General features: G+C 42.9%; 3 protein-coding genes across 5 annotated transcripts; 1 reads left to right on the top strand and 2 right to left on the bottom strand.

The window, feature by feature from the left end:
- Positions 1-28927: 28927 nt before the first annotated feature.
- Positions 28928-77641, bottom strand: LOC139412582 (probable E3 ubiquitin-protein ligase HECTD2). Of its 2 annotated transcripts, none has more exons than XM_071159297.1 (21): positions 77113-77641; positions 72629-72758; positions 71331-71469; positions 70854-70956; positions 68739-68828; positions 68508-68572; positions 68179-68224; positions 65253-65362; positions 64795-64943; positions 64344-64467; positions 63575-63671; positions 63321-63428; positions 58869-59001; positions 58119-58207; positions 54076-54234; positions 52517-52591; positions 45322-45409; positions 42817-42923; positions 32063-32178; positions 31542-31685; positions 28928-31264 (listed from the first exon to the last, which is right to left on the bottom strand). In XM_071159297.1, the coding sequence occupies exons 1-21, from the start codon at positions 77188-77190 to the stop codon at positions 31144-31146; spliced, it is 2271 nt and encodes a 756-aa protein (XP_071015398.1). In that variant the 5' UTR covers positions 77191-77641; the 3' UTR covers positions 28928-31143. The 2 variants fall into 2 exon arrangements, 1 of the variants encoding a protein (XP_071015398.1); XR_011634715.1 differs by having other exon boundaries at positions 28932-31264; positions 32063-32212.
- A 16848-nt stretch (positions 77642-94489) lies between these two features.
- On the top strand, positions 94490-105585 carry LOC139412597 (tetraspanin 14). Of its 2 annotated transcripts, XR_011634716.1 has the most exons (10): positions 94523-94608; positions 95269-95357; positions 96855-96905; positions 98613-98759; positions 100343-100513; positions 100929-101054; positions 101544-101594; positions 102831-102944; positions 103023-104412; positions 104453-105585. XR_011634716.1 is itself a non-coding variant. In XM_071159303.1 (9 exons), the coding sequence occupies exons 2-9, from the start codon at positions 95277-95279 to the stop codon at positions 103089-103091; spliced, it is 810 nt and encodes a 269-aa protein (XP_071015404.1). In that variant the 5' UTR covers positions 94490-94608; positions 95269-95276; the 3' UTR covers positions 103092-105585. The 2 variants fall into 2 exon arrangements, 1 of the variants encoding a protein (XP_071015404.1); XM_071159303.1 differs by having other exon boundaries at positions 94490-94608; positions 103023-105585.
- A 2259-nt stretch (positions 105586-107844) lies between these two features.
- On the bottom strand, positions 107845-124756 carry LOC139408697 (SH2 domain containing 4Ba). Its single transcript, XM_071152959.1, has 8 exons — positions 124578-124756; positions 124183-124335; positions 123788-123935; positions 117254-117392; positions 116669-116975; positions 116046-116173; positions 114183-114403; positions 107845-107937 (listed from the first exon to the last, which is right to left on the bottom strand). Exons 1-8 carry the CDS (start codon positions 124754-124756, stop codon positions 107845-107847), a joined length of 1368 nt encoding a protein of 455 aa, XP_071009060.1.
- Positions 124757-144179: the final 19423 nt, after the last annotated feature.

A 144179-nucleotide genomic window follows, 5' to 3' on the forward strand; every position in this document is an offset into this window, starting at 1 on the left:
ACACATTGTTCCATCCAGTCTGTTCCAAGGAAAACAACATAACGACACCGATAAATGACCAAGGTCAAATAAAATAAAATTGTATTTGTCACATGCTCCGTAAACAACAGGAGTAGATGAAAGCCTCGTTCACAATACCCATAAGCACTCCGTTAGTTGCACCGAATGTCTTGCATTTCAATGGGGACGTCCATAATGGAATGGAAACGCAACGCCACCTTGCGGTTGAAAGCTCTGTTGTGAAGACGGACGCCGCATAATTAGACATTTTTCAAACTTTGCGTCATCTCCAGTCCAGCCAGAGTCCGTCAAAGAACAGAAGGTTACCAAACCACAGAAGAACATGAAAATATGTGGTTTTTGGTGATTGCTTTATGGGATAGCTAGCAACTTGTAAACAATTACCCATTCCAATAAGTGAGTACTATTTTAATAGTAATGTTAAATAATACACATTCTCTGTTAAGCATATTATATTATATAACTGTTGCCTCCCGTTTAAGTTTATTGTGATGTCAATGATGTTTGTTTTTGATGATAATTATTAGGTGAAGGTCGCTAGCTACAATGGCATCTCCAACCTAGCCTAGCCTTTAGCTAGCTAGCTAACTGCTCCGCAGTGCTAGCTAGCTTGACTTGCTTTAAAGATAGACAAACAAGTTGAGGAAAAAGTAACTAAACAAAACACGTTTTATTATCACCTGAAACAATATATGTATCCTGTCTTGAATAAAAAAAGGTAATATTTTGCAATCTCCCAAAATAAATGTGATCTCTGACAAGAGACAGGCTCTCCTTACAAACACTACACTTGTCGATTCAGTAGCGGGGCAAGACTCCGTGAAGATGACGGTGTAATGAAACACGTCAAGATGTAAATGGGGCAAAACAGGGAAATGATTTTCAACAATGGGCACAGAGAAAATAGAAATATAGACAGAAAATAATAGAATAATAAATACACAATGATGATAACTTGTCTATATACAGTTGAAGTCAGAAGTTTACATACACCTTAGCCAAATACATTTAAATTCAGTTTTTCACAATTCCTGACAGTTAATCCCCGTAAAAATTCCCTGTCTTAGGTCAGTTATGATCACCACTTTATTTTAAGAATGTGAAATGTCAGAATAATAGTAGAGAGAATGATTTATTTCAGATTTGATTTCTTTCATCACATTCCCAGTGGGTCATACATTTACATACACTCAATTAGTATTTAGTAGCATTGCCTTTAAACTGTTTATAAAGTAAGTTGGGTGAATTTTGGCCTATGCCTCCTGACAGAGCTGGTGTAACTGAGTCATTTTGCCCACTTGCTCACACACACTTTTTCAGTTCTGCACACACGTTTTCTATAGAATTGAGGTCAGGGCTTTGTGATGGCCACTCCAATACCTTGACTTTGTTGTCCTTAAGCCATTTTGCCACAACTTTGGAAGTATGCTTGGGGTCATTGTCAAATCAAATCAATTTATACAGCCCTTCTTACATCAGTTGATATACAGTGCCTTGCGAAAGTATTCGTCCCTCTTGAACTTTGTGACCTTTTGCCACATTTCAGGCTTCAAACAGAAAGATATAAAACTGTATTTTTTTGTGAAGAATCAACAACAAGTGGGACACAATCATGAGGTGGAACGGCATTTATTGGATATTTCAAACTTTTTTAACAAATCAAAAACTGAAAAATTGGGCGTGCAAAATTATTCAGCCCCTTTACTTTCAGTGCAGCAAACTCTCTCCAGAAGTTCAGTGAGGATCTCTGAATGATCCAATGTTGACCTAAATGACTAATGATGATAAATACAATCCACCTGTCTCCGTATAAATGCACCTGCACTGTGATAGTCTCAGAGGTTTGAAATATCCAATAAATGTCGTTCCACTTCATGATTGTGTCCCACTTGTTGTTGATTCTTCACAAAAAAATACAGTTTTATATCTTTATGTTTGAAGCCTGAAATGTGACAAAAGGTCGCAAAGTTCAAGGGGGCCGAATACTTTCGCAAGGCACTGTATCAAAGTGCTGTACAGAAACCCAGCCTAAAACCCCAAACAGCAAGCAATGCAGGTGTAGAGGTGTAACAGTATAGCTTCCCCCCCTCTCCTCTCCTCGCCCCGAACCAGGGACACTCCGCGCACATCAACAACTGACACCCTCGAAGCATCGTTATCCATCGCGCCACAAAAGCCACGGCCCTTGCAGAGCAAGGGGAACAACTACTTCAAGGTCTCAGAGTGAGTGACTTCACCGATTGAAACACCATTAGCGCGCACCACCGCTAACTAGCTAGCCATTTCACATCGGTTACACTCACCCCCCTTTTGACCTCCTCCTTTTCCGCAGCAACCAGTGATCCGGGTCAACAGCATCAACGTAACAGTTTAGCTTCCTTCCCTCTCCTTGCAAAAGCCGCAGCTTTTGTGGAGTGATTGGTGACTGCTGTCTGGGTGCAGAGGGTCCCTGGTTCGGGGCGAGGAGAGGGACGGAAGCTATACTGTTACAAAAGCACGGTGGCTAGGAAAGACTCCCTAGAAAGGCTGAAACCTAGAGAGGAACCAGGCTATGAGGGGTGGCCAGTCCTCTTCTGGCTGTGCCATTTGGCTTTGTCAATTTGGAAGACCCATTTGCGACAAAGCTTCAAGACTGATGTCTTGAGATGATGCTTCAATATGTCCACATAGTTATCCTCCCTTATGAAGCCATCTATTTTGTGAAGTGCATCAGTCCCTCCTGCAGCAAAGCACCCCCACAACATGATGCTGCCACCCCCGTTCTTCACAGTTGGGATGGTGTTCTTCGGCTTGCAAGCCTCCCCATTTTTCCTCCAAACATAACGATGGTCATTATGGCCAAACCGTTCTATTTTTGTTTCATCAGACCAGAGGACATTTCTTTAAAAAGTATGATCTTTGTCCCCATGTGCAGTTGCAAGCCATAGTCTGGCTTTTTATGGTGGTTTTGGAGCAGTGGCTTCTTCCTTGCTGGGTGGCCTTTTAGGTTATGTCGATATAGGAATCATTTTACTGTGGATATAGATACTATCGTACCTGTTTTCTCCAGCATCTTTACAAGGTCGTTTGCTGTTGTTCTGGGATTGATTTGCACTTTTCGCACCAAAGTACGTTCATCAGGTTAACTTGGCATTCTTGGGCACAGGGACTATGGTGGTCTGCTTGAAAAATAGAAATGGTCAGGGAGAGGTTGAAAATGTCGGTGAAGACACTTACCAGCTGATCAGCGCATGCTCTGAGTACGCATCCATTTAATAAAGGTCTTACTTTCATCGGCTAGGGTGAGCGAGATCACACAGTTGTCCCGAACAGCTGGTGCTCTTATGCATGGTTCAGTGTTAATTGCCTCGAAGCGAGCATAGAAGGCATTTACAGTGCCTTCAGAAAGTATTCATAGCTCTTGACCCCGCTCTACCTCAGTCTTGGCCCACTTAGGTGGCGCCTCTGGAGCGGGGACCCTCGCAGCGGACCCTGGACTGAACATCATCGTAGAGGGCGTCACTGGACTGAGGAGCGGCTCTGGCAGCTCCGGACAGGAGGGAGATTCCAGCATCGCCGGCGTGACAGGCGGCATCGGCAGCTCCTGGTTGGCTGACGGCTTTGGCAGCTCCTGGCTGGCTGAAGGCTCTGGCAGCTCCTGGCTGGCAGACGGCTCTGGCGGCTCCTCGCTGGCTGACGGCTCTGGTGGCTCCTGGCTGGTTGACGGCTCTGGCGGCTCCGGACAGGAGGGAGACTCTGGCGGATCTGGATTGGAGGGAGACTCTGGCGGATCCGGACTGTGATCCGTCGTGGTAGGTTCCGGACTGCGACCCGTCGTGGTAGACTCCGGACTGCAGCCCGTCGTGGTAGGTTCCGGACTATGACCCGACGTAGGAGGTTCCGGTCTGCGGCCCGTCGTAGGAGGTTCCGGTCTGCGGCCCGTCGTAGGAGGTTCCGGTCTGTAGACTGTTGCCGGACGCTCTGGACTGGGTACTGTTGCCGGACGCTCTGGACTGGGTACTGTTGCCGGACGCTCTGGACTGGGTACTGTAGCCGGACGCTCTGGACTGGGTACTATAGCCAGGCGCTCTGGACTGGGTACTGTTGCCGGACACTCTGGACTGGGTACTGTTGCCGGATGCTCTGGACTGGCGAGGCGCACTGTAGGCCTGGTACGTGGTGCCGGCACTGGTGGTACTGGGCCGAGGACACGCACCTCAGGGCGAGTCCGGGGAGGAGGAACAGGGCGTACTGGACTGCCGAGGCACAATACAGGCCTGGTGCGTGGTGCCGGCACTGGTGGTACCGGGCTGGGGACACGCACCTCCGGGCGATTGCGAGGAGCAGGAACAGGAAGTACTGGACCCTGGAGGCGCACTGGTGGCCTGGTGCGTGCTGCCGGCACTGGTGGTACCGGGCTGGAGACACGCACCTCAGGGTGAGTGCGGGGAGGAGGAACAGGGCATCCAGGGCTCTGGAGACGCACAGGAAGCCTGGTGCGTGGTGTTGGCACTGGTGGTACTGGGACGAGGACACGCACCTCAGGGCGAGTGCGGGGAAGAGGAACAGGGCGTATTGGACTGTCGAGGCGCACTATAGGCCTGGTGCGTGGTACCGGTACTGGTGGTACCGGGCTGAGAACAAGCACCTCAGGATGAGTGCGAGAAGCAGGAACAGGACACACCGGGTTGTAAAGGTGTACTGGAGACCTGGTGTGTATAGCCGGCATCAAAACTTCCGGAACTTTAACACAAGTTTCAGGCTGAGTACGAGGAACTGACACAGGTGGCATCGGATAGCTAACGCTCCTCAGGGTGAATGCCGTGCATAGCCAAACAAACAGCTCTCTCTCTTCACTCTCCTCCAATTTCGTCAACAACTCCTCGAATGTCTCATAATATCCCCTCCATTTACTCTCCTCCAATCTGTCCAATAACTCCTCGACAATCTCAGACTCACCCCTCAACTTCGCCGACTGCTCCAAGTGTCCCCCCCCAAGACATTTTTGGGGCTGCCTCTCGGGCTTCCAGCCGCGCTGCCGTGCTGCCTCCTCGTACCGGCGCCTCTCTGCTTTCGCTGCCTCCAGCTCTGCCTTGGGGCGGCGATATTCCCCTGGTTGTGCCCAGGGTCCATCGCAGTCCAGAACTTCCTCCCAAGTCCACTCTTAAATAGCACCTGGGCTAGCACGGGTGAAACACCTTCTGACTAATGAGATGGACAAACCAGCACAGGTGTAACATTTACTTACTAATGAGGTGACACCAATCGATGAGCCCTACACACTAACGTGCTACCTCAAAATACTAATGGAAACACCAATATTGGTAGCATGTTTTTTTATTTTTTACATTTATTTATTTTAATTTCTTAAGGGGTAGCATGTTGTTGATCCATCCTCAGTTTTTTTCCTATCACAGCCATTACATTTTTTTTTACAGCCATATTACATCCATTAAACTCTGTTTTAAATTCACCATTGGCCTCATGGTGAAATCCCAGAGTGGTTTCCTTCCTATCTGGCAACTGAGTTAGGAAGGATGCCTGTATCTTTGTAGTGACTGGGTGTATTGATAAGTTGTGACACTTTATCTTTTGTGTGTATTCTGTATTTTTCTGTAAGGTTTTATGGACACGCTGCTATTTCCCTGTTTTGTCTTCTTGCCAGGTCACCCTCGCAAAATAGGTTTTTAACCTCAATGGGTTTTAACTGGTTAAATAAAGGTTAAATAAACAAATACAAATAAAAAAAATATCCAAAGAGTAACTTCACCATGTTCAAACAGATATTCAGTGTTTCCTTTTTTCTTTTTTACACATCTACCAATAGGTGCCCTACTTTGCGAAGCATTGGAAACCTCCCTGGTCTTTGTGTTTTAAATTCACTGCTCGACTGAGGGACCTTACAGATAATTGTATGTGTGGTAGTCATTCAAAAATCATGTTAAACACAATTTTTGCACATAGAGTGAGTCCATGCAACTTATTGTGACTTGTTAAGCACATTTTTAGGCTTGCCATAACAAAGGGGTTGAATGCTTATTGATTCAAGACATTTCAGCTTTTCATTTTGAATTCATTTGTAAAATATGTGAAAAATAATAATTACACTTTGACATTATGGGGTATTGTGTGTAGGTCAGTAACACAAAATCTCAAATTAATCAATTTAATATTCAGGCTGTAAGTGAAGGGGTGTGAATACTTTCAGAAGGCACCATAGCTCGTCTGGTAGGCTTGCATCACTGGGCAGCTCGCAGCTGGGTTTCACTTTGAAATCTGTGATAGTTGGCAAGCCCTGCCACATCCGACGAGCATCAGAGCCAGCATAGTAGGATTCGATCTTAGTCCTGCATTGACGCTTTGCCTGTTTAATGTGTCGTTGGAGGTCGTAGCAGGATTTCTTATTAGCATCCAGATTAGTGTTCCGCTCCTTGAAACCAGCAGCCAATATCTCAGTGCGGATGTTTCATGTAATCCATGGCTTCTTGTTGGGATATGTACATACGGTCACTGTGGGGATGACATCTTCAATGCACTTATTAAGGAAGTCGGTGACTGATGTTGTAAACTTCTCAATGATATTTGAGGAATCCCAGAACATAGCTAGCAGAACAGTCCTGTAGTTTAGCATCCGCTTCATCGGACCACTTCCATATTGAGTGAGACCCTGGTACTTTCTGTTTTGAGTTTTTGCTTGTAAGCAGGAATCAGAAGGATAGAGTTATGGTCAGATTTGCCATAGTGAAGCTGAGACTTGTATGTGTGGAGAAAGGTGATCAAGAGTTTTGTCACATTGATAGGATAGTCTCAAATGGAGTTTATTCAGTTTGTTCTCCAGTAACTCTACATTCACCAACAGAACAGAGGGTAATGATGGTCTATTTGTTCGCCGACGTAATCTTGTTAGGCCACCTCGCCTGCCTCCTTTTCACCGCCACTTCCTCTTTCAAGTCCCGGGGATTAGGGGTTTGTCTGTAGTAAGCAGAATGTCTAAAGCTGCCGACTCGCTGAAGTAGAGATTTTCATCCAAATCGAGGTTAGTGATCGCTGTTCTGATGTCCAGAAGCCATTTTGGTTATTGGAGGCATTATGTATAAAAAAAAGTTAAGATCAGCATAAAAAAAACACAAAATAAACGGCAGCTATCCACTGCAGCGCCATATCATCTTAACCACAGTCATCTCCACAGTCTCTTAAGAGCTTACTTATGTGATGTTATGGGCTCTGCACCAAAGGGCTCTGCACCATGAGAACTGAATGCCACAATTAATCTACCTACATACAGTGTCGGTTGAAATTTACAGAAGGGGCCCATGCTGTTAAGTGGTGAATAGCAGTCAATCTAAAGCCAAATACATTACAATAATGAAGTGATACAGCTGTATGATGAAGCATTCCATACCACAAATCTTAAAGGCCTGCACCTAACCCATCACCTATTTTAGGTTAGATTCTAGGTTTACCTTGCATTTACATTTTATTATCCAAAAACGGAGACACTGCAAATACCAATAATGTAACATTGGTTAACCTTGCAAACACGCTGTAAATATCCTGGGACAAGCTTCAGTGTTGTCTATTGCAGCCTGTTTGGATTTATAACCCCACAGTAAAAAATAGGTCAACTTTGAGTAAGGCCCGGGGGGGGGGGGTTGTTTGCTCAACCATGTCACTCCCTCCCCTGTCTCCAGTCCCTGGGCTGAAACTATTTGGAGTCCATCTAGAAAAAAGAAGACAAAAGAGGTATTGTTTCAGTAGTTGGTTCTGGCTATTTTGGCCAAAATGTGTTCAGGGTTCTCTGTGTATCTGATAGGTACCAGTTTAACAAGCCCAATGGAAACAAGTTCCTCTTAAAACCAAATGAACAGAAAAGGAAAAAGCGATCGGTGGCAGCTAGTAGACTGGCGACGACGACCGCCGAGCACCGCCCGAACAGGCAGGGGAGCCACCTTCGGTGTCGTGACCCCCCCCCCCCCCCCGACGCGCGCCGCCACCGGCCTCAAGGGCGACCCGGGGGGAGGCGGTGGAAGTCCCTCAGTAGTGACGGGTCCAAAATGTCCCCCACTGGTACCCAGCACCTCTCCTCCGGGCCGTACCCCTCCCAGTCCACGAGGTACTGTAGGCCCCTCACCCGGCGTCTCGAGTCCAGAATAGCACGTACTGTGTATGCCAGGGACCCCTCAATGTCCAGAGGGGGCGAAGGGATCTCCAGCACCTCACCTTCCTGTAGTGGACCAGCTACCACCGGCCTGAGGAGAGACACATGAAACGAGGGGTTAATACAGTAGTAAGTAGGAAGCTGTAACCTATAACACACCTCGTTTATCCTCCTCAGGACTTCAAATGGCCCCATTTGGGGAGCCAGACCCGGTCCCCCGGTGCGAACACGGGGGCCTCACTGTGGTGCTGGTCAGCGCTCCTCTCTGCCGTCCACTAGCCTGTTTTAATGATTCCTGGACGGCTCTCCAGGTGTCCATTCCTCCACCGCAGGAGCCTCGGTCTGGCTCTGATGCCATGGAGCCAGGACCGGCTGGTAGCCCAACACGCACTGGAACGGAGACATGTTAGTAGAGGAGTGGGGGAGGGAGTTCTGGGCTATCTCCACCCATGGGACGTACCTCGCTCACTCACCAGGCCGGTCCCGGCAATACCACCAAAGAAACCTACCCACATCCTGGTTTACTCTCTCCACCTGCCCATTACTCTCGGGCTGGAAACCCGAGGTCAGGCTGACCGAGACCCCCAGCCGTTCCATGAACGCCCTCCAAACTCTGAACGTGAACCTGGGACCCCGATCAGTAACGATGTCCTCAGGCACCCTGTAGTGCCGGAAGACATGGGTAAACAGACCATCCTCAGTCTGTAGGGCCTTAGGGAGACCGGGCAAAGGGATGAGACGGAAGGACTTAAAAAAACGATCCACAACAACCAGAATCATCGTGTTTCCCTGAGACAAGGGAAGGTCGGTGAGAAAGTCCACCGACAAGTGCGACCACGGCCGTTGTGGAACGGGGAGGGACTGTAACTTCCCTCTAGGCAGGTGTCGAGGAGCCTTGCTCTGAGTGCACACCGAGCAGGAGGAGACATAAAACCTAACGTCTTTTACCAACGTGGGCCACCAGTACCTCCCCCTAAGACTCCGCACTGTCCTCTCGATCCCAGGATGACCCGAAAAGGGTAGTGTATGGGCCCATCGAATCAACTTATCACGGACACCAAGCGGCACATACTGAACACCTGCTGGACACTGAGGGGGTGCAGGTTCCAACCGTAACGCCCGCTCGATCTCCGCGTCCACCTCCCATACCACCGGTGCCATCAGACATGAAGCTGAGAGGACGGGAGTTGGCTCGATGGACCGCTCCTTGGTGTCATAGAGGCGGGACAGCGTGTCGACCTTCGTATTTTGGGAGCCTGGCCGATACGAAATCGTAAAACGAAAACGGGTAAAGAACATGGCCCACCTGGCCTGACGTGGGCGATGTCCAAGTGAGTCCAGGTGAGGAAAGGGTGCTTAGCCCCCTCAAGCCAATGTCTCCACACCTTCAGAACCTTGACTACAGCTAACAACTCCCGGTCCCCCACGTCATAGTTCCGCTCCGCCGGACTGAGCTTCTTCGGAAAAAAAGCGCAGGGGCGGAGCTTTGAAGGCGTGCCCGAGCGCTGTGATAGCACGGCTCCCACCCCAGCCTCGGACGTGTCCACCTCCACTATGAACGCCAAAGAAGCCGGATGAGACCGGATGAGCCAGCATAGGAGAGTTGGTGAACAGCTCCTTCAGGCGACTGAAAGCTCTGCCCGCCGGCCTCCCCTTCAGCAGTGACGTAATGGGAGCAGCCACCTGACCAAAACCCCGGATAAACCTCCGGTAGTAATTGGCAAACCCTAAAAACCACTGCACCTCCTTTACCTTGGTCGGAGTCGGCCAATTACGCACGGCTGTAACGCGGTCACACTCTATCACCACCCCAGAGGTGGAAATGCGATAACCCAGGAAAGAAACGGCTTGTTTGGAGAACACACATTTCTCAGCCTTGACGTACAGGTCATGCTCCAGCAGTCGCCCAAGTACCTTGCGCACCAGAGACAGATTAGATCAGTATGTCATCGATATACACTACCACCCCCTGCCCGTGCAGGTCTCTGAGAATCTCGTCTACGAAAGATTGGAAAAACGGCTGGAGCATTCTTCAACCCATACGGCATGACGAGGTACTCATAATGGCCAGATGTGGTACTAAACGTGGTTGTTACGGATACAGGTATCCTGTGTGTGTGTATGTATCCTGTGTTTTCTTTCCTTCTCCCCTCACAGGTGAAAATCATCACTCCCCAATCAGTCACCAATCCAATCATCAATCAGAAGACACACCTCCTCCTGTTTCCTACCCTATCACAGTTCCTTTCCCTTGTTTTAAAAACCCTGTCAGTTGTTTGCTCTAGTGCTCAATCTCTCTGTAAATGCCATGTCTGTAGGTCTCTGTGTTTCACTCTCTCTTTGTGTCTTAACCTCTCTTTTGTTTGAGCACCTCCATAGCACTTTGTCATCACCTGTGAGTATTGTTTTGGTTATGGTGTTTCTTTGTTTGCTGGTGGGAAAAGGGGGAAACAAGACAAGTCGCCCATGGGCATACACTACCCGTAGGTAGACTTTGTTAAATACACTAGTTAGAACTGGGCGGACCACCCACTGTATTTTTGGTTAGTTAGTTAGCTGTTGTTAAAGTAGGCTAGTCTAGCTTAGGGGTGTTATGAATACTTATTGTTTCTTTCCTTGGGTCCAGCTCAGCCCCTTTTCGTGCTCCCCCCATTACGTGTGTTTACAAATAAACCTTGAGTTTGACGGTAGATTTCAGTTGTCGTAGTTATTTCGTTCTCACTTTTACTTTGTCCCTATTAGAATTTGCATGAGTTATGTTACGGGTCTCATTACCATCCACCCTAGACTGTTGGGCCAAAAGGGATTCGTAACAGTGGTCTTCCACTCATCTCCCTCCCTGATACGCACCAGATTATACACACTCCTAAGGTCCAGTTTTGTGAAGTATCGTGCCCTGTGAAATTTTTCCACCGCCGTGGCGATGAGAGGTAGCGGGTAACTAAACCCCACTGTGATGGAATTTAGACCTCTTTAATCAATGCATGGACGCAGACCTCCGTCCTTCTTCACAAAAAAGAAGATCGAGGAGACGGGTGACATGGAGGGCCGAATATACCCCTGTCCCAGAGATTCAGTGACTTATTTCTCCATAGCCACTGTCTCCTACTGGGACAACGGGTACACGTGACTCCTGGGAAGTGCAGCGTTTACCAGGAGGTTTATCGCGCAATCCCCTCGTCGATGAGGTGGTAATTGGGTTTCCCTCTTCTTACAGAAGGCGATAGCCAAATCGGCATATTCAGAGGGAATGTGCACAGTGGAAACTTGGTCTGGACTCTCCACCGTCGTCGCACTGATGGAAACTCCTATGCACCTGCCTGAACACTCCTCTGACCACCCTCGGAGAGCCCCCTGTCTCCAAGAAATCTCCGGATTGTGATGAGCCGGCCAGGGAATTCCCAGCACCACTGGAAACGCGGGTGAATCAATAAGGAAGAGACTAATCCGCTATCCGCTACCCTAATCGGCTATCTAAGGAGTGCACGGGGAAAGGTTGGTCTAACAACACCAGGGGAATCCCTAGCCTTAACGCTAGTCCACAATCCATAAAGTTCCCAGCTGCGCCTGAATCGACTAGCGCCTTAAGCTGTAGAGAGTGAGAAAAAACAGAAAAAGAAATTAGTAAGAACATATGGCCAACAGGGAACTCTGGGTGAGTCTGGTGCTGACTCACCTGGGGGTGAACGAGGAGTGCTCTGCCTGCCTTCCCGACGAGCTCCACCAGCACCGATCGGGAGTGTGTCCTCTCCGACCACACCTGGTGCAGGAGGAGCCGCCTCCTCTGGTCCTCCTTGATGCGGCCCCCCCTAACTCCATGGGGGTTGGAGCGGGAGGGCCTGGAGGTGGAATCAACAGGGCCCGTTCTGGACGCCTGCGGGCAGCCAGCAGGTTGTCCAGTCGGATGGACATGTCAATCAGTTCGTCGAGGGAGAAGGAGAGGACTCCCTGCGGACGTCCTCCCTGAGGCTACAGCGATAGTGGTCCATCAAGGCCCTGTCGTTCCACCCCGCCCCGGCGGCCAAGGTCCGGAACTCTACCGCAAAGTCCTGCTCGTTCCTCGTCTCCTGTCGCAGGTGAAACAGCCTTTCACCCACTCTGGTGGGTGGTCGAACACGGCCCGGAACCGGCGGGTGAACTCGGGGTAGTGATCCCTCGCTGAGTCTGGGCCATTCCACACTGCGTTGGCCCACTCCAGGGCTCGGCCCGTCAGACAGGAGACGAGGACGCTCACACTCTCCTCCCCCGAGGGAGTCGGACGAATGGTAGCCAGGTACAGCTCCAGCTGTAGTAGGAACCCCTGGCACCCAGCCGCCGTTCCATCGTACTCCCTGGGGAACGCCAGACGCAGGGCACCGGATCCGGACGCTGGAGGAGGGGTAGGTGGTGCTGGCGGAAGCGGAGCTGGGGGTGAGGTAGGGAGGCCACTCCTCTCCCATCGGTCCATCCTCTCCATCATCTAGTCCATTGCCGACCCAATCCGGTGGAGAATGGACGTATGATGGAGTACTCGCTCCTCCATCGATGGGAGAGGAGGTGCAGCTGCTCCTGCTGACTCCATTTCAAAGGATTCTGTCAGAGACCTTTAAAACAGTGGGTTTGGAGTCAGGTGCAGAGAGCAGAGGGTTCGAATAAATGTATATTTTATTACCGGAAAAAACGGTCACGCCAAAAACACAAGGCGCATCAACTGACCGGCCCATACACAGGACCCAAAATGTCCGGAAAAATAAAATACAATCAAACATCCACAACTAATAGTAAAACAATCCCGCACAAACCTAGGCAGGCCTAACCGGTTTAAATAGACAAAAATCAAGAAACACAATAAGGAACAGGTGCAACTAATAAGACCAAACAAACAGAAAAGGAAAAATGGATCGGTGGCGGCTAGTAGACCGGCCACGACGACCGCCGAGCACCGCTCGAACAGGAAGGGGAGCCACCTTTGGTGGGAGTCGTGACACCCAAAAATGGCCAAAAAGAGTAGAACCAGCTCACCTACTTTTACACTATGATTAGAAGTTCAATGTTTCTTTTGAAAAATAATATATTTAAAAATAAATAGCTTCACCATATTACAACTAGAGTTCAGTCCATGTAACAGGGAATGAGGGACAGGTTTTGTTTTATCTTAAAATGAATCAGTAATCACATAAAATAAATTATCTTCAGAAATGACTTTGTCATAGCAACAAAATAACCAGGGCTTTGCAATGATGGTGAAAACTTGGAAAACTTGAAAACTTCCTAGAAGTCACACGTCGAAATGCTACATTTTGTCAAATGAGCAAGTCTTTATTATATTTAAAATGTTCAATGTGGTCTATACTAAAGGACTCTTCATTTAATACAACAGGCTTTTAAAATTAAATATTGGTGCACAATATCTACTTAAAATATCAAAGGGACGCAAAAGGCACTCATTTGGTGGAATGACCCATTACAATGGCCAAAGTCGACTGACATGAATCAAGTGTAAATAAACGAAGGTCCCAAAGGTCACAACAAATATCACATGCATGTGCACATGGCTTCTCAAAAGGCTAATCTATAGACAGAAGCAAAAATCCATCAAGCTGCTGATAGCTTATACTGTATTACTGGTATAAGTCTTCAAATCAAATAACATTGTATTGGTCGCATACACATATTTAGCTGATGTTACAGCGAGTATAGCGAAATGCTTGTGTTCCTAGCTCCAACAATGTAGTAAAATCTAACAATTCACAATAAACACAAATCTAAAAGTACAAGAATGAAAATATTAAGAAATATATAATATTAGGATGAGCAATGTCTGAGTCCAGAGTATAAATGCAGTGTATTTACAGTTGAAGTTGGAAGTTTACATACACTTAGATTGGTGTCATTCAAACTAGTTTTTCAACTACTCCACAAATATCTTGTTAACAAACTAGTTTGTCGGTTAGGACACATACTTTGTGCATGACACAAGTAATTCTTCCAACAATTGTATATCGACAGATTATTTTTTACATCCGGCGCCGACAGAGATGGCCGCCTCGCTTCGCGTTCTCAGGAAACTATGCAGTATCTTGTTTTTTTATGTATTATTTATTACACTGTTACCCCAGGAAATCTTAAGTTTTATTACATAGAGCCGGGAGGAACTATTGGATATAAGAGCAACGTCAACTTACCAACATTACAATCAGGAATACGACTTTCCCGAAGCGGATCCTCTGTTTGGTTCACCACGCAGGACAAGGGATCGGATCACAGCCTGTGACCCAAAACAATGGCGCCGCAGGAGGGGCAGAAGAAGCGGTCTTCTGGTCAGGCTCTGTAGACGGGCAAATCGCGCACCGATCCCGAGTTTACTACTCGCCAACGTCCATCTCTTGACAACAAAGTAGATGAAATCCGAGCAAGGGTTGCCTTCCAGAGAGACATCAGAGATTGTAACGTTCTTTGTTTCACGGAAACGTGGCTCACTCGAGACACGCTATCGGAGTCGGTACAGCCACCTGGTTTCTTCACGCATCGCGCCGACACAAACAAACATCTCTCTGGTAAGAAGAAGGGCGGGGGGGTATGCCTTATGATTAATGAGACGTGGTGTGATCATAACAACATACAAGAACTCAAGTCCTTTTTGCTCACCTGACCTAGAATTCCTTACAATCAAATGTTGACCGCATTATCTACCAAGAGAAATCTCTTCGATTATAATCACAGCTGTATATACCCCCCCCCCCCCCCCCCCCCCAAGCAGACTCATCGATGGCCCTGAATTAACTTCATTGGGCTATATATAAACTGGAAACCACATATCCTGAGACTGCATTCATTGGACTGGGATATGTTCTGCATACCGTCGGACAAAAACGCTGATTCGTTGAGCGAGTTTATTAGCAAGTGCATCGGTGATGTTGTACCCACAGCAACTATTAAAACCTTCCCCAACCAGAAACCGTGGGTTTCGGATCGAGAGCCAGACCTTGTCCCCCGGAACGAACACGGGGGCCTCACTGCGGTGGTGGTCAGCGCTCCTCTTCTGCCGTCCACCTGCTTGCTTGAGGGATTCCTGGACGGCCCTCCAGGTCTCCTTGGAGCGCTGCACCCACTCCTCCACCGCAGGAGTTTCGGTCTGACTCTGCTACCATGATCGGCTGGTAGCCCAACATGCATTGGAATGGTGACATGTCCGTGGAGGAGTGGTGGAGTGAGTTCTGGGCTAACTCTGCCCATGGTACGTACCTTGACCACTCCCCTGGCCGGTACTGGCAATACGACTGCAGAAACCTACCCACCTCCTGGTTCACTCTCTCCACCTGCCCATTACTATTGGGGTGATAACCAGAGGTCAAGCTGACCGAGACCCCCAGACGTTCCATAAACGCCATCCACACTCGGCACGTGAACTGGGGACCCCGATCAGAGACGATGTCCTCTGGCACCCCGTAGTGCCGGAAGACGTGGGTAAATAGAGCCTCCGCAGTCTGTAGGGCCGTAGGGAGACCGGGCAACGGGAGGTGACGGCAGGACTTAGAAAACAATGGTGTTCCCCTGAGACGGGGGAAGATCGGCAAGGAAGTCTACCGACAGGTGAGACCACGGCCGTTGTGGAACGGGGAGGGGCTGTAACTTCCCTCTAGGAAGTTGCCTAGGAGCCTTACTCTGGGTGCACACCGAACAGGAAGAGACATAGAACCTAACGTCCCTAGCCAAGGTGGGCCACCAGTACTTCCCCCTAAGACTCCGCAATGTCCTCGCCACACCAGGATGACCCGAAGAAGGTAGTGTGTGAGCCCACCGAATCAATTGATCACGAACACCAAGCGGCACGTACTTAGGAACTGTAGGACATTGTGGAGGTGCAGGTTCCACCCGTAACGCCCGTTCAATGTCCGTGTCCACCTCCCATACCACCGGTGCCACCAGCCTCGAGGCTGGAAGGATGGGAGTAGGATCGATGGGCCGATCCGCCGTGTCATAGAGACGGGACAGCGCGTCGGCCTTAGTATTCAAGGAGCCTGGTCTATATGAGATGGTAAACCTAAATAAGGTGAAGAACATGGCCCACCTTGCCTAACGTGGATTCAGTCTCCTAGCTGCCCGGATATACTCCAGATTCCGGTGGTCAGTCCAGATAAGAAAAGGGTGCTTAGCTCCCTCAAGCCAGTGTCTCCACACCTTCAGAGCCTTTACCACAGCTAACAACTCCCGGTCCCCCACATCAAAGTTACACTCCGCCGGACCGAGCTTCTTTGAAAAGAAAGCGCAGGGGCGGTGTTTCGGTGGCGTACCCAAACGCTGTGATAGCACGGCACCCACCCCAGCCTCGGATGCGTCCACCTCCACTATGAACGCTAAAGAAGGGTCCGGGTGCGCCAACACGGGCACATCTGTGAACAGCACCTTCAACCGATTGAAGGCTCTGTCAGCCTCTGCTGACCACCGCAAACTCACCGGCCCCCCCTTCAGCAGTGAGGTAATGCGGGCCGCTACCTGGCCAAAACCTCGGATAAACCTCCGGTAGTAATTGGCAAACCCTAAAAACCGCTGTACCTCTTTTACCGTGGTTGGAGTCGGCCAATTACGCACGGCCTTAACGCGGTCACACTCCATCACCACCCCCGAGGTGGAAATGCGATAACCCAGGAAGGAGACGGCTCGTTTGGAGAACACACACTTCTCAGCCTTGACGTATAGATCATGCTCCAGCAGTCTCCCAAGCACTTTGCGCACCAGAAACACATGCATGTGGCGGAATAGATCAGGATATCACCGATATATACAACCATGCCCTGCCCGTGCAGGTCCCTGAGAATCTTGTCTACAAAGGATTGAAAGACGGCTAGAGCATTCTTTAACCCATACGGCATGACGAGGTACTCATAATGGCCCGATGTGGTACTAAACGCGGTTTTCTTACTCGTCTCCCTCCCGAATACGCACCAGATTATATGTGCTCCTGAGGTCCAGTTTCGTGAAAAACTGTGCCCCGTGAAATGATTCCACCGCTGTAGCGATGAGAGGTAGCGGGTAACTAAACCTCACCGTGATGGAATTGAGACCTCTATAATCAATACACGAACGCAAACCTCCCTCCTTTTATCACAAAAAAGAAACTCAAGGAGACGGGTGAAATGGAGGGCTGAATGTACCCCTGTCTCAGAGGTTCCGTGAAATTTGTCTCCATAGCCAACGTCTCCTCCTGTGACAATGGGTACACGTGACTCTTTGGAAGCGCAGTGTTCACCTGGAGGTTTATCGCACAATCCCCCTGTCGATGAGGTGGTAATTTAGTCGCCTTCTTCTTACAGAAAGCGATAGCCAAATCGGCATATTCAGGGGGAATGCACACAGTGGAAACCTGGTCTGGACTCACCACCGACGTGGCACCAATGGAAACTCCCATACACCTACCTGAACACTCCTCTGACCAGCCCTGAAGAACCCCCTGTAACTGTAACTGAATATTTCCAGTATAATATAGGTTCAGCAAATCCCCTTATTGTTTGGGATACCTTTAAATGTACCTTCAGGGGTCATTCAATTCAATATTCATCAATAATAAAAAAGCAGTTTCTGGCTAAAGAAACAAGACTAACAAGTGAAATCCATGAACTAATAGTACAGGTAGATAGCAATAAAAACGTAACAAAATATGTTGGAGGAAAAACAAAAAAACTTGAGGAACTTATTCAAGAACGATCTAATGTAATCTATTACAAAAATAAAGCAAACTGGATGGAATATGGAGAAAAATGCACAACATTCTTCCTGAATCTCCAATACAGGAATGCTAACAAAAATAATTTGCAGAAACGCGTTACTGAAGATGGAGTCATCTATGATTCTCTGAATTATATTTTAAAAGAGGAAGCTAATTATTTTAGGCAGATGTTCTCTTTTCCGTCTCATCCTCTCCCACTGAATGAAGATTACGGTAAAGAATTATTTTCAAATAATATAAAAAATGGAGAATTAACAAATGTACAGAAAGATCAGTGCGAAGGCCAAATTACAGAGGAATAACTTTTTGACGCTGGTAAAACCCCAGGGCTTGATGGCATACCGGTAGAGGTATATCAAGTATTTTTTGATATACTTAAAGCTCTATTGTTAGATTGTTTTAACTACTCCTATGGAAATGGTAGTCTGTCAGGTACTCAGCAGGAAGGTATATTATTAAAACGACCCAGATGGCAAATATAAAGACCCAGTCTATCTAAAAAACTTACACTTCAATGTTGTGATGCAAAAATACTAGCAAAATGCATAGCACTCAGAATTGAAAGGGTTTTACCAGGTATTGTTCATCCTGATCAGACAGGTTTTTTACATGGACGATACATTGGAGATAATATACGACAACTACTAGAAATAATAGATCATCATGAAACATATAAGAAGCCAGGAATGGTATTTATAGCGGATTTTGAAAAGGCATTTGATAAAGTAAGACTGGATTTTATTTATAAATGCCTGGATTTTTTTAATTTCGGTAATTCTCTTATAAAATGGGTAAAAATAATGTATAGCAACCCCAGGTGTAAAATAGTAAATAACGGCTACTTCTCAGAGAGTTTTGAATTGTCAAGAGTTAAACAAGGGTGTCCGCTGTCACCATATCTATTCGTTATGGACATCAAAATGCTAGCTATTAAAATCAGATCAAATAACAACATTAGAGGATTAGAAATCCAAGGCTTAAAAACAAAGGTGTCCATGTATGCCGATGACTCAAGTTTTATGTTAAGTCCACAAGCTAGATCCCCGCAATGTCTCATTAAAGATCTAGATAACATTTCTGTACTCTCTGGACTAAAACCTAATTATGATAAGTGTACAATATTACGTATTGGATCCTTAAAAAATACAACTTTTACATTACCCTGTAGCTTACCGATAAAATGGGCTGATGGTGAAGTAGACATACTCAGTATTCATATCACAAAATATATAAATAAGCTCTCCATAATGAATTCCAATAGAAAACTTGTAAAAATAGACAAGATCCTGCAACCATGGAGAGGTAAATGCCTGTCTATTTATGGAAAATGATTAACTGATTTTACTCACTTACTTATGGAGCTGCCTACTCCTGATGATTCGTTTTTCAAATCATATACAAAATAAAACAAGCCTATCTATATAATGAATATGAATTGGGTGGGTTGAGATTATTAAATATAAAAGCACTAAACCTCTCTCTAAAAGCTTCACTCATTCAAAAGTTTTATTTGAACCCTAAATGGTTCTCAAGTAGATTAATAAGAAAAGCTCATCCATTGTTTAAAAATTGCTTTTCCTTTTGTGCAGATTGCCATGTCTCATTTTCAATTATTTGAAAATGATACTTTTTTCAAAGTATCTGTCTTTTTCAAACAAGCATTGCAGAGCTGGCTACAATTTCAACCCCCTGAAAAGATAGAACAAATATTACAACAAATATTATGGCTGAACTCAAATGTGCTGGTTGATAAAATACCTGTATTCATGGGAAAGATGTTGGAAAAGGGTATTTTGTTCTTAAATTATATTGTAAATTGTAATGGTAGAGTTATGTCCTTCATGGAGTTCAGAATTGTAGGGGAAAGTCTGCTCAATCCAAGATTACAGCATTGCCCCAAAAAATGGAGGAGGCGGGTGGCAGCAGGAGGAGGTAGGGAACTGGTCTGTCTGCCCAATATAAAGGATCAAACTGGCAGAGGAATAAAAATAGCATAAATAGGAAAGTATACCAGTTTCATTTGAGGACCAGGATGTTGACAACTGTGCCATACAGATTGCAAAATAGTTGGGAAGAGATTTTTGATGTACCGATTCCAGGGTGTATGAGTTGATATATTAAACAATGCAAGATTCAAGACTTCGTGCTTTTCAGCTAAAATTATTATATAGCATTTTTTCCCACCAACAAAATGTTGAATATTTGGGGCATAAAATCATCGAAGCTCTGCAGATTTTGTTTGAGGATACAGAATCAATAAACCATTTATTTTGGTATTGCCCTCAGGTAGCCTGTTTCTCGTCTCAGGTTCAGGAATGGCTGAAATTACATAGCATTGATCTAAAATTGACCATAGAAATAGTACTGTTAGGAGATCTGGAGAGACCGGGTCAGTCAACTACTAATATACTAACACTCTTAGTAAAAGTATTTATCTTCAACATGCAATCTGTAGATTCTATTCGATTAGATAGATTGAAATTGTACATTAAACATCATAGTATAGTTGAAAGATATGTGTTGCATAGAAATACAAAGTGGGTGGCCAGCAGAGATAGATGTGATGGGCTGAGGGAAGCTGAGGGTTGGGATGGGCTGAGGGAAGCTGAGGGTTGGTATGTGGAATTGGAGACAAGTGGGAATGGAGTTGCTGTGTGAGAGAGAGAATGATGGTCAAAAGATAAAGGAGAAAAAAAAGTCAAAATAAAACATAATAAAAGTACATTTGAATTACACTAACTGGCAGTGTTTTTACAACTAATGCCGGCTGATAAAGCCAGTGACTGTTGTGGTGTACTCCTCAATGCCATCGGAAGAATCCCGGAACATGGGAGGGAGGGAGGAAGGGAGGGAGGAAGCAAGAGTGAGAGGGAGAGAAGGAGGTAGAGCAAGACAAGGAGGGAGGTGTAGAGAGTCACATGGTTCTTGCTATTCAGAAGCCTGTATACAGGCTTTGAAATTACATGAAACATATCTACTGTACCTCCATTGTGTTGTCATTTGGAAACAGTAGAGCTTGTTTTCCTTTCCATCAAGTACTGAGGAAAGTGGAATTTGGGTTAACCAAAAAAACGGCCACGTGAGTCTCATAAACCAAGGGCCTTTCTGTGACAACAAAGACGAGAGGAGTGCACTCCTCACCCCAACCCGCCATGAGTGGACAGCTGTTACCCCTCACTGGCTACATTCATCTAAATATACAAAGCACAATCGGTGTTCATTCATTCATTCTGACCCTACAGCCATTATTTTGTTTACATTCTGTCATATACCCATGCTCACCCCTCCTAAGAAAGGTTCACAAGTCAAGATCCATCCATTCAGCATAAAATTTGGCCCAAAAAACAATCAACATCATCTTAATGTGTTTGAACAGACACACATCCTCTGCGGTCCTGTTCACTATAGCAACTAGGACAGGCCTGGTGGCCTGTTGTATGAGAGGAGGATGAATCAACATGAAGAGCATGGCATGCTGCCTAGAGGGGAAAGTCCTGCTCAGCCAGAACATGCTGTTGACTTGCCGGGTGCAACGTGACTACTCAGGGCTGTGTATAGTAATGGCACAAGTCCAACATGGTGGGCTAAGGTGACCGACCCCTAGCATTAATGATGTGGTGTACAATGTCACTTACACGGTGAGCAACCGTAGATCCATATTGGCTGTATTCACCTTATAACCAAGTTATTTACCATCTAGTGTATCAAAATGTATCCATATAGATTGAATTGTTGCATGCAGAATATTTCCAGCTCTATAGCATGTAACCAGGCACCGCATTCAGGCCCCATTGATACTGAGTTGGTCAGGCTTGGCAAGCTTACATCGGCGCTATAATATAGCAGCTGTGTGTTAAAGACACGAGGCTGGAAACGAGACCAATACAGTGCCAACTGACATGGTAAAATGTTTTCTCTCAATCCAACAGGCACCACATTTACCATTTTGGGACATATTGCAAGCTGTGATATAACAAGTTCCAGGTGATTTGATTCATATGGTTATATCAGGCATTTGATAAAATGCAGGTTTCTCTGGTTTCCAGAGATAGGCACCTGTTTTGGCAATATGAGTGTGTCCAGGGCAGGCTTATATAATAGTGTAGACCTACAGATACACAGTGTTAAAATATAAGGGGTTATGGGGATGTTTCACAGCCTATACTTTTAGGTGCTGCAGACAGGACCTCTGTATTGTGATGAACTGCTTCATTAGGTATGTTTGCTGCTGCAGCTCGATCAGTGTGTCCCTCACATGAAGGGTTCAGGTTCAAAAATAGCTTCCTGGGGTCATAATGATACGTTGATAACAACTTTATACTAAACAGTATGACATTCTCACCAATCCAAATATATCCAGGCATTTGTGTTCTCTCTCTCTCTCATATATATATGTCCTGGGGCTCTGTGGGGTCTGAACACAGCCCCAGGAACAGCTTGCTTAGGGGGCTCTTCTCCAGGTTTACTTATCTGTAGGTGATCTCTCTCTCTCTCCGTGTGCCTGTGTGTGTGTGTGCCTGTGTGTGTGTGTGATGAAACAGTATGCACCCGTGATGTTCCTCACAGATATGCTTACCTTTTAAATAACTTTATCACCTACCACACCCTCCCCAGATTTGTCCCTAGCCCAAGGCCCGGTTCTGTTATACAGGTTCTGTGTTATGTATTGTATTTGGACAGTGAAGCAATTTAACAACACATTTGGCTCTATTCTTCAGCATTTGTGATATTATTTTTAATAATTTTAATATTAGGCAGCAGAACAGAATGAGAGTACTTTCATACATATCTGTTTTACTGTTTAGAAATAAAAACACAATGTGTCAAGTCCCCCATTTGAAAAAGTAATGTATTTGAACAAATTCACTTATAGTGCATTAAAGTTGTCAAAGTTTAGTATTTAGTCCTATATTCCTGGCCCATTTCTACGAACTTATTGGATGCATTTGTGGTATGTTTTGGTTGTGTTTTGGATTACGTTCTGTCCAATAGAAACTGAATGGTGAATAATTTCTTGTGCCATTGAGTCACTTTTATTGTAAGTAAGAATATATGTTTCTGAACACTTCAACATTCATACGGATGCTACCATGATTATGGATAATCATTGATGAACCGTGAATAATGCCTGTTCTCAAACTAGACACTAATGTACTTGTCCTCTTGCTCAGTTGTGCACCGGGGCCTCCCACTCCTCTTTCTATTCTGGTTAAAGCCAGTTTGCACTGTTCTGTGAAGGGAGTATTACACAGCGTTGTACGAGATCTTCAGTTTCTTGGCAATTTCTCGCATGGAATAGCCTTCATTTTTCAGAACAAGAATAGACTGATGAGTTTCAGAAGAAAGTTCTTTGTTTCTGGCCATTTTGAGCTTGTAATCGAACCCACAAACGCTGATGCTCCAGATACTCAACTAGTCTAAAGAAGGCCAGTTTTATTGCTTCTTTAATCTGAACAACAGTTTTCAGCTGTGCTAACATAATTGCAAAAGGGTTTTCTAATGATAAATTAGCCTTTTAAAATGATAAACTTGGATTAGCTAACACAACGTGCCATTGGAACACAGGAGTTTGAGGTTGTGGACAGGTGTCTTTTAGACTGATAACAAGTTCAAACAGGTGCCATTAATACAGGTAACGAGTGGAGGACAGAGGAGCCTCTTAAAGAAGTTACAGGTCTGTGAGAGCCAGAAATCTTGCTTGTTTGTAGGTGACCAAATACTTATTTTCCACCATATTTTGCAAATAAATGTTCACTATAGGTACACTTCAACTATGACGGACAAAATGAGAAAAAAAAAATCCAGAAAATCACATTGTAGGATTTTTTATGAATTTATTTGCAAATTATGGTGGAAAATAAGTATTTGGTCACCTACAAACAAGCAAGATTTCTGGCTCTCACAGACCTGTAACTTCTTCTTTAAGAAGCTCCTGTCTTCCACTCGTTACCTGTATTAATGGCACCTGTTTGAACTTGTTATCAGTATAAAAGACACATGTCCACAACCTCAAACAGTCACACTCCAAACTCCACTATGGTCAAGACCAAAGAGCTGTCAAAGGACACCAGCAAAGAATATGGGACCAACTTTTGACTACAAATGAATTTGTCCAAATAGTTATGACTTCTTTACATGGGGCGACTAGACCCATAAAGTGCCCTCATAAAAAGTAAAAACCCTCAATTGAAAGATGACATTCTGTACCGTTGCATCATGAATAATTTGGGGCTTGATTTAATCCGTATCGTTAAAGATCTGCACTGTAGCGCGATTGTTACGAATCCCTTTTGGCCCGACAGTCTAGGGGGGGATGGTAATGAGACGCGTAACATAACTCATGCAAATTATAATTGTGACAAAGTAAAAGTGTGAACGTAATAACCAGGACAACTGAAATCTACCGTCAAACTCAAGGTTTATTTGATAAACACACGGTAATGGGGGAAGCAGGAAAAGGGGCTGAGCTGGACCCAAGGAAAGAAACAAATATGCAAAAACACCCCTAAGCTAGACTAGCCTACTTTAACAGCTAACTAACTAACCAAAAATGCAGTGGGTGGTCCGCCCAGTTCTAACTAGTGTATTTAACAAAGTTCACCTACGGGTAGTGTATGCCCATGGGCGACTTGTCTTGGTTTCCCCTTTTTCCCACCAGCAAACACCATAAGCAAAAACAATACTCACAGGAGATGACAAAGTGATTTGGAGGTGCTCAAACGAGGTTAATTAATACACAGAGAGCGAGTGAAACACAGGTCTACAAACATGGCATTTACAAAGAGATTGAGCTACTGAAATCTATGAAGAACAGAGATCTACCAACATGGCATTTACAAAGAGATTGAGCTACTGAAATCTATCAAGAGCAGAGATCTACCAACATGGCATTACAAAGAGATTGAGCTCTAGAGCAAACAAATGATGGGGTTTTTAAACCATGGGGAAGGAACTGTGATAGGGTAGGAAACAGGAGGAGGTGTGTCTTCTGATTGTTGATTGGATTGTTGACTGATTGGAGAGTGATGATTTTCACCTGTGAGGGGAGACGGAGAGAAAAGAAACACACACACACAGGATACACACACAGGATACTTGTATCCGTAACAGCGATTAAAGTGTAAAGGTAATTTCCTATTTAGCCGACATATGCAGCGTTTACCGTGAATGCAGGAATATTGTCTTTACATTTCTATTGCCTGCCGCGCAGGCCTTCAGCGATACCGATTGAATCGAGCTCTTGATCTCAAATACAAAAGGCTGAAGTACTGAAGTATTGAGACACATTTTTAATTGTAGCTTCACTGTCCAAATAAATATGAAGGGGAGTGTAGAATAATAAATGAATAGAAATACAGTATATGCCCCAGTGTGAAGGCCAATCCTAATCTCAGTACTGTGAGATTACAAAACAAGTGTGATCAACTGTGGTGCAATTACATTATTTAGAGAGCAGACTATTCATTTTTACTTCAATGGTATGCCTATATATGAGGAACATCATGGGTGCATATTGTGTTACACCGAGCTCCTCTAAACGTCAATTTGGTTTGGCAGGAGATAGACGATGGCAAGGCCATACAATGGCTGGATGATGTTTGTTTAGGGGAGGCAGGTAGCCTAGTGGTTAAGCATGTTGGGATAGTAACTGAAAGGTTGCTGGTTCAAATCCTTGAGCAGATTATGTGAAAAATAGGTCTGTACCCTTGAGCAAGGCCCTTAACCCCAATTGCTCCTGTAAGAGTATCTGTTAAATGATAAAAAATAAAAAAATCCCGGGTGGTTAAGGGCGCTGTACTGCAGCGCCAGCTGTGCCATCAGAGTCCCTGGGTTCGCGCCCAGGCTCTGTCGTAACCGGCCGCTACCGGGAGGTCCGTGGGGCGACGCACAATTGGCCTAGCGTCGCCCGGGGTTAGGGAGGGCTTGGTCGGTAGGGGTGTCCTTGTCTCATCGCGCACCAGCGACTCCTGTGGCGAGCTGTGTTAAGAAGCAGTGCGGCTTGGTTGGGTTGTGTATCGGAGGACGCATGACTTTCAACCTTCGTCTCTCCCGAGCCCGTACGGGAGTTGTAGCGATGAGACAAGATAGTAGCTACTACAACAATTGGATACCACGAAATTGAGGAGAAAAAGGGGTAAAATAAAAATAAAAAATAAAATAATGTATGATGATGTTGTGGTGTTCTCAAACTAGTTGGGGTTGTGCAACAGTCAAGTGGACCTTTGATAAAACAAGTAGGATGATAATGTGAGAGGGCAGGACATTCAATGATCTGATGGACATATGGTGCTTGAGATGCTCATACAGACCAGGGTGTGGTAGCTAATTATGTTTCTATTTCACTGGTGAGCATATATGTGAAATCACATTTCTGTCTGGCAGGAGATGACATGACCAATGGGGTTGCATATTTGTTTGTGATGTTGTGATGTCCTCATGAACCCGAACAAGGGTCAGTTGGCTATTCTGGAGCAATGAACAGCATAGTGAGTACAGCTTTGGGGATAGTCCCTTCTTGTTTTTATAGACACATACTTTTGTTTCAGAAGGGGATTTGAAATAATCTGAATCATACCATAGTCTGTATTATACCTAATAAAATGTAGTAATCAGGAGATGAATGAACAATGAACCTTTTAAAGGTCCTAGAATTATTTACAACCATGATCGACCAGTAATATAATTCCATAAAAATAACATTTTTTTTGCGTTCAAAGTGATTAATTAGTTTTTTTATGCCTCTGCACCCTGCAAAGCTCAAGTGGAATGTAATAATGCATCTTGTAGAGACTATTTACTTCCTCATCCATGTAAAACTCTCAGCAATGGTGGAGCATGTTAAATATTCCTTGTATAGGAGTTCTCCCTGCCTGTCAACTTCATATTTCTGAGGTAGAAAGTGGTGAGTGGGGACAGGAATTATGCTGCTTTTGGTGTATGTTTGTGTGTGTGAGTTTGAGAAAGGGGGGAGGAGTCAGGTTGGGTAGTGCATACAAGGCAGGAAGAACAGTGTTATGCTATTGCAAACGTATTGCTCTACAGACATGGATTGTGGGTAGTTGTAAAACTACTGGTAATTTACTGGAATCTTCAGTCATTTCAGTAATTCAGATAATCTATGCCATTTATTGTAATTTGGGGAATTTCTATTTGAATAATATACATATACTATTAATTTAAAAAAATCTGTGTCCATCTTGTCCATGCGTTTCTAGTAGATAAACTATATGGTTCAAGAGAAAACAGCCTAATCAATGAAAAAAAGCATCTAAATCAACAATGGCATTATTTTCAATGAACTCCGCAACTCTTTCAACTGTTGACTTTTTCCACAACTGGAAAAAGTCAGTTTGACACAAAAATATTGACAACAAATACATACTGACATAGTCAAATAAGTGTTTAAAAAATATAAAGGATATTTCATGCTGAAACCCTCATATTAAACACCAATGGTATTCACTTAGTTCATGGTTTATATTTAGGATAATGTTTCACAGCTTTGTCATTCATTTTTTTGCTTAAAATCATTTGATTGATTTCATTATTTTTGCGTTGCAAGTCCACACAGAGGGCCGGAGATAATTACAGACACCTGTGATAATCTGAAGTTCCCAAAAGGGTCTTGTGATAGATTACATACAATTCTTGAAAGATACCAAATTTCTGGTCGTTTACTGGTAAACTTAGAAAGTTTCCAGTAATATACCCTCCCTTTGCAAACCAAATTGTGGGTACTGATTTGATGTCAGATACTACAATCACCACCAAGGTGTTCTAAACCATGGCCATGGCACGGAGGAAATCATATTCCTGGGACTTAAGTCTATGCTTTATCACAACAACTTGTGGTTAGACTGCATCACGTGAGAACAACCCAGAGCAGTCACAACTGAAGTTGGATATAATGTTAATATTGTCATAATGTCATATTAATAAGTATTTTTTTTAGTTGTTGTTCTATGATTATTGTGCACAGTATGTGGTTATTTCAAAAGTTGTACTAAATGTTGCTTAAACAATGCACCCTAACGTGTAAATGATTCATCACACCTCTGTCTGGCTCATTTCCCTAGGTCACCCTGTAAGCACAGATGGTTCCTATTCTGGTACACTTGATTTAAGCTGCAGGGACAAAGTGTTCTGCAGCGGATTGTGAACTTTGTGTTGACAATGCTACTCCTCCTCATCACTCTCTCCCTTTCTATCACTCTCTCTTTCTATATATGACACTGGTTTACAAGCCACTCATCAACATGCTTTAAAGATCCAATGCAGCCATTTTTATCTGAATATCAAATCATTTCTGGGTAACAATTATGTACCTTACTGTGATTGTTTTCAATTAAAATGGTTGAAAAGAAACAAAAGCCAAGAGCAATTTCTCAAGCAAGAATTTTGCTAGGACTGTCTGTGAGTGGTCTGAGTGAGAGGTTTGAAACTCTTTCTTATTGTTCTATGTACTAATTTACTGCCTGGCCATGTCAAAACTCCAACCCACCAAAACAGTCTGACATTTAAGATAGTCTTTTGAAACCGCTCCTACACTAAAAGGGCCTCATTTTCACAATTTTGCAGTATTATTCCAACCTCATACTATGGAAATATATATAAAACACAGGAAAATCAAATTTGACTGCACTGGGCCTTTAACTATGTTTCTGTGGCCTATGACCCTGGCTGTGTATTAATTAGTCAGCTGTCAGAATGCGGTACCTGACTTATTAGCCATTTCTGAAAATTACAGCATGTTCCTCTACCCCTCTCTTAGGGTGTCAAGTCCTCTGTGCTCCTCCTCTTCAGGCAGGCCGTTTTGACCTGTTAAATTACGACTTGCGGTAGTTCAAACTCAGATATGGTTGTGTGAGGCTGAAATATAGATATGGGGTATTAAGTTGAATGGAGCCACATTAAACCAATTACAATATCTGTTTTGCAAAGCAACGCCTGATAACAGCTCAGAGATTCTGCCAAATGGAATCAACCTTCGACATTTAACCTGGCCCTGCACACATTGTCAGATCGTTCAGATTCACAACATAAAAGATTTACCATCAGACAACTTCATTTTTGAGTGTAAAAACCTCAAAGATAAGTTTATTACTTGGGACTAGACAGTAATTTTTACAAATAAATAGAAACACAACATAACATCATCAACAGTCAGTTACATTACACATCATGGACTTGCTCTAAAGATACACATTATAAACTGAGTGTACAAAACATTAAGAACACCTTCCAAATATTGAGTCACACCCACTTTTGCCCTCAGAACAGCCTCAATTTGTCGGGGCATGGACTCTACAAGGTGTCGAACGCGCTCCACAGGGATGCTGGCCCATGTTGACTCCAATGCTTCCTAGAGTTGTGCCAAGTTGGCTAGATGTCCTTTGGGTGATAGAAAGAGCAGGTGTTCTTAATGTTTTGTACATTCCGTGTAGCTCTACAGTCAGAATAGAACATGCACTATTATTAATTCATGTGACAGACTCTGACATTGACACATGATTAGTTACTTTGTAAGACAAGAAAGTGATAGATTAAATTCTATAGGCAGATTAGTGTAGTAAAACATAAACAGAAATATGTTGGTAAGTTTTCAGTCTAATGAGCAGATGTAATCATTTTGAGCCAACGGGTTGAAGATACAAGTCTATCAGTCTTAGAATGGGAGGCTTTCATAGTCACAGGCTACTCAAACATCTATTATTAGCTTCCTGAAAGTTGTTGAAGGCAGGATGGTGTGAAGATACTGAATTACCCAACCAATCTGGGTTTGACTTACATGTGATGCTCTGTTTGTTTAAATGATAACGCTAATGAGTGTGCCTTTTACTTTTCAGATTTATGTTGATAATGCTTTGTTTAACCAAAGATCCTGCACAACGTTTCTGACCAAAGGATTCTCTTTACATTGGCAGTCTACCAGGCAGGCAGAAATAAGGCCACAAAGCTACTTACCGTAATAGTTAGAGAGATAAACAAACACACAGCCAGACACAGTCATGGTTCCACTGCTACCATAGAAACAGGAGCTCACATTTCTTATTACTACCAAACAAGTGAAAGATTCTGCTGTGCCCATCAACAGGCAGCAAATACACATCCTGGACCTCACAAGACAATCTATATCTCATGACACAAGTAACATTCTTTAACCAGCAAAGCCTTAGTTTTGAATATTTATAACAGTGTAATACAAATCAAGCTAAGAAAATACACATTTTGACCTCACAAAAATACACTATTTATACACAAAAGTATGTGGACTCCCCTTCAAATGAATGGCCACACAAGCTCACAGAAAGGGACCGCCGAGTGCTGAAGTGCGTCTCTCCTCAGTTGCAACACTCACTACCGAGGTCCAAACTGCCTCTGGAAGCAACGTCAGCACAAGAACTGTTCGTCAGGAGTTTCATGAAATGGGTTGCCAAGGCTGAGAAGCCGAACACAAGCCTATGATCACCATCCGCAATGCCAAGCGTCAGCTGGAGTGGTGTAAAGCTCGCTGCCATTGGACTCTGAAGCAGTGGAAACACATTCTCTGGGGTGATGAATCACACTTCACCATCTGGCAGTCCGACAGACAAATCTGGGTTTGGCTGATGCCAGGACAACACTACCTGCTCGAATGCATAGTGGTAACTGTAAAGTTTGTTGGAGGATAAATAATGGTCTGGGGTTGTTTTTCATGGTTCGGGCTAGGCCCCTTAGTTTGAGTGAAGGGAAATCTTAATGCTACAGCATACAATGACATTCAATACGATTCTGTACTTCCAACTTTGTGGCAACAGTTTGGGGAAGGCCCTTTCCTGTTTCAGCATGACAATGCCCCAGTGCACAAAGCAAGGTCCATACAGAAATGATTTGTCGAGATCGGTGTGGAAGAACTTGACTGGCCTGCACAGAGCCCTGACCTGAACCCCATCAAACACCGTTGGGATGAATTGGAACGCCGACTGCGAACCAGGCCTAATCGCTCAACATCAGTGCCTGCTCTTGTAGCTGAATGGAAGCAAGTCTCCACAGCAATGTTCCAACATCTAGTGGAAAGCCTTCCCAGAGGAGTGGAGGCTGTTATAGCAGCAAAGGCAGGACCAACTCCATATTAATGCCCATGGTTTTGGAATGAGATGTTCAATGAGCAGGAGTCCACATACGTTTGGTCATGTAGTCTATATCAAATTCTATTTTTGAAGGAATGTAATTCTAAAGTACATTTGGAAAGGAATCACCTACTCTCATCTTACTGTGAATCTCATAGCTGCAGACTGAGTCACTCTAAGCCAAAGCCCTCTGCGTTTGAGATGGCGATGGTTAACTTCTGCTTCAGTTCCTTCCTGCTTTTATAAGGTGGGAGGCAGATCTGGTTGAAGCAGGTGTGAGATATGGGTAACCTGAAACAGACAATGATAACCTGTCTAAACAATTACTGTAAGGGCCCTTCTGTTGCCATTGCACTAAACCTGGCTGCATTATAACAGATTACAATGACACCACTAAATATCTGTCCACTTACACTCTACAATACTGTATGCTGCTCAACATATAGCATTTGCAGTCAACCAGTTAATTAAGTCAACATATAATAGCTGTTCTATTTAGATATTGTTCTATATGGTTGGATATATGTGAGAGTAAGAGGCAATGAGTGATGAGATGACTGTACAGTACCAGTCAGTGGACACGTCGATCTTGGCAATCTTGAAGTTGAGGTCGGCCAACCCTCCCACGGGGACACGGTCACTTCCTGTGGCGAAGTGGAGCAGCTTCTTCTGCAACTCCAAGGGGAAATCCAGCACCACGTCCCAAAAACAGCTAAACACACACACACAAGAAACAAACATAGCCAACGTGACTTTTCTGTAAGGAAAGGGGGGTGGGGGGTGCAGCTGGAGTAAACAGGCCTGGAAGGGAGCGGAGTAACTTACAGCTGTAAGGGGGCACAGGCTGGCTGCAGGCATCCAGAGAGTGGAGGAGGTATGAAGAGTTCAGCTCTAGGTTCCTCCAACAGAGTGAAAGGCCCTATAGCACTGCATGGGTGTGTCATAATGGCTTGTTGCTGTAGGCTTTGTGATATTGGATATTTTCTACTTCACAGCAGGATCAGGGTTTGCTGGCCAGGTGAAAGATGAAAAAGGTATGCATAGTTGTATAGATTGGATGCACTGGGTGTTTGTGTGCATGACCCTTACCGTACTGTGAGGTCAGCTTTGCTGTAGCCCTCGTACTGAGCTGCTCTCTGTAGGGCGCTCATGTCCAGCTCTGGACTCCCACACACCAGCATCTCCACCTCCTCTGGCCTCAGCAGCTGCACAACCACAACATCATCACTAAGGAGTGCCCTATAGTGTAAACCAAAGGAGGCTGGTGAGGGGAGGACAACTCATAATAATCTCTACAATGGAGTGAATGGAATCAAAGAAATGGAAACCATGTGTTTGATGTATTTGATACCATTCCACTAATTCTGCTCCAGCCATTACCACGAGCCCGTCCTCCCCAATTTAGGTGCCACCAACCTCCTGTGATATAAACATAACGTCTTATATTATGCCTACTGTAATTCAGTAACATCACATATTGTACTATGCATCCAGGGCTTAGTTTGAGACATAGCTTTAGATGAGGGATTTATATCACACAGCTGAGCACAGAGCTCTGACTTGAGTCCCTGACATGAGGGATTTGCTGACAATGCCAACAATACATACGATGAGATCTTTTTAAGTTCAGTGCTTTATCTTGTCTATCAGTATTGTGTTTGAGTCAATGCACATAAATTCATTGTGGCCTACAATGTGTGCTTCACAGTGATTAGCATATATTCTACATGACCATACATCTTGGTGGTAATATTTGATCTTAACTAGTTTAGGATTGGCTCAGACATACAGTAACTTGGCAGGGTGCAGACCATACCCACAGTGTGTGCGTGTGTGTGTGTACACTTGTGGACAGACCAACATTGAACATAGTCAACCAGCCACAGATCCTGGAGATGCACCAATATTAACAACGTTCTTACTTATTAACTCAGTGTGTTACAATACAGATGGATCTTAATTTAATTTGCAATGTAAAACTTGCACTGTATTTTGAGGTTTAAAAAAAGCTTCTGAAGTTTGTAATTTCCCTTATGAAACATGTGTGAACCCCTACAAAAATAAATGACAATCCACATAATTATTCACATTTCCTCTTGCTGAGCATTATTTTCCTGCTGCAGCAAACTGGCTCAAATTAAAGATCCTACATCTGTAACTCCAAACTATTCTGTAGGTCATTAAGTTCTTCAGTGTCAGCAGGTTTTCAACCAATACTGAATGCCTATTCTAGGACGCTTTAGTGTCTCTGACAAACAGATATGTCCCACTAACATTAGTATTTTGTTTATTTAATTACCAGGCAGGTAACAAACACTAAATTACCTCTCTGTCAGGAGATAAATAAATTGACAAATCTATTGAGAGATCACAATCTGAACAAAAATTGATTCCATTGTATTTTAGCTAAAGTATTTCAGGAATGTACAGTATGAGTAAGCATACACAGTAACAGTCGAAAGTTAAGACACACACTCATTCCAAGGGTTTTCTTTATTTTTTACTATTTTCTACATTGTAGAATAATAGTGAAGACATAAAAACTATGAAATAACACATTTGGAATAATGTAGTAATCCACAAAAATGGTTATACAAATATATATTCTATAATTGAGATTCTTCAAAGTAGCCACTCTTTGCCTTGATGACAGCTTTGCACACTCTTGGCATTCTCTTAACCATCTTCATGAGGAATTATTTTCCGACAGTCTTGAAGGAGTTCCCACATATGCTGAGCATCATTTTTGATTGCTTTTCCTTCACTCTGCGGTCCAACTCATCCCAAACCATCTCACTTGGGTTGAGGTCAGATGATGCAGAACTCCATCACTCTCCTTGGCCAAATAGCCCTTACACAGCCTGGAGGTGTGTTTTGGGTCCTTGTCCTGTTGAAAAACAAAATTATAGTCCCACTAAGCGCAAACCAGATGGGATGGTGTATCGCTGCAACCATGCTGGTTAAGTGTGCCTTGATTTCGAAATAAATCACAGACAGTGTCACCAGCAAAGCACCATCACACCTCCTCCATGCTTCACGGTGGGAACCACATGTGGAGATCATCTGTTCACCTACTCTGCGTCTCACAAAAACACGTTGGTTGGAACCAAAAATCTCAAATTTGTACTCATCCCACCAAAGGAAAGATTTCCACCGGTCTAATGTCCATTGGTCGTTTTTTTGGCCCAAGCAAGTCTCGTCTTATTATCGGTGTTGGTGGTTTCTTTGCAGCAATTCGACCATGAAGGCCTGATTCACGCCGTCTCCTCTGAACAGTTGATGTTGAGCTATCTGTTACTTGAACTCTGTGAAGCATTTATTTGGGCTGCAATCTGAGGTACAGTTAACTCTAATGAATGTATCCTCTGCAGCAGAGGGAACTCTGGGTCTTCCTTTCCTGTGGCGGTCCTCATGAGAGCCAGTTTCATCATAGCGCTTGATGGTTTTTGCCACTGCACTTGAAGAAACTTGAAATGTTCCGTATTGACTGACCTTCATGTCTTAAAGTCATCCCAAGATGGCATAGCAGTTCAGACGTATTTTTGTCCTCGTCCTGTCGTGTCCCGTATATATATATATATTTACAACTTTTTTTTCCACATACATTTTTTTAATTTTCCAAAAACTCATCTTCAGAACACTCTCCTGCAATCCGTTTCACCAATTTATATTTATATAAAAAAGTATTATTTACCTCAGATCTGTGATCCTCCGAGAGGCTAGCCAGAAATTAGCCAGAAGCTAGCCGGGAGCTAGCCAGAAGCTGGTCCAGAAGCTACTCTGAAGCTGGTTCAGGGGCTAGTTCAGAAGCTAGTTAGCTTATTTACTGGCTAATCGTTGGTACTCAGCTGACCACGGTTTGTGGTCATCGGCTGTCCTTTGGCTCGAGAATCTATCGCCAGTTTTGTACGGCGCGATGCAGCGCAGCGCGGCTCGGAGCGGAACATATCGGACCAATTTTTTCTCTCCATGTCCCTGGATTTCGGCCGCTGGCTCTGGACGTCCATGCCTGGATCTCGCAGCTAGCTAGCTGCTATCCGTGTGACTATCGGCTTTCGTCGATTCCGGAGCTAACATCAATTGTTCCGGAGCTAGCCAGCTGAAGAGTTCCATCAATCACTCCTGGGCTGCAGTCACCTATCCGGACCCGTTTTGCTGCCTACGCTGAGCCCCACCGGGCCTTCACGGCTAGACTGCCGACGTTGTCTACCCGAGGGAACTGTCCGGCTGGCTCCTCCGGCGCAACGTTGCCTGGGCGCTCATCTGCGGCCTGCTAGCCGTTGGCTATCTTATCGGCTGCTATCTGAATAGACAATCGGACAATTTTTATTTTATTTTTATTTATTGATTTATTTTTCTTCTTGGGCCTCTATAACTATATCTATTGTTTTTTATTTTATTTTTGTTGTTGTTGTGTGATTTGGATTCATCCCCTCTACCACACGGAAACCCACTAATCTACTGACTGAACGCAAGAGTTTGGCTAATAACAGACCTCCATCTTATGCTAGCTTGCTCCTATGCTAGCTGTCTAAATCGCTGTGACCCCCAACCAACCTCTCCACTCACTGGACCCTTTTGATCACTCGACTGAGCATGCCTCTCCTTCATGTCAATATGCCTTGTCCATTGCTGTTCTGGTTAGTGTTTATTGGCTTATTTCACTGTAGAGCCTCTAGTCCTGCTCATTATACCTTATCCAACCTATTAGTTCCACCACCCACACATGCAATGACATCTCCTGGTTTCAAAGATGTTTCTAGAGACAATATCTCTCTCTTCATCACTCAATACCTAGGTTTACCTCCACTGTATTCACATCCTACCTTACCTTTGTCTGTACATTATACCTTGATGCTATTTTATCGCCCCCAGAAACCTCCTTTTACTCTCTGTTCCAGACGTTCTAAACGACCAATTCTTATTGCTTTTAGCCGCACCCTTATTCTACTACTACTCTGTTCATCTGGCGATGTAGAGGTGAATCCAGGCCCTGCAGTGCCTAGCTCCACTCCTATTCCCCAGGCGCTCTCTTTTGACGACTTCTGTAACCGTAATAGCCTTGGTTTCATGCATGTTAACATTAGAAGCCTCCTCCCTAAGTTTGTTCTATTCACTGCTTTACCACACTCTGCCAACCCGGATGTTCTAGCTGTGTCTGAATCCTGGCTTAGGAAGACCACCAAAAATTCAGACATTTTAATTCCAAACTACAACATTTTCAGACAAGATAGAACTGCCAAAGGGGGCGGTGTTGCAATCTACTGCAAAGATAGCCGGCAGAGTTCTGTCCTACTATCCAGGTCTGTACCCAAACAATTTGAACTTCTACTTTTAAAAATCCACCTCTCTAAAAACAAGTCTCTCACCGTTGCCGCCTGCTATAGACCACCCTCTGCCCCCAGCTGTGCTCTGGACACCATATGTGAACTGATTGCCCCCCATCTATCTTCAGAGCTTGTGCTGCTAGGCGACCTAAATTGGAACATGCTTAACACCCCAGCCATCCTACAATCTAAACTTGATGCCCTCAACCTCACACAAATTATCAATGAATCTACCAGGTACCTCCCCAAAGCCTTAAACACGGGCACCCTCATAGATATCATCCTAACCAACTTGCCCTCTAAATACACCTCTGCTGTTTTCAACCAAGATCTCAGCGATCACTGCCTCATTGCCTGCATCCGTAATGGGTCAGCGGTCAAACGACCTCCACTCATCACTGTAAAAATGCTCCCTGAAACACTTCAGCGAGCAGGCCTTTCTAATCGACCTGGCCGGGGTATCCTGGAAGGATATTGATCTCATCCCGTCAGTAGAGGATGCCTGGATATTTTTTTTAAATGCCTTCCTAACCATCTTAAATAAACATGCCCCATTCAAGAAATTTAGAACCAGGAATAGATATAGCCCTTGGTTCTCCCCAGACCTGACTGCCCTTAACCAACAAAAAAACATCCTATGGCGTTCTGCATTAGCATCGAACAGCCCCCGTGATATGCAGCTGTTCAGGGAAGCTAGAAACCATTATACACAGGCAGTTAGAAAAGCCAAGGCTAGCTTTTTCAAGCAGAAATTTGCTTCCTGCAACACTAACTCAAAAAAGTTCTGGGACACTGTAAAGTCCATGGAGAATAAGAACCCCTCCTCCCAGCTGCCCACTGCACTGAAGATAGGAAACACTGTCACCACTGATAAATCCACCATAATTGAGAATTTCAATAAGCATTTTTCTACGGCTGGCCATGCTTTCCACCTGGCTACTCCTACCCCGGTCAACAGCACTGCACCCCCCACAACAACTCGCCCAAGCCTTCCCCATTTCTCCTTCTCCCAAATCTGCTCAGCTGATGTTCTGAATGAGCTGCAAAATCTGGACCCCTACAAATCAGCCGGGCTAGACAATCTGGACCCTTTCTTTCTAAAATGATCTGCCAAAATTGTTGCCACCCCTATTACTAGCCTGTTCAACCTCTCTTTCGTGTCGTCTGAGATTCCCAAAGATTGGAAAACAGCTGCGGTCATCCCCCTCTTCAAAGGGGGTGACACTCTTGACCCAAACTGCTACAGACCTATATCTATCCTACCATGCCTTTCTAAGGTCTTCGAAAGCCAAGTCAACAAACAGATTACCGACCATTTCGAATCTCACCATACCTTCTCTGCTATGCAATCTGATTTCAGAGCTGGTCATGGGTGCACCTCAGCCACGCTCAAGGTCCTAAATGATATCTTAACCGCCATCGATAAGAAACATTACTGTGCAGCCGTATTCATTGATCTGGCCAAGGCTTTCGACTCTGTCAATCACCACATCCTCATCGGCAGACTCGACAGCCTTGGTTTCTCAAATGATTGCCTCGCCTGGTTCACCAACTACTTCTCTGATAGAGTTCAGTGTGTCAAATCGGAGGGTCTGCTGTCCGGACCTCTGGCAGTCTCTATGGGGGTGCCAGAGGGTTCAATTCTTGGACCAACTCTCTTCTCTGTATACATCAATGAGGTCGCTCTTGCTGCTGGTGAGTCTCTGATCCACCTCTATGCAGACGACACCATTCTGTATACTTCTGGCCCTTCTTTGGATACTGTGTTAACAACCCTCCAGGCAAGCTTCAATGCCATACAACTCTCCTTCCGTGGCCTCCAATTGCTCTTAAATACAAGTAAAACTAAATGCATGCTTTTCAACCGATCGCTACCTGTACCTACCCGCCTGTCCAACATTACTACTCTGGACGGCTCCGACTTAGAATACGTGGACAACTACAAATACTTAGGTGTCTGGTTAGACTGTAAACTCTCCTTCCAGACCCATATCAAACATCTCCAATCCAAAGTTAAATCTAGAATTGGCTTCCTATTTCGCAACAAAGCATCCTTCACTCATGCTGCCAAACATACCCTTGTAAAACTGACCATCCTACCAATCCTCGACTTTGGCGATGTCATTTACAAAATAGCCTCCAATACCCTACTCAACAAATTGGATGCAGTCTATCACAGTGCAATCCGTTTTGTCACCAAAGCCCCATATACTACCCACCATTGCGACCTGTACGCTCTCGTTGGCTGGCCCTCGCTTCATACTCGTCGCCAAACCCACTGGCTCCATGTCATCTACAAGACCCTGCTAGGTAAAGTCCCCCCTTATCTCAGCTCACTGGTCACCATTGCATCTCCCACCTGTAGCACACGCTCCAGCAGGTATATATCTCTAGTCACCCCCAAAACCAATTCTTTCTTTGGCCGCCTCTCCTTCCAGTTCTCTGCTGCCAATGACTGGAACGAACTACAAAAATCTCTGAAACTGGAAACACTTATCTCCCTCACTAGCTTTAAGCACCAACTGTCAGAGCAGCTCACAGATTACTGCACCTGTACATAGCCCACCTATAATTTAGCCCAAACAACTACCTCTTTCCCTACTGTATTTTATTTATTTATTTATTTTGCTCCTTTGCACCCCCATTATTTTTATTTCTACTTTGCACTTTCTCCCATTGCAAATCTACCATTCCAGTGTTTTACTTGCTATATTGTATCTACTTTGCCACCATGGCCTTTTTGCCTTTACCTCCCTTATCTCACCTCATTTGCTCACATCGTATATAGACTTGTTTATACTGTATTATTGACTGTATGTTTGTTTTACTCCATGTGTAACTCTGTGTCGTTGTATGTGTCGAACTGCTTTGCTTTATCTTGGCCAGGTCGCAATTGTAAATGAGAACTTGTTCTCAACTTGCCTACCTGGTTAAATAAAGGTGAAATAAATAAAAATAAAATAAAAAGTAATGATGGACTGTCATTTCTCTTTGCTTATTTGAGCTGTTCTTGCCATAATATGGACCTGGTCTTTTACCAAATAGGGCTATCTTCTGTATATAACCCCTACCTTGTCACAACACAACTGATTGCCTCAAACGCATTAAGGAGGAAATAAATTCCACAAATTAACTTAACAAGGCACACCTGTTAATTGAAATGCATTCCAGGTGACTACCTCATGAAGCTGGTTGAGAGAATGCCAAGAGTGTGCAAAGCTGTCAAAGGCAAAGGGTGGCTACTTTGAAGAATCTAAAATATTTAGATTTGTTTAACACTTATGTTATTTCATAGTTTTGATGTCTTCACTATTATTCTACAATGTAGAAAAACATTTAAATATAGAAAAACCCTGGAATGAGTAGGTGTGTCAACTCTTGACTGGTACTGTTGTAGAATTACAGTAATTTCGGATGGAATTCCATCTATTGCAGAATGTATAGCAGGCGGACGCCATTTTCACCCAGATAAATTCCATCATTGACGAATTACCTCTGTTTTTTCCAAAAACAATCCAAATTGGCAACAAATGACGTGCCCATGTCTTTAGAAAGGCGCATTAGCCATAGATGAAAAGACCACATACAATAAACACGCTCCATACACTAAGGTTAGAGTAAAGAATAGATCAAACCCATGGTTTAAGTCAGACATTTCTGATGCTATTTGTAAAAGAGATGTAGCATGGGCTAAGGCTAGGTAAACTTATTATAGCTCTGACTGGCTGATTTTAAGGCAGCTAAGAAACCTGTGCATCAGACTTGTTAGAAGAACAAAATCGGATTACTATGTGACTAGTTTAAAATGACTGTTATGGGAATCCAGACAAATTCTGGAAAGTATTTAAAACATTAAAATAACAATATGCACTCTACACTCCCAAATCAGATAGGGTTGGATACTGGTCTCATTACTGATAAGAACGCCAATGCTAATGCCTTCAACAATCACTTCATTGCAGCAGGCAATCTTGTTGAGAAAATGCCAACCACAAATGAAGGAAGAAAAGATACATATGCATTATGCATGAGTGCGGATGCTGATGGTCAGAGTTTCTCACGAAGCCTCTTCACAGAGAAGAAAGTTATTGATGCCTTGCTAGCCATAGACACTAACAAAGCGATAGGGGCTGACAAATTTGACCCGGAGTTGCTGGCTAGAGCTGCACCACTTATCTCTGGTGCTCTTACTCATATTTCTAACCTCACATTGACCTCTAGGGTCATACCTAAGATTTGGAGAACTGCCTATGTGCTGCCTCTGCACAAAGGTGGGGATACTGGTGACCTTGATAATGATCGACCAATCTCCAAGCTGTCTTGTCTTGTAAAACTGTTAGTCATTGGTAAATGTACAGCTGCGCTCTTTCTTGTCTGACAACTGCATACTGAACAAATTTCAGTCCAGTTTAGACCGGGGCACAGTACCATCACAGCCACCACACTGGTTATAAATGATATTGTAAGAACTTTGGATAAGAAGTTGAACTGTGTTGCTTTGTTTGTTGACCTGTCAAAGGCTTTCGAGACAGTTGATCATTCTCTTCTGCTGAAGAGGCTGACCTCATTGGGGTTGGCCTCAGATACATGTTTATGGTTTCAGAATTATCTCAGTGATAGATCTCAGGCTATTATTGCAGTTGAGGTCAAATCTGAGTTTGTCACTGTTCACAAAGGAGTCCCGCAAGGTTTGATTTTAGGTCCTTTATTATTCACTATATACATAAATTATATCTGTATCTCAGTGAAAAAAATGCTGCTTTAATTTCTATGCTGATGACACAGTACTATATGCCACAGCCCCATCACTCACTAAAGCATTTGACTTTCAATTGCTTCAAGATGCACTTGTAGATCTTAGGCTGGTGCTTAAGTAAAACTAAGTATATGGTATTTTCACGAACCAAAAGTATACAATTTGAATTTCTGAACAATGCTAACCATGATGGCTGTCTTTTGGAACATGTTCCCACCTATAAATAACTTGGAATTTGGTTAGATGATAATCTCTCTTTTAAAACTCGTATAACTGAGCTGGTAAAGAAGCTGAAATTGAGAATAAGATGTTTTTGTAGAAATAAATCTTGTCTGTCATCACAGCACAGAAAGAAAATTGTACAGGCCACTTATGTCAGTGCTTGATTATGGTGATGTTTTATATATGCATGGATCAGCATCAGTAGTGAAGAAATTGGATGCATTGTATCATGCAGCGTTGCGCTTTGTTACTAATGAAAACTTTTGCACACATCATTGTCTTTTGTACACATCGGTTGGCTGGGACTCCCTGACTTTTAGAAGGGCCAGACACTAGTTGATACTTGTCTATAAAGCGGTCTTATAGAAATTTCCTAATTATCTTAACTCAAACATTCAGTGGTCAAACAGTATTTATCAGACTCGGTCACGGGACATGCTAGTGCTAGAGATACCCCGGAGTTAGGCAAAACGGCATTTGAATATCATGCTTCACACTCATGGAATGAATTTCAGAGAGAACTCCAGTTAGATGTTTTGGTGCCTGAAAGACAGCTTAAATGCACATTACATTAACTTCTTTTTATAAACTGTGATTGCTTTTTGTAATGTGTGTTTTTCTTATAGAAGTTAATTTATTTTTATCTTTTTAATCTCCATCTTGTACTTTTTATGTTTTAATTTTGTTTGGTTTTTAAATTCTTATTAATTGTTGTGTTGTTTTTATTGTTGTATCACAGGGCACAACTGTAAAAGAGACCTGATCTCAGCAAGTTTCCCCTGTTAAAATAAAGGTTAATAAATCAATCAATCAATCAATAAATCAATAAATAAATATGAGGCTACCCTGCTGGCAAAGTCTGGGCCAGGGAGAACATAAGCTATTCTGTGTCTCTGGCTGATCGGTATTCAATGGAGGTCACCTGTGTTAGATTTGTGCTGCTGTAACGAGATAAGTAAAAACATTCTTCCCAGGAGGCCCTAATCCCTATAGTCTGTCTAAATAACTAAATCAACTCATCACCTCTATTCTTGACCCACTTAAACGGTCCTGTTTCGCAATATAGGGTGGCTACAGTATCTGAGTAATGTCACTCAGTGCAAAATATACCCCAGCAGAGGGGGTCAGGAGGTGGCAGGTGGGTAGAAGTTGTGTATATTTACATTAACAATCAAGAGAGACTCCTTCATACAATTGTGTATGTGTGAGACGCAAGCATGCACACCACAGGTGGCTAGTGGCACCTTACTTGGGGAGGACAGGCTCATAGTAATGGCTGGAATGGAATATATGGAATATATTCCAGCCATTATTATGAGCCATTCTCCCCTCACCAGCCTCCAGTGAGGTACACATATTGATATTAGCTTATCTCCTCCTCTTACTATAAAACCTGTATTAGAACTTTCATCTGGAGGTTCTGACCACAGTGATGTGAATAACTTATTGTAATAACTTATTGTAACCTTCCAAGAACCTGGGAGCCGAGCCGACCTTAACCCCACCCCCACAGAAAGCCCAGAGAAGTCCCGACTCACCATCAGAGCGTCTGACGCACACACACTGTGGAAGCCACGATAGAAGGCTGCAAACTGCTTGTAAATTGACTTATTAAGCAGGAAACCAGCATACAACTGAACATACTCTGCAGAGAAAGAAAATAATTTAATAAATCATTCAAGCACCCATAAGTTGAGACACATACTCAAACAAGTCTTGTGCACGTGACATTGAAGCATAAGTACAGTGTGATGCATTTCTTCAAGCTCCAAAACCAACAATGCAGTAATCGATATCAGCGTAGCACTAAACACAAGGTAGAACTAAAACACACAAGAAATAAAATAAGAAATAAGAACATGAGAAAGTAAGAAGCTACAGTTGAAGTCAGAAGTTTACATACACCTTAGCCAAATACATTTAAACTCAGTTTTCACAATTTCTGACATTTAATCCCAGTAAAATTACCAGTCTTAGGTCAGTTAAGATCACCACTAAATTTTAAGAATGTGAAATGTCAGAATAATAGTAGAGAGAATGATTTATTTCAGCTTTTATTTCTTTCATCACATTCCCAGTGGGTCAGATGTTTACATACACTCAATTAGTATTTGGTAGCATTGCCTTTAAATTGTTTAACTTGGGTCAAACATTTCAGGTAGCCTTCCACAAGCTTCCCACAATAAGTCGGGTGAATTTTGGCACATTCCTCCTGACAGAGCTGGTGTAACTGAGTCAGGTTTGTAGGCATCCTTGCTCGCATACGCTTTTTCAGTTCTGCCCACACATTTTCTATGGGATTGAGGTCAGGGCTTTGTGATGGACACTCCAATACCTTGACTTTTGCCAGAACTTTGGAAGTGTGCTTGGTAGGCATTTGTATGCATTTGCGACCAAGCTTTAACTTCATGACTGATGTCTTGAGATTTTGCTACAATATATCCACATAATTTTACCTCTTCATGATGTCATCTATTTTGTGAAGTGCACCAGTCCCTCCTGCAGCAAAGCACCCCCACAACATGATGCTGCCACCCCCGTGCTTCACGGTTGGAATGGTGTTCAATGGCTTGCAAGCATCCCCCTTTTTCCTCCAAACATAACGATGGTCATTATGGCCAAACAGTTCTATTTTTGTTTCATCAGACCAGAGGACATTTCTCCAAAAAGTACGATCTTTGTCCCCATGTGCAGTTGCAAACAGTAATCTGGCTTTTTTATGGTGGTTTTGGAGCAGGGACTTCTTCCTTGCTGAGTGGCCTTTCAGGTTATGTCGATATAGGACTCGTTTTACTGTGGATCTAGATAATTTTGTACCTGTTTCCTCCACCATCTTCACAAGGTCCTTTGCTGTTGTTCTGGGATTGATTTGCACTTTTCGCACCAAAGTATGTTAATCTCTAGGAGACAGAACGCGTCTCCTTCCTGAGAGGTAGGACGGCTGCGTGGTCCCATGGTGTTTATACTTGCATACTATTGTTTGTACAGATGAACGTGGTACCTTCAGGCTTTTGGAAATTGCTCCCAAGGATGAACCAGACTTTTTTTCTGAGGTCTTGGCTGATTTCTGTTTAAAGGCACAGCCAACTTATTGTATGTAAACTTCTGACCCACTGGAATTGTGATACTGTGAATTATAAGTGAAATAATCTGTCTGTAAACAATTGTTGGAAAAATGACTTGTGTCATGCACAAAGGAGATGTCCTAACAGACTTGCCAAAGTTAGAGTTTGTTAACAAGAAATTTGTGGAGTGGTTGAAAAATGAGTTTTATAGACTCCAACCTAAGTGTATGTAAACTTCCGACTTCAACTGTATATACAGTGTCAGTTCCAATACCTTATTAACAATGTGCAGGGATACTGGAGTGATAGAGGTCGATATAGTGCATTCGGAAACTATTCAAAACCTTTGACTTATTCCACATTTTGTTACTTTACAGCATCATTCTAAAATTGATTAACTCGTTTTTCCCCCTCATCAATCAACTCACAATACCCCATGATGACAAAGCCACAAAAAAAGCAAATGTATAATATATATGTTTATATATTTTAATATCACACTCAAGTACTCTAAAAAAAATATATACATTTTATACATTTGCTTTTTTTGTTGCTTTGTCATCATGGGGTATTGTGAGTTGATTGATGAGGGGAAAAACGAGTTAATCAATTTTAGAATGATGCTGTAACGTAACGAAATGTGGGAAAAATTCAAGGGGTCTGAATACTTTCCGAATGCACTGTATGTATAAGGGTAAGTTGACTAGACATCAGGTAGAGGAGAATTGTGACATAACATGGGGAACAGACAAATACACAGAAAGGTGAATTAGTGAACAGCACATCGCCGATTTTCTAACAGAAATGTGGTCGCGGAGGCCCGACGTGTGATTTTATTGTGGTGTGGTCTAAATTGACGAACAGAACTAGTTGAATCAGCTGCGTTAGAGATGGGATGGAACAAAACAAAGCACATCTGTGGTCCTGTACATGAATGTCTACCCTTCATATATTAATCTACAGTATAGGCCTACTCACCCTTTCTGTTCTGTTTGTTGACTGGAATCTTGTCACCTCCAGGTTTTAGGTTATAGGACCTGACCACCCCGAGCTCCTCTTGGAAAACCTAGATACAATGATACAGTCACTAACTTAAAATGATGAGAGTGGATTTCTTGGGAAAGGCCAAAGCTTATTGGTTTATGGTCAACATTCACTTACGGTAAACATGTGGGCTTAAAAATAGCCTACTGTAATCAGAAACCAGAGGTATAGATAATGTATTTGCTCTGGTGTTGAACTCAGCTGGTGAATAAAGGATATAGAACATATGATACAGTGCCTTCAGAAAGTATTCATACCCCTTGACTTATTCCACATTTTGTTGTGTTACAACCTGAATTCAAAATGGATTATATCGATTTTTTCCCCTCACCCACCTATACAAAATACCCCATAATGCCAAAATATTTTTTTGTTGTTGCAATTTTTGCAAATATATTGAAAACGAAATACAGAAATCTCATTCACATACTGTAAGTCTTCCAAATTTAGCGTAGGTGCATCCAATTTCCTTTGATCATCCTTGAGAGGTCACTACAACTTTATTGGAGTCCACCTGTGGCCAACTCAATTGTTTGGACATGATTCAGAAAGAAACACCGGTCTATATAAGATCCCACAGTAGACAGTGCATGTCAGAGCATAAAACTATACCATGAAGTTCAAGGAACTGTCCGAGATATAACAATTCTAAGGCATACAGTACCAGTCAAAAGTTGATACACCTACTCATTCAAGGGTTTTTCTTTATTTTTACTATTTTCTACATTGTAGAATAATAGTGAAGACATCAAAACTATGAAATAACACATATGGAATCATGTAGTAACCAAAAAAAGTGTTAAACAAATATGAGATTCTTCAAAGTAATCATCCTTTTCTTCAAAGTAGCCACCCTTTGCCTTGATGAAAGCTTTGTACACTCTTGGCATTCTCTCAACCAACCTTCATGAGGTCGTCACCTGGTATGCATTTCAATTATAAGGTGTGCCTTGTTAAAAGTTAATTTGTAGACTCTCTTTCCTTCTTAATATGTTTGAGCCAATCAGTTGTGACAAGTTAGGGGTGGTATACAGAAGCTAGCCCTATGTGGTAAAAGACCAAGTCCATATTATGGCAAGAACGGCTTAAATAAGCAAAGAGAAATGACAGTCCATCATTACTTTAAAACTTCTTATGGCTTGGGGGCAGTATTGAGTAGTTGGATGAATAAGCTGCCCAGAGTAAACTGCCTGCTAATCAGGCCTAGAAGCTAAGATATGCATATTATTAGTAGATAGAAAACCCTCTGAAGTTTCTAAAACTGTTTGAATGATGGCTGTGAGTATAACAGAACTCATATGGCAGGCAAAAACCTGATTAAAAAATCCAACCAGGAAGTGGGAAATCTGAGGTTTTTAGTTTTTCAACTCTTTGCCTATCCAAGATAGTGTACATTTGGTTCGATTGCACTTCCTACGGCTTCCACTAGATGTCAACAGTCTTTAGAACCTTGTTTGAGGCTTCTACTGTGAAGGAGGAGAGAATGAGAGCTGATTAAGTAAGAGGTCTGCCAGAAGGCCATGAGCGCATTCAGGTGTGCTCCCGTGAGAGGTAGCTGCGTTCCATTGCATTTCTAAAGACAAAGGAATTCTCGGGTTGAAACATTATTGAAGATTTTTGTTAAAAACATCCTAAAGATTGATTCTATACATCGTTTGACATGTTTCTACGAACTGTAATGGAATATTTTGACTTTTCGTCTGGCCTGCGCGTCGTGAATTTGGATTTGTGAACAAAAGGTGTAAACAAAAAGGAGGTATTTGGACATAAATTATGGACTTTATCGAACAAAACAAACATTTATTGTGGAACTGGAATTCCTGGGAGTGCATTCTGATGAAGATCAAAGCTAAGTGAATATTTATAATGCTATTTCTGACTTCTGTTGACTCCACAACATGACGGATATCTGTATGGCTTTTTTGGTCTCTGAGCGCCGTACTCAGATTATATGGTGTGCTTTTTCGGTAAAGCTTTTTCGAAATTTGACACAGCATTAAGGAGAAGTTTATCTAAAGTTCCATGCATAATTCTTGTATCTTTTATCAATATTTATTTTGAGTATTTCTGTAAATTGATGTGGCTCTGCAAAATCACTGGATGTTTTGGAAGCAAAACATTATTGAACATAACGCGCCAATGTAAACTAAGATTTTTTGATATAAATATGAACTTTATCGAACAAAACATACATGTATTGTGTAACAAAGTCCTATGAGTGTCATCTGATGAAGATCATCAAAGGTTAGTGATTCATTTTATCTATATTTCTGCTTTTTGTGACTCCTCTCTTAGGCTGGAAAAAATGGCTGTGCTTTTCTGTGACTAGGGACTGACCTAACATAATCAGATGGTGTGCTTTCGTCGTTAACAACAAGTTTATCTTTAAAATGGTGTCAAATACTTCTATGTTTCAGGAATTTTAATTGAGATTTCTGTTGTTTGAATTTGGCGCCCTGCACTTTCACTGGCTGTTGTCATATCGATCCCGTTAACAGGATCTCAGTCGTAAGAACTTAAGACATGAAGGACAGTCAATACAACAAAATGTCAAGTACTTTGAAAGTTTCTTCAAGTGCAGACGCAAAAACGATCAAGCGCTATGATGAAACTGGCTCTCATGAGGACTGTCACAGGAAAGGAAGACCCAGAGTTAATTATGCTGCAGAGGACAAGTTCATTAGAGTTATCAACCTCAGAAATTGCAGCCCAAATAAATGCTTCACAGAATTCAAGTAACAGACACATCTCAACATCAACTGTTCAGGACTGTGTGAATCAGGCCTTCATGGTCAAATTGCTGCAAAGAAACGACACCAATAATAATAAGAGACTTGCTTGGGCCAAGAAACACGAGCAACGGACATTAGACTGGTGGAAATCTGTCCTTTGGTCTGATGAGTCAAAATGTTAGATTTTCGGCTCCAACTGCCATGTCTTTGTGAGACGCAGAGTAGGTGAACAGATGACCTCCGCATGTGTGGTTCCCACCGTGAAGCATGGAGGAGGTGGTGTGATGGTGCTTTGCTGGTGTCACGGTCTGTGATTTATTTAGAAATCAAGGCACACTTAACCAGCATGGCTACCACAGCATTCTGCAGAGATACGCCATCTCATCTGGTTTGCGCTTGGTGGGACAATCATTTGTTTTTCAACAGGACAATGACCCAACACACCTCCAGACAGTGGCAGGCTTGATTACCAACAACGACGAGACGGCCTACAGGGAGGAGGTGAGGGCCCTCGGAGTGTGGTGTCAGGAAAATAACCTCACACTCAACGTCAACAAAACTAAGGAGATGATTGTGAACTTCAGGAAACAGCAGAGGGAACACCCCCCTATCCACATCGATGGAACAGTAGTGGAGAGGGTAGTAAGTTTTAAGTTCCTCGGCGTACACATCACATACAAACTGAATTGGTCCACCCACACAGACAGCATCGTGAAGAAGGCGCAGCAGCGCCTCTTCAACCTCAGGAGGCTGAAGAAATTCGGCTTGTCACCAAAAGCACTCACAAACATCTACAGATGCACAATCGAGAGCATCCTGTCGGGCTGTATCACTGCCTGGTACGGCAACTGCTCCGCCCACAACCGTAAGGCTCTCCAGAGGGTAGTGAGGTCTGCACAACGCATCACCGGGGGCAAACTACCTGCCCTCCAGGACACCTACACCACCTGATGTCACAGGAAGGCCATAAAGATCATCAAGGACAACAACCACCCGAGCCACTGCCTGTTCACCCCGCTATCATCCAGAAGGCGAGGTCAGTACAGGTGCATCAAAGCTGGGACCAAGAGACTGAAAAACAGCTTATATCTCAAGGCCATCAGACTGTTAAACAGCCACCACTAACATTGAGTGGCTGCTGCCAACACACTGACTCAACTCCAGCCACTTTAATAATGGGAATTGATGGGAAATGATGTAAAATATATCACTAGCCACTTCAAACAATGCTACCTAATATAATGTTTACATACCCTACATTACTCATCTCATATGTATATGTATATACTGTACTCTATATCATCTACTGCATCTTTATGTAATACATGTATCACTAGCCACTTTAACTATGCCACCTTGTTTACATACTCATCTCATATGTATATACTGTACTCAATACCATCTACTGTATCTTGCCTATGCCGTTCTGTACCATCACTCATTCATATATCTTTATGTACATATTCTTTATCCCCTTACACTTGTGTCTATAAGGTAGTAGTTTTGGAATTGTTAGCTAGATTACTTGTTGGTTATTACTGCATTGTCGGAACTAGAAGCACAAGCATTTCGCTACACTCGCATTAACATCTGCTAAGCATGTGTATGTGACAAATACAATTTGATTTGATTTGACTGTGTGGGCTATTTGACCAAGGAGAGTGATGGATTGCTGCATCAGACCTGTCCTCCACAATCACCTGACCTCAACCCAATTGAGATGGTTTGGGATGAGTTAGACCGCAGAGTGAAGGAAAAGCAGCCAACAAGTGCTCAGCATATGTGGAAACTACTTCAAGACTGTTGGAAAAGACTTCCAGGTGAAGCTGTTTGAGAGAATGCCATAGTTTTCATGTCTTCACTATTATTCTACAATGTAGAAAATAGTACAAATAAATAACCCTTGAATGAGTAGGTGTTTCCAAACTTGGCTGGTACTGTATGTAAATAAGGTATTTCTGTTTTTTGATAAATGTGCCAAAAATTTGAAAAACCTGTTTTTGTTTTGTCATTATGGGGTATTGTGTGTACATTGATGAGGAAAAACATTTACTTAATCAATTTTAGAATAAGTCTAACATAGTGGAAAGTCAAGGGGTATGAATCATTTTCGAAACGCACTGTATGTCTGTCTATATGATATACTCAGTGGCCAGTTTATTAGGTACACCCATCTAGTAACGGGTCGGACCCCTCTTTTCCTCCAGAATAGCCTGAATTCTTCCGGGCGTGGAATCGTTGCTTCATTTGTATCAAGGAACTTAATGTGTTCCAGGAAAACCTTCCCCACACCATTACACCACCTATACCAGCCTGTACCATTGACACCAGGCAGGATGGAGCCATGGACTCATGCTGCTTACAAACAACTCCTGACTCTGCCATCACTATGACGCAACAGAAATGGGGATTCGTCGGACCTGGAAATGTTTTTCCACTCCTTAATTGTTCAGTGTTAGTTATAAAGTGCCAACTGGAGACGCTTCTTCTTGTTTTTAGCTGATAGGAGTGGAAACAGGTGTGGTCGTCTGCTGCAATAGCCCATCCATGACAAGGACTGATGAGTTGTGCATTCCAAGATGCAGTTCTGCACACCACTGTCGTACCTGCATCATTGTTTGCCTGTTTGTGGCCCGCCGGTTAGCTTGCACGATTTTTGCCACTCTCGACCTCTCATCAGCCAGCTGTTTTCGCCCACAATACTGCCGGTAACTGGATGTTTTTGTCGCACCATTCTCGGTAAACCCTAGACCAGGGATATTCAACTTTTACCCTACGAGGTCCGGAGCCTGCTGTTTTTCTGTTCTAACTGACAATTATTTGAGCCCACCTGGTTTCCCAGGTCGAAAATCTGTCCCTGATTAGAAGGCAACAATGAAAAAGTGCAGTAGAACTGGCTTCGACGTGAAGAGTTGAGTTTGAGGGCCCTAGACACTGTCGTGCGTGAAAAGCCCATGAGGCGGGCTGTTTCTGAGATACTGGAACATTGTCACCGACGATCGTCCCACGCTCAGCGGCTTAGGTCACTCGTTTTGCCCATTCTTACGTTCAAACGAATAGTAACTAAATGCCTCGATGCCTGTTTTATATAGCAAGCCACGGCCACTGTTTGTAGGAGCAAACCATTTACTGTACCTAATAAACTGGCCACTGAGTGCATGTCTATATGATTTGATATGTCTATAGATATAGCATAGAGGGGTAATGGATGGTGGTGGTCGGGATCTGAATACAGGTCAGTGAGTATATCTCTGGCTCAGTAAAAGGGTGAAAGACCCTGAAACCTTGGGCCTCAACTCAGAGGCCAAAATGCACATTTCCAAAATAATTATCTCACAATTTTATAATAGTTCAGAGGTGTGACCACCTAACTCATCATTAGTGGTGATGGATTGAATTTGACCTCTGATGTTCTTCTATCTCTACCGCAGATTCAGTCTAAGTTTCATGATCACTAATGATGAAAACCAAGGCCTTACCCAGATCCCACTCCTTCCAATGGCAATTCGGACACAGTGATAGTCACTGCTTTTCACACTGGAGTGTTAGTCTTGAGGAGGGCGTGAGAGAATGCATCTCCACAGCCTTCAGACCCTCCATACCCACACACTATGACACGTAGCTCTATTACCAGTGACACACCACCAATTAACAGCCATACTGTAATACTGAATTGATGAAGTCATGTAACTGAGTCACTCTTTAAAATCATTAAACAGCTCCTGGTCATCTTTTATTTTTTTTACCCCCTTTTCTCCCCAATTTCGTGGTATCCAATTGTTAGTAATTACTATCTTGTCACATCGCTACAACTCCCGTACGGGCTCGGGAGAGAAGAAGGTCGAAAGCCATGCGTCCTCCGAAACATAACCCAACCAAGCCGCACTGCTTCTTAACACAGTGCGGCTCCAACCCGGAAGCCAGTCGCACCAATGTGTCGGAGGAAACACTGTGCACCTGGTTACCCCGGTTAGCGAGCACTGCGCCCGGCCCGCCACAGGAGTCGCTGGTGCGAGATGAGACAAGGATATCCCTACCGGCCAAACCCTCCCTAACCCGGACGACGCTATGCCAATTGTGCATCGTCCCACGGACCTCCCAGTCGCGGCCGGCTGCGACGGAGCCTGGGCGCAAACCCAGAGTCTCTGGTGGCACAGCTAGCGCTGCGATGCAGTGCCCTAGACCACCGCGCCACCCGGGAGGCCTAGCTCCTGGTCATCTTGATGGAGTCTGTAATTAAAACCTTGTGAGGCCAAAACCTTCTGAAGGTTTGGGGAACACTTTAGCCAAACTAATTGGACTAAGATCCTTTTATTTTTTTGATCTATGTACATTTGTGTCCTGTTCAATAGTGCACTGTTGGCCTTGCACTGTTAATACATAGGAGAGGTCCATACCTGGAAGGTCAGATAGAAGTCTTCTTCCACATTGCCCTCATAGCAGAGCAGCTCTCCAAGCCCATGAGCCAAATCCTGAAATAGCAAATACTTTGTCACTTTTATTATTTCCTTTCAAATGGACTGTACGTTGCACACAGCGTGACACGGGTCATGTATTACTGTGTGTGCTGCATGAATAAGCATGTTATGTTAGCAAGCTTCTGTTCTAAAGCTAATCAGCTGTTGTATTCAGCAAACCATTCCACACACGTAAAACACATGTAAGCCAGTAAGGGCAGTGGGAAAAATTAAGTTTAACAACAACAAAAAACTATTGGTTAGATAATTGAACAGTGCACCAGGGGTACTGTGATTCCTGAAATGCAGAGTCTGTTAGAGTATTTTTTTAAATCAGAAATTATACTTTTGTTACATTGTTTGCTAGCTTCTCATTGACTACCCAACTTTGCTAACACTAGCTAGCTAGCTAGCCAGTTTTCTAAAAATGTGTGTTAGCTAGCCAAGTCAGCCATGTTATTAATACAACTCTCATCTGCTGTCGACATCAGGATACGATTTGAGAGCTCTAGTTAGCTCGAAAAATGGTTAGTAGCTTTGGCTACACGCGGACAGTGAATTCAGAAACATTCAATGGCTAGACACACTACAAACGATTTTACCAGGTTCCCATTTAGCAATTGTAATGACAGTCCACCACAACATACCCGAGAGTTTGCTAATTAGCATGGGGTAATCAGTGTTTAAATGTCATTATATACTAAAAACACAGTTTGAGATTTCGCCAGTTGTTCATACGGGGAAATAGGCTTCCCATAAAAATCTTGTCAGAGATTGCAATAGTAATCAAGGGGGCGGGGCTTAGCAAAAGGTAAATTGCCTTTGCAGATGGGACTGTACAGCAAAGCGACTTTCAACCGTCTTCTTGAATCAGCCCAGCTGCAAAGCAGTTACATAGGATGAAGGGACAGTCTCTGATCAGTGGTATAGTGGCATGGCTGTGCCTACCTTTCATGCCCCAAAGGGAGCCAGGGCAGGATTACTGTGGCACTGGGAGTATGCCAGGCCAGCCACCCTGCTTCATCAAAGCCACAGTGTTATTAAAACAAAGTTTTTTTAGGACAGACAGGGCAGAGAACAACGCCCCACTCTTATGAAACTATGAACAAAGCCCCAAGAAACTAGGAGGCAAACATCTGGCACAGTTTAACAATTAAAAGCAAATTCTTACACAGAGAAACACCATCTCAGCAATGGGTGTGTACATTTTAGAATAAGAGACCGTAGAGTTATTTCACATTGGACAAAATGAATGAAAGGTGTAAAATACTGATACATTTTTATGAATTCAGATGAGTTTCAGAGATTGGATCCAGCCCAAAGGAAAACATTTGGGAGTAAAGAAAGAAAAGCTAAACTGTGGTTCCCCCAGCTGGTTAAAAAGGGTATTGTGATCCTCACTAGTCTGATTGATCTACTGTTGAGGATGCCTATCCTTAATGAGTACATTTCTTACTCTAAATGCTGTGCTTCAGATGAACCAATCAGAGAAGACATACCGGCATGACCTGCTGCAGGTCGCCCAGGGTGGCGGTTGCCATGCCGATGGGAGTATTCTGGTCACATGGCACAATGGGTGGAGTCAAGAGCTTCTTGTAACAATAAGGAGGGAAGTGGATATCCAGAGCAATGCTGTTGTACACAGCGAGACCCATGAGCTGGCACAGAGTCAAGGACCAGACATTGATTCACAGACAGATCAGGCCATTTTAGGTGATCAGTGTTCACCAAAGCAGGATCAGTGTCTTATATTAACGAATGTATTAGTGCAACACAATAACACAGGAAACTTGAACATAACGTACAGTATCATACGACTGTGAATGTTTGGGCTGATGCCCAGTAAGCACACAGAGACCAGACTGCACAAAGAATGTTTCTAAATTACACCAAGACAGAGTAAATGACTACATTGTGTTACTGTGTGTGTTCAGACTACGTCAGCCACCGCCCCTACCCCACAAAACCCAGCAGGTGGACAGGACATTTATCCCATTAATTCTCCATCACCTACGCACGCACGAATGCATGCAAACACGTTCCTAGCTGCCTAGTCTCCATATTGCCTCCAAATGAGGAAGCTACTCCGGATGTATTTCAGAGTTAAAGCCCACACAAAGATCACTTTATAATGTGTCAACTGCAGGTAGAGTGGGTGCTTGGATTCAAGAGTACACACACAAACACACATGTATGCAAACTGCACAGACACGCACAACACTCTAAGACATGCACACATACACACTTTGTGCACACGCTTTCACACTCACAGAACCATGAGAAATTCAACGGGGTTGCCGTAGTGAAGGAAATACACTGCCACCTACTCTGAAACTCTAATGTCATTGGCTTTCCAAGTACTTCAACGGTTGGAAATCTCACCGTACAATATTAGGCAACACTGAGGGAAGGAGCTTCACACAACGTTATTTTGGGGAATTTGAGGGCAAAGACCTACCTAATACACTAAACAAAAATATAAAATGCAATGTAAAGTGTTGGTCCCATGTTTCATGAGCTGAAATAAAATATCCCAGAAATCTTCTATATGCACAAAAAGCTATTTTCTCTCAAATTCTGTGCACAGATTTGCTTACATCCCTGTTAGTGAGCATTTCTTCTTTGCCAAGATAATCCATTCACATGACAGGTGTGGCATGTCAAGAAGCGGATTAAACAGCATGATCATTACACAGGTGAACCTTGTTCTGGGGACACAATGCCACTAAAATGTGCAGTTGTCACACAACACAATGCCACAGATGTCTCAAGTTGAGGGAGCATGCAATTGGCATGCTGACTGCAGGAATGTCCACCAGAACTGTTGCCAGATAATTGAATGTTAATTTCTCTACTAAACAAGTATCGGGTGGCCAGTATGTCCAACTGGCCTTACAACCGTAGACCACGTGTAACCACGCCAGCCCAGGACCTCCACATCCAGTTTCTTCACCTGTGGGATCATCTGAGACCAGCCACCTGGACAGCTGATTAAACTATGGGTTTGCACAACCAAAGAATTTCCACACAAACTGTCCTCTCCAGGGTCTGGAGTTTAGCGTCGTAACTGAATTCGGTGGGCAAATGTTCACCTTGGATGGCCACTGGCACGCTGGAGAAGTGTGCTCTTCATGGATGAATCCTGGTTTCAACTGTACCGGGCAGATGGCAGACAGTGTGTATGGCAAGTGGGCGAGCGGTTTGCTGTTGTCATCGCTGTGAACAGAGTGCCACATGGTGCCGCTGGATTTATGGTATGGGCAGGCAGGCATAAGCTACGCACAACAAACACAATTGCATTTTATTGATGGAAACTTGAATGCACAGAGATACCGTGACGAGATCTTCAATGGGCCCATTGTCGTGACATTCATCCGCAGCCATCACCTCATGGTACAGCATGATAATGCACAGTCCCATGTCGCAAGGACCTGTAGACAATTCCTGGAAGATAAAAATGTCCCAGTTCTTCCATGGCCTGCATACACAGACATGTCACCCATTGAGCAAGTTTGGGATGCTCTGGATCGACGTGTACGACAGCGTGTTCCAGTTCCCGTCAATATCCAGCAACTTCTCACAGCCTGATCAACTCTATGCGAAGGAGATGTCACACTGCATGAGGCAAATGGGGGGTAATGAGAGGTAATGCCAAGACAACCGTGTGGCTTAGAGCGGTAATGCCAGTGGTCCCGTGTGGCTCAGTTGGTAGAGCATGGCGTTTGCAACAAGGGAACAGTTTGAAAAATAATCTCTTCCTTGGAACCTGTCCCTGTAGTCTCGTTTTGCAAGACGTGTCTCTACCCATCCCATTGCAAGTTAAAGCAATATGCAGGCTCAATTCCAGCACAAGACTACTGCAAAGTGTACAAACTGCAAACAACATGCACAAAGTAGGAACAGCATGCAGTGTGCACTGTCTCTGCACTGTGCAAAGCACAACTCTAACATCATGGAAACACACTTTCAGTGTAAACAAATCTCAGCGGTAAGTGGCTGTGATCCACCATCCGTATCAAAGTCTGTGAGCTATAAGAGGCTTCTTCCTCATCCATCTGGCTTTTATTTGACAGGCTGCCTTTTACTGCCTTGAGCTCTCGAATAGGAGAGGCATTCAGAGGCCTCAGATGTAGTCTCAGATCTATAACTCTTGGCCTGTTCTGCACGCAGAGACATACAAATGGTATCCATGAGTTCATCTGACTCTGGACAAGTAGAAATTAAATTAAGCACTTTTTCTCATGGATACCATTTGTATGTCTGCATCCAGTTTGAAGGAAGTTGCTAACTAGCGTTGGCGCAATTGCTAACTAGTGTTAGCACAATGACTGGAAGTTGCGCTAACACTAGTTAGCAATTGCGCCAACTCTAGTTAGCAACTTCCTTCAAACTGGATACAGACATACAAATGGTATCCATGAGAAAAAGTGCTTAATTTCCTAAAATCTCACACTATCCCTTTAAATCTCCACCTGGTAAAGCCACCCCTTGGAGCCTGGTTCCTCTCTAGTTCTTTCTAGGTTCCTGCCTTCTAGGGAGTTTTTTTCTAGCCAATGTGCTTCTGCATCTGCATTGCTTATTCTTTGGGTTTTTAGGCTGGGTATCTGTAAAGCACTTTGTGACAACTGCTGATATAAAAAGGGCTTCATAAAATATATTTAATTGCTTAATTGTAACATCCCACTAGGAGGCAGACGCCCAATAGGCCGGCCAATCACAGCACAGTGGTTTCTGTGTTGGCGCTGCAGTCACTCGTTATCAGTCCTAACAGCACTAACACACCCATGGATTCCACTTCTGTATCGACAGTGTCTTCTTCAGGCACTGCAACCCAGTAGATCAAATCAAGAGAGGACAATCCTAGGTCAAAGTTTGCAAGTCATGAGTTCTCCATGAGGTCTTTACAGACAAAGCAAGACTACCTACAGATAAAGGATATTGCCCACTCCAGGCTGTTTACAATATAAGTATATGTAATACATGTGTTAACTAAAACACAACAGGTTTAACATTCGTAGATAAATAGGAATGTACAGTGGGTTAAGTGAGGACAAGATGTCAGATTACGTTGGCTTACACTGACATGACATATGAATGTAACAGCATTACTAGGTCAATATGATGATTTGGTGGACGCTGGCATCCTAATATATAGACAGACCAGCTGTCCAGATCAGCTTTATCTCAGGAGTGTTAGGAATGTTATGTTCAGTGGTTTGAAATGTTACTTTTTCGTATTTCTTACTTATTGAATGCAGGAAACAACCTCATGCTTAACATTATATCATGAAGATTCTGTTATTGTTCATGTCTTGCAAAAGGGGTTTACATAATACAGTGAAAATGTCATCTAAGTCCTATTAAATATAGATAATAAGCATATATTGCAATGGTTAGACTGATTTATAGCATTGCAAATACATTAAGTATCAGTTTCTCCAGTGTGGTTTTCCAGCACTGCCTCATCTGTGTGTGTGGTGCAGATTGCTGCATATATGAAACCGTTGACACAGTAATTCCTGGGTTAGGAATGAAAGGATACAGTCCCGACCAATTGAAACTCTGAGTAGTTGTCACATTTCCAGCTGCTGAACCAATGACACCGGGAATCCTTCAAGTAGGTGAACATGCCTGAAAAAACAAACAAGTTTGATATATAATCCAGTGTAGGGAGCATAAATGTGACTGGGAAAACCCCTCCACAGGCCTAATGTAACACAAACGTCTGTTCAATGTCTAGTCTAATAATATTATATATAGTAGTATTCTAAAAGTTGACCGAAAACATTCACAGGTGCATTCAACAATTTCCTTAACCAGATGAAAACTCTGACCTTCAAAAATGAAACATTATTGTGCCTAACATTAACTTTTTGACAAGGAAAAAAAACTTGAGTGTAGATGGGTTGGTTCGCGTTTTTAATGAGCGGGCACAGTTTTCATATAGTCTAGGCAAGCAGCCCGCATCTCTGAAAATGTATCTATGGAAAGAATAACTGGGCTTGGAGGTCTGAGAGAAAAGGAGAGACCAAATGACTCCAAAAGCAACAAGCTCACGCCACTGTTTCAGAGTTATTAGGTTTTTATTGGGAGTGTGAGAATGGCTTTATGGATAATATTCTAATTCTGCTGAGATTTAGTAAAAGATGATTTGCTTTCCATTTCTTCCAGTATCTCAAATGAGAGGGAAAGACATTTGATGAATCTTGCATGGGTTTTAAGCAATATATGGATTCTATGTGAAAGTTTCTAAATGAGGCCAATATATTCTGTCCTGCATTCCATGTCTCACCATAGTCAATGTGGAAAATCTGTCGAACCAGCAGCAGGAACCACTCCTTGGTGAGGCCGCCCATGTCGAGCCCCGCCTCTCCTACGAAAGTGACCTTGAGCTTTTTCTTCAGGTCTGCTCTCTTCCTGCTCAGCTGGACAAGGCGAGGGAGGGGTGGAGGGGGAGGGGAGGAGGGGAGACACAAACCCTGCGTTTTACGGCCAGGAAGGTTTTCCAAATCAAGCCGTGGTGACAGAACCTCCAGAGCAGAATACCAGATGGGCTTTAGAGGGGGAAGCAATGGGTCCACTAACGGCTCTGTGCTGTAGTGTTATGTGCTTTCTATCACCATTAGAACCAGATAACTTAATAAAGTGTACATTTCTTTATAATATATTTCTTTATAATATATATATATATATATATATATATATACAGTGCCTTGCGAAAGTATTCGGCCCCCTTGAACTTTGCGACCTTTTGCCACATTTCAGGCTTCAAACATAAAGATATAAAACTGTATTTTTTTGTGAAGAATCAACAACAAGTGGGACACAATCATGAAGTGGAACGACATTTATTGGATATTTCAAACTTTTTTAACAAATCAAAAACTGAAAAATTGGGCGTGCAAAATTATTCAGCCCCTTTACTTTCAGTGCAGCAAACTCTCTCCAGACGTTCAGTGAGGATCTCTGAATGATCCAATGTTGACCTAAATGACTAATGATGATAAATACAATCCACCTGTGTGTAATCAAGTCTTCGTATAAATGCACCTGCACTGTGATAGTCTCAGAGGTCCGTTAAAAGCGCAGAGAGCATCATGAAGAACAAGGAACACACCAGGCAGGTCCGAGATACTGTTGTGAAGAAGTTTAAAGCCGGATTTGGATACCAAAATATTTCCCAAGCTTTAAACATCCCAAGGAGCACTGTGCAAGCGATAATATTAAAATGGAAGGAGTATCAGACCACTGCAAATCTACCAAGACCTGGCCGTCCCTCTAAACTTTCAGTTCATACAAGGAGAAGACTGATCAGAGATGCAGCCAAGAGGCCCATGATCACTCTGGATGAACTGCAGAGATCTACAGCTGAGGTGGGAGACTCTGTCCATAGGACAACAATCAGTCGTATATTGCACAAATCTGGCCTTTATGGAAGAGTGGCAAGAAGAAAGCCATTTCTTAAAGATATCCATAAAAAGTGTTGTTTAAAGTTTGCCACAAGCCACCTGGGAGACACACCAAACATGTGGAAGAAGGTGCTCTGGTCAGGTGAAACCAAAATTGAACTTTTTGGCAACAATGCAAAACGTTATGTTTGGCGTAAAAGCAACACAGCTGAACACACCATCCCCACTGTCAAACATGGTGGTGGCAGCATCATGGTTTGGGCCTGCTTTTCTTCAGCAGGGACAGGGAAGATGGTTAAAATTGATGGGAAGATGGATGGAGCCAAATATAGGACCATTCTGGAAGAAAACCTGATGGAGTCTGCAAAAGACCTGAGACTGGGACGGAGATTTGTCTTCCAACAAGACAATGATCCAAAACATAAAGCAAAATCTACAATGGAATGGTTCAAAAATAAACATATCCAGGTGTTAGAATGGCCAAGTCAAAGTCCAGACCTGAATCCAATCGAGAATCTGTGGAAAGAACTGAAAACTGCTGTTCACAAATGCTCTCCATCCAACCTCACTGAGCTCGAGCTGTTTTGCAAGGAGGAATGGGAAAAAAATTCAGTCTCTCGATGTGCAAAACTGATAGAGACATACCCCAAGCGACTTACAGCTGTATTCGCAGCAAAAGTTGGCGCTACAAAGTATTAACTTAAGGGGGCTGAATAATTTTGCACGCCCAATTTTTCAGTTTTTGATTTGTTAAAAAAGTTTGAAATATCCAATAAATGTCGTTCCACTTCATGATTGTGTCCCACTTGTTGTTGATTCTTCACAAAAAAATACAGTTTTATATCTTTATGTTTGAAGCCTGAAATGTGGCAAAAGGTCGCAAAGTTCAAGGGGGCCGAATACTTTCGCAAGGCACTGTATATATATACACACACAAACACACACACACACAGTTGAAGTCAGAAGTTTACACCTTAGCCAAATACATTTAAACACTCAGTTTTTCACAATTCCTGACATTTAATCCTAGTAAAGATTCCATGTCTTAGGTCAGTTAGGATCACCACTTTATTTTAAGAATGTGAAATGTCAGAATAATAGTAGAGAGAATTATTTTTTTCTTCAGGTTTTATTTCTTCCATCACATTCCCAGTGGGTCAGAAGTTTACACACACTCAATTAGTATTTGGTAGCATTGCCTTTAAATAGTTTAACTTGGGTCAAACGTTGGTTCAATATTTCCACATAATTTCTCTTCCTCATGATGCCATCTATTTTGTGAAGTACACCAGTACCTCCTGCAGCAATGCATCCCCACAATATGATGCTGCCACCCCTGTGTTTCACAGTTGGGATGGTGTTCTGTGGCTTGCAATCCTCCCCCCTTTCCTCCAGACATAACAATGGTAATTATGGCCAAACAGTTCTATTTTTGTTTCATCAGACCAGAGGACATTTCTCCAAAAAGTATGATCTTTGTCCCCATGTGCAGTTGCAAACCGTACTCTGGCTTTTTTTATGGCGGTTTTGGAGCAGTGGCTTCTTCCTTGCCGAGCGGCCTTTCAGGTTATGTCGATATAGGACTCGTTTTACTGTAGATATAGATACTTTTGTACCTGTTTCCTCCAGCATCTTCACAAGGTCCTTTGCTATTGTTCTGGTATTGATTTGCACTTTTTGTACCAAAGTACGTTCATCTCTAGGAGACAAAATGAGTCTCCTTCCTGAGCGGTTTGACGAGGTCCTGGATGATTTACAGTCTCTTATGTCTCTCTGGAATGCTACCCTTGCTCGGATTTCATCAACATTGTTGTCAAGAGACTGGACATTGGCGAGTAGTATGCTAGGGAGTGGTGCGCAATGTGTCCGTCTCCGGAGCCTGACCAGAAGACCGCTTCGTCTGCCCCTTTTACGGCGTCGTTGTTTTGGTTTGCCGGCTGGGATCCGATCCATTGTCCTGGGTAGTGGGCAAAACACAGGATACGCTTCGGGAAAGTCGTATTCCTGGTTGTAATGATGGTGAGTTGACGTTGCTCTTATATCCAGTAGTGCCTGGGGGCAAACTACCTGCCCTCCAGGACACCTACACCACCCGATGTCACAGGAAGGCCATAAAGATCATCAAGGACAACAACCACCCGAGCCACTGCCTGTTCACCCCGCTATTATCCAGAAGGCGAGGTCAGTACAGGTGCATCAAAGCTGGGACCGAGAGACTGAAAAACAGCTTCTATCAAGGCCATCAGACAGCCACCACTAACATTGAGTGGCTGCTGCCAACATACTGACTCAACTCCAGCCACTTTAATAATGGAACAATTGATGTAAAAATGTATCACTAGCCACTTTAAACAATGCCACTTAATATAATGTTTAAATACCTTACATTACTCATCTCATATGTATATACTGTACTCTATACCATCTACTGCATCTTGCCATCTTTATGTAATACATGTATCACTAGCCACTTTAAACAATGCCACTTTTATATATTTACATACCCTACATTACTCATCTCATATGTATATACTGTACTCTATATCATCTGCTGCATCTTGCCTATGCCGTTCTGTACCATCACTCATTCATATATTTGTATGTACATATATATATTTATTTTTTTACCCCCTTTCTCCCCAATTTCTTAGTAACTACTAACAATTGGATACCATCTGTCTCATCGCTACAATATGTACATATTCTTCATCCCTTTACACTTGTGTGAAATTGTTAGGTTAGATTACTTGCTGGTTATTACTGCATTGTCGGAACTAGAAGCACAAGCATTTCGCTACACTCGCATTAACATCTGCTAACCATGTGTATGTGACAAATAAAATTACATTTGATTTATTTTTCCCATGATGTCAAGTAAAGAGGCACTTAGTTCGAAGGTAGGCCATGAAATACATCCACAGGTACACCTCCAATTGACTCAAATGATGTCAATTAGCCTATCAGAAGCTTCTAAAGCCATGACATCATTTTCTGGAGCTGTTTAAAGGCACAGTCAACCTAGTGTATGTAAACTTCTGACCCACTGGAATTGTGATACAGTGAATTATAAGTGAAATAATCTGTCTGTAAAAAATTACTTGTGTCATGCACAAAGTAGATGTCCTAACCGACTTGCCAAATCTATAGTTTGTTAACAAGAAATTTGTGGAGTAGTTGAAAAATGAGTTTTAATGACTTCAACAAGTGTATGTAAACTTCCGACTTCAACTGATATATATATATATATACACATACATTTTATATTTATTTACAGAGGACAGTGTTTCAACAACGTCTCGACCACACCCAACGCTAGGTGTGTTAGGAGGTCTTACCTCATCCAATGAGTCACTGAGTAGCTGGGCCCGTCGTACCTTGATGTTGAGGAACAACAGGTTCATGTCCACTCTCTGCCTGCGAGAGACCTTGTTCACCAGGCTTTGCTGGAGAGAGAGAAAAAACACATAACGAAAAGGTTTTAATATGAATGCAGGTCACTGTACATCATATGCATCTCAGTTCATGCACAGCTCAGGGACAACTGTGTTGATAGAGGAAGGTTGACAGAAGATAATAGGCTGTCTCTCACTCTGGCCATGCTTATCATCTGCTGTTCTGAGTCTCTCTGGATGATGGCTTTCTTCACCACCGTTGACAGGATAAATGGGAACTGGCAGAAAGAGAACCTGAGGAGGAGAAGATAGGAAGAAAAAATGCACTTGGGAAGAAGATTATAAAATATGGACCCCCTAGGATTTCCATAAGGAGGAAGAGAGTAGCCCACAGTCTCTGGACTGCTCCACAATCAGTTCCATCTTTAGAAACAGGAATCATTGTGCAATATCCTTCTCTCTCCATAATATGTGTCCCTTGACGGTCACACCATATGGAGGCGTGATGTGCTCTGTTTTGAGTTTCGGCTCTGACTCACAGAGCTGTTCCACTGAGGGTTGTCACAGCGAGAGAAGAGCTGGGGAAGGCTAACCTTCAGTAGCGCTGCATTAGCACTTTTAGCTGTTCATATGATGTATGGCACACAAGAGGGAGCTGTATCATCAAAAACTTGGAACGGACACACAGGGAGAGGAAAAACATGTGCAGCTTATGAGAAGTATATATAATGTGCCGTGTGTTCTGCTCTCAGTACCATGTGCTGTCAATCACTGGCTGATATGGGAAAACGACATGCTGTGGTTTACAATCTTCCCAGCAGGACTTCCTAACTATGTTCAGAATTGGAAGATGTTTAACCAATAAGTTATGGCCTATAAGAAGGGCTCAGAAAATGTCCTGATTAGGAAAAACACTGGACCCTGAATATGGGATCCGAGTGTTGATCCTGTAAACTGGGGACTCACTTGTTGGAGTTGCCGTGGCTCTGCCAGGTGCGGTACTGCTCCATGATGTCGATGTGGTCCAAGGTGATGTTGTAGAAGTCCGTGAAGGACATGATAGGAGGCGTGGATATGCTGTTAGCTGCATCTGGTGGGACAGGGTATACAAGGGCATTAGAGTTTATCTACACATGTCTAAATGACTTTACACCCGAGATAGAATCTAGGTAGAGATTCTATATGCATGAAAAACCACGTCACCCCTCCGGCCCTCCTGACAGCACCTGAACCTACAGCCTCCCTTGAACAATGACACTTTCACTTTGTCTCTGGTATGTGTATCAGGTTTTACGGCACATACTGGATAACACAGGGCTCAAATTGTAGCACTGTGGGGTTACCCAGAATCCACTGAACAGCTCTAGGGGTACACCGGGTAAAATACCCTGTTCCTGATGTTGTGGACATGACTTACTGAAGAGAGCGAGGACCTTGGTGGCAGCAGGGATCCACCAGGAACACCTGGTCAGAGGGGGCAGTTCATCAGGAGGAGCAGGTAACAGACGAGTGGAGATGAAGTGAAGAAAACGCTCCACCAGCTGCCTGAAACGCCTTGGAGACAGTCTGGGGAGGGGCGAGGAACAGGAAGCACACACACACACACACACACACGTTTAGGTTACCACAGGCCAGAGTGAACGTTAGGTAGTGTCTGGGTGTGACAGCGTGTAGGGAGAGTGTGTAATGCCTACTCAAACTGGATACAGGCTGGGTGTTAGTCACCTCTATGAAGATCAAATACTTCACTACTCAACCCCTATTCATAACTGCGGGCTGTGTTAGTGTGAAACAAACACATGGTTAATAATAATACATGTTTTATAATCCATGCAGGGGTGAGGCTTTAAGACACACTTTGCAGACTGCACTTACTTTTTAAACCAGTGCACTAGGAAATGGTGGTCAGCCTCGGACAGGCCAGCTATCTGTCTCAGTAGGTGGGCATAGATCACATAGGTACTGGTGCTGGAATACTGAGGGTTCTAGAAAACAAATAAACACATGTCGTCTGTTCTACAAATCCAGAATGTACTGCAAAATTGCCTTGCACCAATACAGAGAAAAGAAAGGCAAGAGAAAGCTTTAAAAGCTGACTATAGTCCAGTCTATTTCATCGGTTTCTATGCACTGAACTTCAGTGAAAACCATAAAACATTCAGCCTCTCCGAAAGAACAGCATCACACAGGAAACCGACATTCCAGCAGTCCAGGATGACCTCACCCAGTCTCCATGGAGAACAAGGAACATGACATCAGGGATCTGGCTGATCAGACGTGTGCTGTGTATCTCCCGGTCGAACAACCACCCACATTCTTTACACAAACGTGTAACAAGAGAATAGGCCTACACTTATATAGAGGAAATTGAACAAAAAACAGAATTGCTATAGCCAATCTTGTTTACAATTGTCCTGCACTGTTAGTTACAGCAAGTACAGACTTACTCAGAGTATTTCAATTAATGACATCATTAGCATTTTCCCTCGACGGACTGGGGTAACTAGATTTTATGTGAGGTGAAACAGGTGAAGTCAAATCAACGACTCTAGTCACACAGCTAGCTTGGGGCACAGAGAGTAGTTGTTGCAGTACTGCTGTGGACTGACTGCCTGACATACGACTGGAGTCAATGGGGTGTATGGAGAGGGAGGAGGCCTAAGGATTCCAGCTGGTCTTGCTTAACCTGGCCACTGTACTGTACAGCTAGGCATTAGACCAACAGACAGAACTACTGCTGCAGTAAAAAGTGCCCAGGTGTAAGAAGAACAGAGACACAGTGTACTGTTGGAATAGAAGAACATCCACTGCCACAGCACACTGAAACAAGACATACTGAACCAGCACTACCATCTGATATAAGCATCTAGACATCAGACCAAAACCAATAACTACTGTCTCTCTATGAAAAACACAGACACTTAGACCACCAAAACAAACAGAGACTCACTGCACTACAGCCAGAACTATCTTCAAAACTGACGTGAGGGCAGAAAGAAGTCCTGCCACTGAATCCAATGAGCCAGAACGGCTGCCTCTGTATCACTTCACATGCGACTGCAGTGGGATATAATACCACAGGGACTAGAGTACCACAGGGGCTAGAGTACCACAGGGGCTAGAGAACCACAGGGGCTAGAGTACTACAGGGGCTAGAGTACTACAGCGGCTAGAGTACTACAGCGGCTAGAGTACTACAGGGGCTAGAGTACCACAGGGGCTAGAGTACCACAGAGGCTAGAGTACCACAGAGGCTAGAGTACCACAGAGGCTAGAGTACCACAGAGGCTAGAATACTACAGGGGCTAGAATACTACAGAGGCTAGAGTACCACAGAGGCTAGAGTACCACAGAGGCTAGAATACTACAGGGGCTAGAATACTACAGAGGCTAGAGTACCACAGAGGCTAGAGTACCACAGAGGCTAGAGTACCACAGGGGCTAGAATACTACAGAGGCTAGAGTACCACAGAGGCTAGAGTACCACAGAGGCTAGAGTACTACAGGGGCTAGAATACCACAGGGGCTAGAGTACCACAGAGGCTAGAGTACCACAGAGGCTAGAGTACCACAGAGGCTAGAGTACCACAGGGGCTAGAATACTACAGAGGCTAGAGGACCACAGGGGCTAGAGTACCACAGGGGCTAGATTACTACAGAGGCTAGAGTACCAAAGGGGCTAGAATACTACAGGGACTAGAGTACCACAGGGGCTAGAGTACCACAGGGACTAGAATACCACATGGACTACAGTACCACAGGGACTACAGTACCACAGGGGCTAGAATACCACAGGGGCTAGAATACCACAGGGGCTAGAATACTACAGGGGCTAGAATACTACAGGGGCTCGAATACCAAAGGGGCTAGAATACTACACTGGCTAGAGTACCACAGGGGCTAGAGTACCACAGGGGCTAGAATACTACAGGGGCTAGAATACCAAAGGGGCTAGAATACCAAAGGGGCTAGAATACCAAAGGGGCTAGAATACCACAGGGGCTAGAATACCACAGGGGCTAGAATACCAAAGGGGCTAGAATACCAAAGGGGCTAGAATACCAAAGGGGCTAGAATACCACAGGGGCTAGAATACTACAGGGGCTAGAATACCAAAGGGGCTAGAATACCACAGGGGCTAGAATACTACAGGGGCTAGAATACCACAGGGGCTAGAATACTACAGGGGCTAGAATACCAAAGGGGCTAGAATACCACAGGGGCTAGAATACCACAGGGGCTAGAATACCAAAGGGACTAGAATACCAAAGGGGCTAGAATACCACAGGGGCTAGAATACCACAGGGGCTAGAATACCAAAGGGGCTAGAATACCACAGGGGCTAGAATACTACAGGGGCTAGAATACCAAAGGGGCTAGAATACCAAAGGGGCTAGAGTACCACAGGGGCTAGAGTACTACAGGGGCTAGAATACTACAGAGGCTAGAATACCGCAGGGGATATGGGACCCTAACAGTCCCTTTAAGCCTGTGGCAGTGGTGGTTTGGAAAGCACAAAATAACCCACTTTCCACAGGAAATGACAGGGATTAATGGAAACCAAGAATCTGATGACAGGAGCATTATAGCCATTTATTCCTGTCCTGAAATTAACTGTTTAACAACATGGGGATTTACTGAGCATTTACACCAATCCAAGATTTTTCACAAGGGAATTGAACACAAAAGACAAAGCATGAAACATAAAACATTATTTATACCTTATAAAATGAAACTTTTACAAACAAAACGTACTGGTGCATGTACTTAATAAGATGTTATCTTAAGAAGTAAATGTTACCTGAACTAAGATGAAGTATGCCCTCAGGTCATCTTTCGTTCTGGGACTGAAAACACAACACATTGTTTTCAGCAAAAGGAGGAAATCAAAATGTATACCGTCAGCCTAATGAGACATCATATTTCATCCAAACTAGCACATTGTGGCAACAAAAAATGGCAACAAATTTGAAAATAAATGTTGTGTGTAATTAGATGCCAAACTGTATGAATGTCATTTAGTTCTCATAAGCAATGCTCTATTTATGGTAAATGGTTGCTGCAGTGTAACAACAGGTAGCATAGTAACAGTAAATGGTAGTAGCGGTATAAATTGAAAGCAGCACTCACCCTTTCCACTCTCTTAATAGGCTGTTAATGATTCCCTTCAACACTGATTTCTGGATGTCTTGGGGCTAAAACAACATAAACAAACATGAGTTAACCTCTAAATTGGATGAAATTACCCAAATTCTGCTGGTTTCAGGAAGCACTTTCATGGTAAAAAAATCTGAATAGGACTTCATTTGTTTTCTCATATGATATCCTCTTCCATAGAAAGGTCATGTTGGCAGTACTTACTGTGCAGAGTAAAGCATCATAAACTGCATTCAAAAATTTTGAGTTGACTCCAGAATCCTCGATTGTGTTAAATGGGGCGTTAGCTTCTCTCTAAGAAAGGAGGAAAAGGAAAATTGTACATTTCTCATTGTTAAAATGTTTTTATTTCAGGCCTTTTTAACAACAGCTCAAACAACGGGCACTTGCTACAGCCAAACCCTGGGCTTGTCTGCAGTGAGGAAATATAGTGTGTGTGTGTGTGTGTGTGTGTGTGTGTGAACAATGGCAGTGTGTGTTGAACCATTCTTGCTCGATGCCAACTAAACAAGGTTCGGACCTTATAAGTGCATTTGGAAAGTATTCTGACCCTTCCCTTTTTCCACATTTTGTTACGTTACAGCCTTATTCTAAAATGGATTAAAAATGTGTTTTTTTCCACATCAATCTAAACACAATGCCCCATTAGGACAAAGCAAAAACTGGAATGTAGACATTTGTGCCAATATATTAAAAATTAAAAACACCCTTGTTTCCATTGATCATCCTTGAGATGTTTCAACAACTTGATTGGAGTCCATCTGTGGTAAATCCAACTGATTTGAGATGATTTGGAAAGGCACACACCTGTCTATATAAAGGCCTCACAGTTGACAGTGCATGTCAGAGCAAAAACCAAGCCATGAGGTTGAAGGAATTGTCTGTAGAGCTCTGAGACAAGATTGTGTCCAGGCACATATCTAGGGAAGGGTACCAAAACATTTCTGCAGCATTGAAGGTCCCCAAGAACAGAGTGGCCTCCATCATTCTTAAATGGAAGAAGTTTGGAACCACCAAGAAAGACTCTTCCTAGAGCTGGCCACTCGGCCAAAGTGAACAATCGGGGGAGAAGGGCCTTGGTCAGGGAGGTGACTAAGAACCCGATAGTGACTCTGACAGAGCTCCAGAGTTCATCTGTGGACATGGAGAACCTTCCAGAAGGACAACCATCTCTCCAGCACTCCACCAATCAGGCCTTTATGGTAGAGTGGCCAGACGGAACACCCTCCTCAGTAAAAGGCACATGACAGCCCGCTTGGAGTTTGCCCTTAAGGCACCTAAAGGACTCTCAGACATGAGAAACAAGATTCTCTGGTCTGAAGAAACCAAGACTGAACTCTTTGGCCTGAATGCCAAGTGTCACGTCTGGAGGAAACCTGGCACCATCCCTACGGTGAAGCATGGTGGTGGCAGCATCATGCTGTGGGGACGTTTTTCAGTGGCAAGGACTGTGAGATCCTCGAAGGAAAGATAAACAGAGATCGAAGGAAAGATAAACAGAGCAAAGTACAGAGATCCTTGATGAAAACCTGCTCCAGAGTGCTAATGGACGTCAGACTGGGGTGAAGGTTCACCTTTCAACAGGACAACGACCCTAAGCACACAGCCAAGACAACGCAGGAGTGACTTCGGGACAAGTCACTGAATGTCCTTGAGTGACTCAGCCAGAGCCCGGACTTGAACCCGATCTAACATCTCTGGAGAGACCTGAAAATAGCTGTGCAGTGATGCTCCCCATCCAACCTGACAGAGCTTGAGAGGATTTGCAGAGAAGAATGGGTGAAACTCCCAAAATACAGGTGTGCCAAGCTTTGAGCGTCATACCGAAGACGACTCGAGGCTGTAATCGCTGCCAAAGGTGCTTAAATAAAGTACTGAGTAAACAGTCTGACTTCTTATGCAAATATGATATTTCTGGATTTTCTTTTTTATACATTTGCAAAAAAGCAGTTTTTGTTTTGTCATTATGGGGTATTGTGTGTAGATTGATGAGTTTGAAAAAAATATATTTTAGAATAAGGCTGTAACGTAATGAACATTTGGAAGAAGTCAAGGTCAGTACTTTCGAGTGCAGCTTTTCTCTTACATCATGTGCCGTTGATTTCCTCATGAATAACACATTCCAGAACACATGCTCTGCATGCTTTCCTTAAGAGAATTCGCAATGGAGAAAGAGGTGCTGCAAATAACAATCATTTAATACGAGGAACTAAACCAAAGGGTTTGGAATATTCTAAAATTGATAAGGTATGTTTGGGGAAAGCATAACTCACAACATAATAACAAAATGCCTGCATGAGCCATTTCAAGAGCCATTACCTTGAAGGCAGCATTGATCTCTAGAAAAGAGTCAAAGGTGGTTAGGTAGAAATCCCTCACATCCCTCCAGTCCCCTGAGGTTGTGGCTCGCTCCATGTCTTCCCTGCAACACAGTGGAAGGAATCCATCAATAAATCATTGTCATAGCGAATCATAGCCCAGTGAGCAAAAACTGGTTGAATCAACGTTGTTTCCACGTCAATTCAACAAAAAAAATGTAATGTGTTGATGTTGAATCAAAGTGGAAAACTGATTGGATTTGCAAACAGTCAATGATTTTCACCCAACTTTTAACCTAAATCCAATGACATGATGTTATTTCATGTTGAATTTACGTTAGTTGACAACCAAATTGAAATCAAAACAAGACGTTGAAATGACGTCTGTGCCCAGTGGGAAGTCGTGACGATCATGAAGGTATGCTACTCACTGTTAAAAGGTCAAATGGAGGTCATGGGGAGAGGTGGTGTTACTCACTGGAACTCTTTGATGGTCTTAGTGCGGAGGGGGATGACAGGTTCAGAGGGGAACGGGGCCTTCACCTCGGGGGGAAGTGTGTCGATGGAGATCCTCTGTTTCTGCCTCACATCACTGCAAATAGGAGGCAGCTCCCTCCCTGGGAAATTACAAGACCCACATAATTAGTTCCCTTTACACAGAGTATGATACACATGACTATTGTGTTGTGTGGCAGATATGTACATATATTTGTTACTGCTTGCAAAGACTGCTAGCTTCCACAATGAACATGATTCACAAGGCTTTGATTGCGAGATCCTTAGATTGCGACTTGCTCAGACTGGCTTCACTAACAACACTAATTAAACTCGAGCCAATCAGTCTGTAATCACATAGTACATTCACTGCATGACCTTAGTTAACCAAAGCCGACTTTCCGTTAAGTATGGACAGATTATTGCCTCTACCAATCTTTTTCAGGACCTAACAGGCCAGGACAACAGTGTATTCAGACTAATGACAGCATTCTCACAAGAAGACACAATGAAGTTGTTAAACTATTTCTGCTGGCTGTTGCCAGGTCATAACAATTGATGACGTCCATCATTACCTCAGATAGCTGACCCATCTCATCTCATCCTATTCATGTTGCCCATGCTTTTGTTTTCCTATCAAAACCCTTTTATGCATAGAAATCTCATTTGAAGATCAGAGGAAGAAAATCTTAAACTTCTGCCAAATATCATGTATTAATTTACATTGGTAACAGAGTTTCAATTTCAGTGAGGTTACAAATATCAAGTGATGGAACATATTGATTGCATAAATGGCAGAGCAATCATATAGTTTGTGCATAACAATAAACCAGGCAAGGAATCTAAACAACTACATTTGAAATGACAAACGCTTGGAAATGCTTTCCTGCTGCATGGTTCCTCTCCACCAACATGTATACCCCATGAAAATAAGCCTTCATGTGGCTTTCATTTGACAGAGATGTTCGCATAATTATTTTGGCATCAGTAGCAGCAGCGACTAAATCGATTTAGTGTGCACTGCAGGCCTGACAACTGTTCTTTAATATACTGTCATTTTGTTCATTTAACTAAATAAACAATGTCTCCATTGCCGTACAGTGATGAGTGACATATCATTGTATCCAGTGGAGAGACCAGCTTATGTGTGAATATAGGGAAGCCCATCAGGAATCAGGTTGGAAAGAGGAGAGATTATTGTAGGATCCGCGAGGGCTACGTTTCTCCAGTGTCTTTGTAGACTACCACAGTGTGTGAATCTGCCCAGTGTTGTTAACTCACCATGTCGTCCACCTGGTAGACACTGGTTTGTGCCCACGCTGAACCGGCCTCCCGTCTCCCTCCGCTGGTTAAGGGAGGAGATGAACGTGCTGAGGGAGGGAAAGGGCTGTTTCGCACCACGCCCCAAATCCTGTCACAAGAAGATTACATCATTATGGGAGGAAAACTGAACTGAAAACAATGTACAATTATGTATGTATGCCTGTGTGTTCTTGTGTTTTCTTGTAGTGGGCTCAGAGTTCAAAGGGCCTTTGAGTCTTACACTTTAACAGCTATGGAGTCATGGAACTCCTGCTACAGTTTGTGCTGTTGGGAAACGTTTCATATAGGAGTTAGAGGTTAACTTTGCTCAAGAATGACTTTGTGATGGTGACAGGCGTGCTCAAGTTCAAGCCCTCCTCTCCCTTGTGTGCTCTTGACTTAATGGCCCAATGCAGCCATTTTTATTTCAATATGAAATTCTTTCTGGGTAACGTGGTACCTTACTGTAATATTGTTCCATTAAAATGGTCAAAAATAGCTTTTTTTTTTTTTTTTTAGCAAAAAACACTTTTTCAAGCAATCAGTTTTCTAGGACTGTTTGGGAGTAGTCTGAGTGAGGGGCCTAAGGGAGTGAAAAGTATCTGTTATTGTTAGAGAGAACTCTTTGTTATTGGTCTATTAACTTATACCGCCTGGTGATGTCCACCCATGCAAAACCTGCTGATTAGAAGATCCAGTGTAAATTGTATTTTAAACCTGCAAATATCAGGAATTAACACTGATAAAAAAAAGTCACACTTTTACAGTGTTAGTGTCATCAGCAGTTGTACAATATGATACAATCACAGGAAAAAAACATTTTGACTGCACTGTGCCTTAAAGTCTGATTTGCCCCCATTTTCTTGATAATTGAATGAGCTCTGTTGCTATTAAACTTCCCTCTTGTCATTAGACTATGTTTGTTAATCAAGTGAAGTTATTTTCCTTCAGTTTGTGCATTTATTTAGGTTGATTACTGTGTGTGTTCTTGTTTGTTGCTGCTTCTCAGAGCTCCAATTGGACACGCAGACATGTGAATGTACACACACCTATGAATGTGATATAGCCACCGTGTTGGCTAAATGATTGATTTCAACCAGTTGTGCACCACTGCTCATTATGGCTATGTTATAGCCCAGGAAGTGGCACAAGGTAGTTCTACCTGGCTCTGCCAGTGTTCTGTACACAACAGTTGGCAACATTATTTATCCTAACAACTGCTACTACCGCTACCGTTATTTTGTGAATAGAAAAATAATAATTGCACTTTATCCTTTGCCAGAGGAAACCCTATTAGGCCCACACATTAGACTCATGAATCAACATGAATCATAGGGATAGAATACCATATAATTGGCATTTATTTCATTCAGTTAAGTGGTCCACGTGATTTTTCCACCCAAGGTGAATCCGACAACCAGTTTAGAAAATATATATATGATGTCAATTTCCTATTTCTTGCTGCTGCTCTCACCAATGCCTACAGCCAACTGTTCTGGTAGCCCAGACAGCAAGGAGGGTGGGAGGTAGGAACTGAGTGCAGTGGACAGATTGAGAGAGAGAGAGGAGGGCCAACTAAAAGCATATGCACAGCAGCAGGTCCTGACACCTTAAAACTCTCCACCGAACGAAAGAGGAGGGGGAGAAAACACATGTCTTACAGATGACATGGAGAGAGGGAGAGAGAGAGAGAGGGAAGGGAACTTCTCAAGTCCAGACAATCCTAATGAGATCACTGAGATTAGAATTAGATCCATAAAAAATCTTCCCTGATTATGCCATTAGCACTCCACATGGAGTTACTCTGATACAGACAGTAATATTGTCTCCAATGTCTCATCTTGTAAAAACTATTGTTTAGCACAATTTCAAACACATTGTCAGTTTGTGCTAATCAAACGGACATCTATAAAAATAAAATGTAGAAACCTGCACCTCAGTGGAATATGGTAGATGCTTAATTTCAGGGGGATAAAAGATATCTCCTCCCCCGTATCCCGTTGTCTAATTCGATCCAATGGATTCTATTCAACTAATTCAACATTCGTGTGTACAAAAGGGCAGATCAAACAAACTCTTCATCCGAGACACAGACAGGAACAATATCTCCAAACAGCACACTCCATTAACATACAAAAAGAGGCTGCCACACAGAGATACACCTAGTGTGTATTATCTCTCCATCTCTCATATTAAGACGCTCTTAAAGAAGTATGCATTTACATTTGTACATTCTAGTCATTTAGCAGACACTCTTATCCAGAGCGACTTACAGTACCTAGTGTTAAGACTATTGTTTTTGTACTGGTCCCCCATGTGAATCAAACCCACAACCCTGGCGCTGTAAGTGTCATGCTCTACCAACTGAGCTACACTGGACACACGCTTAAAGAAAAAAAAAGAACAGTACGCGCATGCACACCACACAAACATTAGACACACACAAACCTTTCAGTTGATTTTAGAGTTGTAGTTTACCCATTGCTCATAATAAGGACACATCTTCTAACAACATCAATAACCAGAAATGCCTAGAACTTCTGGGTTATACTTTCCATGCGTTCGAATAACTGCTTAGTTTGTTTAAACTTTATTAGTGTTGCTTTTAGTGTGCCTTTGGTATTTAAAAAAAAAAACAGTTAAACATTTCCTTTCCCAAGCGGACTCAGAGGATCTAATAATGTTTTTGTTTACGGAGGGTAAAATAGGAATAATGTGTTATTTATGGTGAGGCGAGACACACAAGGCAGTTGCTGTGTTCAGCATTATGTGTAATGATACACAGGGCCAGGCTGGAGCGTGTGTGTGTGTGTGTGTGTGTGTGTGTGTGAGAGAGAGAGATATAACAGCATTACGACATTTCCAGATATTAGGCCTACATTAGTCTGAAAATGATGATGTGACACAATAACACATATTGTATCATGGGCGAAGTGATTCTTGGTGTGGCTCCTCTCCTCTGAATTACAGAATTGTTCTTTATATTACAACCCTAACTTCTAGATAAAAACATCACTCTCCTCCTTCCTCTTCTCCTCCCTCCTCGACCACTCCTGTCCTTCTATTCTGTTATTCATGGCTGTGCCAAAATGCAGCACTTTATGAGAGAATAACCGTCTGTGTCTGTGGAAAAGTCTGCCTCACTCCTAAATCTCTTCCCATGTTGCTCTTCCAGGACGTTTACTATCTAGATCACTACAATGATGCTACCGTGTAATGAGTGTGTTGGTGGGAATGTGTGTGTGTGTGTGTGTGTGTGTGTGTGTGTGTGTGTGTGTGTGTGTGTGTGTGTGTGTGTGTGTGTGAGAGAGAGAGAGGGAGAAAGAAAGAGAGAGAGAGCAAGAGAGCGAGAAGCAGCATTATGACATTTCCAGACATTATGCCTACATTAGTATGAAAAATTATGGGTTCCATATTGGATAGTTAAAGGGGAACTCCACAGTCAAAACAATAACAAAGCGGTCCCACCCGCCTCTGTACGGTAAAAAGTTGAGGGATTGGCCTGGAGAAATCTAACCACTCTTAAATTCACAAAGCTTTTGATGTAAGGACTGACCATCCAAGATACAAAAATTATAGTTAAGCATTTGTTTGTTTACATTTAAAATGTTTACAAACATTGGATTCAAACAAGCTTATATTTTGGGTTCTGTTGGGGTATGACAGTTGAACTAAGCTCATGAGGAATTTACAAGTTATATTCTTCAAGAATCAATTAATTTATAAGTCCAAAAACGGATGTAGCAACTGCGGATTGCCCCTTTAATTTAAAAAACTCTTCCAATGTACCTCTTTTGAGGGGGACTGTTGGGGAACAAATGTCAATGCTTTTTCCAATGACAAATATCCTGGTTCATCAAACTGTGTGGATTATTGGTATAGGTCCTATTCTGATACTTTAAGTCCTTGAGTCCACTTACTTTGAAAATTAAATCCATAAGCATCTTGTTCCACAGGAGAATTAAGCAATAATGCCTGAGGAGGTGTAGTATATGGCCCATATACCACGGCTAAGGGCTGTTCTTTTTCACGACGCAACGCAGAGTGCCTGGACACAGCCCTTAGCCGTGGTATAGTGGCCATATATCACAACCCCCAAGATGCCTTATTACTATTATAAACTGGTTACCAACATAATTAGAGAAGTAAAAATACATGTTTTGTCATACCCCTGGTATACGCTGTCAGCCAATCAGCATTCAGGGCTTGAACCACCCAGTTTATAATGCCATTTATAGTAGGGATGCTGACAATAACAAATTATAATAGTAGCCCATACTGCAAAATAAATACTTCACATTGTTTGACTGGGCCAGTTCAGTAATGTCTTTAGGTTGTAGTCGAATAAAGAAAATATTGTGTAAGAAAAAAACATTACAGAAAAGAGCTCAAATAATTAACTATATTTTACAGCAACAAGTTGTAAGCATTTTCTGATTGAATGTAAACAATTTTGCACTTACCATAGTTGGTGACGTATGGCATATTGGAGGGAGCTTTTCCCTTTCCACCTCCGATTGCGCACAATTCTCTTCATTCATTACAGAGTGAGCTTCTTCTTTTTTTAAATAGAAAGTTATTTATTGCACTACAATGAGTCTACCGAGACGTTTACGCGTTACCTCGCTGTCGAAGAATATGCATAATATTGCAGGTCTCTATCAAAGGATATCGCCCACTATATTGTCAGGTTCAGGAGATTCATAATGGCCCACCGTCGTCACAGTTTCTCCGGCAGGTGGGCTCATGCGCAACCTGTCACTAACAAACTGTTGCTGCACGCAAATTCCAGAATTTTACATGACAAGAACACAAGTATTATTTATAAGAACTACGGTACCGTTATCCTTTTTGTAGTTAACTGTTACTTTCAATAATCATATTTTCCTCTTACGGCGCGGTTTTTGGCATCCCTTTGGAAGGCAGCACCGCTGTAAACTGGCGCCATGTTGTTAGAAGGCGGTGCATGGAAACGAGCTTGGAAACGGAGGCAGTCTCCAAGATGAGACATCCTGCGTCATCGGGGCAATTTAACTAACATCCATAATTAGAGAAATAAACTAGAAATTTGCTCCCTAAAAGTCATACCCTATTAATGGGGTATTTAATTCGTGGCTCTCTGGGAAGTCCTGAATATGCCAGTTTCGCAGCAGTTTGCAGAACTCCCCTACCCAGCTAACAACAAACGTTTCCACAACTTTAGTAAAACTGTTCCCTTAAGAGTCTCATTAGGTCATCAACTAACGTTTTCATAGGAATGTTCCTGTGACGTGCAAGGATTGTTTCCAAGAGACCATTCCCTTAAAATAGAACTTACCCAGAACGTGGTTACCAAGTTCTCAGATATTAAGATATTGTTGAAGACACGTTTCATGGGAACGTGCCAAGAACATTCATTTTTCCAGTTTTCTGTGGGTTAGGAGAACATTCCATCAACAGCCCACCAAACATTCACAGAACATGGTTACCATGTTCTCAGAATATAATATATCAATGTTCTAGACAAGTTTCATGGTAACGTTGCAAGAACATTTGTGTTTCCAGTTTTCTGTGGGTTAGGAGAACATACCATCAACATCACACTAATCTTTGTTACCCAGAAGTAAAATTCTCATGAAAGTTGTCACTTCCTGTTTACACTGGAATCTGTCCACAAGAGATTAACATCACACTCAACATACACAGAACATGGTTGCCAAGTTCTTAATATATAAGATATTGATGTTCTAGACACTTTCATGGGAATGTTGCAGGAACATTTCTGTGTATCAGTTGTCAGGACTTTGACTGATGGTCCCAAAGAAACATTCTCCCCCACACCTGGGATTTGAACTCACAACCTCTTTGTTCACGGTTAGGGTTGCAAAGCTACCAATAATTTACCAAGTTACTGGAATCGTCAGTAATTAACAGAAAATCTATCATAACTTTGGTAATTTATACTTGAATAACTTTTTAAAATTGTATTCCTATATAGTATTCATGTTTTTATATCTGTGTTCATATTGTCTATTAGTTTCTAGGAGACAGGCCATATGGTTCAAGAGAAAACAGCCTAATTAAGTATTATTTTACCTCTGCAACTCGTCCAACTATTTACTTGTTTCGCAACTGCCACCAGTTTGACAACAAAATATTGACAACAAATAGATATTGACATGGTAAAATAAATGTGTGACATGTCTGGTGAGTATACAGGCCATGGAAGAACTGGGACATTTTCAGCTTCAAAGAACTGTACAGATCCTTGTGACATGGGGCCGTGCATTATCATGCTGAAACATCAAATCAAATCAAAATGTACTGGTCACATTCACATGTCATAGCCAGTGTAGCGAAATGCTTGTATGAGGTGATGGTGGCTGATGAAGGGCACGACAATGGGCTTCAGGATCTCGTCACGGTATCTCTGTGCATTCAAATTGCTATAGATAAAATGCAATTGTTTTCGTTGTGCGTAGCTTATGCCTGCCCATACCATAACCCCACCGCCACCATGGGACACACTGTTCACAACATTGACATCAGCAAACCGCTCACCCACACAACATCATTCTGCCATCTGCCCGGTACATTTGAAATCGAGATGAATCCATGAAGAGCACACTTCTCCAGTGCCAGTGGTTTATCGAAAGTGAACATTTACCCACTGAAGTCGGTTACGACACCGAACTGCAGTCAGGCCAATACTCTGGCGAGGACGACGAGCACCCAGATGAGTTTCCCTGAGACGGTTTCTGACAGCTTGTGCATACATTCTTCAGTTATGCAAACCCAGAGTTTCATTAGCTGTCTGGGTGGCTCAGACGATCCGGATCATGCAGGTGAAGATGGATGTGGAGGTCTTGTGCTGGTGTGTTTACACGTGGTCTGCAGTTGTGAGGCCGCTTGGACGCTCCCACCAAATTCTCTAAAATGATGTTGAAGGCAGCTTATGGTAGAGAAAGTAACATTTAATTATTTGGCAACAGCTCTGGTGGACACTCCTGCAGTCAGCATGCCAATTGCACCCTCCCTCAAAACTTGAGACATCCGTGACATTGTGTTGTGACAAAACTACATTTTAGAGTGGCCTTTTATAGTCCCCACTACAAGGTGCACATGTGTAATGATCAAGCTATTTAATCAGCTTCTTGATATGCCACACCTGTCAGGTGGATGGATTATCTTGGCAAAGGAGAAATCCTCACTAACAGGGATGTAAACAAATTTGAGATAAATCAGCTTTTTGTGCGCATGGAACATTTATGGGATCTTTTATTTCAGCTCATGAAACATGGGATCAACACTTTACATGTTGCGTTTATATTTTGTTCAGTGTATGTTAATGTCATTATTTGGCAACAGTTACCACACACCATTATAACAGCAAAATCCTTAATTCTGTAACTAAACACACCTATATTGATTAGGCTACCAGTCTACTGTCATATTCTACAGCAGGGGTGTCAAATTCATTTTTCCCCGGGGTCACATTTGGTCTTAGCCCATTGGCGCCCTGCAAATGTGTTATAATGTTATATGTTTGACATCCCTGTTCCAGAGAAAGATCTATCTATCTATCAATCTACACTATACAGTATATACAAAAGCAAATTAGTAGATTCGTTCATTTCACTGCCATGCAAACTCCATAGACAAACATTGGCAGTAGAATGGCCTTACTGAAGACTTTCAATGTGGCACCATCATAGGATGTCACCTTTCCAACAAGTCAGTTCGTCAATTTTCTGCCCTGCTAGAGCTGCCCTGATCAACCGTAAGTGCTGTTATTGTGAAGTGGAAACATCTAGGAGCAACAACAGCTCAGGCGCCAAGTGGTAGGCCACACTAGTTCACAGAACGGTCCTGCCGAGTGCTGAATTGTATAAACATCATCTGTCCTCAGTTGCAACACTCACTACTGTGACATCCCTCCACCTATGGCTGCTGTGATCTCCTGTCTGGTAGTCCACTTGTTGCAGGAGCCCAGTGGGCAGAGCTATGAGGATCGTCAATTGATGTGGCACACCTGGGCAGGCTTGGTCTGCAGGCTATAAAGGGTGACCACATCAGCCAACATTCTCTCTCTTCCCTGACTGGCAGGCTGGCTTCCAGCAGTTTTTTCGCCACCCTATAACACATACTACTGGTCCTACAAATGTCTACAGCTTATGTTACATTTTTATATTTAGTTTAATAAATATATTCATTTTTACATTTAAGTCATGCACAATCTCCCTTTGTTATGAACTATGAGTCATGTCGTAACACAGTGGGGGCTCGACCAATTGGAGATTTTGCTTATATGGCAGTTTTGGTAGTACGTTATTTATAAAATTGGCTATTTTGTTTTGTTTGGCATTTGGTTTGGACTCCCTGTTTTGTGCATGGTTAGCTTGGAGCACCGTGTAGGGGTAGTAATTGGTGCTAAATTGGGTTCAGCTGTGTTGCTACAGTTCTTCAAGTGCAATGTGGTGCTATTTGTTTGGCAGTCTTCGTTAAAGCCAAAGTTTGGGAGTATCAAAGCCGAAGTTTCTTTTTTCAGGGTTTTTCCTTAATTGTGTAGGCTTTAGGGGTTTTGTTTTGGTGGATTCTTGAAGGGAATAAGCTTTTGTCCTCTGGGTGTTGCCCTACAAAGCCATTTGTTTGTACCTATTTCCTAATCACTGGGGTTTTAGGTGCTGTTACATTGACTTGGTAAGGATCGCCACTTCAGTTGGTAGGACCACATATCCCCTTGTAGGTTTCAGTGACCATTTTTGTTTTCTCTCTAGTATCGTGGAGACTGCAGGTAGAGCCAATTTGTGATAAATTGCCCCTGGAGCACTTCCTTGGATTCAGATCAGTCACTGGATTTACGGTTGTCTTACTGTTTCTGATGGAACCAGTGCATAAATACCCCCTGCCAGTATCTGCACGAAGACTAGGGTTGAGATTAGCTAGTCAGTTAGATAAGCGTATTAGTTAGAATGGGGCCGGGGAATGTACATTAGTGTAAACCATGTACCAGCCCTAGTTGTGTAGGCTTGTCTCAATCTAAATTGGTAATTACATTTTTATCATTGCTAGTAATCTAGACAAGTTTATTTAGTGCCCATTTGAAGCACTTTTGGAGCAGTGCACCAAAGAGCAGATGGCACAGATTACTGAACACTACAATATTGGATTGAAAGATATTATGAAAGCCAGTCTAAAAGCCAAACTAGTTGAGGAAGGAATCCTAACTGTTCGAGAGCCACAGTTTGTTGCTCTATTTGCATCACTATGTGTCACTTGTTTAAGTTTTGAGCGACGAGATAATGCTACAACTAGAAATAGAGCAGATTAATACAAACTGAGTTGGTAAAACGACAGATGGAACAGTATAAGCTAGACCTAGTCAGAAAGGGTCAAATTAGTCATCAGTTTCGCCAGTAACCAACTATCCAACTGAGGACATTGTAAGAAATGTTTACTTTTTCGGGGTAATGAGAAGGACCGGGAAACATTTTTCTCTTTGTTTGACTAGTAGTAGAATCTGGTCTGATGCAGATCGTACTTTACTGCTACAGTTACCAGTGTTAACTGGTAACGCTCGTCTATGAAAGGGTGACACCAGCAGTGTTAAAAGCCTACAAATTGGTCCCAGAGGCTTGTAGGCAGTGTTTTCGCAATTGGAAATTAGGTGACAAGCAAACCTATGTAGAATTTGCATGAAATTTAGTGTTTCAGTTTAATCATTGGTGCTCTGTCTCAGAGGTAGATAGATACATTTGAGGAATTGTCTTATCCGGTGGTACTTGAGCAGCTTGAGAAGCATGCAGAACGTTTTTCAAAAAGCCACTGCTTATGACTATGCTGCTTACATTCCTGAAGGTTATTTCTCCCTGGTAGGACGTGATGAGAAAGTGGCAGTCAAAATATTGTGAGACACAGGCTCTGTGGAATCATTTGTTTGTGAATCTGTATTGCCATTCTCTTGAATCAAATACAGGCAGTGGCTATTTTAGCATGGAAATTTTAGTGGGGAAAACAACAAAACATTTGGGATGCATGCCAACAAAGCCACAACACTAAACAATATGTTAATTGCACTATAACGGTGACAAACGGTGCCCACAAACTGATATGGCCTACATAAAGCTGTCCCAACAGCAGATTCCCAAAGCCTTACCACTGTTACACCTGGCTTTCAGCTGAGCTTTGTCTGGCAGTGAAACAGTTCATTCAGCCTCATTTACTGCCTTAAAAAAAAAACCTAGCTGATATGGTAGACTTGCTTAAACAAATGTGGTTTCTACTGACAATTGAGATGTACAAACTATGGCATAGGGGGACGAGAAACAAATAAGAGGCAATCCATAATTTTGATTACGACAATGAGCAAGCGACGACGGACGTAGTCAATATAACTATTTGTTCAGCACTTTTGAACAGCAACAGAATTCAGAACATGGGCCATTCTTACAGTAGAAGTCAGAACCGTAGGATAAGTAAAGGGGGCATATAAATAGACAATGAAGGCTCTTACAATATTCAATGATTACATTTCTCTAAAACAGGTTATAGGCTAAATGTGCACCACCAAGTCAGAACAGTAGGTGAAAGTAAGAGGTGAAAATATACCAAATTATTAGGGTGGGAGACATTGAACGCCGTTTGGGTCTTTGCGTGTCAAAAAAGATACCGTAATATAACACTATTTGACACGTTAAATAAGCTTTTAATTTGACACCTCAAATAACACAATTCTATTATAGAATGTTGTGTGTGCTGAATTTGCACTTGCAAGCCAAGCACCACTACTACTATCAGTAGCACTGTCAAAACTGTACAAAAAAGTAGCCAAACAAGCACACACCCGGCCATGAACAATGTGTTTACAATACCACGTTGGTGAAAATAGACCAAATTATTAGGGTGAGGTACATGGGCTACTAACAGCTTACTACACAACATACACTTAGTATTACTTTCTTAGGTACAGTATACATTTATCTTCCATTACATAATTTATGCAGCAGCATACAATACATTTTTAGACTCACCTTGTGAAGGTGGCAAATTTAGTCATCAAACTTTGTCAACAAAGTATGTCTTTCTCTGGATTCATGGTGGGAACTCTGGAAAAAAACCACAGCCACTCCATTGAATAGCAGGCTAACTTTAGTGGTTTCTTTGCAACTCTTGCAGTTAGCCACTGACTCCTTTCAAACGACTCATTGTTGAATTTGCGATTTCCAACTTGTTGTGTAATCTTTATGTCCAATGGCCAATGAGCACCGATATGTTTTATCTACAATTTCTCTTCGTTATTTCTCTTCATATAACAAGGATTAAAAAGGATTTGCCAGTAGATTGTGTACTTGATTTATGATGACTGCAAGCTAGTCCAATCAGTCCAATCAAAGCTACTGTAGATATGCGATTTGAAATAATTTTATCTGTGGCCAACGACCTTGAGCCTTCTTGGAAGGGCATTTCTCATCTAAGTCTATGGCAGGACCCAAAGGGCTCACATTCTTGATGTCTACCCTTACTAAAGGCGGATGACACGTGTCCTCATGAGTGACAGAACACTGAGCCAATCACGGTGCAATGCTCCGATTTTCTGCTGACCAGCCCCACCACCACAGAAAGCACTGAGCTAGGCTGAAACACCTGCATGTTGGAGCTGCCTTACTCAAGAAAACAAAAAGGGACCATGTTTGTGTGGCTTTATTAACTCAATGATATATATTTTTTTACGTTGTTTGCAAACTGATATGTGACAAGTATTAATGCCAAAATAACATACATAACAGGCAAGCCCCCTCCAGAAAAGCATTTTTTTTTAAATAATGAATATATATGTACATATTTATTTCCATTTTATTTTTAGCAAAAAATGTAGGGTCGCCACTGGATACAGGTAATTCTACACTAATTCGTGGGTTGTTTGTTTTTCCTGTTCCTGTGCATACAGTGCAACTTGACTCAGATCTTATGAAAGGTGTGTTTTGTGGTTCGTCCTCATCTACCAGTGGAGGGTATTGATCTCATTATACAGGGCTTCGGTGCCACCACCTTATGTGGCTACACAGCAAACCCCTGTTCTCCCTGCTCCTGAGGAGTCAAACCCCTGCTCCTGAGGAGTCAAATCCCTGTTCTCCCTCCATCTGAGGAGTCAAACCCCTGCTCCTGAGGATTCAAATCCCTGTTCTCCCTCCATCTGAGGAGTCAAACCCCTGCTCCTGAGGATTCAAATCCCTATTCTCCCTCCATCTGAGGAGTCAAACCCCTGCTCCTGAGGATTCAAATCCCTGTTCTCCCTCCATCTGAGGAGTCAAACCCCTGCTCCTGAGGATTCAAATCCCTGTTCTCCCTCCATCTGAGGAGTCCGACAACTCTCCAGATAGTACAGTTAGTTACCTGTGCAGTGACATGTGCTGGGAGGTGTCAGTAACTGAACAAAATTCTGTCTGTTACAGAAGCGTTTTACTCACCTTTGCCTGAGCATCTCTTGTCTGTTTCTCGTGATGACTTGGTGAAGGAACAGCAGGACGACCCCTCTTTGAAGGAGCTGTTTGACAGTGTTGCCAGCTGATGGGATAGACAGCTCTGCACAAGGTTACTGGCTTCAAAACAGTATGCTTGTTCGCATGTGCGTGCCTCATGGGGAAAACTTTGAAGGTGATCTTATCATGCAGATTGTAGTTTCGCCAGACAGTGCTTCAAATCTCCCATGATAATGTTGCTGGACATTTGGGAGTTAGGAAAACGTATGACCATATTTTGCATTTCTTTTTCTGGGCAAGGTTGAAATGTGACATCTCTGCTTACATTAAAAAAAACGTCACACATGCCAGTTGACTGGTAAGCCAAATCAGTCAATTAAACCTGCTCTTCTGAATCCTATTCCTGCCATTGGTCAGCCTTTTGAACATTTGATCATTGACTGTGTTGGTACTTTGCCCCATTCTGTCTGGCATTAGCTATTTGCTTACAGTGATGTGCCACACAACCAGGTACCCTGCTGCTTATCCGCTACGCACAATAACTAAGTCTGTTGTGAAGGCTTTATCTCAGTTCATCTCTGTATTTGGCATTCCTAAGGTCATTCAGAGTGACCAAGGCTCTAATTTTACCTTTCATGTTTGCACAAGTGCTACAGCAGCTTTGTGTCTAGCAGAACCAGTCATGTACAGTCCCAGGATGCGTTAGAGCATTTTCATCAAACCCTAAAGTCTCTCCTGCCTGCATACTGTATAGAGCTAGATTGTGATTGGGAAGAAGGTTTGCCATGGTTATTGTTGGCAGCTAGAGAAGTTGTCCAGGAGAGTGTAGGATTTAGCCCAAATTATCTGTTTTTTGGACATGCAGTGTGTGGACCTCTGGTTGTGTTGCATGACAGCTGGGGAACAGTAGAGCCACCACTAAATTTACTTGGTTATGTTAATGGTTTTCGTAATTGTGTTCTTAGTTGGTGAAATGGAAAAAGAGAAACTGGAAAGTGCACAAGTAAAGATTAAGCATATTTATGAAAGGAGAAAGGAGACAATTTTGCCCTGGTGCTAGGTTTTTAGCTCTGTTACCAATTGTAGGTTCTTCTTTTTATGCTAAGTTCACTGGGCCTTTCACAGTGGTGTGCAAAGTGTCTGAACAGAACTATCTGGTTGCAACTACTAAGAGCAGGAAGGCCCCCAACTTTTTCATGTGAATTTGTTGAAACCTCACTACCATTGTTCATCGGCATCGACTCCTGTTAAGTCAGGTGATAGTTAACTTAGTTCTGCCCTTTCCGCATTCTCAGTTGCCCTAGACTCCTTTCCGCCTCATACTTTGTATGAAGAGGGTAGTTTGAAAAATTCAGAAGCGTTGGGGATTCCTTTCCTCTACCTTATATGGAGGATTGTGTTGATTGTGTTGAAGTGGGTTCTGCAAAGTTTCGGAGCAAGTTCAATCTCCTTAAAGGGTACTGGCAGGTCCTCTTGTCTACTAGAGCAAGGGAGAGTTGTGCATTCATCACAAATTATTGGACTGTATTCTTATACAGTTATGCCTTTTGGTTTGCATAATGCACCTGCAACGATGTATGGTGTACTTGGATAACGTGGTCATTTATAGTGACACCTGCTCTCAGTATGTCCAACGTATACAAGCACTGTTTGATAGGTTGGCTTGGGTACGTTTGACATTTAATCTTAGTTTAATAAATGTATTCCTTTTACCTTTAATGTTTCATGCGCGGTCTCCTTTTGTTGTTACGAACTATGAGCCAGGGTTCCAAACTGCCTCTGGAAGCAACATCGTTGGGAGCTTCATGAAATGGGTTGCCATGGCTGAGCAGCCACACACAATCCTAAGATCACAATGCCAAGCATTGGCTGGAGTGGTCTAAAGCTCTTCGCCATTGGACTCTGGAGCAGTGGAAACACTTTCTCTGGAGAGATGAATCACGCTTCACCATCTGGTAGTTTGACGGATTCATCTGGGTTTGGCAGATGCCAGGAGAACACTACGTGCCCCAATGCATAGTGCCAACTGTAAAGTTTGGTGGAGTAATAATGGTCTGGGGCTGTTTCATGGTTTGGGATAGGCCCCTTAGTTCCAATGAAGAGAAATCTTAACACTACAGCATACAATGACATTCTAGATGATTCTGTGCTTCCAACTTTTTGGCAACAGTTTAGGGAAGGCCCTTTTCTGTTTCAGCATGACAAAACATTTGTTTTACCTTTATTTAACCAGGCAAGTCAGTTAAGAACAAATTCTTATTTTCAACGATGGCCTAGGAACAGTGGGTTAACTGCCTGTTCAGGGGCAGAACGACAGATTTGTACCTTGTCAGCTTGGGGGTTTGAACCAACACTCTAACCACTAGGCTACCCTGCCGCCCCAAATGACAATGCCCCCGTGCAGAAAGCGAGGTCCATACATAAATGGTTTGTCGAGATCGGTGTGAAAGAAGTTGACTGGCCTGCAGAGAGCACTGACCACAATTCCATTGAACACCTTTGGGATGAATTGGAACGCCGACTGCGAACCAGGCCTAATCGCCCAACATCAGTGCCCGACCTCACTAATGCTCTTGTGGCTGAAGTGAAGCAAGTCCCCACAGCAAAGTTCCAACATCTAGCAGAAAGCCTTCCCAGAGGAGTGGAGGCTGTTGTAGCAGCAAAGGGGGGTACCAGCTCCATATTAATGCCCATGATTTTGGAATGAGTTGTTCGATGAGTATGTGTCCACATACTTTTGATCATGTAGTGTATCTATCTCCCTTTCACTCTCTCACTCACTCTCACTCTCTTCAATTTCCCTTTTCAGGACACACTTTTGATTCAGGCCTCTCTCTGACATGTGGACTGTCCATATGGACCTCTCGTCTCCCTTTATGCCTTGTGTTGCATAACTGCAGATGTGCCCGGTCGTGAGTCGTGCCTGTTGACTCTGCTGTGCAGGTGCGGAGAGAAGGGAAGGGCCGCCGGAAGGAGATCCCAAAACCACCGTGTCCAAACGGGTGAGTCTGTGGCAGGGTTCCTACTCCATCCTTCCTCCCTCGTTCCATCCCTCCCTTCCCTCCCAAAACCACTGGCTCCTGACTGGGCCACTGTTTGCGGACCAGGTGTGAAAACAGTGCAGGCATAGAACCAATCAACAGCAGCGGCAGCCCCGGCCATACCTACAAATACATCACAGTTTGAGCATTTTCTCTCATACCTTTTTTTTTTTACTCCTCGTTCACATACTGCTGAATAAGAGAGATTATATGGAGGGAGAATTAATCATTTAAGTACAGTGTATGTTTGTCTAGTACATTTTAGGGTTGATTTATTTGACATAAACTAAGTTAATCACCAATTGCCCCCCACCAAACAAAAGGTTATGTCACAAAGTTTTTTTTGCAACTCTCATACATGGAAGTCAAGTACATATAAACATTAATTGGATAAGTGGTTTGAAAATAGACTATAGTTACTATAACTAATACTATAGTTATACCAAATGTGAGTCGTACAATAGTTACATTGGGGAGGAGTCAATGGACATCCACCCACTGCAGATGGAAGAGGTCCCCTACCTAGTTTAAATTGATCGTAAATGCTATACTTTCACCTCTACTCCTATTGTTGGAGCACAAACTACAAAAATATAGAAATACTATTTTTTTCTCTTAAATACTTTCACTGACATCAAGCTGATTTGTAGCTTACATCATTAGACATGGTCCAAGCATGACAGTGGTACAGATACAAAGCAAGGCACAGGAATGTAATAGGTTAAGTTTTGTGGAGGAGAGTATTAGCTCTGAAGTTAAATCTATCATACTGTTGTGAGAGTTATACCCTAGTCTCTGCAGTCTTTTATTGATGGTTAAGAGGTGCACTCCACTCCTGGGTGGGTGGGTGGGTTGGTTGTTAGGGGTAATATTTAGTTTGATTCATAGCAACCCAAAAAGCGTGGGAGCTTAGTCTGTTCACAGAGCCTGCTGTGACTTTTTCTTAAAGCACACTTTGTTCATTGTGTAGGGCAGAGAGGTGCACACAGAAGCACAAGGTTACTCCAGTTCATAGCCTGGTTGTGCCTGCTTGAGTAATTAAGCCGGCATATTATGCAATGGTTATTGCTAACATAGTACAAGAAAATGTGATGCATTACATCCACCATCATGAAGAAAACTGAGAACAGTTGCTTTTAATAATGCACAAATATAGAACCAGACTGAACTATTCTAACGAACCTCAACAATTTTTGTGACATTTCTGGGGGAAATACTAAAAAAGCCTCACATCTACTCTGACCACTATAGATCCTGAATCCGGCTCATTCCAGTCCCATTCTGCTATGCATTGTCCTCAGTAAATCATTTTTTAAAGAAACAGCTACACCTGCTGAATTATTGCTGGCATTACCGATATAATGTAGGCTTTTGCTGACTCAAGTCTCAAAAAGGCACATAACAAAATGTTGAATCAAATCATAAAGAGTGAGTGATGTCATAGGGTAGGCTAAATCCATTGGAATTCAATCACTTTTTGACAGCATCCATTTTGATATAAACCAAACTTTCCATACATGTTTGCCAATGGAGGAAGTTGTCAGGAAGTGACTTTTTGGTTTTGAAACATTCAGGAGATAAATATGCTCAAAGTTGACACATTTCGCATACCCCAGATATCCATGTCAGTTAAGAAGTTTCGGTGGCTGGCGGGCTGGTTGAATAAAGACAAAACAATACCATAAACGCATAAATGTGTCATTCTTGTGCAATTTATATTTCTGGGCTACATTGAGTGGTTTTTTTCTCATTATTTTAGGGTATTATTTAAAAAAAAATATATTACATCTTTGCTCTGCGAAAGAAGCAGAGATGACAGAAAACTTGACCGATGTCAACTAGATAGAAGCATTCATTCTATAGATTCATAACATCATTATTTTGAACAAAGGGTTACGTCTTCTAGGGCAATATATAATGACAGAAGAGAAGCTGCATGTATCTAATTATAGACAAGTTGACTTATAAATAGGCTACTGAAATGTCGGAAATTATACGCAGAAACATGTCTAATTCAGGCAACAACAACAAAAGAATCCTGCTCCCCCTGTCAGAAAATCGTTTTGCTGTCTCTGACTGTAGCTAGCCTACAGCGTATTTTCTATATTAGTGTTAAAGACAATTTATGCTTGATCTGCAAATGTGGTCAGAGACTCCATTTGGAGGGTGTGACGCAATTGCGGAGCCTTCAGAGGAATGAAGAGGCCAAATTGACCTCTGTACCGCATCGCTGTGCCCCTCCCAAATTGTGTAACAATCTGGAGGGCTCCATATAGCTCAGCATTGACATGATTGGTTGATGGTAGTTGGGGGCAGGAGGTCCTGTATAAACACAAACTCACGTCCTTCACAACAGCTCTGCTCAACAGCTCTGTGCTGCTCCACAAAGCACAATAATTATGAATGCCCTCACTTCTGCAGAGGCCTTATCATCGTAAAGGCTGCACGGCCAATGCAGATGTCGATTTGACCAAGCAGTGCTTTTTAGGGTCTGGTGCAGGCCTCACATTTTCACTTTATCACATATAGTTAGGCGGTTGCAGATGGGTTACTAGTAGTGCGGGCAGGTTCAGGTAAAAGGCACTACATGGTCAATCCGAGGTCTGCATTGGTCATGCAGCATTTACGGAGATACAGCCTCTGCAGAAGTCAGGGCATTCACTTCTTGCTTCGCGGAGCAGCGTAGAGCTGTTGAGCAGAGCTGTTGTGAAGGAAGTTGTAAAGGAAGTGAGTTTGTGTTTATACAGGACCTCCCACCCCCCCTACCATTAACCAATCATGTCAATGCTGGGTTATACGGAGCCCTCCGCATTGTAAAAAAAATGTGTAGCAGCACAGACTCCACAATTGCGTCACACCCTTCGAGTACGGAGCCTTCGAGTACATTTCCAGATCAAGCATAAACTGCCTTAAAACAAACAGCTGACTTGTGCACCACTAGCAGGCACAACACAAAAACCTCAGATGATGTAAAATAGGGTCTAACTGCAACATATGCTAACATGAAGAAAATCTGACTTTACAAGTTTTTATATAGGCCTAATAATTTTTACAATTTATTTTCAAGAAATTATAAATAGTTTGGCAACCCTGTTTGTAAGCATTTAAATTATAGCAATCTCAAGAGTTTATATTTTACACTGATGGTAAGGTGGGCTATGCAAAATAGGTCAACTTTGAGCACCTTTGTCTCTTTGAATGTTTTGGCATTTAGGTCCAAAAAGTCACTTTTTGAGCACTTCTACAATGAGCAAACACGTATGGAAGATTTCGCTCAAATCAAAAGGGGTTCTGCAAAAGGGGTGTTTTTTGTGGTTGCATTAGACTCTTGCTGTGTGTGTGTGTGTGTGTGTGTGTGTGTGTGTGTGTGTGTGTGTGTGTGTGTGTGTGTGTGTGTGTGTGTGTGTGTGTGTGTGTGTGTGTGTGTGTGTGTGTGTGTGTGTGTGTGTGTATAATATATATAATGCCATTTATTAACCATATTCATTGGTGATGGGGCTATCTTTGAGGATATTTTATATTTCCATAAAGTTAAAGAGATGTGTTTAAATAGATTATTACTCAATAAATTAGCAATTCAAGTTCTGACTTCTAACTTTGTAACAATGTAACAAACAAACTACTTTTAGTTTTTATGGTTGCCTAGTGTTTAGAGCGTTTGGCCAGTAACCGAAAGGTTGCTTCAGCAGTGATAAATTCATGAACTTCTTTGACAAAAAGATCATGATCATTAGAAAGCAAATTACAGACTCCTCTTGAAATCTGAGTATTTCTCCAAAGCTCAGTTGTCCTGAGTCTGCACAACTCTGCCAGGACCTAGGATCAAGGGAGACACTCAAGATATTTAATACTATACAGTATCTCTTGACGCATTGATTAAAATAATCATGACCTCTAAAACTTCAAGCTGCGTACTGGACCCTATTCTAACTAAACTACTGAAAGAGCTGCTTCGTGTGCTTGGCCCTCCTACATAATAAACGGCTCTCTATCCACCGGTTGAGTACCAAACCCACTAAAAGTGGCAGTAATAAAGCCTCTCTTGAAAAAGCCAAACATTGACCCAGAAAATATAAAAAACTATCAGCCTATATCGAATCTCCCATTCCTCTCAAAACAATTTGAAAAAGCTGTTGCGCAGCAACTCACTTCCCAAACAATGCATATGAAATGCTTCCGTCTGGTTTTAGACCCCATCATAGCACTGAGACTGCACTTGTGAACGTGGTAAATGACCTTTAAATGGCGTCAGACCGAGGCTCTGCATCTGTCCTCGTGCTCCTAGACCTTAGTGCTGCTTTTGATACCATTGATCAGCACATTATTTTGAAGAGATTGGAAACCCAAATTGGTCTACATGGACAAGTTCTGGCCTGGTTTAGATCTTATCTGTCGTAAAGATATCAGTTTGCATCTGTGGATGGTTTGTGCTCTGACAAATCAACTGTAAATGTTGGGGTTCCTCAAGGCTCCGTTTTTCATTATATATTTTACCTATTGGTGATGTCATTCGGAAACATAATGTTAACTTTCACTGCTATGCAGACAACACACAGCTATACATTTCGAATAAACATGGTGAAGCCCAAAAATTGCCCTCCCTGGAAGCCTGTATTTCAGCCATAAGGAAGTGGATGACGACAAATGTTCTACTTTTAAACTCAGACAGAACAGAGATGCTAGTTCTAGGTCCAAGAAACAAAGAGATCTTCTGTTGAATCTGACAGTTAATCTTGATGGTTGCACAGTCGTCTCAAATAAAACTTTGAAGGACCTCTGTGTTACTCTGGACCCTGATCGCTCTTTTGACGAACTTATCAAGACTGTTTCAAGGACAGCTTTTTTCCATCTACATAACATTGCAAAAAACAGAAACTTTCTGTCAAGAATTATGCAGAAAGAATGTATCCGTGCTTTTGTAACTTCTAGGTTAGAATACTGCAATGCTCTACTTTCCGGCTACCCAGATAAAGCACTAAATAAAATTCAGTTATTGCTAAACACGGCTGCTAGAATCTTGACTAGAATCTTGAAATGTGATCATATTACTCCATTGCTAGCCTCTCTACACTGGCTTCCTGTTAAGGCAAGGGCTGATTTCAAGGTTTTACTGTCAACCTACAAAGCATTACATGGGCTTGCTCCTACCTATCTTTCCGATTTGGTCCTGCCGTACATACCTACACGTATGCTACGGTCACAAGACGCAGGCCTCCTTACTGTCCCTAGAATTTCTAAGAAACAGCTGGAGGCACGGTTTCTCCTATAGAGCTCAATTTTTATGGAATGGTCTGCCAATCCATGTGAGAGACGCAGACTCGGTCTCAACCTTTAAGTCTTTATTGAAGACTCATCTCTTCATTAGGTCCTATGATTGAGTGTAGTCTGGCCCAGGAGTGTGAAGGTGAACGGAAAGGCACTGGAGCAACGTTCTGTCTCTGCCTGGCCGGTTCCCCCTCTCTCCACTGGGATTCTCTGCCTCAAACCCTATTACAGGGGCTGAGTCCCTGGCTTACTGGTGCTCTTCCATGCCGTCCCCAGGAGGGGTGTGTCACTTGAGTGGGTTGAGTCATCTCCCCCTGGGTTGTGCCGTGGGGGAGATCTTCGTGGGCTATACTCGGCCTTGTCTCAGGATGTTAAGTTGGTGGTTGAAGATATCCATCTAGTGGTGTGGGGGCTGTGATTTGGCAAAGTGGGTGGGGTTATATCCTGCCTGTTTGGCCCTGTCCGGGGGTATCGTCGGACTGGGCCACAGTGTCTCCCGACCCCTCCTGTCTCAGGCTCCAGTATTTATGCTGCAATAGTTTGTGTCAGGGGGCCAGGGTTAGTCTGTAATATCTGGAGTATTTCTCCTGCCTTTAAGTACTCTCTCTCTCTCTCTCTTGCTCTCTCTCTCTCTCTCTCTCTCCCTGCTGGCCATGTTCTGTTATAATCTCCACCCTGCACAGCCAGAAGAGGACTGGCCACCCCTCATAGCCTGGTTCCTCTCTAGGTTTCTTCCTAGGTTCTGGCCTTTCTATGGAGTTTTTCCCAGCCACCGTGCTTCTACACCTGCCTTGTTTGGGGTTTTAGGCTGGGTTTCTATACAGCACTTTGTGACATCAGCTGATGTAAGAAGGGCTTTATAAATACATTTGATTGTTTGATTGGTTGCTGGATCAATCATTGAGCTGACAAGGTAAAAATCTGTCGTTCTGCCCCTGAACAAGGCAGTTAACCCACTGTTCCCCGATAGGCCGTCACTGTAAATAAGAATTTGTTCTTAACTGACTTGCCAAGTTAAATAAAATAAAAATGTGTTAGTCATTGTTACAAAAAGTCTTAGGAGACATTTTTTCGACACATCCAGTAAGGGGAGCAGGCCACACCCGGACAAATTGGGCGTGGCTTCCTGCCCTTTCGGGAAGTCGAGAATAAAGTCTCCAAAGAGTTTTTAAAACTCAGCCAAGCCAACAAAGCGGTGAGTGTTGAGATAGCGACGGAGAAAATACGTATTACGAATGGATTAAATGTAACGAGCTAGCTACAGTAGTTATAAAAAATATATATATATCGTCACCGTTAGCTGACTCCTAGTCAATGGCTAGCTAACTTAACGTTATCTAGCTAAATTAATTACCGTTAGCATCTAGCAAGGGAACATTAGAGACTTAGCGGCATAATTATTGAATGGCATATGTGTTTAACTTCCCAATTAATCACATTATGTCCCGGGAAGCCACCATGCCTAGTAACGTTAGCTATCTTGCTAAGTTAGCTGTGTTTACATGTAGCTACCATGTTATCTAGTGATAGTTAGCCGCAGTATAAATTGTTTGTCTTGACCGACTAACGTGGTAGCCAGGTAAAGACTAACGTTTAACATTAGTTTAGCATTTTCAATCTAGTTAACGTTTAGCTAGTTAGCTGGCCAAATAAGTTTTAAAAGCTAGCTTGGGTCTTGTCTAATCAGTTGTAGCTAACTTACCATTATGTGTTTCAGTTGCGCTAACTAAACATGTATGTTGCTGACCTTTATGGATATACAGCTGGATTATACACTAGCTAACTAGGTAAACCTTTCACATCCTGTTATATCCGTGCCACCTAGCTAAATGTTATGTCTCGTCTCTCAACACAGGGGCAAAGATGCACTACTATCGTTATGAAAATGAAGAGGTCAGCTGCTGCTACAAGTACCTCATGTTTAGCTACAACATAATATTTTGGGTAAGTAGCACTAGCGGTAGCCCAGTAAACCTTTAAGGCAGGCAAAATGCCTCTCTTTAGAACCCGAGAGAGTGTGATACTTACTCATCTCTAACATGTAGGCTCAGCATTCCCGAACAGTCCTATTACAAGTCAGAATGTTGGAACAAACTTCACTTCAACTTACTTTACCTATTGTCTGCTGCTTTTCTCTGTTGTCTGAAGTAATCTGAGACAAAATATCCACAGGAAAGTGTTATCAACCAGACTGAGTACGCTGGCTTGTATTTCTGGTTGTGTTTTCAATACTGACAAAACAAACACATGCACAATATGGCTGAACCACAGACCGAACCTGTCCCATCCCAATTAGCTGGCAAACTTCACAAACACTTCAAGCTGATTGTGAGGAAACGTGCTTCGTTCGGTTAAATTCGGGCTATTGGTTACATATTGTTCAATGTGTCAGGAGATTAAAAAGCCAAGTGGCAGATACTACCGGCACTGCAAAAAGTTGAGTTAACAACACTTTCCTGTAGATACCTTATCTCTACCACCTACCGTCAAAAGCACAGACAACCGGTTAAGTAAGTGTAAATATAATTGTATTCAACATTCTGGCTCGTAGACTCCTGCGTCTTTTTTAGGCAGACCTCTTTCCTCTTTTGAATATAGGCATACAAATACTATGACACCCCCTTGTCTCATTTGGTGCTAAGCAATGAATGTAGCTATGAATATACTGTTGGCCATGAGCAGTACCTAAATCAGATACTAGAATACTGCAACAATAGGGTGGTGCCCATTGTTTTCTTTTCATGCAAGAATTTCTAGGAATCCCATGTAGGAAACACATTGATTCACTTCAACCATTATCTGCCTTGGAGGCCAGATGGCAGCCTCTGCAGGCTGACCCGGTGCCACTGTCTATCTACACAGTACTTTTTCCATAGCCTCTCCCTCTGATAAAATCCTCCACTGGTAACAGCCACTGCTTTGGTTTATTTTGTCAATTAAAGAATAGTGCAAAATATTGCTTTGTGCTGTCACTTTACACATGTCTATCAATTCCCTGCCAACATCGAGTTGAGAATGAACATTGAGAGCCCATACATCCTGCTTTAGAGTGAACAGGACTCAGTCTGATGGGTGCTAGTTTCCTCTCTTGGTGTCAACAGGAAATGTAGAAATGTTTCAGTTTGTTTTCTGGTTAAGTGTTACTTCGTCTCTTGATAGGGAAGGGGGTGTGGTAACCATTTGTGACTGCTCATCCTGTTTTAAAAAATGTATTAATTATGTTGCTCCCCCTTTGTAATTAAAGCGGTTGTCAGTGTTTGTGGTCAGCAGGATTCTATTTTTTTAATATATATATATATATATATATCTATATCTATATCTATGCTTCAATGTTCTTTAGTACAGAGGTCTACCTAATGCCCTGGTTAAATACAAGTAAACACACCTGATGTAAGTAAATGAACATACCAGAAAAAATAGTTTCTATGCTTCTTTCCTCAGCTGGCTGGAGCAGCATTCATTGCCATTGGGTTCTGGGCCTGGAGTGAGAAGGTGAGTTAGCAGCTTCTCCCATGGCCCTGTGAATGTTTCACCACTGGACAGAGACAAATGACTGTTTGTATAATTGTGTTTGAGATTGACCTTAAACACACAGACTGATTGGCTGTATAATACTTAAGCCAGGATTATCCAGTCACTTCTCTTCACAGCTTTTGAAAGCTTCACAATTATCAAGTTTAATTTCCCCTCTTGTTACACATGGCTTAACTTTAGCTGATAAGGCATTTTAATGTAAATGTCTGTTGTCTAGGGTCAAACCGCTTGACTACATTAGAGGTTATTCCAATGCGTATTGGACCTATTAATTTTACTAGGTAACACAGCAGCTTTTAATCACAGGTACGCCGTGATTTATTCAATGTTTGAAGTAATGCCTGCATGTTGATGCTATTCTTGAAATGATATCAGTCTCTGTGTCATCAGTGTTTAGTGCTGAGCGATTAGTGCTTTTTTTTAGGCCTGTTTCACTTTGATTATTAAAAATCTGTTTTCAGTTTCTATTGAAAAAAAGTTAACATTAAATGCATTGTGTTGAATGCTGTCCCAACACAGAATAAAACAATTAATAAAATTCCAATGATGTTAGTGACTGCCCATTACTGCTTATCACTTATTAACGATTTATTCACTTTAATACAATATTTCAATTGTGTATATTACACTTGTTGGTCATCTAATCTCTGTAGAGCTGCTGCCTATGCTGTTTGACAAAATCAATATTGTTTTAGTTCTTTAAAGTAAATAAGGCAAACTTGTCACTGCTGGATACCAACCATGTATTTTCAGGTAGAGAGACCTTGTGAAGCAACTGCTCTCTACCCCCTCGCACATTCTAACCTAATTTAGCAGTCCTAAAAGAGAAACTGGACAAGTAGGTGGATTGTAGTTAATTACAACATTTTCTGCACAAAGCTATATAGGATATTGGCTTGTTGGAAACCATTACTCCCTACTACATCGCACAGTAAAGGCTTGATATGATTTATATCTAGAGAAACTGCAATATGCAAATTGAGCTCACCGGAAAAAAAGTAGCAAAATAGATTTCAAATAACTGACCAGACTTCGGTCCTGTGTCGCCATACACAATAGCCTGGTGGTCTGTTGGCTCAACTGTTAAAGGTCTGATGCAGCTGTTTTATCTCTAACAAATCCTTTCTGGGTACCAATTAAGTACCTTACTGGGATTGTTTTTCAATTCAAATGGTAAAAAAGAAACCAGCCTCCCGGGTGGCGCAGTGGGGGGTGCTGTACTGCTGTGCCACCAGAGACTCTGGGTTCGCGCCCAGGCTCTGTCGTAACCGGCCGCGACCGGGAGGTCAGTGGGGTGATGCACAATTGGCCTAGCGTCGCCCGGGTTAGGGAGCTTGTCGCCCGGGTTAGACACCAGCTTGTTAGCAAAGAGTAATAATTTTGTTAGGGCTGTTTTGGGAGTGGGGAAAACTAGCTGTTATTGTAAGATGTTTTGGAACTTATTGGTCTAACTAATTGACCCCCTGATGATGTCACCGTTGAAGGCCAAACCTCCATCTCACCAAAACAGGCAGTCTTTTCAAACAGCTCTTGGACTTAAAGAGCATTATCATTTTTGCAATACCACAGTATTATTCCAACCTCATTGTGTGGCTATAGCTATATTTTAGAAATATCGTCTTTGACTGCACTAGGCCTTTAACTTGACTGCTCTCTCACCTATAGGGTGTGCTGTTGGACCTGACCCAGGTGACACGGCTGCATGGCTTTGACCCTGTGTGGCTGGTGCTGGCTGTGGGAGCAATCACCTTCATCCTGGGCTTTGCAGGATGTGTAGGTGCACTCAGGGAGAACATTTGCCTCCTCAAATTTGTGAGTACCGCACCCCTTCAACAATCCTTTTTCTCTGTGTCTCATAGCATACTGGTAAATATATTTCAGCTGCCCTTACAAACATGCACCTCTGTTGGCCCAGCTTGTGCTCCATGAGTCAGACATGCTCCACAGTTGATTCCACATCCTATGACTAACAAGGGGTGTCTATCTTAATGAGTGGAAATCTATGAATAAGGGATTCCTTCATTCACCACATCCTGCATTGTAGTGTTGCACGTAAATATTACAGTATCAAAATATCACGATACCAACTCTTAAGAAAACCGTAGTAAAGTTTCATGTGACAGTACCACATTTTTCAGCCCTACCAATCTAAAGAATCTGCTGGCGCCTGTTATAAAATGTTAAGTGTTTTATAAATTCAGTTGGATTTTTTTTAAGCAACGCTAGTCTCTTGAATGCCCCAGTCCAGTAATATCCACTTCACTTTCATGCATATATCAGGTGTGGGAGCTGTAATCAGCCAGCCGGCAGCCACATCCCCTTCCAGCCACCACTCACCTGCTTCTCTCAGTCCGTTCTGTCTGCGCATCTATTCCGCAATCAGTTTTTAAAATAGAATTTAGCTGTGATGGAGAGTGGGGATGCACACCCTGATGAGTCTTCTGTTACATTGGAGCAGTGCGAGCAAAGTTGATACAATGTATCATTTCATAAAGCACAGGCCAGTCTGGGTAGGCTGTGCAAGTTCACTGTCAAGCAGCCTTTGAGTGCCAGAGGACAAATACAGCTTAGTGACAGGCATACTAGCAGAGAAATTATTTTCTCTAACTCAAATGGCAATAAACCATTGCCCGTATTACCGGAGCGACCTTTTTTAATTTTCTGCTCGATTTAATGCATATTTGAAATACACTGAACAAAAATATAAACACAACATCCCAGAAACTTTCTATACGCACAAAAACCTTATTTCTCAAATTTTGTGCACAATTTTGTGCAATTGCCTGCAGTCAGCATGCCAATGTTCACCACAGCTGTTGCTAGAGAATTTAACAGGTAGGCTTAGTGTGTGGGAGACGGAGGGGGCATCCGTCTGTTTTTAATGAAGAGGTAAAGGTTTCATGCCGCGTTTTCCCCCTTATTGCCACAATGATATGCAGATCATTATGCATGTGTATTCCTCCAGCCAAAACACAGGTAGGCCCTTGGAAATGTGAGAAAATCAGCTGTTCTATCCAGTATTATGTTAGTGTGATGTTGAATACTATATGTGTTGAGTGGGTGGGAGTGTGAATATCAGTGAAAGGTTGTTGATGTAGCACATGCGCATAACGTTTAGAAAACGGGAACAAGTATCACGGACGGGATGAACCGGGTGCTAGGTCACTCAGAATTGTTTTCCTCTGTGGTATCGCTATTCTTGGCCTGGTATCGAATCATTAGTAACATTTTGGTATTGTGATAACACTACTCTATTGATAAGGGTGTGCAATTTTTATTTTATTTTTTTGTCTACTTGTGCTACCACGAACACGACTGTCCTGTCTTTGTGTCTGACTCGGATGCCCCTCTATTAGTCTCTCACCACGGGTAAATGGCTTGTTTCTGTCCTTCAGTTCTCAGGGGTCATCGGGTTAATCTTCTTCCTGGAGCTGACGGCAGCCGTGCTGGCGTTCGTCTTTCAGGACAACGTCAGGGAGTGGATCAATGACTTCTTCCTGTCCAACGTCAAGGCCTACAGGGAGGACATCGACCTGCAGAACCTCATCGACTCCCTGCAAAAGATGGTAGGAGAGAGGGAGAGCTATGCAAGGTCTGGCTGTGGGTAATGGGATATAGAGGCAGAGAAAGGGATTGTGAGACACAAGGTGACCAGTGCCTCTTTCCCCTCCCTGATAATGTCTTGCTGCTGTTTTGTTTCATGCTGTCTCTCTTATCCTTTCTGTCACATTGTTTCCTTTCCTCCTAACCGCTCAGAGATTGTTCATACATTCCAGTGTTAGTGTGCTTGTTTTCACAAGTCTCGCTGCAATGGCCTGTTTTTCTCTGGGGACCTGATGAGACCTGAACTGTTGTCCTCCTAATGTATATGTACTGTATGCTCAGTCCTACACTGTCAGATGTGTGGTATGAAGATGCTTCAGTGTGTTTGGTTATTTAGAACCATTTCTGACTCAAACTCCCCTCTACTGTCTGTCCTAGAACCACTGCTGCGGAGCCAAGGAGCCTGATGACTGGAACCTGAATCTTTACTTCAACTGCACCGTCAACAACCCCAGCAGAGAGAGGTGTGGAGTGCCCTTCTCCTGCTGCCTCAGTGACCCTGCAGTAAGTACTCTGCCCGTCTCTTTTGTGCTGCTTTTCCACTGTTACACTAGTGTATACACCCTTATGTTATACTAGGGAAAATGTGTTTGTATAGCTAGGGCTGACCGTGATGACTTGTGAAGAGCAGAATCAACAACCTCTGCATAATCAAAACAGCTGCTTTGTGAGATGGTGTTAAAGTTCAATTAGCCATTATGTAAATTAAAGCTGAAAAGTACCAGTGGCCTGGGCTTTGGCCCCAAGTGTGACACCAGGTGCTGTGCTGCTGCGTAGGGTGAAACTGAAAAGCCTGATTTATTTTGGGTGAAACACTGGTCAAATCCGTAATGGAAATGCGCCATTGGTGTCATTGCTCCGTCAGTATTCGTCTCCTCTGAATAAGTCACTCTGTTCTCGTGTTACAACTCCCACTGTCATACTCATTTTTAGGTATGCTTCTTATTAGTCCTTGACACTGCCGGTACTAAATCGAACTGTTTCTCTCCTCAGGACACCGTTTTAAACACCCAGTGTGGATATGATGTCCGTAAAGGTCCAAAGGTAAGACCCTATCCAGCGCACACATCACATACATGTGTTCATAATGTGCTATTTAGTAGATGCTTTTATCCAAAGCTTTTTCTCGTCATTATATCATACTGCATTTAAAGGGATACTTCAGGGTTTTGGCAATGAAGCCCTTTATCTACTTCCCCAGAGTCAGATGAACTCGTGGATAAAATGTTTGTCTCTGCGTTCAGTTTGAAGGAAGTTTCCAACTAGCGTTACCGCAATTGCTAACTAGTGTTAAATATCCCAAACTGTCTTTATATCACCAATATATGCACCCATGTCTACTGTTTGCGACAATCTGCTTCTGTACTAGCTGTATTAAAACTACTGCTGTGAAAGGAAAACATATATTTTATTGTGAGTAAATGTTTAAGGGGCAATTTCAGTGCAGAAAGAGAACTTCCATTTCTTAAGGGTAGATGATACAGGCTTTAGTGGCAGGTCATTTAAACTCTGTATTGACGGTGTCTTTTCTCCCCATTACCCAAATGGGATAAACACATGTCGTGGTTGGCTCCCTTCTGCCCCTGTGAATCTCTGTCACTACGGAGAGCGGCAGGCTGAAAATAAATTATTCTTCATCTATATTTTGGCCTAGTGTTTCAGTGGTCGCTCTCCAAGTTGGGGTTTAAATTGGTGTTTTTCACATTCACCCTGTTTTACATTGGTTCTGGTCCCCTGGCTTAGAATGAACTATTTGTCTTCATTGTTATTAGTTTGGGAGACGGAAGAACCATACAGGGGTTTACAACAAGGTTTCAAGGCAGACTTATTTGTCTTCTTTGTTGAACAGGAAGGACGTCTTAGACACTGCAGATGCGCATAGATAAATGTTTATTTTTATGCTGAACATGGAAGAGCTGAGTTTTGCTTTTCATCATAGATGACTCAATTCATTGCAGAAGAACCAAATATTTGCCAACCTTGACCTTTCCTCTGCCCTTTATGGTGCTCTATCAATTTCACTAAGATTTTTTCATACATAGGCTGTCATGGATGAAGGCTACACAATAGCAGGAAGTACTTTTTTTGTTCAAATTCTGGAAACTTCTTGACAACACACACTTGGTGTTAAATCTTTAGTATTTGAAAAAGCAATCTGTTGGATCTAGCCTTTATAAGATGCATTAAGTGCACCAATGGTTGTACTAAGGTGATTTGAGTAAGCCGGTATATACGAAGGTATGGAAGAGCATTCTATATAGCTGTCATTTCCTGTTGCAGGGGGTCTGGAGTAACGCCATTTACGTCAAGGGCTGCATCCCAGCCTTGGAGGAGTGGCTGCCTCGGAATATCTACATAATAGCTGGAGTATTCATCGTTATATCTGTACTCCAGGTAAATATAAGTATATCCACGTGTAAATGACAGACTACCTGTGTTCTAAACTAATGCTGTGAATTCTTCACTTCTCAGATGATGGGCATCTTCTTTGCTCGGACACTGATCGGTGACATTGAGAAGGTCAAGTTTAACTACTACTGAGTGGTGTGAAATGCATAGGCCTACAGAGGACAGTACTGGGACTATCCACCATACATTCCTCCCTATCTCTGATCTCTCTCTGAGGTATGGCAAGGGACAAGAATACGTCTATACCCGTGGCTTGTTATCTTTGGACTGTTCTGTCAGTCTGTGGAGATGGGATACCTCTGCAGAGCCTGCACAGTGGACATTAATCCGCCTTATTCAACTCAAGACTCTTATGTGCCTTCTCTCACAGGATTGCAGTCGGACTTAAAAATACACCCTGGGTTTCTCTTTGTTTTTGTAATTAGATACATTTTTGTATGGTTTGCCTCAGACACAGTGAATGTTTTCCTCTTTCCCGGCAACAGTCTTAACCAATAAACCCAGGTAGATTCCTGGGTCAATACATCATACCTCAATGATCCAAAAACAACAATTTAAGTCGCCGCACAGGTTTAAAAGGTGTGTTCTCTAGCCTTCAGCGTTTCATGAGTAGAATGGTAGCATATCAGACTGGGGGAGGAGGAGTTTACCACGTCAGTGCAGCTGCAATGGCTCCGATATAAGACCTCGCCCTAGAGCTCAATCTGAAACAACAGGATTTCGGCACTGTTATGTGACAGGCTTTCAACTGGCACCACCATTGTCCCTTACCTCAGCTAAACATGAGAAATGCAGCTCTATTTTAAAGGTAGACTCAGTAGATGCAGACAGTAAACTGCATGGTGGGTCAATTTCCATAAAGTGTGAGCCTCAACTTCTCTTTTTTACATTTTAAATTCTCTACCTACAATGCTGTAACAGAGTGAAGCGAACCCGTGCAGATACTGTGTTGGGCGCAAAGTATTGCATCTTGCTCATCTCAATATCTGTGGTGCTGCTCGTGGCAGTCATCTAGCGGAGTGTACCTTTTAAACCATTAGAATCAGTCTGCAGCCGGTCAAAACCAAAAGTGCACAGCTGAACCTCTGTCCTATTGTCCATCATGCCTTGTCTTTTCTAGCAGTCATGTGTCTCACAACTTGTCATACATACTTGTCATTCCACAATGTGTACTGCATCATGCCAACTAGTGTTGCGTATCGGTCATGTAGACAAAACTTAAGGGAAACAACTATTGACGCAATGTGTGTGTAGATGACATGCTTTATTTTGATCAGTCTTAGATGACCCCTAAGTGAAGTATTAGTTGTTAGCTTGTTGACTCAAGAGTAGCTGAGTTGGATTATTTTACTGTTGTGTTGACTCCAGCCAAGGAAGCTTGGGCAAGTGCAGCAGTGGAGACACAGAGCCCGGTGTCTCTCACCCAGACAGACAGGGAGACATCCAGAGCCCGGTGTCTCTCACCCAGACCGACAGGGAGACATCCAGAGCAGCATGGGCCACTTGAACCACAGGTGAGATCTGATCATAGCGCTCACATCCCATCAACCTATAGCCGGGATCGTGCTGTGATCACATCACTAGACCTGGTTATCTGCCTGCATGGTGAAAGTTTTGATTGAGAGATTGTATTCACCTATAATGTCTTGAATAATTTTTTACTGTCTTATCTTGATGATGATCTGTTTTTCTAAACACATTCACAAACGCAAACCCAGTCGGCGCCTTTTCTAATTTTAGCTTGAAAATGTGCTGAGCTGTTCCACTCTGCTCTTGTTAGATATTAAATACAATGCTGTCTGATCGGGCTGCCCGGAGGCACTTTATGTAGAAAAGATACAATTACAACTGTACAGGAGGTCTTGATGCCCAACTTGTCTCCTCTGCTCAGCCTTTACACCTCAACAAGACACCCAGCCCACATCCAAGTGACCTCTGGCCACAGAATGAGCAGACTTCCTGAAACATTACTCCAAGCCTTCTGAAAGCGTTTTCAGCAGCGGTGTTTGCTGCAAGCTAGATAACTGCCAGTGCCTACACACATTGAGCTTGCTTTACCTTCATCCTGTCCAATGATGCCCTGCTCATTCCCCCTCCATTGCTGTCCTCATACCAGAATGGGGTGCGTTACAGAGCCATCTATGGCAGGTAGCCTAGCGGTTAAGAACATTGGGCCAGTAATTGAAGGGTCAAGTGTTCGACTCCCCAACCTTGCTAGGTGAAAAATCTTACGTGCCCTTGAGCAAAGCACTTAACCCTAATTGCTCTGTGCAAGAGTGTCTGCCGATTGACAATATAATTGTTGAATGAGGATATCTTTACAGCTGATGAATGCTTTACTTGAGCTATATGTCATACATTACAAGATCAAATTAAAGGACTCATTCAGGCCTTTAACTCCCATTTACACATCTGATGGTCTAGGTCTTTTATGTAGTTTAACAATTTTGTGTGCTTGTGTTAGATTGCTTCCATGTGATCATGGGAGTCTTTTTAACAAAAGGGACTTTTTTTTCCCATATGTAGATGTTCTCTGTTTTACCAAATGACATTTTGTAAATGTGAATTTTCTTAATTCTGGATAGGTTTTTATAAGCAATAAAGTATGTTGTCCATTTTTGTTAAATTTCCCTGTGTAATTAATCATCATCACAGATTAAAATGGCTGCATTTACACAGACACCCCAATTCTAATATTTTTCCCCCACTATTTGATCTTTTTATCAATCAGATCAGCGCTTGGCAATAATTGGGTGCAATTTCAGAATTAGGCTTCCTTTGTAAACAGACATATTGGCTTTGCCCCCAAAAAACAAAGGTAACTTTATTCTAAAAAGTACTGACTTAATTGTGTTTTGGAGCCCTCTTGTGTTCATAATGGGAAATTACCAGAAGTCCTGAACAGCCTTCATGTAAGAGTTATTAACATTTATTTTGGAATCTTGCAACATTTTAGGCGTTGTAGATATTACACTATAAATTGATAGTCATCATTGATTGTTTTGTTCAAGCCCTAGAATTAGCTTGTTATCTTTAGGGTGTTGGCAACTACTTAATTGTGGTGATTATGTGAAATGTGACTACCATAATTTTGGTAATTGATTCCCTGCAGTTAAGAAATTCTCTACAAATCAAAGCAGTATACTATTCACAAAGCAACATTTATACAATGTATATAGTCTATCCTCTATCTCAAAGAAGATGAAAGTAATTTATCGCATGAAAGAACAGATCTGTGTAATTTGCTGGTGACTGTCGCTTGCCAATTTCTGTTTCTGACAGTTTGTGTTTTGTGTCATTTCTGCAGAATGTGCTGTGTAAAAACAACGGCCACAATAGTACAGGAAGGACAGTGCAAACCATTTAGAGCAGTCTGGCAGTAACTCCATATACAGCTATTGCCTACCTGGAAAAGGTGTTGCCTGATAGGAAAACAAAATCCCTCTATATTAGACAAGGCGTTTTATTGTTTTTGGGGCAAAGTAGTAGGAACAATTCCATCTTTGATGCCCACGGGAACTTTTTTCTCTGTTTTCCACAGGTTGATGAGTGACAGACTGAAGTTGATATTCAGTGTAACTTTGTGTGTCTGTGGCTGATTACTTACTGGCTGCTCTAAACAGACTGACCACCTAGCTCACTGATTAATGCTGGACCTACTGCTGAGAAACTGACACCTAAAGCTGGACAAAGGCTGCCTGCCACACAACAATCTCTCCTGCTGCGTTACTACAGCAGCCTATCTATACTAGCCAGGAAAATGCTGCGTCCCAGTGTTGTGGAAACCTGAGCTTATAATTGACTGTGTGTGTTGATTATGTTAACTGGGGGGTGGCGGCATTAGCATAGTGCTGTTTAGTATAGGCTGTTCTAACTGCCGGATGATTCTGGCCGTTGGAAAAGAAGAGCTCTGGTTACCCACTCGGGTCCAGTGAGGCTATCACTTGCATGGAAAAAGCTGTCAGTGCTTCGACAGCACTAGTCTTGTATCATGAACAGGAGGGCAGTTGCTCCATTCATTTTAAAGATGGGTGGACCTCAAGGAATTATGAATACTTCCTTCTTATAGTACCTTTAACTGGGAGGAGGATGTGCATTCATTCGGTATATGTCATTTCTATGTCAGTGATTTCTATGCAAATTCTCTCCTTCAACTGCATTATTGGCCAGGAACAAAGCCCAATCAGGTTGACAACAGATTCCCAATAGGAATGAGTGCATAAAAACAAGTCCTCTATGACTCCACTTTGAAGCTTTAGTACTCCCTAAAAGCATAACATCTGAGACAACCTTTGTTTAATCTGAATGTGTTTTGTGTCTCAAGTGGGGAAGTAGCTCTTTCTCTCTTATCATAAGTTTGCATAAGTACAAAGTGAGAATCTTTGTTTTCAACAAGAAATAGTGTCAATAGGAGTATTTGACAGATGCAAGACACTTTGAACAATCCACCTCTGTTCCTTGTTGCCTCTGGTGTCTGGGTTTCTGTCTGCTTACCCGCGTACACAAGTCTGCTCTTTCCCTAAGAGCTTGATCTTGTCCTGAATTGCACTGTTGCTCAACATTTGTGTAACTTCTCAGTTAGAAACAATGTATATCCCAATGGCTCACTCTTCTCTCGTGTTAGACAGTTTCCAAACAGCTTGTAGCAGCAATTTGTTTACCAATAATTCCCCACTGCAACACCTAGTGGCGAGGCGCATGCAAGATGCTACTGGGGGAACGGATGTCTGTAGACAGTCCTGTGGAATGGTTAGAGTCTGAAGACATGGCGCCATGCCTGGAGAAAGACGGCTCACTCGGTGTGAATCCAGGTGGGGGAGGTCAAAGTGACATTGCTGGGAGCAGAAAGGGGTTCATAGTGACCTGACAGGGTGTGGGGGGGGGGTCATTGGAAGAGCCCCCCATAGTCCGTGGCTGAGACTGTACGTTTACATGCCTCCTGCAGAAGCTCTCCTCCTGATGTGGTGATCACCTCCTCCTAGAGACAGTCAGACAGACATCATCAGAACAAACCCTACAGCAGTGTTACTCATTATTTTTTGTAAGGCGGCCACTTTGGGTTGAGACAATCATTCAGAGGGCTGCACAGATCTTTCATTTGTACTTTTTCTTCCATTATCATCAATTGAGAGCAAATTCAGAGCAATAGAGCACATGCAATTGATTTGATGTACAGCACATCACATAGGCTACATCACATGTATAAGACCCATATTAAGGGTTATCTCATTAGTTGGATAAGCGAAAATGTCCCTTCTGCTCCACGACTGAATTCATTCTACATTTATAGTCTGTAGTTGCTATCCTTGTAAGGCAATCCAGGTGTGCATTGGTCAGACTGTTTCTCTGTTTTTGTTTCACAATATTCAATGTTAAAAATGTTGATTCACATGAATAAGTGCTGACATAAAATGTTACCTTTTGTACACACTGCTTCAGAAGTGGATACTGTGTCTGACACAAGGCTCCAGAAATGGGTAACACCTGATCTTAGTTCACCTTGCAATGTGTCATTTGCCTGTAGCTCCACTATCTCACTGTATTCCAGCACTGTCAGGACAGAGGGCTGTGATGACTGGGGTCAGAGATGACACTGGCACATGAAAGGGGTTCTCAATGATGTTGAAAAACTCCTTGTACTCCATGATATCCATGAATCTTGACTCAAACTCCTCCAACACACGCACAAATGCATCATAGCTAAAATGTTGCAGTATGTCTGGGTTGGATGTGGTGACTGCTGAGTTTGGGGAAATGAACAAACTGTCTGTCAGGTATGAACAGTGTGGTGATTTTATTTTGAAATGCTGTGACCACATGCAGCATTTTGCCCTGAGTTTTAGCTTTCCCTTGGAGCTGGAGATTCACCGTAGATCATCCAGCTCTGCCTCCTCTTTTCAGAACTCTGCCACGAGACAGCCATCTCACCTCATTGTGAAATATCAAGTCACCATATTCTGTCTGGTATTTCTCCAACAACTCGCGGAATTGCAGGTGATTCAGTACCCTCGCAATAATAATATTCACCACGAGTACGACTTGCTGCATCACATTCTGTAAGTCTCAGTCTTTGAGTTTAGCCACAAGTGCTTCCTGATGAATGATACAAATTCGGGAACATCCTCTCTCTTTCTCATCAGGCCTATGAGTCCCTTCTTATTCCCTAACATGTTTGGGGCACTGTCAGTGCACACATATGCCCGATTTGACCAGTCAATATTATTATCAGCAACAAATGTAACAAGGGCTTTCAGAATATCCTCTCCTCGTGTTTGCCTTGAAGGGGCAGTAATCATAAAAGTTCCTATCCGAACGACTCGTTTTGAGGGAAACGGACCTAAACACATACATCAGCGCTTTCGTCAAGCGCAATACTAAAACACAGCGCCACGGATGTCAGTCATCAATTGCTTGCCGATGTCTTTTATGCGTCTTGTTATGGTCGAGTTGAGAGTTGCAGTCCCTTAATTTGCTTTAAAATATCTTCCTTGTTTGTAAAATCAGCATACAATATTTCGGCTGCGAGCCAAAAAACATTATTTGACAATCTCTGAGTCTGTGAAGGTCCTGTTTCTTGCGAGTATCCAAGCAATCTCATATGTTGCCTCTGCAACAGTGCAAGAACTGTCCATAATTTGTTGTTGTCCCTTGAGCTGTCCTTGCGCTATTTTGTTGTTTCTGTGGTTGCTTTGTGGCAGATATGTTTTGTCAAAGGGGGCATGGTGTGACTGAAAATGTCGCTCTAAATTTGCTCGTTTAAAACAATTGACTGGCAAATAAGACAAAGTGGGCTAGTCCCATTATGCAGTACACAAAATACTTGTCTGTCCATTTCTTTTGGAACTTTCTGTGTTATTCTTGAATCGACCGTTTTCTTAGCCATCGGAGCCACGTTAGCTAGCTGCATTTCCCCGCAGCCATCTTCCTGATTTTCCTGATTCTCCGGTGGTTCGTTCATAGCTGTCACAATGTTCTCCAGCTCTTCCCCCACATTTTCATTGTCAGATGTTTTTTTATTTTTTTATTTTTATTTTTTACATATAATCGATCCATGTCGATCAGACTGCAAAATTAGCTAGTAGCAAACTGACATGTGTCGGTCGCTGAAGCTGAGCAGTTTCGTTATATTTCGGACTTTCTGTTCAACAGCTGCGCTATACTGCCATCTATCTGCCGTACAGGGACAACTATATATATGGTTCTGGCCTTCATTTAAGTGGTTCTGGCCTGCATTAAACACCTTGAATTGAAATTGCATCATTACTACGCATTATGTATGGAAAATGGAAAATAGGAATATCACCAAAGCCACAAATGAAGGGCTCGGTAATGAGTACCACTGCCCTACAGTCATTACATGACTGTCTCATGTCTGTGCTATACATTTTTATCAACAGCTGTTGTTTGTCTGTTGGTGTTTACTGCTTGCATATTACGTATCTACAGTGCATTCGGAAAATATTCTGACCCCTTTACTTTTTTCCACATTTTGCTACGTTACAGCCTTATTCTAAAATGGATAAAAAAAATATATTCTCATCAATCAAAACACAATACCCCATAATGACAAAGCTAAAACAGGTTTTTATAAATGTTTGCAAATTTATTAAAAATTAAAAACAGAAATACCTTATTTACATAATTATTCAGACCCTTTGCTATTAGACTCGAAATTGAGCTCAGGTGCATCCTGTTTCCATTGATCATCCTTGAGATTGTGGCAGACCAGGGGGTTGGGTCAAAATGTTTACACAGATCAGACACGGACAGAGTAGGATTAGATCCTGCTCGATGACCTTCCGCAGCATTTGTTTGAGCATTTTATTGAACCGCTCGACGAGCCCCTCCGTCTGTGGGTGGAAGACAGAGGTCCGGATCTGCTTGATCTGCAGGAGAGCACACAAATCTTTCATTAGGCGGGACATAAACTCAGTACCTTCGTCTGTCAGGATCTCGTTTGGGATTCCCACCCGGCTAAAGAGGTGGAACAGCTTCAGGGTGATTGCCTTGGATACCTCCGCCTGTAGGGGAATGGCCTCGGGATACCGGGTGGCATAGTCCACTATTACCAGGATGTACTGGTGTCCTCATGCTGTTTTTACCAGGGGTCCCACTATGTAAATGGCGATTCATTTAAAGGGCACCCGATGATCGGTAGGGTGACCAGTGGGTTTCGGAAGTGTGCCTTTGGGGCAGTCATTTGACACTCCGGGCAGCTGTGACAGTAATCTTCCATGGTCCTCCTCATCCCGGGCCAGTGGAACCGGGCGGCAATCCGTTCCCAGGTCTTCTCCATTCCCAGGTGCGCCCCCAACAGGTGGGTGTGGGACAAGAAGAACGGTTCCCACGTACCGGTTCCCACGTTCCCACGTACCGTTGGGGCAGCAACAATATCTCTCGAAGTTCCCCCTGTTGGCGCGACACCTGATACAAAAAGTTATTCTTGATTTGGAAATGGGGGTATCGCCAGTCACTCACCCCTGGAAGTAGCTGTCCATCCACTGCTATCACTTGGACTGCGGCGGCTTTCAAGTTAGGATCCTCCCACTGGGCCGTGCCGAATTGTCGCCTCAGTTGGCCCCCAAGGGGTATCTTGACTGGCCCCTCGAAATCGAGGAGGGGGAGGCTGGGCTCTTCCTCCCGTGGTTCCCCAGGGGGGTCGGGTTCCAGCCCCCCCCTCCAACTCTGGACTCGTAGATACAGGTTGATTAACCGTTTGCTTCCGGTCTGCACAGGTGATGGGTTGTCCTCGCTCTCATCCTTGGACGGCTCGTACCGTCTTCCTCAGCTCGTGCCCCTACAGGGCCACGAACAGCGGATAATCTCGTCCCACTAGGAGAGGTATCGGCAACTCTGGTACTGTCACTCGACGGGTTTGCGGTCCCTTGGCCCTGCTGACTGTCGGTTCAGGGTACACAGCATTGGGGCTGTCCTTCCGACTCCCCGAACGGGTCGCCGACTCGGCCTGGCTCCCACTCAGCCCTCCAAGGTCTGGGGCGCGCCTAGACTCGCTGCCCTCTTCATGTCGTGGGGTAGTGCCCGGAGGAAGCGATCCAGGAACACTTTGTCTAGGACGGAGAGGGTGGATACGTCGGTTAGGCTGGTGACGCGCAGTGGGTCGCTCATCTGGGCTCGTGGGGATGCGTCGGCTATGAACCTCCATTCGTGAGTAGTTGAGCCCGATGGGCCAGGCTGTACCTGTAGCGGCTGAGTATCTCCTGTTTGAGTCCGTCGTAGTTAGCCGCCTGTTCATCGTTCAGGTCCCAATACGCCTTTTGGGCATTCCCAGAGAGGAACGGGGCCAGCAGACTGGTCCACTTCTGTCTTTGCCATCCTTCCCATAGTGCTGTCCGTTCAAACGTACAGAGGTAGGTTTTGATGTCGTCATCTTCTGTTAGCTCCTCCTGTTTTCCTCAATGAGGTGGACTTTTTGTAGCTGCTGTTCCTCCAGCGTTTGTTCTTGAACCGCCTGTTGGGCTTGTTGGGCCCGGAGGAACTGAGCTATCAACTCGTCCATGCTGATGCTGCATAAAGGTCAACCCTGATCTGACCACATTATCAGAATGCCCACATTCTCCACCACTTGTGGCAGACCAGGGGGTTGGGTCAAAAGGTTTACACAGATCAGACACGGGCAGAGTAGAATTAGCTCAGTTTCAAAGGTTGTTTATCAAAATAAAAGTCCAAAGAAAAGAATAGGTATCCCCCAAGATACCCTCTCCGGGATACTGTCTTCTGGCCTCCAGATCTTGCTGTATCCTGTGGGGATCAAAAACTGAACTCCCTCCTGTTACCTCTGGTGCCGTCCCCAACTATACGGGAGTCCTTTCCTTCCCCAGTCTCTCCCCTGTGTGCTGCCCTTCTGGCAGCTTTATGGGACTTGTACAGCCCTTGATTATCCTTGATTACTCACCAAGCCCCAATTAGTCCTGGCGGGAGAGCCCATCGAGACCTGGCATGTCCAGCAGATGGAGACATCGCCTCGTGATGTATACTCCGTCTGTTACCAGGCCTCGACGAGTCTCCCCCTGGTGGCTGACCTGCTGTGCGCCACAAGATGTTTCTACAACATGATTGGAATCCACCTGTGGTAAATTCAATTGATAGGACATGATTTTGGAAAGGCACATAACTGTCTAATATAAGGTCCCACAGTTGACAGTGCATGTCAGAGCAAAAGTCAAGCCATGTGGTCGAAGGAATTGTCTGTGGAGCACCAAGACAGGATTGTGTTGAGACACAGATCTGGAGAAGGGCACCAAAACATGTCTGCAGCATTGAAGGTCCCCAAGAACACAGTGGCCTCCATCATTCTAAAATGGAAGAAGTTTGGAACCACCAAGACTCTTCCTAGAGGTGGCTGGCCAAACTGAGCAATCGGGGAGAAGGGCCTTTGTCAGGGAGGTAATTGCTGCCAAAGGTAAATAAAGTACTGACTATAGGGTCTGAATACTTCAGTAATATTTCAGTTTTTAGATTTTTTTGTAAATTTGCAAAAATTGCTTAACCTGTTTTTGCTTTGTTATTATGGGGTATTGTGTGTAGATTGAGGGGGGGAAACAATTTAATCAATTTTAGAATAAGGCTGTAACGTAACAAAATGTGGAAAAGGTCAAGGGGTCTGAATACTTTCCGAATGCACTGTATACAGTAACAGAATGGTTTAATGTTCCGTTTTTACAGATTCAATGTGATGATCTGTGGTGAATCATATTCAAACTGTTGGTCAGTATGCTCTATCTGATCAGTATACAGTGACTCCATGTTATACTCTATGTGTGTGTAATGTCAAAGAGACATGCAAATTCCTGAAGACCAACGTGCACGCTTTTCACATTAGCATATAACTAATGTCACAGATAAACAGTTCACACATTCAGTTCTGTCAGCCTCCGCATCTGAGAATATGTTTCCATGGTAAGTAAGTCAGTGTTATTGAAGATAACGCAGTTCAGCCGTGCTTGTGATTGGTTGCTAAAATAGTTAATGTGATATGAAAAGATCACGGATGTATATCATGGAGCATTTGATTAGACTTACTCCCAGATGTTTGCTGGCTGTCACTTTGATGTTGAGTTACTAAGTAACCATTTAATCTGATTTCCACATGGAGTCTCCATGCTGACACTGACATTACTGATGTATATAGGATGCTATGTGTCTGACCCAACCCCTGCAGTTCACTGTGTGAAACCCTGTACATACTGTAAACTGCCTGCCCACCTTGTGGAAGTCGATGAGGTCAGCCAAGGTGGCGTGGCGGTTCTGGTCCACACCCAGGAAGCTGTAGTAGTCTCCTGATGCGTCGATCAGGAAGTGTTTGAAGCCGTCGACCGTGCGATAGGACAGCGTGTAGCCCCAGATCCTGTCACTCACCCTCACCAGGAAGGAGCCCTCTGCTGTGTTCATCAGCAGGGTCTCTGACTCCTGTCTGGAAATCAGACCTGGGGAGGGGAGCGGGTCTGAGTGGTTAAATCAGACCTTAGGTCAGGAGGAGGGAGAGTCTGACAGTAGTTAAATTAGATCTGAGGAGGAGGGAGAGTCTGACAGTAGTTCAATTCGACCTGAGGAGGAGGGAGAGTCTGACAGTAGTTAAATGCAAAGCAAAGAGAAGCCCAAGGTCCTTGCACAATATTCTTGAATTTTGCCCTAAATGATTAAAGGAAAAATCCACCTGAAACTACACATTCCTATAATCAGGGTTGGGTACGTTACGGTCTAAATGTAATCCGTTAGTTACTAGTTACCTATCAATTTTTTTAAATCAGTAACGTAACTTTTGGTTTACCCAAACTCAGTAACGTAATCTGATTACATTCAGTTACTTTTAGATTACTTTCCCTTTGAGGCATTAGTAGAAAACAAACATGTATGTTACCAATTGAACGACATCTATTGCAGGATAAATCAATGTTGAACTTTACATAGCTGGCCATATATGGATGTTAAATTTACTTTATGGCTTGGTAATGTAGGCTTCTTTCAACCCATCGCTTTCTACTACATATATTACGATTAAATTATGGATTTACATTTAAAACCAAAGTTTATCAGAATTCTAGTCATTCCAATAAATGTTATACTTGATCTTCAAGAATAGGATTTGGAAATATGGAAGTATAGATTAGCCAAATTGTTTACTTGAGCATAAACCTAAAACTAAGGACTTATTAGCCAGCCCTACACTGTTTATGATTTTGTTGTCATAGAGGACTTATTGGGCTCATTGATTCATTGATTTCTCAAGTTAGGAATATCGCAAATATATGATCAATGGCTCATTCGAGACAAGACCTCCCAGTCAGTATTGAAATCTGACCTGTATGATAGACGTTTTCGCAATCTAAAAGTAATCTTCCTATTAACTTCCCGTGTAGTGAGAGCAACTTTTCACAATGCCACGTCATACCGGCTGTATGTCTGCCTGCGTAAATGGAAAGAGTTCAGATACACATGAAAACATAGTTGACCCCGGGAATCGATAGAACCTTGCTCGGAGATGCAGAAATACTAAAAACGTTTAAAATGCGTGAATATTTCCTTTTAATGTTGTGTAACGTTGTTACTGACAAAAGTAATCTCAGTGACAGAGAGATGATGACAGTTGCCTGAATGCATGATTTGGGAAAACGGCATTAAACTGGCATCTTTTCAATATAAAGAGTGGGTTTGGGTGTGCTCACATTGTTTAGATGCCTGATACCCTGTCTCTGCATGATAGCATGAAGTGCATGTTGCACCCCTCTTTTCAGTGGAGTATGCCACTCATAGGCCCATTCATCTGGGCTTTTGTCACTTAACCAGGAGCTACACACTGTGACCTATTATGGAGAGAGTTAGGGCTCAGGGCCACTCGCCAGTAATTAGTCTAGGGTGGCCTATTTATTATTGAAGAGCCTCATCCCTCCAGCCACACACCCTAGCATGCACGAACAGACTAAAACTTCCCTTCAATGCTCAATTCCTGAGAATACTTTTTAGTTAGATAGTTTGCATGTGGCAGTGGTAGTGAAGAAAAGTAGATTGGTGCAAGAGGGGAAGCTTGGAGGGATCCACGATTGATCAAGATAACAACTCAGCACTGACCGTGGAACCAGGGGGCGATGGTGGTGCTGTTGCGCTCATAGCCAGCCTGTTTGGGCGTCTGCTCTTCTTTGAACCACAGCAAAACACACTCTCTGGAGCTGGGCCGGGGGGCTCTCACCCAGGCAGGACTGGAGAAGACAGAGAAGGGAAGCAAGACATAAACACATCATATATCATAATAAGCATTTAAGACATATTATAGCACAGATTGCCCTAAGCTTTTTAATGCTGCCATGATAAAGGTGCATAATGCTTTAGATGAGTTCCAGGCACAAAAAAGCATGGCGGGCCTATCGGGTCTGCTTCTGTGTATCACTCAATATACAGTATTTTATATATATTTGTTCTACTTTAACACTCTATGCATCTGATCTGTATATTGATTGGTTCTTGCATAGTAATTATGCTATATCTATCCCTATACATATTCATGAGTAGTAGGCGTGGTGTATTAGCTGTGGTATATTGGCCATACACCACAAACCCCCGAGGTGCCTTATTGCTATTATAAACTGGTTATCAACGTAATTAGAGCAGCCAATCAGCATTCAGGGCTCAAACAACCCAGTTTATAACTATCCTTATACGCATTCATGAGTAGTAGGCTAGCGCTATATCTGTACCTGTCCATCAGTGGCTGTGTAACAATGGTGCTGTGCCTTTGGCTCTGTCTACGGCGGTACAGTGGAGGAGTAGCAGGCTGGAGGCCGGGGCGGTGGGTGGTGGAGGAGGAGGACTCTAGCACGTTGCTGTATCTCCTGAAGGGGGCTGCTGTTGGTCCGTTCCCCACCACTGGGCCCTGCTGGAACAGCCCACTGAGCCCTGCCACACGGCCCTTCTCTATAGCCCGCAGGGACTGGCGCTTGTACTCATCCCGTGCCCGCCTTGCTTTTCTCTGCATCTCCTGGTCAGCCATCTTAGAGCGCCGCACTGGAAGGGGCGAAATGGAGGAGAGAGAGGATTTGAAAAGGAAGTGACTTTGCATTGGACTTTCATTCTCAGATGTGTCCTGTAGTTCAACGAGAGAGCTTAACTGTACAAGTTTGAGAATAAACAACAGAAGTTTTGGAGTTGATATTTAGGGAGGGACAGGTGAATACAAGAGGATGATGTAAAAGGAGTAAAAATGAGGGGTGTAGAATTGATGGAGGTGATCACTGGAAAGGAAAACAGTTGTAGACAGAAAAGGCAGGGAAGACTTGACTTACGTTGCTCCTCCCATTCCTTGTCATCCTTCTCACTCCTTCTCTGTTCCTGCTCTAGGGAGATATACAGCTCCCTCGCTCTCTTCTCCTCTGCACGTTTTATCTCCTCCTCACCTTGCTGTCTCTCCTCCTCCTCTCGTTTCTGTCGGAGAAGAAATGTGTGAGGAATGGGAAACAAAAGACTGGCGGGCGTACACACCACACATCCACGTACGCCCCCCCCCCCCCCCCCCCCCCCCACACACACACACTGCAGAGTTATTTGCATAACATTTTGTAATAAGACACATCAGTAATAATTGTCCTGAGCCCGCTTAAGACGAAGTTAATCGTAAGAACCTTTGTAGGAGAATTGTTAAATCTGTAAGCTGTTTGCCAAAACCATCATTACTAAAGTTGCACTTGAAAACACTCGTTATTTACCTGGCCGCCGATAACTTCAGAACCAAGTTGACTACAAATAGAAAGTTGCCAATGTCTTTGCAATTGTTACAAACAAGCAAATGAATAAATTATGCTTCAAATGAACACTGAGATGACTGAAACAGAAGTTAAATACAGCGGGCTACATAGTCCATATTTCAATCACATTGAGTTCTATTTAGCTAAGTGTAGGCTACAATCCATTTCATGGTATGTAACAAAATGTGCGGAATTATGGGCCAAATCTAAGATTTTGTACATTAAGCCTATTGTAAGGTAGGCTAAGAAGCCTATTATAAGGTAGGCTGAGCATTAGCACAAGCCGCCTCAATATTTTCACGTTTTAATGTCACGTGCACAACTACAGTATAATGCCTTTCTTGCCAGCTCAAAACCCAAGAATGTACTAATCAATATCAATGTAGCTCTAAAAATAACATAAGGTAGAACAAAAACACAAAACAAATAAAAATAAGAAATAAGAACATGAGCAAGTAAGAAGCTATGTACAGGGTCAGTTCAAATACTGTATTAACAATGTGCAGGGATACTGGAGTGATAGAGGTGTATATACAGTATATATATATATATATATATATATATATATATATATATATATAAAGGCAAGGTAACTAGGCATCCGGATATATGATAAAAAGACTAATAGCAGCGTAAATTATGATTATATGTGAGATTGTGTGTGAAGGGGAAACCTAGTCAGTGGCAAAACTGAATGACTTCAACCGAAATGTGTCATCCGCATTTAACCCAACCCCTCAATCAGAGAGCTGCAGGGGGCTGCTGCCTTAATCGACATCCACATCATCGGCGCCCGGGGAGCAGTTGTTGTTGTTGGTGTTAACTGCCTTGCTCAAGGGCAAAACAACAGATTTTTCCACCTTGCCGGCTCGGTGATTCGAGTTACTGGCTCAACGGTTACTGGCCCAACGCTCTTAACCGCTAAGCTACCGACCGCCCCCGTAGAGTAGAGTCAGAATAAATGTGTGTGCATGTTATGTGTGTGTTGGATGAGTGCAGTGTAGAGCCCTGTGAGTGTGCAAAGAGACAGTCATATTTTTAATCTCAGATAGTCTGTTAGCTGTTTAGCTGTCTTATGGCTCAGGGATAGAGCGGTGCTGTTGCCATACCAAGAAATGATGCAGCCAGTCAAGATGCTCTCAATGGTGCCATTGTAGAACTTCTGAGGATTTGAGGGTCCATGCCAAAACTTTTCAACCTCCTGAGGGGGAAGAGGCACTGTCGCGCCTTCTTCACGACTGTGCGCATGTGAGCATGTGAGTAGACCATTTTAAGTCCTTATTGATTTGGGGACGAATAACTTGAAACTCTCAACCCGTTCCACCGCAGCCCTGTTGATGTGGATGGGAGCGTGCTCGCCCTCCCGTTTCCTGTATTCCATTATCAGCTTGGTCTTACTGACGTTGAGGGAGGTTGTTGTACTGGCAACACACTGCCAGGTCACTGACCTCCTCCCTGTAGGCTGGCTCAGTGTCGCCAGTGATCAGGTCTACCACCGATCATGCAGTTGTGGTGAACAGGGAGTACAGGAGGGGACCAAGCACACACCCCTGTGGGGCCCCTGTGTTGAGGATCAGTGTGACACCACCTGGTGGCGGCCTATCAGGAAGTCCAGGATCCAGTTGCATAGGGAGGTGTTCAGTCCCAGGGTCCTAAGCTTGGTGATGAGCTTGGAGGGGACAATGATGTTAAACAGCATTCTCACATAGATATTCCTCTTATAGGTGGGTGAGGACATTGTGGAGTGCAATTGAGATTGCGTCATCTATGGATCTTTTGGAGCGGTATGCAAATTGGAGTGCGTGTAGGGTGTCTGGGATGATGAAGTTGATGTGTGCCATAATTAGCCTTTCAAAGCATTTCATAATTACAGATGTGAGTGCCACAGGGTGGTAGTCATTTTAAAATGAGGGGATTAAAGACTGGGACAAGGAGAGGTTGAAAATTACTGTGGATATGTCTGCCAGCTGATCTGCACATGCTCTGAGAACCTGCCCTGGAATACTGTCCGGCCCGCGGCCTTGCGAGATCACCCAGTCCTCTGGGTTGGTGGGGGCCCTCATACACGGTACGGTGTTGTTATTGTAGAAGCGTGCATAAAATGCATTGAGTTTGTCTGGAAGAGAGGCATCATTGGGCAGATCACGGCTGGGTCTTCCTGTGTAGTATGATCCCACCTTATTCCTACATAGTCCTTGTAGCGGGACTTCTTAAACATGTTCCTGTCCTCGGCTGTAGCCTCATGGTTGTATGCAAGACCCTGTATGCGGTAGCCCTGTCCTCTAGTTTAGCGCCAACCTCTGTTAATCCAGGGCTTTTGATTGGGGAAGCAGCGAACCTTCACTGTGGGGACAACGTCGCAGATGAATTTCCTTACGAAGTCGGTGACTGAGGCGGTTAGCTCGTCGACGTTATCAGCAGAGTCTCGGGACATATTCCAATCAGCAAATGTGTCCTGTAGCATAATCTCTGATTCTGATATTTACAGCCATAAAGATAATAATGTATCTCCAGGAGATGATCCGTCTTCACTTTTGTATTAATGAAACCGGACCCTTATTTACACAATAAGAATCTAGTCTTGCTAACACCAACCTCTCTACGTCCTTAAAGTCGCGCATTAGCCAGGCTAATCGTAATGCACTAAAATCACAGATGGCGCACATGTTGTTACACATCATAAAATACACTACATGAGCAACAATACGTGTACACCTGCTCATCGAACATTTCATTCCAAAATTATTGGCATTAATATGGAGTGTGCACCCCTTCGCTGTTTTAACAGCCTCCACTCTTCGTGGAAGGCTTTCCACTAGATGTTGGAACAATGCTGTGGGGATTTGCTTCCATTCAGCCACAAGAGCATTAGTGAGATCGGGCACTGATGTTGGGCGATTAGGCCTGGCTCCAGTCAGCGTTCCAATTCATCCCACAAGTGTTCGATGGGGTTGAGGTCAATTCTCTGTGCAGGCCAGTCAAATTCTTCCACACCGATCTCGACAAACCATTTCTGTATGGACCTTGATATGTACACTGGGGCATTGCCATGCTGAAACAGGAAAGGGCCTTCCCCAAACTGTTGCCACAAAGTTGGAAGCACAGAATTGTCTAGAATGTCATTGTATTTTGTCATGTTAATATTAAGATCTCCCTTCACTGGAACTAAGGGGCCTAGCCCAAATCATGAAAAACGGCCCCAGACCATTATTCCTCCTCCACCTAACTTCACAGTTAGCACTATAAATTGGGGAAGGTCGTATTCTTCTGGCATCCACCAAACCCAGATTCCTCCGACGGACTGCCAGATGGTGAAACATGAGTCATCACCCCAGAGAACGCGTTTCCAACGCTCCAGAGTCCGATGACGGCGCGCTTTACACCACTCCAGCCGACGCTTGGTATTGCGCATGATCTTAGGCTTGTGTGCGGGTGCTCGGTTATGGAAACCCATTTCATGAAGCTCCTGACGAACAGTTCTCGAGGTGACGTTGCTTCCAGAGGCAGTTTGGAACTTGACAGTGAGTGTTGCAACCGAGGACAGACAATTTTTTACACGCAACGCACTTAAGCACCTGGCAGTCCTGTTCCGTGACCTTGATTTGTGTGGCCAACCACTTTGCGGTAGAGCCGCTGTTGCCCCTAGATGTTTCAACTTCACAATAAGAGCACCTACGGTTGATCGGGGCATCTCTAGCAGGGCAGAAATTTGATGAACTGACTTTTTAGAAAGGTGACATTATATGACAGTGCCACGCTGAAAATCACTGAGCTCTTCAGTAAGGCCATTCTACTGCCAATGTTTGTCTATGGAGATTGCATGACTGTGTGCTTGATTTTATATACTTGTCAACAATGGGACAAGGAAATGGCGGAAATAGCTGAATCCACATTTGAAGGGGTGTCCACATACTTTTGTATATATAGTGTATGCTGAGGCAAACATTTCTGTAACCTACAATTAGCAAAATAGAACTCAATTGACTGAATAAGAAATTGATTTCAATATTATTTAACTATATATGCCTATGTAAATAGTAATAATATTTTAGTCATCTAGGTTTTCATTTGAAGCATATTTTTAAACCACGTTTGTTTGTAAAAATTACAAAGACATTGGCAACTTTGTTTTGAAGTTATCTGCAGTCACAGAGAATCCACTAAGCATCTTGATTCTATGTTAAGCACAGATCTTTTGTGTGTAAAGTGATGCAGAAGGGCAAAAAACACCTAACAATGCTCTTTTATGAGTGGTCTGAGGCAGTCGGTAAATAACAAGCGTTTTCAAGTGCAACTTTAGTAACGATGGACTCTGAGATGAAACGATGCTCATACAAAGGTTCTTATGATGATCTTGGCCTTAAGATGCTTTTGGGAAATCGGGCCCAGTATGATATTCCATACACAAGCATTCAGCTCATCATCTGTACTGATGTGGTAATAATTTACTGAATAATTTATTCCCAGGGACAAACACATGGCATTGTGGTAATTTGAACCACTTAAGCCTTGTAATTAGTTGCATGGAGTAATTGCCGTTGAGTTCTGGAGTGAAAACAGGCAGCTTTTGACCGGGACCATTGTTAGCTGTTGTGTTTTGTTCTAGCTAAAAGGATTTTTCCCCCTGCTGGAGAGTGGTGATGTTTCTGACAGTTGTGATGCAGAGATAATTAATTGGTGGTTGATACTTTGGAAAGAACATACAGTGTATAGAACCTCAGTGAACATATTCATAGTTTCAGACCACACAGGGTTCTGCTTCAATACCACGATTGGGTTTCTCAAAGAGGTCAAAGGCTACTCTGCTGTCAATGTAACCAACAGGGGTTCAAACCAGGGTTTTCAGCACAATGAACCCATCAAACAGGATAGTTAAATGGTATTTTTAGACATTGTAGTGGAAGCCAGGGTTCTGAATTGAAAACTGAATTGGTGGAAGACTAATGACCTATCTCTGCTATACATAGTCTAGTGATACGACTTTAGTGTCTTCTATATTTTATATTTTAGTCCCAGAGGTTCAGACAGGAAAATGTTTAATGACTCAGCACTTTCCTTCCGGCGAGCTCAACAGAGGGCAATGATAAACAAGCTCTTTAATATTTCACGAGTTTCTTAAGAAGGTCTCAGTCGTCCGGGTTCTACATCACCCAGGACTGCTGATGCTCCAACAGGGCTCTATGGTACAGCAGTGATCGAACGTGCAGATGTGGTGCTGCCATCCCCCACAGATTCCAGCTCCCCCTTATTTCCTCTTCTTCTTTGAAGGTATAAATATGATTAAATTTGACTTCTGTATGTGTAATGTTTACTGTTAATTGGTATTGTTTATTTCACTTTATATATTCACTTTATATATTATCTACCTCACTTGCTTTGGCAATGTTAACACATGTTTCCCATGCCAATAAAGCCCTTGAATTGAATTGAATTGATTAAATTTGATAAAGACCAAACCCTTTTCCATGATCAATCCTCATATACATATACGTTATCTCTACACCCACCCATGCACACGCACACACACGCACACAGGGTTGTTCTGTGCAGTGCACTCCCTGGAAAATACTTCACCCCTGCCCCACAGATCCCTCTAATAAGGCTGATTCTCCCTCTGCTAGTGTGCTTCCCAGATTGAGTATCGATCGTCCGATCCCCCTCTCTCATATTTCTCCCTCTACTGTAGAGCAGGGACTGTGGGGATGTCCTCTCTCTCTAACAGCAGTGTGGCATTGCACCATGCAACTTAAAGGCTGAAAAATTTAATGGGACTGTTCTGGCAAGGTAGTCCAGCAAAAAGAATGTATGCCCTGAAGGCGGGCATCAACACAATCCCTGTAGATGACATTGATCACTTGGATTGTATGGGAAAAGTAATCCGACTCGCATTTCCAAATTGCAACCAAAGATCCCCATCACTCACATACAACCAGACACGCACGCACGCACGCACGCACACACACACACACACACACACACACACACACACACACACACACACACACACACACACACACACACACACACACACACACACACACACACACACACACACACACGTAGCCTTTGCCCTACCTTGAGAGACTCCTGGATGTGTTCCTCTTCCTGCTTGGCAGCCTTCCTGTCCTCTGTTTCTTCTTTCCACTTCCCTGCCACAAAACGGGCCTTCTCCTTCGCCATAGCATCCCGGAACTTCTCCTCGATCTCAGCCTCTTTGGTTCGCCTGAGCAAGAGGGTTGTTGAAAAACACTTTGTTGTGAAAGGAAGGGGTGAGAAACCTACCTAAAGCCCAATTTGACATGGGTTGCATCAAATATGTCTTTGGAGAGTTTAAATCTAGTTCTGGCACAATAACACACAAATCTCCCTATCTACCCATCTCATCCCTCATACAGTATAATCTCTCTGACACATTTTCCCTTGCTTCAATAACATTTACCATTTACAATGGTTTATCCTTCCCCACTCACCAGAGCTCCTTGGCCTCCTGCTGAGCCTGCCGTCTGGCTTTCTCCCCCATCAGCTCCTTGATGATGTCCTCATAAGGCTTATCCCCAGGAGCGTCGCCCATCACCCACACCCACACATCCCCATCGCAGCCCTGCAGCCACTGGATACTTCTCCTGCTGCCTGAGCGGGCACAGTGGGGATAGCATGTTAGCATCACCTTTGACTGTCTGTGTCTGTGACTAATAAAACCATTCCAAACACAACATCTACAGTCTCCATTTAATTTGGAATATTTTATTTAGCAAAACTTACCAGTAACAATGCAAAACATCCCTATTAAAAAATAATGTAGACACAGCTAAAAGCATTTCTAAATCTACACTCCGCTTGTCAAAAAAGACTCAGTAGAGTACACCCAGACTCACCCTTCTTTCCCTGGTCCTGGTTCTCCTGGTTCTCTTGGTTCTCCCTCTCATCCCAGCGCCTCACCTGCTCCTGGCGGATCTTATAGAATAGGATATGCTTCTGCTCCTCGTTGAGCTCCGCCAGCAGGTCCGGATCGATGTACATGTCCCTCAAAATCTGCTGCATCATCTTGGCAACACAAAGCTTCCAAACACCCAAGAGATCTGTTAACCAAGGTGGGGTTAGGTGAGTGTTAGGGGGCCATGAACCCCTTTTATCAGTTCACTTCATACTGAAGACAAGTGACATTCCCTCCATCTATGTGTTCATACAGTCCTCAGAGACTCTACTGGGCTGTAGAGTTCAGATCCTTGTTCCTTTTCCCTGTTCTCTCACCATCATACTGGATCCAGCATCAGAACAAAACGCAGGTGCCATCTTCCTTCCCTCTGCTCCATGTACTTTGAAGCGAGGGGTTTAAACCTGATCTCTGGTGCGTGTGTGGGTGTGTGTGTGTGTAAGCACAGATCCCTTTACCTGATGTGCAACATGATAGTCTTTAGTGCAGGAGTGGGAAAGAATGAAACTCATGCCCATCTTCCATATACAGCCCATGGAAATGTTTCACATTAGTGTTGTTTTCTTTCTATCCTTCCTGCTATCTTATCATTCATTTATTCAGAGCTAAACAACAGGTAATTCAGTGTTATAATGAAATTATATAAACCGCCTAAAATCCAGTCAAATGCCTGATTCATGGAAGTCATTATACCATCCATGTCCACTGTAATGCGCCTTTTAGATTTACAACAATCTCTTATAATGGGACTTAGTTACAGCATCTCTTCTCCCTCCCACCAGCTAAATGAACCATCCGCAGTACAGTAAATAGGGCAGACATAAAGTTTACCTCTCCCCTAGCTCGGTTCTGTTTCACAGTGATGTCATTGGGAGAATGACTTCCTCTACCATTCCCTGTGCTGTTGTTTGTCTGCCTACCTGTCCCACTCACACATAAAGTGAATAGGGACCTGTTCAGGGGAGGACAGGTTGGTTTTACCTTCACAGGCCAACACTGAAAATGGATACTACAGCAAACACCAGGTGGCCATGGCTGTCAGCTGTGTGCGTGCGTGTCTGTCTGTCTGTCTGTCGTCTCCCTCTCTCTCTCTCTCTCTCTCTCTCTCTCTCTCTCTCTCTCTCTCTCTCCTGCTCTCTTTATCAACCTTTCTCTTTCTCTCTCTCCTGCTCTCTTTATCAACATCTCTCTTTCTCTCTCTCCTGCTCTCTTTCTCTCTCTCCTGCTCTCTTTCTCTCCCTCCTGCTCACTTTATCAACCTCTCTCTTTCTCTCTCTCCTGCTCTCTTTATCAACATCTCTCTTTCTCTCTCTCCTGCTTTCTTTCTCTCTCTCCTGCTCTCTTTATCAACCTCTCTTTCTCTCTCCTGCTTTCTTTATCAACATCTCTCTTTCTCTCTCTCCTGCTCTCTTTATCAACATCTCTCTTTCTCTCTCTCCTGCTTTCTTTCATTCTCTCTCTCCTGCTCTCTTTATCAACACATCTCTCGCCTGCTCTCTTTATCAACCTCTCTCTTTCTCTCTTTATCAACACATCTCTCTCCTGCTCTCTTTATCAACATCTTTCTTTCTCTCTTTATCAACATCTCTCTTTCTCTCTCTCCTGCTTTTTTTCTCTCTCTCCTGCTCTCTTTATCAACATCTCTCTTTCTCTCTCTCCTGCTTTCTTTCTCTCCTGCTCTCTTTATCAACCTCTCTTTCTCTCTCTCCTCCTCTCTTTATCACCTCTCTTTCTCTCTCTCCTGCTTTCTTTATCAACATCTCTCTTTTTCTCTCTCCTGGTCTCTTTATCAACATATCTCTCTCCCTCTCTCTCTCCTGCTCTCTTTATCAACATCTCTCTCTCCTGCTCTCTTTATAAAAATCTCTCTCCTGCTCTCTTTATCAACATCTCTCTCTCCTGCTCTCTTTATCAACATATCTCTCTCTCCTGCTCTCTTTATCAACATCTCTCTCTCTCTCTCTCTCTCTCTCTCTCTCTCTCTCTCTCCTGCTCTCTTTATCAACCTTTCTCTTTCAACCTAACAGTAATTGATCTTTGTTGCCTCAAAGACCATTAAAAAGTTGTTATATTGTTGATCACTTTGTCCTTAAGCATAGTTTTAGGATAGATAATTAGGGATAAAGGGATAAAGCACTCTAATTGGGTGTTCTTACTAGTGATGGGGGAAACATCAATACAGTTACTTATGGGGGTATTATTTTTGACGATGTCTCATTTTGACAATATCGCAACAATATTTTTGTACTAGTTTGCTGTACCTCCAGCACAACTCCAGTATTTTTGTACTAGTTTGCTGTACCTCCAGCACAACTCCAGTATTTTTGTACTAGTTTTCTGTACCTCCAGCACAACTCCAGTATTTTTGTACTAGTTTTCTGTACCTCCAGCACAACTCCAGTATTTTTGTACTAGTTTGCTGTACCTCCAGCACAACTCCAGTATTTTTGTACTAGTTTTCTGTACCTCCAGCACAACTCCATTATTTTTGTACTAGTTTTCTGTACCTCCAGCACAACTCCAGTATTTTTGTACTAGTTTGCTGTACCTCCAGCACAACTCCAGTATTTTTGTACTAGTTTGCTGTACCTCCAGCACAACTCCAGTATTTTTGTACTAGTTTTCTGTACCTCCAGCACAACTCCAGTATTTTTGTACTAGTTTTCTGTACCTCCAGCACAACTCCAGTATTTTTGTACTAGTTTGCTGTACCTCCAGCACAACTCCAGTATTTTTGTACTAGTTTTCTGTACCTCCAGCACAACTCCAGTATTTTTGTACTAGTTTTCTGTACCTCCAGCACAACTCCAGTATTTTTGTACTAGTTTGCTGTACCTCCAGCACAACTCCAGTATTTTTGTACTAGTTTGCTGTACCTCCAGCACAACTCCAGTATTTTTGTACTAGTTTTTTGTACCTCCAGCACAACTCCAGTATTTTTGTACTAGTTTTCTGTACCTCCAGCACAACTCCAGTATTTTTGTACTAGTTTGCTGTACCTCCAGCACAACTCCAGTATTTTTGTACTAGTTTTCTGTACCTCCAGCACAACTCCAGTATTTTTGTACTAGTTTTCTGTACCTCCAGCACAACTCCAGTATTTTTGTACTAGTTTGCTGTACCTCCAGCACAACTCCAGTATTTTTGTACTAGTTTGCTGTACCTCCAGCACAACTCCAGTATTTTTGTACTAGTTTTTTGTACCTCCAGCACAACTCCAGTATTTTTGTACTAGTTTGCTGTACCTCCAGCACAACTCCAGTATTTTTGTACTAGTTTGCTGTACCTCCAGCACAACTCCAGTATTTTTGTACTAGTTTGCAGTACCTCCAGCACAACTCCAGTATTTTCTCTTCATCGCTTGTTCTCCATCTTCTTTTTAAATATGGAGCCAATTTGTTTTCAGCTATTTTATTTCCATGACTGATCAAAACTAATTTTCTCATGGCATTCTCTTTTCTCTCTGCAGCAGACATATGGTCTGCAATATGTTTGGAACATTGAATCACAATAAAAATCAGTATCAAATGTCAGTAGATACTGTATAGAATTGTGGAAATCGTGAGAATCGCAATACATATTGTATCGGCACCTAAGTATTGTGATAATATCGTATTGTGAGGTCCCTGGCAATTCCCAGCCCTAGTTCTTACTGTGAAAGCCTCTCAACAGCATAATGGAAATGTAAGGCAAAACCTCTTCATAACGGAGTAGGAAACCATTTATTCAGAAATGTAATGAATCATTGTTATATGAATAGCTATAATGAAAACTAACCAGGGTTGAACTGGTGAAATACATACTTTATCACAAGATGAAAATATACTTTAGAAAGCAATCAGACTGAACAGAAATAGTATCATCCTCTATTGAGGGTTAATTACAGTCTTAGTGTCTACTAATAAACGTCTCTTGATGTCGTTGATTTCTGTTTGCACGTCTCTCGACTTGATGTCATTGGAGAGGTAGTTTTATACTCACGATAAATACATGCTTTCCGGAGTCTAAGTCTGTCTGACAGCCAAGTAAGCTGCCAACAACCGGGCTGTACAATAAGTCTATTTGGTACATTTCAGCTCCATCTGCAAGCCTACCACAACACCAGACATCACTTTCTCTCTCTCTGCTTAGCGTTAATGAGACTTGAGATAAAGACTGCTGTGTGTGTTTGTGTGCATGTCCAACTATCCGTGTGTGTGTGAGTGTGTTTATGTCCCCCAAAGCCTTACACTCTCCACACAGCGTTGACTGATGGAGTATTATTGGTCTTGTGGGCCGCTACGGTCCACATCAACACGGGTTCTTAACACAAAGAACTATGAGTTGAAATCCCTCGTTCTCAGGAATCTTTATTTCTCCCTTTCATCCTCTGCCTGAAGCACATGACACACAGAACATTAGGCAGCTTGATTTATGAATGCATCGGGGGCTGTGAATATGGAGCCATCTCCCCAAGTGGCAGGCATCTGCAGCATAATTCCACTGCAGTATAATGAATCAAACGTTGGATTTCACCCGCCATTTTAGTGGGGAAGAAGCTGCTGGTGTGCATCCATAAACACTTAAATATGTGATAACACATTGAGATATACATGGCTCACAATACAAGAATACATACTCACCATGGGTGGAGAAGCATGCACACACACGCACACACACATACACACAATTTATTGTAAAACTTTTTCACTCAAACTTGAATTCACAGACAGAAAATACAGCTTCCTTGTTTCCATAAAGTTTTGTAAAAACCGCTTGTTTCCATAAAGTTTTGCTTGTTATTGTTAACGCTGGTTGACTTTTATTCTCATAGGCCAGCTGTAAATTCAAAATTGTATATATTGTAAAAACATTTTTTTGTCTTAATTTAAGGTTAAGGTTTCACATTAGAGTTAGCAGTTTGGTTAGAGTTAGGCTTAACATCAGATTGTATGACTGTGGCTGTGCCAACTAGTGACCACTCTGTAGAGCTGCCTCCAGACCAAGTTTCATGATGAAAAACGCTAATCTGCGTTGTTAACTGTATGGACAGAGTGGTTTTTGACATGAGTGGAAAAGATAAGTGTCTGTGTGTTGATGTACCAATGCTGTAAAGAACTTGCCTCAGTGACAGATCTGCCAGACAGGGGGCATTGTTGAGCTGGGATTCTGAAGCCGTGGTGAGCCAATCATGACCAAGGTTTACACATGACTAGAACCAATCAGGGCCAAGGCTGCAATGGCCTGGTGGCACTACCTGCTGGTCACAGTCTGGTGCCAGAGTTTGAGTAATGATGTCAGTCTGGCTCTACTTGCTTCTCTCTTGCTCTCTCTCTCTTCTGTGTCCTATTCCCCTCCTCCTCTTCCAGCTTGGATTCACACGCTTTTCCATTCTACACCTGGCTTAGCCATTTAAATCTAGAACCGTTAGTTGCTAAATCCATTTTTGGACTTATTAATTACTGATATATACCCATTGAATATTGAAGAATATAACTCATAAATTCCCCATGAGCTTAGTTTAACTGTCGTACCCCATCAGAACCCAAAATATACGCTTACTCCAATGTTTGTTGGAACGTGAATGTCCTTGCATTCATAGCTATGAATTTGAGAGTGGTTACACTTCTCCAGACCCCATCCCCTAGCTTTTTAGCGAAACTGGGGCGGGGAGTATGCTTTGTTTTCTTTCAATACAGGATTATAGCTTTAATAAAGGATTGTGCAGGCTATGTATAATACATTTATGAGGAAAAAGCAGGGAGTTGGAGAGATGTGCTGGTGTGGAGGTGCCCCCTCCAAACATTATTGCCTTATTATGAGAGAGAGAGAGAGGGAGAGAGAGAGAGAGAGAGAGAGAGAGAGAGAGAGAGAGAGACGGAGAGAGAGAGAGAGAGACGAAGAGAGAGAGAGAGACGAAGCGAGTGAGAGAGACGAAGAGAGTGAGAGAGACTGAGAGTGAGAGAGACTGAGAGTGAGAGAGAGAGATAGAGACAGAGAAAAACTTGAATCAGTCATAGCACCCATTGCCCTTTATGGTTGTGAGGTCTGGGGTCCGCTCACCAAATTTGGACAAACACCAATTGAGACTCTGCATGCAGAATTCTGCAAAATATAACCTCCGTGTACAACGTAGAACACCAAATAATGCATGCAGAGCAGAATTAGGCCGATACCCACTAATTATCAAAATCCAGAAAAGAGCCGTTAAATTCTACAACCACCTAAAAGGAAGCGATTCCCAAACCTTCCATTACAAAGCCATCACCTACAGAGAGATGAACCTGGAGAAGAGTCCCCTAAGCAAGCTGGTCCTGGGGCTCTGTTCACAAACACAAACACACCCTACAGAGCCCCAGGACAGCAGCACAATTAGACCCAACCAAATCATGAGAAAACAAAAAGATAATTACTAGACACGTTGGAAAGAATTAACAAAAAAACAGAGCAAACTAGAATGCTATTTGGCCCTAAACAGAGAGTACACAGCGGCAGAATACCTGACCACTGTGACTGACCCAAACTTAAGGAAAGCTTTGACTATGTACAGACTTAGTGAGCATAGCCTTGCTATTGAGAAAGGCCACCATAGACAGACATGGCTCTCAAGAGAAGACAGGCTATGTGCTCACTGCCCACAAAATGAGGTGGAAACTGAGCTGCACTTCCTAACCTCCTGCCCAATGTATGACCATATAAGAGAGACATATTTCCCTCAGATTACACAGATCGACAAAGAATTCGAAAACAAATCCAATTTTGATAAACTCCCATATCTACTGGGTGAAATTCCACAGTGTGCCATCACAGCAGCAAGATTTGTGACTTGTTGCCACAAGAAAAGGGCAACCAGTGAAGAACAAACACCATTGTAAATACAACCCATATTTATGCTTATTTATTTTCCCTTGTGTACTTTAACCATTTGTACATTGTTACAACACTGTATATATATAATATGACATTTGTAATGTCTTTATTGTTTTGAACCTTCTGTATGTGTAATGTTTACTGTTAATTTTTTATTGTTTATTTCACTTTTGTATATTATCTACCTCTCTTGCTTTGGCGAGAGAGAGACCCTGAGAGAGAGACTCCGAGAGAGACCGAAAGAGAGGAGCCAGTGAGATGAAGAGATCAATGTAAGAGCAATGCCCCTTGGAGAGATGTGCTGGCGTGGAGGCGCCTCCTCTCAACATTATTGCCTTATTATGGTGGCTTAAGTGAGGAGGCGGTATGCATGGCTCGCCTCTCCCACAGGAACACACTCTGTCCACACCCAAGCCCAGATTTGTGTTAGCGTCAAAAAGATGCATGGCCCTCAGCGGAGAAGCACGAACACACACATTTACACACACAAACACCCATAAACACACACACACACACACACACGCATCCACACACACTCAGAACTAACTAACTAACACACAGTCAACACTGCTGTTGTATTCGTACTGTAGATTCCATTGCGTGACCAAGTCACTACCCACTGTCTATTGTACATACAGTGTAGTCCGGTCCATTATTACAATGCAGACTACCTCTTCTATTACTTCTACTCTTTTTATTATTTTTTTACTTGATTCTTGTTATTGTTATTACTGTTATTGATTCATGTACTGCATTGAAGCACATAAGCATTTTACTGCACCTTGCTGTAAACTGTGTACGTGACAAATAACATTTGATTGGACTAAACCATGATTTCTGCCTGCATATGAATAGATGCCTATACACACTCCCACATGTACACAGTGTTTTCTAACGTCTTAATGCTCTACCACCTATTCATCATGTTCCTGTAAACACCATGGTTTACAGTAACATTTGAATGACTCAACCTCTCTAGCAGTCAGATAGAAGACCCATATAATTATACCCAAGAGCTGTCTGTGGGAAGACCACTCAGTGAGATTACATAGCAACAAACATACCCACAATGCTCCAACACTCTAGGAGGCTAGAGGGTTATGTTGCCCTCCTGCAAAGCCAACCTGCACAAACGGCAGTCTGTAACAGCAGGTTCAGTCGTCTTCAACCCCAACGTCTATGATTCTCATCAATTATTTTATACAGTATGATTCTCATACATTATAGTGTATGATTGCTGCCTATGTAAACCAGCAGCACTTAGTCAGCACTTTGATCCAGCTCCCCCTCTCCTCCCCTCTCCTCTCTCCCTCCCGTGGCACACAAACAGAATGAACAGATCGACATAAAGGAGGAGACTAATGAGAAGAACAGATCACCACCACCTCCCCAATGTCTGCAGGAAATCAGAACACTTCATTGCATATCAAATCTCTTCCATAAAGGAGTGTTTTATGTAACAATAATTTGTTTTTAACCCACCAGGAGCTTCTTATGCAAGTGAGGAAGCATTTATTTTGTAAACCTTAAAAAAAAAGGGAAATCCCATTGAGACCAAGGCCTCTTTTACAAGGGTGCCCTGCACATAATCATACAAATCACAATATTTACAATTCTAATGCAATAAAAACATACAATATTTAAGGCATGTTTAGTTCATGCTCTGGTGCAGTGAGCTTCTGAACATACTGTAGGGTACATTAGATCTCCAGGGCCAGTACTCTGTTTGCACAGGGACACTTCGCTAGGAAAAGCAAATGGACGGGGCAACTACGCTGATATAATTTGCTCTGGGTGAGCGTAGAACATGATGTCAAATTACCGCCTGGCCGAAGACCTTTTGCACATTGATATGGCATTTGAAATGGCTGGGGTTGGCTGAGGTGTCTTGGTGGGCTAGAATGAAGGAAAGAAGAGGAACTGAACACTGAAAGGCCCGACTATAATTGATCTAGTATGAATTCAGTCATGGTCTAGACTCTGTAGACTCTCCATCAGCTACAGTATCTACCTTTGCAGATGGATGAGTATATGGATGCCATGTACAGCAGATCACATGCATGTCCAGTCTATGCGTGACACAGTGACATAGTACATCACCTACGATTCTGTTACACTATAATGACTCACACAATGCAACAGCGTGCATGCTACATGCAAAAGACTGTTACTGCTTTAAGTCTCATACGTAAGTATAATTCCATCCTGAACTACAGTACTGTATCTGCCTTGGGCCACAATATAATATTTTCAATAGGGAAACATCAAAGCAGCTCTCTGTGTAAACCCGATGAATGTAAAGGATTTAGAAACCCATGTCATCACTTTGATTGGATGCAGTAATGGGGAGGCCTGCCTGAGTAAAGTGGCACACCAGCAAACATGTCTCCGTTGGAATTCCAAAGGCCGTGGCTGCATTGGTAATCTCTTGTTGCCCAGGCATCCGTTTTCTTTTATATTACACCCAAACAAAACGGTTGATGTGACACAAGCCAGCAGGGGATGTCTTTTGATTTGTTATGTTTTTTAATTGGAGTGCTAGCTCTGTGGTTTAATTGTGGCTTAACGTAGTTGTGGCAACTAATGAAATGTGGAATAAAATAAAGAAGGAAAGGCTGGTCATACCGTGCAAAATGGATGATAAAATACGAGTTGGTTAGATTTCATCCCTATCTGTAAGACCCACCAGGCCAATGAAACATGACACCCAACATTAAAACAACTCAACATGTAAACTGAAAGAGGAAGTGTGGACCCGTTCTCACTCAACTGAACCAAAATATGAAAGTTGGGCTCTAATGTTAACATTGTAACAGCCTTTAAGGCCCCACAGGCTGAAATTATATTTTTACATCCTCCTATTCATTTTGAGATTTGTTGGTAGTTTGTCCATTTAATATTAATATTTTCAAAGAGTAAATATAAAAATGTCAAAACCTTGATGCAAATGTATATTTTCTTTAGTTAATCATACTACCGTCATCAACATTTTAATACATTTTAACTACTTTAAAATGGACATACACATCATTTAAAAGACAATTTCATAGAGAATGTTACAAACTGGACTATATTTAGTAACTTACTTTGAAGAGATGGGGATTGGGTCCAAATAGGTGTTTGTTATTTGATAGTCTAAATTCAGCGTACTTGTCTTTAACTGCCATTTCCCGAAAGTCAGACCCCTCCCACATGCTAACTCCATTTTCACAGCTTCAGAAGCATCTGCATTCACCAAATGTTGTGTGGTTATCCTTAGATATATTCTCCAGACTTGCCCTGAGGGAATTGTTGAATTGTTGATATGTTGTAAATAACATTTGCATATTGTTCTGAACTATTTCAGAAACATTTTAATAGACAAAAGTATTATATTTGTGTCTACATTCAACTGGTAAAACATTATTTGTGATAAGATTAAGTGAAAAAAAAGTACCCTATGAGGGTGTGATGCTTGGCCTTAAGTTGAAAACTCTGCTATTACAATAGTACTTCATTGAAAATATGGCATTGTTTTTGCCATTGGAAATATGGCCTGCAGGAGTGTCCCTTGAAGTCTTCATGGATCATGGAGCCAGCTAAACGAATGGTAATGCTGAGGAGACAGATGCATCTGGTTGATGACACCAACCTGCCAACCCAGGATTAGGAGGAGACATGGTGTAAGCCTCAAGAGCCTGATATACTAAGGAAACAAATAGCGCCATCGAAGAGAGAACGAATGAGGGAGAGAGAACAGAAAACTAAGGAGATAGAGAAAACAAAGGAGAATTTGCGGAAAGAGAGAAAGAGAGATGGAACTGGTGGCTAGAAGAGAAAGACAGAAACACAAAGGAAGACAAGATCGAAGGATGAAGACAAGAGAAGAAATAGAGTGGCAAGGTGGCAGAGATGAAAAATGACTTATGGAATGCGAGAGAGATAGATGGAGAGAGAGAGCTCCAAGGCTAAAGGAGTGAAGAGAGGGAACAGATGGCAGGACAGACTCTTTCATTGAGTGAGAGGCTCCCTCCGCCTTCAGGACCTCGCCGTCTTCGTCTGGCACGGATTAAAAACAGCCTTTGGTGTGCTACCATGTCTCTTACCCTGGCTGATTTTGGCCCATGTACAGGAAGAGTGGACACATTAAGGCTGATGAGAATTAACATCCATGACACGTGTCAAAGATGATCCAAACTTTGAAATAAAAGGCCTTTGAATTAAGAAATGTTCAGAGGTGAAAGGTTTCCAAAGTCTGACTTTATTATCTAGTTTCCATTATAATTTCCCTTGGTCGACTCTAGCTAACCAAGGGGAACCCAACTGTTCCAGAGAAGTTACCTGGTGGTGGCCCATCTGCAGTCAGACTAATAGCTGTAGATGTGGCTTGCAAAGCATGTAATGATATTGAAGTTAACGCTGTGAAAATAAAATACAAATGATTAAAGGGCATATCGTGATTGCTGGGTTGACAAAAGATACTGTAAGCCAGGTGAGAGTTGAGGTTCAGGAGTCAGTGCTGGGGAGTTTGTTCATCAAGCTGTTAAATTACTTTATCCTGTTTTAGTTTCACGCTAGAGTGATAGACCACAGAGTCGGCGCCAAGTTTGGAGTCTGAGTGTGTGTGTGCGTTGGAGGTGAGGGCATAGAGGGGAGTGTGTAAAACACAGCGGCACCAACGAGCGCAGTGTTAACCAGGGTCACTACCCACCACCTCCCTTCTTCTCAGTAACACACTGATGGAAATAATGGGCCGTGAGCTGGGCAGAGTGATGGATGACAGCAGTATTTCGGAGACCATGTGATTGTAGCACAGATAATGTTGTTCTTATTTCATTATGCTGAGACTGGCACCTATGGGGTTAATGTGTTCTATTAGGTCACTAGATTGTGCCCCTGCAAGTTGGTTGGCAACAGTTCTGGAGAAAAACATGGGAGGGCAGTTAATAAGTGGTTAAACTTGATGTTCATTACACCCAGGCCAGACTTTTGCCTTTTCACCCTGTCCAATCCCTCAGTAGCCCATATTTCCCAGAGGCCTTTGCAGGACTTATCAGAGTGCAGCCCAAACAGACGATACACAACAACAGGCCTTGAGCTCTTCTTGCATTTCAGACAAAGAAGCAGCCTATATCTGACAGTAGTTGGATATCAAATTATGGCTGACAGCGAAAAGAGAAAAACAGAAGCAGAACAGAAAGTACAGGACATTTCCTCCCGCCTTTTATATGGTGATAAGGCCTTGGCATTGAACATGGCTGTCGAGCATCTCGCTGAACACACTTCAAACTCTTATCTGGTGCTCCAGCAGAGAGGACGGTTTTCAGTAGGCAAGTCGTTTCAGAAGGTACTTCTAATCTGAACCATCAGTAGTCAGCTGCAGCACAGCGGCTGGCTTGAACCAAAGGGGTCGCTAAGAAACACAATGTGATGCCTCTTTAAGGATTAAGCCAGCGTTTACATCCCCCACGTCCTGTACTTGTAATTGATTTGGTGCTTTTTTTGCAACACCATGCTGCGTGCCATTATCACTTGTCAGAAGTCAAAGTCATAAAATATCATAAAAGCTTTGTAGAGCGTCGATGTCAGATCAGGGGAAATGCAGAAGAAATGACAGTGCAGCTAGAATTAACAGCATCTACTAATATCAGTATTAAGGTCTACATGGGTAGATCAAAGATAGTAAGCTTGTTCACAATAATACACAAATGTGTCCTCACGTTCCCTAACAACCAACATTGACTGTTCAGGGATAGGGATTCCCAGTCAGGAGATGTCATATGAGGACTATCATGATGCTCTCTGATATTGGCCGACTGAAAGTTATTACATTTGGAGTGTACTTCCCCATAATATTGCAACATCATCATCTGTAGAACACATCCCTAGATTTTAGGATGTTCTTTATTCAATTGAATGTCAGGAACAGTGTCTGTACTGTCTGACCAGTGAGTTTCACTGCATTAAATGACAGACAAAAGAGAGTTAAGGCGAAGCTTGAGCGGATACCGTAAAGCAAGCCCAGGCGCACCCATGCTCCCGAGTGGCGCAGCGGTCTAAGGTACTGCATCTCAGTGCAAGAGGCATCACTACAGTCCCTAGTTTGAATCCAGGCTGTATCACATCCAGCCGTGATTGGGAGTCCCATAGGGCGACGCACAATTGGGCGTCGTTCGGGTTTGGCCCGGGGTAGGCTGTCATTATAAATAAGAATTTGTTCTTAATTGACTTGCCTAGTTAAATTTAAAAAATGACAAACATGTCAAACACTGCTGTTAAAGAAAGGGAGCAGTCTCTTGAACGACTACATTGAGCACCCTTTTCATTCTTCCTAACTTTTTCACCTTCCAGCCTAATTCGATTTTTTCTCTCAAAATAAATGTTGTAACAGTGAGGCGTTTAGCAGAGTAATTGTTTGAAGTTAAGCTGGGATCTCAAATTATTGGAATGGATTGATATTCATTTTAATCATTTCCGTTCTCCATCGGGTGCTGTGATGGGGAAGGGAATTGTGCCCTGCTTAGCATGCAGGCTGTTTCATAATGGGGTCGTGTAGATGAGGGAGGGAACACACTGATGTGCAGACTGTCAGGATAGCTGTCAGCTTGACTTTCACTGCTACCTGAATTTCAGCTCAGTAATCAGCTAGACGCTAAGCTAGTCATTTGAGTTCAACGCTCCACTGCAGCGAAAGACTGCATCATCTTCTTGTAAATAGAATGGGCCCTGCATTTTATCATTGTATAACCTCTACTCTTGGTCATAACCGTTTTTTAAAATGTAGGCCCATGTATTGTTGTTTCAGCATAGTGATGGAACAACCTTATGTATTTTTCAACACATGAAAGTACGCACACACACACACACACAAACTGAGGTGAGCTTAGTGAAATAAAATGTTTCTCTACTTCAGCAAACGCACACAGAGGGAGAGGGCGGCTAGGAGATTTCAATTAAGATTATGGCAGACACTGCTGTACGCATTAACAGCTGTGTCTTCTACGGGCCTCCATCGCACGCGCACACACACACACACACACACACACACACACACACACACACACACACACACACACACACACACACACACACACACACACACACACACACACACACACACACACACACACACACTGTCTGGGTAGTGGGGGGGTTCACTTCAACCCTTCTCTGAGTTGGCTGGGAACAACAACCCTGCTAATCCTCGCTATGGCAGCCATGGTTTGGCAGTAGTTTGTCCTCACACTTCCAGAGTGCTTGTTTTCAAGGTAAGTATATTATGTTAGGCTCCTGCCCTGTCCTCACATACTACGAGTGGCCACTGTCAGTCACTAGAATATTACAGGTTATATCCTTTTATCTGAGTCATCCTTGTACAAAGTTACATACAAACTTCTGTAAAGCACATTAGTCCACGTCGCGTAATAGTCCTCATATTACAGCTCTTGAAAATCCCTTCCCTGCATAGTGAATGTTGGCTGAAAGGGAATGTGAGGACACATTAGTGGGAGTACACCTTTAATACTGTATATCATAGTACATTAAGTGCAGCTGAAACATGAAGTGTACTTTCTTCTCACTCCGGCTGGCCTCATCTATCCTCTCAGGGCAACCAAGGTAATTCTGGGAGGTCTACATGTATAATGGCCATCATGATGATTATGGTGTTTGGTTTAGGCTCTGAGACTTTTTCCAGCTCACCTGCACACGTCATCTTTCTATATGCCTACTAGGTCATTTACATACTGTAAATAGTCTGTGAGTGCCCTCCCAAAATCTTGTTGTTGTTATTTTTACTTGAGGCCAGGTACGTGCACAGATCAGAATCGATCTGTTCCCAGCACGTGACCTTTGTCCCCCACTAACTAAGTGCCCTTTTGGGTGCCCTTTTGGGTGGTGATGTACATTTTTTTTGTCCGTAAGTCGTCTTGACGTCATCAAGTTCGCCACCCCCACACCACCACCCCGCCTGGGCGAGTGTGTGTAACTAGCTACCTAGTTTAAATACCAACAGTTCTGCCACTGCAGCATAACATTGTATTAACGCTTGATAACACTTGATTTACGTTATCATCCATATTCGGTCTAGTTGGGTGATACGCGTAGCTGAGAAAGGCAGAAAGAGAGAAGAGCCTCTCTGACCCAACTCCATCCCTTCCTCAGTCTGCACCAGCAACACAGGTAGTCTAGACTCTAGCTAACCAACATTAAGGCCTACTAAAATATCCACATAAGCCACTAGCCAACCAGCCATATATCTTGAGTTATGAATATTATAATATAAAGTTATTATTTTAAGAGCATTGAAGATAAATCACAATCAGTTGAAAAAAATTGAGCTAGCAAACTAGCAGATTTACATCAATCATCAACGACCAGCTGGTAGCCCACCCTCTTTTCCAAATGTCAATCATGTCTTTAGGAGGCATTGTATCTGGCTTGCTTACAATTTGTGAGGAGTAAGTGTGTTTTTGCAGAAATAGATAGTTCTTTGTTAAAAAAAAGTCTCAGTTTGAGTTTCTCCTGAATGGTCTGTGCACGACCCTGCTTGAAACGATTCACTTACATTCACTTAATTATCCTCTGAAGATACATCCTTTATTACAAAACACTCATAACATTTTTCTATCTTTCTTTCCTTCACCTCACTATGTTTATTTGTCATATCATAACAAAGGGACTGGAGTGCAAACTTAATTTCCGGCAGCTCCGTGACATGCTGTCATTCTCTCTGTAACGCCATGGTGGCTTTGGACAAAGCTGTGAGAGGCTGTAAAAAATACCCTGATCTTGTAGATTCTTTAGACACATTTTGTATGAATCATTAAAAAAACAGGTTTGGAGAGCCTTTACGCACTAAATATATTGATGAATTAAAAATGTAGGGCTTTAATTCATCCTGAAAGTTGTCATACTCAAGTTCAATATTGGAAGGTGGAAAAAAAGTGTACAATAGGGGTTGAACAATAATCCTATAAATCTACCTTAATCCTCACTAATCATGGAACTGTATATCAACCGTCCAGTCGTTGTGAACTGTGCGTCAGGCTCCAGGTTGAACCTGCTACAGTAGGTGTGGTCTGAGTTCCATAATGATTCAAACAGGCTACATGTTCCATATTACTGCACAACGTCATCCTAACATTATGCACTAATAGCGACCCTCAGGAACAACTGGGACATGACAGAGAAAGGTCAACAGAATTAAATGATGCAAAATGTAAACTACAAATTGAAGAAAACGAACACTAAAGTGACAGTTATAATTGCATGTGGGTATTACTGACGGTGGCTAATATTTACAAATTGTAAAATAAAAGGAGAAATGCCTGGGCATAGGCTATAATTAACACATTCTACAGCGCATACATCAACTCGGCAGGTTCAGCCCTACAGAAGCCTATAGCTTGGGTGTCCAAATTTCATCCACGCAAATTATGAGTGCACACAATTAAAATACTGAATAACGGCACAGCTATTTAGAGCCTATTTCTCTGTGGATAAGGGGCCGTAATACATGTCATGTTGATGTGATTTTCAGTTTGCTTCCATATGGCTGGTTTCACATTAGTTTTCAGGGATCGGTGTATTTACAGTCCCCTTCTCCAAATGAATTACTGATTTACCTAGCTCTTTGTAATAGTTCTTATCCATGTATATATTACAGTGCATGGAGCATTTCTATCGGGAAAAAATAAAGTAGATGCCTTTTCCACTTGGAACCGGCAGGTTTGGTCGATGTTATTGATGGTTTCCTCACACGTAAAGGTGGTGGAATTATGAGAGTCAGAATACGGTTATCAAGGTCAGAATACGGATTATCTATAGACACACCTCCGCCACACCTTAATTCTTTAGATCTCCACCCCGAATGAATAGTTGGTGAATAGCATACTATTCTCATGCTTAAGTTCAAGATCAGAATACACATAGAGACAACTGCATAAAAAGGGAATATTATCAATTTATGCTTGCTTAACTCGGGTCAGAATCTGGGCCTGTGTGGTTTTCTAAAGCCTGTACTCAATGGCTGCATTCACACAGGCAGCCCAATTCTGATTTTCTTTCCACTAATTGGTCTTTTGACCAATCACATCAGATCTTTTTCAGAGCTTTTCAGATTGGTCAGAAGACCAATTATTGAAAAAAAGATCAGAAATGTGCTGCCTGTGTAAACACGGACATGTGAACCCCCCTATTTGTGTCAGTAGACGATCAGATTTATCCAATAAAAACATTTTAATGAGAAAAAATATTTAATTGAAAAAATACATAGCTGTCAATCAACAAGGTGGGTTTGCTAAAGAAGTTATCATCCACCTGTTGTCCGCTATGAAGTCTTCTCTATAATGAAACATACTGTAAATGGACCATATTTGTTGCCTCTTTTGCAGTAACAATAACCCTCCCCAATGGACCTTACTTTGCTCATTATAACACTTATATTCCATGCATATTAATTTTAATAAACTGGAACCCTGGAGCCCCTGTTCACTGTGATGTATTGGGGTGAGGACCTCTCCTCCTCTCATTGTTAATTGCCTCCAAATCACCTCATACATGCTAGACTCATTAGAAGGGAATGCATTCACATATCTTTACTGCAGAGAAACATTTCACCAATTGAGCTGAGCGATGTGAGGGACCTTGAGATCAGTGGAGGCTGCTGAGGGGAGGACGGCTCGTAATAATGGAACGGGGCAAAAGGAACGGCATCAAACACATGGAAACCTTGTGTTTGATGTATTTGATACCATTCCACCAATTCCGCTCCCGTCAATAGCACAACTGCCTTCAGAAATGCAGAAAATGCCGTGTGTATGTATGTGTGTGCGTATGAACTCTCCAGTGAGATCTTTCAAATGTTATTTTGCTTATATTCACAGTCAACAGTGTGAAGTAAGTGGCTGTCACTCTAACTCTTTGACAAACTGTCCCAGAAAATGTGTTTACTTTGCATCTGCCTTCTCTGGCAGATAAACCAGAACAACGTGCGTAAAGACCATAAAATGCCCTTTTCCATTCACTGACGGGAGGTTTTTAGCAGTCAGGAATTTATTGAACACAACAACTTTGATCACCACTCTAGGGAGCCTCCGGCTTGGCTTTGACTGTTACTGATGCATGTCTCCTGGTGGTTCCTAATGACAGCCCTTCTATCATTCATCAAAACAACATCAACGCCAGTCAAATCATTGTGTTGTTACTCTTCATCCAGTTGAACGTTCACAAATGTCACAGACATGCATACGGTAGTAACACCAGTGTTGAGTAGCTAGAAAGAGGTGATTCCAGAAGAGGACTCCAAATCATCCAGAGTTGTCCAACACGATGTCTCCCCCCTGCAGCTGTGTTCACTAAACCCTCTTTAGGGCCTGTACATTTCCTGCTTTGGCGGTGGGGAATAGGGCCTGAGATGAGCATGGAACAAATTGGTTCATCACACTGGCTGTCATCGCGGCTGCATCCCAAACACGCTTGGCTCAGTAGTGACAGGGAGATGCTGTGTTGTGTCTGTGTGGTCAGACAGATTCTCCACACTGAGCCAGACTTAACCTTCCCTCTATTACACACATCTAAGGACTGGGGAAAACCAATACCTGCACGGGAACAAGACATCACAACGCTCGATTAAAAAACCCACTGGCCGTAAGCCGGCCCTGATTAGCTTGTGACTATCGCAGCCTTATCTAAATGATGCTGCACTCTGAATAAATAAAGTTATCTCTGTCTGGAGACGGGCTGAGGCTTTGGCTGAATTGAGTGGTGGTGGCCACTGGGGGCTGCTGTTTTAAAGCCCAAGAAGTGCAGGTAGAGACTGTGGTAAACTCTTCTGCTATTCGGGGTCTCTCTCTCTCGCGCTCTCTCTCTCGTTCTCTCTCAATTCCAATTAAGGGCTTTATCGGCATGAGAAACATATGTTAACATTGCCAAAGCAAGTGAGGTAGAAAATAAACAATATAAATTAACAGTAAACATTACACTTACAGAAGTTCCAAAAGAATAAAGACATTTCAAATGTCATATTATGTCTATATACAGTGTTGTAACGATGTGCAAATCGTTAAAGTACAAAAGTGAAAATAAATAAATATGGGTTGTATTTACAATGGTGTTTGTTCTTCACTGGTTGCCCTTTTCTTGTGGCAACAGGTCACAAATGGGTTTGTTATCAAAATTGGATTTGTTTTCAAATTCTTTGTGGGTCTGTGAAATCTTAAGGAAATATGTGTCTCGAATATGGTCATACATTTGACAGGAGGTTAGGAAGTGCAGCTCAGTTTCCACCTCCTTTTGTGGTCAGCGTGCACATAGCCTGTCTTCTCTTGAGAGCCAGGTCTGCCTTCGGCAGCCTTTCTCAATAGCAAGGCCATGCTCACTGAGTCTGTACATAATCAAAGATTTCCTTAGTTTTGTGTCAGTCACAGTGGTCAGGTATTCTGCCGCGGTGTACTCTCTGTTTAGAGCCAAATAGCATTCTAGTTTGCTCTGTTTTTTGTAAATTCTTTCCAATGTGTGAAGTAATTATCTTATTGGTTTCTCATGATTTGGTTGGGTCTAATTGTGTTGCTGTCCTGGGGCTCTGTGGGGTTTGTTTGTGAACACAGCCCCAGGACCAGCTTGCTTAGGGGAATCTTCGGCATGTTTATTTCTCTGTAGGTGATGGCTTTGTTATGGAAGGTTTGGGAATCACTACCTTTTAGG

This window comes from Oncorhynchus clarkii, chromosome 1, assembly GCF_045791955.1.
Source record: "Oncorhynchus clarkii lewisi isolate Uvic-CL-2024 chromosome 1, UVic_Ocla_1.0, whole genome shotgun sequence".
Lineage (NCBI taxonomy): Eukaryota > Metazoa > Chordata > Actinopteri > Salmoniformes > Salmonidae > Oncorhynchus > Oncorhynchus clarkii.

Excerpts from the sequence above, each read along its gene's own strand:
- LOC139412582 (XM_071159297.1), bottom strand. The coding sequence starts at position 77,190 with ATGAATGAAGAGAATTGTGCGCAATCGGAGGTGGAAAGGGAAAAGCTC. Across the intron at positions 71,470-72,628 it reads TCTACCAGGTGGACGACATG|GGAGGGAGCTGCCTCCTATT; the intron begins GTGAGTTAACAA and ends GTAATTTCCCAG. Across the intron at positions 59,002-63,320 it reads TCAGTGACTCATTGGATGAG|CTGAGCAGGAAGAGAGCAGA; the intron begins GTAAGACCTCCT and ends CGCCTTGTCCAG.
- LOC139412597 (XM_071159303.1), top strand. The coding sequence starts at position 95,277 with ATGCACTACTATCGTTATGAAAATGAAGAGGTCAGCTGCTGCTACAAG. Across the intron at positions 95,358-96,854 it reads GCTACAACATAATATTTTGG|CTGGCTGGAGCAGCATTCAT; the intron begins GTAAGTAGCACT and ends TTCTTTCCTCAG. Across the intron at positions 102,945-103,022 it reads TCGTTATATCTGTACTCCAG|ATGATGGGCATCTTCTTTGC; the intron begins GTAAATATAAGT and ends TTCACTTCTCAG.
- LOC139408697 (XM_071152959.1), bottom strand. The coding sequence starts at position 124,756 with ATGATGCAGCAGATTTTGAGGGACATGTACATCGATCCGGACCTGCTG. Across the intron at positions 117,393-123,787 it reads ACATCCAGGAGTCTCTCAAG|AAACGAGAGGAGGAGGAGAG; the intron begins GTAGGGCAAAGG and ends CTTCTCCGACAG. Across the intron at positions 114,404-116,045 it reads CATCGCCCCCTGGTTCCACG|GTCTGATTTCCAGACAGGAG; the intron begins GTCAGTGCTGAG and ends TCCCCTCCCCAG.